At 41.5% G+C, this 144,179-nt stretch overlaps 4 protein-coding genes across 4 annotated transcripts; all 4 read left to right on the forward strand.

Annotated features, from left to right (window-relative positions):
* Positions 1-27,951: 27,951 nt before the first annotated feature.
* Positions 27,952-28,899, forward strand: LOC132711611 (vomeronasal type-2 receptor 26-like; the record flags this gene model as incomplete). The annotated part of the gene is made up of 1 exon (XM_060690988.2): positions 27,952-28,899. A coding segment is annotated over one exon (948 nt), but the record flags the coding sequence as incomplete, so codon positions are not given.
* Positions 28,900-33,711: 4,812 nt separating this feature from the next.
* Positions 33,712-45,379, forward strand: LOC117659602 (vomeronasal type-2 receptor 26-like). Its single transcript, XM_087894465.1, has 6 exons — positions 33,712-33,926; positions 34,627-34,804; positions 35,319-36,164; positions 37,467-37,694; positions 40,859-40,985; positions 44,431-45,379. Exons 1-6 carry the CDS (start codon positions 33,712-33,714, stop codon positions 45,324-45,326), a joined length of 2,490 nt encoding a protein of 829 aa, XP_087750591.1. The 3' UTR covers positions 45,327-45,379.
* Positions 45,380-70,661: 25,282 nt separating this feature from the next.
* On the forward strand, positions 70,662-81,365 carry LOC132711553 (vomeronasal type-2 receptor 26-like). Its single transcript, XM_060690914.2, has 5 exons — positions 70,662-70,805; positions 71,320-72,165; positions 73,472-73,699; positions 76,842-76,968; positions 80,414-81,365. Exons 1-5 carry the CDS (start codon positions 70,662-70,664, stop codon positions 81,307-81,309), a joined length of 2,241 nt encoding a protein of 746 aa, XP_060546897.2. The 3' UTR covers positions 81,310-81,365.
* Positions 81,366-107,329: 25,964 nt separating this feature from the next.
* LOC132711622 (vomeronasal type-2 receptor 26-like) lies at positions 107,330-121,127 on the forward strand. The gene is made up of 4 exons (XM_087893475.1): positions 107,330-107,614; positions 108,130-108,966; positions 114,021-114,147; positions 119,878-121,127. Exons 1-4 carry the CDS (start codon positions 107,330-107,332, stop codon positions 120,771-120,773), a joined length of 2,145 nt encoding a protein of 714 aa, XP_087749601.1. The 3' UTR covers positions 120,774-121,127.
* The last annotated feature ends 23,052 nt before the right edge of the window (positions 121,128-144,179 follow it).

Here is a 144,179-nt window from a genome sequence, read left to right on the forward strand (position 1 = left end):
ACCGGTGGTGGTAGAGGCAAGCAAATGATGGAAATGTACAGCCCTGATTGATTCAGGGTATACTTGTTGTTTAATGAGTGCTACTGTAGCCGCCATTTTAGAGGTAGGTCTTAGATCATTGGTAAAGCCAATACACTTTGAGCAAATGGATGGGTCATTGTTGGGGGGTAGACATGCATGTCACAGAGAGGGTGGTACTGGAGATAGGGCAACATTGAGAGACACTGAGGTTTACCATGGTCCCAAGCAATATGGAGGAGATAGTATTTGGCCTACCATGGTTAGATAAGTGGGGCTCAATGATATGGTGGGGGTGGTGGCTCTCACCACCTGTGGATAGGGATTGGCCCTTACCCTCCACCCCATGAGGAGAAACCCCAAGAACCAAGACCAGATAGGGAGGGGTGAAGTATCGCACCACCCCATGTTAAAACAACGGATGATGGAGAATTCTCTAGAGTATATGCAGACCTGAAGGAGGTATTTAGCGAATGAGAGTGTAACACCCTTCCTCCTCACCAGTCCATGGATTGCACTATTGAGATCCTCCCTGGGGCTAAACTACCCAAGCCCAAAATGTATTCTATGACCCCACAGGAACTGACAGAGATGAGAGTGTACATAGAAAAACATCTAAAAAGGGGATTCATTCAGCCAGCGATGTCCCGGGTGGTGGCACCCATTCTTTTCTGAGAAAGAAAGATGGCGACCTATGTCTTTGTGTTGACTTCCGAGGAATTAACACAGTCTATATACAGCACTTATATCCTCTCCCGTTGATGAAGGATATATTGGTCCAGTTGGCGGAGGGCTGTGTTTTCACTAAATTATATCTCAGGGAGGCATATTACTGGATAAGAATACAGGCAGGGGATGAAGCCTTTAATTGCCCTGTAGACAGCTATCAGTTCAGAGGTATGCCCTTTGGCTTCCAGGGAGCTCCAGCTGTGTTCATGCAGTTCATCAATGAGGTGTTGCATGAACATTTATACAAAGGGGTGCTTGTCTACCTAGGGGATATCTTGATATATACCAGAACAATGGAGAAAAATGTCTCCCTAATGCATCAGGTCCTGAAAAAGCTATTAGCTGCGCAATTATATGTAAAATTATTGAAATGTGAGTTTCACCAGTCACGGCTGGATTACCTTGGGTTCTGTATCTCACCTAAGGGTGTTGAAATGGATCCTGTGAAGGTAAAGGTGGTGTTGTACTGGCAAGCCTCAAAAACTCACAAACAGCTACAGAGTTTTTTGGGATTCTCTAATTCCTATCACCAATTCATCCCATCCTTTGCCCAAGTAGCTCTCCCGACTGATCTCTTGAAAACAAAACATCTCAAAACAACAACAACAACAAAAAAAAAAAAAAAACCCATGCCCTGGTTGTCCAGTGCTATGGACGATTGAATGTCAGTGGGTGTTTGAGTGATTGAAAGTCCTGTTTGCAAATGAGCCAGTGCTTATACACCCAGAAACAGACAAGCCGTTTGTAGTCCAGGCTGATGCAAGCAATGTGGCAGGGGCTGCTGTTCTCCTACAGACGAACAATGATGGGGTCCTCCAGCCGTGTGCCTACACCTCCAGGAAATTGACTGAGACTGAATGTAATTGGCCCATATGGGAAAAGAAGCATTCACAGTCCAGTGGGCCTTGTTAACATGGCGGCACTTATTAGAAGGGGCAGGGTGGCCTTTGAGTTGTGGACAGACCATAAGAACCTGGAAGCCCTCCAATCCCTATGTCAACTATCACCAATACAGGTGAGGTGGATGCTATATTTTAGGAGGTTCAACTTTATGCTGAAGTACATCCCAGGGGAAAAGAACTTCCTCGCAGATGCCCTCTCTCGTAAACTGCAATACAACAGCAAGAGGGAGGACTCAATACAAGCTATAATCCCAACACCACCCATTAAGGCTTTAGCTAAGCAACATTCGTCAACCACACCTTGTGCATGAGCCCAAATCAAGGACATACCCAGGGCCATCCAGGCAGCCCTCCAAGCAGATCAAGGGAACCAGGAGAATTGCCTGTTATTGACTCAGAGAGACAGTCTTGCCTGGAAGGGAGCCAAATTATATGTACCCAGTGCTATCCGTTTGCTAGTGTTATGATGATGTCATAATGTCTGCTTAGCCAGACATTTTGGGTTCCTCAAAACATTGCATTTAACCAATCGCCAGTTATGGTGGCCCCATATGAAGAAGGACATAAAGGAGTACTTAGGGAGCTGTGTCATCTGCACGACCATGAAAGCCAGGCCAGGGCACCCTCCCATATTATTACAACCTGTGGAAGACCCTGTATGCCCATGGGAACAGATTGCAATGGACTTCATTGTGGACCTACCAGATAGCCAAGGTAACAAAGTGATATGGACGGTCAATTAGAGAACAAGAAGATAAACAATATTATAAAATATGGGATTTATTTTATCAATGGCTAGATAATAAAACATGGAAATGAAATATGAAACATGAAATGAATGTTATAAATTTAATATTTGAAAATAATTTTTATGAAGTGATAAAGCCATAGTTAAATAAATGATATATGAGGATGTTTATTTGTTTGACAATATGAGAAATTAGATGATTAGTAAACTTTGAATATGGGGATGAAGCACAAAAGACTTGTAACCGACCGACACTTTTTGCAATTGTAGTGGATGATGGATTTATGTTTTATGTTTTGTTTAAAAATAAAAAAAACATTGAAAAAAAATGATATGGATGGTTGTAGACTTGTTTTCTAAACAGGCTCATTTTGTAGCATGTAATGGCCTCCTGTCCGCTAAACGATTGACCAAACTGTTTATCATTCACATCTATTGGCTCCATGGGGTACCCAAAAGGATAATATTAGACCAGGGGGACAGTTTGCCCCTCGCTTCTGGAGGAATTTTATAAATATGATAGGGTCGTCTCAAGGACGCTCAGCTCAGCCATCCCAGGGTCGTCCCAAGGACGCTCAGCTCAGCCTTCCATCCCACAACCAATGGAGCTATAGAAAGAGCTTTGGGTCCTCAATGGTGATCCATCTCTGTTCCAAAAACTTCACTGGTTACCTACTTCTGACTGCAGTTCAAGGTGCTGGTTATGACCATTAAAGTCCTTAATGGCATAGGTCCAGGTTATCTGATGAACTGCCTCATCCTGTTAAGACAAGCCTGTCCTACTCGTGCAGCAGAGAGGACATAGTTTGGATCCCGTTGTTCAAAGAACTCTGATTATCAGGATCCAGAAGAAGAGCCTTCTCTGCTGCAGCACCTACCCTTTGGAACATCTTACCCTGTAAGGTAACCCACACAATTTTACTGTTGGGGGAACAGCACTATGAAGTGGAAGACCTTCTAGATGCCAGGTGGCATAGGAGACAGCTGCAATACATCGTCCTATGGAAAGGCTACACCTTGGCATAAGCTTCATGGGTCCCCGATACAGACGTTAGGGCACCTCAACTGGTAGCCCGATCCACCACAATTACCCAGATAAGCCAGGAAGCCCAAACCATAGTCCTGTTGGCTATGGAGGTGCATTTAGTGGGTCCTAGGAAAAAAAAAACATGCAAGAAGATGGAGGAGTTAAAGCTAAAAGACTAGAAGTATGTCTAAGAGTTAAAGATACATTTTAAAAGATTATTAATGTTCTTTCAAGCAATTCATCTGTTTCCTAGTGAAAATCCCAAGAGCATTTTCCATTTCATAAAAAATATTTTTAGACACTCTGAAAAAATCTTTGCCAAACATTTCCATTACTATACAATCGTGATCAATTTTTATATTCTTCCATTGCTATATTTGGTAGTTGTGTAATCTCACATTCTTCAGGAAAAGAAATATGATTTGTAATATATCTGTCATCACAGATATTTCCTTCAGAACTATCAACATATACTGGCCTTGGGGGCTTCCGGTTTTAGTCGCTGTTGTCGCTAGACGGTCTTTTATGACCACCAGCCCCACCGCCCGTAAAGAGCTGCCTTCACAGCTGAGAGGCGGCTCAAAAAAACTCCACTTCTTTGAAGAAGCGTGAGGAGAGCCGGCGAGAGCAGGTAGAGCCCCTGCGAAGTCCCCAGAGTGTCTTTTTTGCCTCTGGGGAGGAAGCAAGATGAGGCTCCCTATCCAGCTCGCTGAGGCTCCGGACGATGGGGGAACTCTGCTTATTGCAGAGCCAGACGGTGCAACCAACGTAATTAGTGAAAGTTAAAGGATTAAAATAAACAGAGTGAAATCCGGATTTGGAATCTAAAACTGCAAGTATATATATTACCCCTGTGATTGGATTTAAGATTGAAGAAAGAATGAAGGTTTAAAATGGCGTCCGGCTTTAGCTGCTTGAAAGGAAAAAAAAAAAAGCTGAAAGAGAAAGTGGACTTGCCTGATTGTTTCAGTATGCTATAAAGTATCTAAAATAACAGCGCTGGTTAGAGGAGAAGGAAAAAGTTTTTTTTTCCCAAACTGTCTTTATGTTCTATCTCCCTTAGAGACTTGATTAATTCTGAGAGGATTTTGTGCTGGTGAGAAGGGAGAGAAGATTTCCTCCTTAAAAAAGAGTCTGTCTGCGTGGCAGAATGGCTTTAATGCCGGAAAACAAAGCTGTATGCGGGGGTTCCCCTACTCATAAGTTACAAGAGCAGTTTTTAAGCACTGGTTTTAAAGACTTGAAGGAATTTATTATTGTGCTTATGGACCAGAAGTTTGAGAAATTTCAACAGGAAACTAAGAAACTGGTGCAAGAAAGGTATGATAAGATGAAGCGAGATTTTTTGACAGTTCTGACTGGCTTCTCAGAAATAATTCTTCAGATTGATAAAAGAATCGAAGAAACCAACTTAGAAGTAGAGTCTAAAATGAAGGAAGCTGATTATAAGATCTATAATGTGGATAATAAAATGCAAAGGATTGAAAATGAAGTTACAATGATGCAATTTAAATTTATGGAATTTGCTGTAAGACTGAGGGGGATAAAGGAAAATAACAGAGATTTGAGAAGGATCTGTGCTGATGCTTTGGCTGTGATATTAAAGGTTAGCCCTGAAGACGTTTTATCCAAAATTGATAAGATTTACAGAGTGAATTCTTGGGTAACAAGACAAAGGCAATTGCCCAGAGATGTAGTGATATATTTTACAGATAAAAAAATAAGAAATGACATCTTGCAAAAGTCTTTTGTTTCTACCCTACAAGTGGATGGAAGGCAGATTGGGATTTACAAAGAGCTGCCGCCTAAGATGTTAAAAGACAGAAAAGATTTTGGATTTTTGGTGATTGAACTAAAGAAACAACAGATTCCATACAGATGGGATGTCCCAGTTGGCATAAGATTGACGTATCAAGGAGAAAGATATCGATTAAACACTTTTGAAAAAGCGGAAGAATTTTATCGCAATGTTTTTAAAATTGGCCCAACATCTCCACGTATATTGTCAGCGTCAGGAATACAGGAGGGAGATAAAGAAAAGCAAATTGAACAAAAGACTAAAGTCCAGTGGAAGCAGATGGAGGTGGAGCCAATGGAAATACAAGGAAATACAGGGGGCTCTTTGGATGACTCGCACTTGGATTATCCTTTAAAGGTTTTAGCTGGATCACTTAAAAACATAAGAGAAGCGGCTGTGGATCTTGATCTAATGTCCTGTACAGTTAAAGATCAGCATACAACTCGAACAGCATATAAACAAATTCCAGAAAAGCAACAACAGCACAGCTTCAAGCCACCACAAGGCAAGAAAAAAAGCAGGTTCCACAAAACTAGAAAGTTTTAGACCAATATTTCTTTTGAATATGGATTATAAAATTTTTGTAAATCTATTATCCAACATATCAATGCCAGTTATCTAAGAACCGATTTATGTTTATGTAGGACTTATAGAAGGCAGATATATGAAAGATAATGTGAGGCAAATTATAGGCTTATTGGACTATCTTGAGAAGAATAAACAGATCCCTGCAGTGCTGGCATGTGGAGAAGGCCTGTAATTGAGTGAATTGGAACTTTCTATCATAGATCTTAAGAAAGATGGATTATGTGTATGTTGAAGGGAATAATTATGAGGCAAGAGGACTACGGAACAAGGGCATTTGCAGTTGATCTGGTTGTTACCCTAACATGACTGATGGAATTAATAATCTAGATGGAAGACTTTGCGAAGATATTATATGGAATATAAATATAAAGTCACTCGGGGGGGGTATACATAAAAGTATTTTTTAATGATGTGGGCAGATGGCAACTAAAGACACTAAATACTTTGTTGGAAGAAGGATCTGATGTGATTGTTTAGATTTTATAAATAATTATATATGGCGGACCTGCAGGAAAGTGGGTGAAACAAAACTGATAGGGTATATGGTGATAGATTAGGTTATACTGGAAAAGGGATGTTATTGAAGAATGGACTCTGAAGCTGGCTAGTCTGGTGAAGTTATCAGCATATATAAAAGACCGGACACAAGAGATTTATGTAAGGGAGTGGAGGATAGGGATAGATTATGTATAGAATAAATACTAAACTAAGAAGTATTAGATAATTTTTAGATGACTGTTGTCTAGAAATGTATAGTTTACAGGGGATAGTATACTAGAATGTCAGGAAGAAATGTATAATTGGATTTCATTCTGGGGAAGCCATGGGGGGAGGGGAGGGTAAGGGAGGGTTAGGGAGGGAAAGGGGGGGGAAGGGGGAAAAATTTGTATTTGTAAAACTTTTTCAATAAAAAAAAAACATGGCCTTGGTTTCTGCTGTAAAGGAGATAAATGAAGACAGTAATATATGTGTGTGTGTGTGTGTGTGTGTGTGTGTGTGTGTGTGTGTGTGTGTGTGTATAGTTAATATTTCGGGTTTCTTCCCGTGTAATTGTGGATATATCCCTAAAAGGGTAGAAGCGACGTTTCGGCAGAATCCCATCTGCCATCATCAGGCTTATGTTAGCAGTCATTTTGCATTAACAAAAACATTTTAGTGCAAAATGACTGCTAACATAAGCCTGATGATGGCAGATGGGATTCTGCTGAAACGTCGCTTCTACCCTTTTAGGGATATATCCACAATTACACGGGAAGAAACCCGAAATATTAACTATACACACATACATACCCGTGAAAACTTACATAAACATACATACATACATACATACATACATACATACATATATATATATATATATATATATAATTAATTAATTAATTAAATTTCTATACCGTCCTTCTCCAAATAGGACTCAGGGCGGTGCACAGCCAAGGTAAAAACAGAGCATACAAAATTTAAAAACAGTATTAAAATAATTAAATATTTGGCCGTAAATTAAAACAACCAAATTTAAAATCAATTTAAAATTTAACTCAAGCCAGCCCAGCTAGTTGAAATAAATAGGTTTTCAGGGCCCGACGAAAAATCCGGAGGTCTGTTATTGTACGTAACTCTGGGGGAAGGTTGTTCCAGAGGGTAGGCGCCGTCACAGAGAAGGCTCTCCCCCTGGGGGTCGCCAGCCAACATTGTCTGGTGGACGGCACCCTGAGGAGGCCCACTCTGGGTGGGAGGCCGGTGGGAGGCTATTGGTGGCAGAAGGCGGTCTCGTAAGTACCCCAGCCCTAAGCCATGGAGCGCTTTGAAGGTGGTCACCAACACCTTGAAGCGCACCCGGAAGACCACCGGACGCCAGTGCAGCTCGCGCAGGAGAGATGTCACATGGGAGCGCCTCGTCGCCCCCATAATCCCCCGCGCGGCCACGTTCTGGACCAGCTGGAGCCTCCGGGTGCACCCCAGGGGGAGCCCCATGTAGTGAGCGTTGCAGTAGTCCAGGCGGGAAGTGACTAGTGCCTGAGTGACTGTGCGTAGAGAGTCCCGATCTAGAAAGGGACGTAACTGGCGTATCAGGCGAACCTGATAAAAAGCCCCCCTGGCCACGGCCGTCAAATGATCTTCTAAAGACAGCCGTGCATCCAGGAGGATGCCCAAGTTACGAGCCCTCTCTGTGGGGGTGAGTGATTCGCCCCCAATAGCCAGTGATGGCGTCAGCTGGCTATATCGGGACGCCGGAAGCCACAGCCACTCAGTCTTGGAAGGGTTGAGTCGGAGCCTGTTTCTCCCCATCGGGGCCCACACGGCCTGCAGGCACTGGGACATCACTTAAAGGGCATCGTTGGGGTGGCCTGGGGTGGAGATGTACAGCTGGGTGTCATCAGCGTACTGAAGGAACTCCACCCCGAAGCCACGGATGATCTCACCCAGCGGCTTTACATAAATGTTGAACAGAAGGGGCGAGAGGACCGACCCTTGTGGCACCCCACAAGCAAGGTGCCTCGGGGTCGACCGCTGCCCCCCCGTCAACACAGATTGCGACCGGTCAGAGAGGTAGGAGGAGAACCACTGCAGAACGGTGCCCCCCACCCTCAACCCCGCCAACCGGTGCAACATGATACCATGGTTGATGGTATCAAAAGCCGCTGAGAGGTCTAACAGGACCAGGATAGAGGAGCAACCCCTATCTCGAGCCCTCCAGAGATCATCCACCAACGCGACCAATGCCGTTTCCGTGCTGTGCCCAGGCCAGAAGCCGGACTGGAGTGGACCTAGATAGACAGCTTCATCCAGGTACCGGGGAAGCTGTTGCACTACCACACTCTCAACAACCTTCGCAACGAAGCGAAGGTTGGAGACTGGACGATAGTTAGCCAAAACAGCCAGATCCAGAGAGGGCTTCTTGAGGAGGGGCCTCACAACCGCTTCTTTCAAAGCAGCTGGCAGGACCCCCTCACTCAAAGAAGCGTTAACAATCTTCTGGAGCCAGCCTCCTGTCACCTCCCGGGAAGCCAGTACCAACCAGGAGGGACACGGGTCCAATAAATATGCGGTCGCGTTCAGCCACCCCAGGACCCTGTCCATGTCCTCGGGAGCCACAGGATCGAACTCCCCCCAGATAACACTCTCAAGACCTGCCTCAGTCATCCCATCCAGACATACCCAGTCAGAGGCCAGTCCTTCCCGAATCTGAGCGATTTTGTCATACAGATACTGCACAAACTCCTCAGCTCGGCCCTGCAAGGGGTCATCCCGCGCTTCCAGATGGAGGAGGGAGTGGGTCACCCTAAACAGTGCGGCCGGGCAATTATCTGATGATGCGATAAGAGCGGCAAAATAGCTAGATTTCGCCGCTTTTATCGCCACTAGGTAGGTCTTAATATGAGACCTCACCAGTGTTCGGTCGGATTCAGAGCGGCTGGTCCTCCAACTACTCTCCAGGCGTCTTTTCTGGCGCTTCATCTCCCTGAGCTCCTCAGAGAACCAAGGAGCTAGGTGAGTTCGGTGCCGGGTCAGAGGCCGCAAATGCACGACACGGTCCAAGGCCCCAGAAGCCGCACTCTCCAAGGCCACCAGGTCCTCAGCCGAGTCATGAGCCAGAGTCTCAGGAAATGGCCCAAGCTCCATCTGGAACCTATCAGGGTGAATCAGGCGCCTGGGGCGGAACCACCTGGTCGGTCCCGCCTCCCTGCAGCGGGGTGCAGCGGTTAGAAAGTCCAGTCGAAGGAGCAAGTGGTCAGACCATGAGAAGGGTTCGATGACTATATCCCCTGTATCAAGGCCACTCAACCACTGACCAGAGACAAAAACTAAGTCCAGAGTGTGTCCACCCATGTGAGTGGGGTCATGAATTAACTGAGTAAGGTCCATGGCCGTCATGGAAGCCATGAACTCTCGAGCCACCTCAGACGTTTCGCCGACAGATGGCAGGTTGAAATCCCCCATGACTAGAAGTCTGGGGGTACCAACCGCCACCTCAGCTATGACGTTGAGCAGCTCGAGCAGGGCTGTTGCCACGTGGCAGGGAGCCAGGTACGTGATCAACAAGCCCATCTGTACTCCACGACCCCACTTCACAAACAGGGACTCACATCCGGCTATCTGTGGAACAGTGGTCTCCCTCGGATCAAGACTTTCCTTTATAATAACCGCCACCCCCCCACCCCTGCCCTGAGCTCTCGGCTGATGGAATGCTCGGAAACCTGGTGGGCACATATCCACGAGGGGAAACCCCCCCCTCATGGCCCAACTAGGTCTCTATAAAACCTGCCAGGTCCGCTCCCCCCTCCTGAATAAGATCGCAAATGAGGGGGGCTTTATTTACCACGGACCTGGCATTGCATGACAGCAGCCGAAGGCTCAGGCCCTGAGAGTCTGAACAGCCTGGGGTACGAGAAGGGCTATGGGGACCGGGGTGTGCCACCGCTCGATGATACCGAGTGCACGCCCCCACCACATGATGCGGCCCCCTGCTCCTGCCATATCTGCCCCTCCCACTCAACACATTGATAGAAAAGCCCTCGACAGAATGGACTCTGATGTCCCCCTTACCCCCGGAATCCACACCCTCCGTGGCCCCACTAACAGCTGGGCTGGACCCCTCCCCCCGTGGGTTAACCCCCAAACCCACACAACCCTCCCACCCCTTAAAATCCCTTAAAAATCTATCAAAAAGTTTCCCTAAAAAAACCCTCAATCCCCTTTTTGCAGCATGCCACCTCTCGGGGTGCCAAAGCCCGTCATAAATGTAGGCCCTTGATAAAGTGGAGGGCCACACCTGCGAGAGGGGGGAGTCTCGCAGAATAAGAAGTTCTGTTGGCGAATACATCTAATCAATCAGTTAATTAATTAATCAATCTGGGGGAAGTCCACGGCCTGGGGGTAATCAAGATAGTCCAAAGTCTGGGGAGGGATATTCAATCAATTCCAAGTCAATAAATTCAATAAATTCAATAAATTCCACTGCTCTCTCACAGCAGTGGATGGAGTCTTAAGCCGCTTCGAGGCCAGGTGTTGACACCAGCTGCCCTCTCACGAAAGCTGGGAAGGGCCAGAAACCGCAGTCATTGTCCGGCTCCATGCAAGGCTTGAAATCTGGAATATCTCGCTCTACAACTGGGGGGCTTTAAAAGCAGCCACCAATCTACAGGTCCGCGAGCCAAGAGAAGCCTCTGATGGTTCTGGCGGCTGCACCTTGGGCGAATCAGGAGGCGAATCAGGAGGCTATAGATGTCCATGGGAGGCAAATATCATCCTATTATTCAGAGGAACCTCCAGATGATAAGTGGCCTCACAGAGGCTAACAGACCACATGGGGCATAAGAGCTTGGCCCCAGGTCTTTTCCAACTGTCAGAACCAGCAATGTTTCTAGCTCACCCCCATCCACATAAGGGAGGGGGGAACCTCTGGGAGAACCAGGAAGAGGCCCCCTCCAAGTAAGCCTCCCATCTAAATTGTAATAGCAGTTCCAAGGGACTGACATTAATAGTATATCGTGGTCAGAGGCTCCTCGCTCTCCCTAAGCAAGTTCCTCCTCCTTTCGCCCCCTCTGGTGTCATCCTTCACAGCCGCTCATCCCAGTATTGCAGCAAGTGCCAGCCCAATGATCTCAGCTCTCCGGAAAAAAAAAAAAAAAAACCAACATCAGTCTGGGTATTCAAATCTCTAATAGTTATTTCATGGCAAGATGGACCTACTTGGCTTCAAATCAAATAAACAATAAACAACAATGGGGCTTATCTCAACACAGGGCAGATTTATGCCCAACTATAAGTGTGATGTCAAGGACTGGGTGGTTTCTGTTATTGCAGGACCTAATTCTTCCATCTTTCCCTTCATGGCAAACATCCTGAATATCTATAAGATGCTTCAGGTAATGTTTGTTCTTGAACAAAGTGTAATAGACTGTAAGGATAAACTTGAAAGACAGGAGGAAGAGATGCAATCTATTCAACATTCTGATAAAAGTAATCTGGGCCTAAATCAGAAGTGTAATCTAAGAAAACGGCCACAGATTAACCCCACCACACATACTTCATTCTTTGGAACATAAAGACAGAGGAGACCAAATGCTATCTAGTTTCCAAGGTTGATGTCAGCCTTTTAAGTTTCTCCAGATTAGGAAACAAAATCCTGAATTCTTCCATTATAACATTACAATGAAGAATCTTGCAAGTCTAAAAGTACTCCCTCCTTTTTTACTTTTATTAAATTTATTTTTAACAAACAGCAACAAACAATCCCCCCCCCACCTTTTACGTTACATTTTGTGATTTGGAAATATAGTGGCAACCCAAAAAGGAATGAACAAACTATGATCAGATGAAATTTGCAGATGAAATTGATATTTTTGGTAATCTGCTAGATGTATTCCTCAATAAGAATCTGAATCAATTAATATATTTGATTTCTTGACTTATTTATTAATAAATTCTATAGAAATATCAATTCATTTATTGTATCTATTTTGTTACCATGATTAAATAATCAAGTAAAGGATTCATGGACTTGATGAAGTAATAGGAATAGTTATCTTGATGTTTATATTGCAGAATATCCTTCCTTCCTTCCTTCCTTCCTTCCTTCCTTCCTTCCTTCCTTCCTTCCTTCCTTCCTTCCCTCCCTCCCTCCCTCCCTCCCTCCCTCCTTCCTTCCTTCCTTTCTATGAATTTTTCATGATGACAAAATAATGTAGTGATGTTCTACAAATTAATTATAATTGCACAGAAATTCAAATAAAATGCTCAATTTTTTTACCTTATAGCTTATCCAAACATAGCTGTTTCACTGTACTGTAAAAATGCATGAAGTATCTTGTAAAACTATTTGAAGTAAAAGATAATTAGCTGACTGAGTTACTATAATACGTATTACATATGCTTGCTAACATTTGCTAACATTTGCTAAATACAGAGTGTTATAAGAATGTTATTATAATTATTATATATTTCTTCCTTTCCTCCTCCTCCTGAAATTTGAGTAATCAATGGATTATTAAATCCCAGGGAGACATGGGCAGTTTCATCTGCTGGAATGTTTTATCAGGGTTTCTGTATCACCTTGAATGTGATAGTGTTAAATCACTTTAAAGCATAAGATACTATTTTTGCTTCTGCCAAATTCTGAAAATGAGGAACACAGCCAAAGGTTTAGCACTAGTTGTATTTCAGACCACTGAAATATGTTGGTTGCCAATGTTGGTTGCTAGGGAGCTGTATATTTTCTACTTCTGATCTGTAGTGTAGTAGGAGGCAGATTACAAAAAAAAAATGAAACAATTAAAAAGGAAGGAGTTAAATGATTGTGCCTGTTCAGTACTTGTTGGATTGCAAATTATATCCATATAAGCATCCATATTGGTATGCATTCATATCAGGATGCTTAAAGATTTGAGATAAAAATGAAGCAAAGCTGGAAGAGGGACGTGGTACATATTTTACTCAAAATTATATTCTTCAGTTGCTCGTCCTATGTTATCTTCATAAGATAAAATAAAGACATCATGACTTTTATTTCTTCAAACTTCTTCCATTTCCTGTGAGGAGAAAACTAGTGAAATGTAGTTATAGGTTTCCTTTCTTAGTTAGGATCTAGAAGCTTTAGACCTGAAAACCTGTGGTAAAAATTTCCTGAATTAATGCATTTCTGATGACTCTGCCTTTGAACATACAGTATATTACATTAACAGCTGTTGTATAAACATTCTGCAAATTGTTTCTGAATGTGAATAGATATCTTTCAATATTTGCAACAAAAATAATTAAATTAAGAATAGAATTTTCAAAAGTAAGAATGAATATTTCATTTTGGAAAACCACATTCCCTCTTTCTCCCATGTTTAGCTCATTTATGGATCTTCTCCAGTGATAGATGGCAGGACACAAGATGTTTTCTATTATCGATTTTTCCCAAATGGTAATCAAGAGATTACAGGTCTTCTCCAGCTGCTGATGTATTTAAGATGGACATGGATTGGACTGATTTTTCAACTTGAAAAGAGTAATGAACAATTCATAGAAAATACTGTTATTTTTCCAAGGAAGGTATCTGTTTTGACTTCATGGAAGAGAGGATTAAGCCCACATTTACCAATTATATTGAAAATATACTTAATGATTTCCATAAATTATACATGATTATCATGAATAGCACTGCCAACCTGATTAACCTATATTGTGAAAATCATTAAACTATCACTATTACAATTTTGTCCTAAGCAGGGGGTTGGATTAGAAGACCTCCAAGGTCCCTTCCAACTCTGTTATTCAATTATCTTCTATTATCAAAGACATGATGAAAGTGCCATGCTAATTTCCATGCTAATTTCCATATCAGAAGACATGGAATGACTTAACCATAGTTACAACTGAGAATCAGAGCCCAAGCAAGTCCAAAAATGCATATAGAGGTAACAACAACTATATGTCATTCTGACGATACTCAGCTGTACATCTCCACCCCGGACCACCCCAACGATGCCCTTGAAGTGATGTCCCGGTGCCTGGAGGCCGTGTGGATCTGGATGGGAAGGAACAGGCTCAGGCTCAATCCATCCAAGACTGGATTGGTAGTAGAGCCTTGGTAGTACAGTGGTCTAAGGCACCCTGTTATTAAACTGGTTATTAAGACCAGATGCCTGCAATTACTGCTGGTTCGAATCTCGCCAAGGCTCAAGGTTGACTCAGCCTTCCATCCTTTCTAAGGTAGGTAAATTGAGGACCCAGTTGTGGGAGCAATAAGCTGACTTTGTATAAATATACAAAAGAATGAAGGCTATTGCTTAGCAAATTGTAAGCCACCCTGAGTCTCCGGAGAAGGGCGGCATATAAATCAAATTTTAAAAAAAACTTGAGTGGCTGTGGTTTCCTACATCCCGATATAGTCAGTTGACGCTATCGTTGACTATTGGGGGCGAATCACTGGCCCTCACAGAGAGGGCTCGCAACTTGGGCGTCCTCCTGGATTCATGGTTGTCTTTAGAAGAGCCCAAACTAGTAACACACTTGACGGCCATGACCGGGAGGATTTTCCATCAGTCCGCCTGATTCAGCAGTTGCATCCCTTTCTGGATCAGGACTCATTACACACGGTCACTCATGCCCTCATCACTTCCCGCCTGGACTACTGTAATGCTCTCTACATGGGGCTCCCCTTGAGGAGCACCCGGAGGCTCCAACTGTCGCACAGTGCGGCTGTGCGGGTGGTTATGGGACCGACGTGGTGCTCCCATGTAACACCTCTCCTGTGCGAGCTTCACTGGCTCCCGGTGGTCTTCCGGGTGCGCTTCAAGGTTTTGGTTACCACCTTTAGAGCACTCCATGGCTTAGGGCCTGGTTATTTACGGGACCGCCTGCTGCCGCAAATGGCCTCCCACCGGCTGGTACATTCTCACAGAAAGGGACTCCTCCAGGTGCCGTCGGCCAAACAATGTCGGCTGGAGGCCCCCAGGGGGAGAGCCTTCTCTGTGGGGGCACCTACTATATGGAACGAGCTCCCCCTGGAGATACAGAGGATCCCGGATCTGCGCACCTTCTGCCGTGCTCTCAAGACCTTTTTATTTCACCAGGCTGGTCTGGCCTAACCTCTCCCATTCTCTTTTTAATGTAAATTTTAATGTAAATTTTAATTTGTTCTTAACCTGGGGTTTTAAATTTGTCTTGGGCTAAATTGATTTAATTCGATTTTACTTCTGCTCTTAAATTTTTGTATTCTATGTGTTTTATCTTGTGCCTGTTCACTGCCCTGAGTCCTTCGGGAGTAGGGCGGTATATAAATCAAATAAAAAAAAATATCATTCAAAAGAAACAATCAAAAAGCCAAAAAGAAAACAAAAAGTTTAAAATACCTCCTCACCAGCAATCAACAGAAAGAATAACACTAGAACAACAATCAAGTAAACAAGTCCAAGTAAGAAACTAGAAACGCAGTCAAACAAGCTAACAGTACACAAAAGCCTCATCAAGGAACCATGAAGATCACTATGACAGGGGAAGCCACTATATACAATGAGAGCAAACCCCACTCCTTTGTACTACAGATGATGTTATCTAGTAATCCAATGAAAAATCTGCAAGAAAACAATCAAACTCAGAGAGCACTAAGGTCCAAACAGTTCAACCCTTAGCAACACATTTTCTCTTTTACTGAAACAGCAAAGTCTGGAAAAGATCTATGTATTTATAGTACATTTATATTTATGTGTATGTATATACACATAAAGTGCATGGGTTTCTCTGTCTCTTCCTCTCCTCTCCCTCCCACTCTTTCTCTAAAATTGGGCTTCAATCAAGGACCCATATAAAAGAGCAGGAAATGCCCCAAATGTGCCAAGAAGTAGAAGTTATTCTACTTCTGTTACTGATTTCCCCAAAAGGGAAAATCTCTCTGTCCCCCCTCACAATTATTTTGTCCTTAATTGCAGGTTACAATACCCTGTGTATCACAAGTTGGTTTGTGCACCTGAGCATGTCTAGATCTGTACAATCATTATCAATTATATATTCTTATTTTCAATCTCTAAGGAGCTAAAGAAAATACTAAAAGTAATGTATTTCAACAGCAATAAAAATGTAACATTCTTTTTTCTCCAAAACTATAGCTAGAGGACAAATTCTTGTCATTCTGATTTTTTAAAAAAGTAAACCTCTACTTTAAAGCAGCCTCATGGAACACTGTATCTCAGGCTGTCCTATTTCAAATGCCTAATTCTAATGGAGTGAACAGATGGCTGAGAGATAAATTGCTGTACAAAATGATATTATTCTTTGCATCTGTAGCATTATTGCCCTTATATATAGAAATTGATACAATCCTTGCTAAATGTTCTATAGGAGATCAGCCGTTTATTAAGTACAAGCAATATCATTCAGAAGATTTGGTCATTGCAGGCATTTCGTCTCAAATTTACATGATATCTGATAAAGTAACATTCAGAAGAAATCCATCAGATGAACTGGTTGGTGATTTAATGTATGGAATTCCTTTTTTTCAGTAATGCAAATACAGAAAATAGTTAAAGCGTATGACATGATTGAATTAGGATGGAGAATGAATGTTATATTGCATACCCTGCATTATTATTACTCAATAATATTGCTTCAATTTCCATCTGTTACACAAGTTATTTTCCAATGTGTTGTTACTTCTATGGTTTTGGTACCATTCTAGCAGGTATCAGTTTAATTTTAATATACTTTTTTCATATGGCTATAACTCTATGAAGAAAACATGAAATAAATGCCTGCAGAGCATTGCTTCATACCAGCAATACATTAAGGTGTGCATGAGTGCAGTTAGTCCTACATGCAGATATTATATCAAATATTCCTGAGAAATTTCCAGTGTATTGAATAAGTAAAGTAGAAAATTAGGGTAGGAAGTAAAATTAAATATACACCTCCAAATTAAGAAAAAAAAACCCCACTAATTATTGATGTTTATTGCATTTTGCAATTGAGCTGCCTGAATGCATATGGATTGTTATATTGCTTTGACCTCTTTCCTGAATATTTTAAACAAATGGTTTCTTTGATGCTAGTGCATCCACCTGTATCAATGCTTGTGGCCTGCAGAATCTAAACTTGTGTGATACAATTAGAATGCAGCCAATTCCAGATTTGGCAACAGATGTTGTAAAATTCATTTCAGATATTATATGCAAAACTACCAGCACATCTTGGCTTTGGAGTTTGCAATCAAAGAAATCAATGAGAATTCCAGGATCTTGCCAAACATCACCCTTGGTATCCATATCTCCAATAGCTATTTCCTGGCAAGATGGATTTATCTGGCTACCTTGGAGCTTCTTTCTACAAAGGAAAGGTTCATCCCAAACTACAAATGTGACCTCAAGGACAATGTAATCACTGTGATTGCAGGACATAATGCATATGTTGGTCAGTTCATGTCAAACATTCTGAATGTATATAAGATCCCACAGGTAAGAGCCATCCTATAAAGAAAGGAGTCAAATCTAAATACAGTATTTCTTGCTTGATTTAGTTTAATTTCTATTTCAAATTTTATATTTATGAATCTATTACTGTCAGAAACATTTAAAACAAAGGGATAACATTGCTTCATGTAGTTAAAATCACAATCAAGCTAAACATCAAAATATAATTCATCCAGGGTGGGACAGAGAGGAATGATTCAAAATGCTAGAAAGTTACGTAAACCTAATCTACAGGGTAAATCATGTCATGGAAACATGTGTAAACATAGAATAATCCTGAGGTTCATATTCATTCTTGAAGTTCTTACATTTCTGGAGCTTTGTTTAATTTAAAAAAACCTAAACAATTATCATAGAAATTATATTGGAATATGCAAATGGTAGTCAACTCTGTCCATGCCTGGAGAACATTGTTATTTAAATAAGATCCTTAAAATAGACATAAGTGATTTGGAAGTATATACTTTAATTTCTTCTTTTTTCCTAGCTCATATATGGTTCAACTGCAGAGATAGATGATAACATACAAACTGCCTTCTTCCGTCAATTATTTCCAAATGAAGACCTTCAAATTATGGGGCTGGTCCAATTGTTGCTTCACTTCCAGTGGAAATGGATTGGGCTCATTGTCCAGAACCCTGAAAAGGGGAAGAGGTTCATACAGAATAAACTTGATATATTTTCTAAGAAAGGCATCTGTTTTGATTTCATGGAAGAAATGCCAATGGAAGCTGGTATCAACGATATTGAAATTCAAATTAATTATTTTGCTTTGCTGTATAAGACTATTATGAGAAGTACTGCCAATGTTGTAATCACTTATGGTGAAAGTGACATCATGGTTTTTCTTAGAATTGTGCCATTTGGTTCAGAATATGAAGAAATGCCAATGCAGAGAAAAGATAATGTTTGGGTCATGCCAGCACAGATGGAATTCACATCAGTCCGCTTTCAAAGATACAGGGGACTGGATTTCATCCATGGTGCCCTATCGTTGGCAGTTTCCTCAAAGGAAATATTAGGGTTTAAGAAATTTATTCAGACGAGAAAGCCTCCTTCAGAAGAGGAGGACAGTTTGACAAGAGTGTTTTGGGAAAATGCATTTGAATGTTCTTTCCCAAATGCTGGGTTAGATGAGGACAGTGACAATCAATGCACTGGTGAGGAGTCACTGGAGACCCTTCCTGAATCTGTGATTGAATCTAGTATAACTGGGCATAGTTATAGCATTTACAATGCTGTCTATGTAATGGCCCATGCTCTGCAAGCCATGTTTTCATCTAAGAGCAGAAAAAGAGCAAATGCTTGGGAACTCAGTCAACAGTCGTGGCAGGTAAAAACAACATGAATGAAAATATATTATATATTTATATAAGGACCAGTCATATAAATGTTCAGCTAGTATTTTGGAGTTGTATAGCCAATAAGAATATTCTGAAGCTGAACTAACTTAAAAGTTAGTTCAGGGCCTGGTGGCTCAGCAGACTGATAGCATTGTGATTAACACCAGCTGTCTGCAATTACTGTAAGTTCAAATCTCAGCAGGCTCAAGGTTGACTCAGCCTTCCATCCTTTCTAAGGTAGGTAAATTGAGGACCCAGTTTGTGGGGGCAATAAGCCGACTTTGTATAAATATACAAAAGTATGAAGGCTCTTGCTTAACGCATTGTAAACCACCCTGAGTCTCCGGAGAAGGAGACTTATTTGCTTATTTGCTTGGGTTCTGAGTTTTGATTCCACAGTGAGGAGAAGATTATGAAATGTGGAAAGAAGGAAGGAAGGAAGGAAGGAAGGAAGGAAGGAAGGGAGGAAGGGAGGAAGGGAGGGAGGGAGGGAGGGAACGGCGGAAGAAAGGAAGGAAGGAAGGAAGGAAGGAAGGAAGGAACGAAGGAAGGAAGGAAGGAAGGAAGGGCATTGAGCTGCAGTGAGTCTTGATTATTTGCTTGGGGTCTTGCATTTTGATTCCACAGTGAAGAGAAGAGTATGACATACATAAGAAAAAAACGAAAGGATGGCATTGAAGAGTGATCAATATACAGACCACAACAATTTTTTTGTTGGCTCCTCATAGATCAAATGCTCACAATATTTTGGCTTGTGAGCAACAGCAAGTAACCAGGGTGCCATTAAGGGTGAACATTATTGGTCCAACTGACATAGATGATAATATCGCTTCCAACATGCATGTGAATATTAAAGGAATTCTAAATACCTAAATGCTTTTTAGAAAGGATGCAAAAGTCATTAGAAGGACTGTTAAGAGAAAGTAAATGCCAATTTAGTCTCAGGAAAGAAGATAGAGACTAATTCTGTCTTAGAAGCAAATTCCTGCAGGTATTCAAGTTTCTGTTATCATACCCTATAACAATAAATATTCCTCATATTATATTTGCTGATTGGTCTGCCTTAAAAGGATAACATCTAATTTATGAAAGATACTTCATTCATACTTGTTCATTGCTTCCAATTGTTATAAATTTCTTTTTAACGATTTATATTTAGTTCCATTGGTATCTGAAAGCTGTTTCTTTTAACAACAGTGCTGGAGAAATGGTTCACTTTGACGAAAGAGGAGAGCTACCAACTGGATTTGATGTTATCAACTGGGTCACCTTCCCCAACCAATCATTTCATCGTATCAAAATTGGAAAAATAGCTCCAGTGACTCACCCTGAAAATCTCCTTACTCTTTCTGCAGAGGAGATCATCTGGCCCCCCATGTTTAACCAGGTAGTTTTGGCGGCAATATCAAACCATGGTGAATAATTTTCTTTATTCACCATGGGTTTACAAAATATAAGGAAAAACTCTGTTCCAGAGTTTATATTATTTCTGGGAATATTGGAGTTTTAGAAACAGGACCCCAAATAGCAACACTATGTAAAGTGACAAATTTTAGTAACACTCAGCTTCCTAAAAATGCAACCTGCGACATTCCCTGTGTAACAGATACAAGTACTATAAGTTTTCCTACCCAGACACCAAACACCCCTATTATGAAGTCAGCTTCATTTAATTAGCGTCATGCAGTAAATCCAGTTAGGAGTGGTGTGGTGGCCTAGAGGTGGAGCTCTTGCCTCACAATCAGGAGCCTGTGAGTTCAATTCTAGGTAGAAGCAGATATTTCTCTTTCTGGACACAATGAGAATATATCTGCTGAACAACTGTCCGCATTGGCATCAGGAAGGGCATCTGGCTAGTAAACACTCTGCTAACACTCCATTCAGTTGCCCAGACTCCAATCTCACAAGGGATGATGGGGTTGTTAAACGAAGATGATGCTGCAGTAAATGCAGTTATAAGGACTGCTGGGTAGAAGACGCTCTCCATTTCTCCACCATCTCCCTAATACTCCATCAAATTAGTGTTCACTGAATCTCCATATCAGAGAAAGAGATGCTAAAGCCGTTGAGGAAGTTATGATTTATCCCCAGAGTTAGAATTACTAAACATGTTTGCATCATTTTTAAAAAATGCAGTACATAGATGAAAAGCCTATATTTCTCTACAAAGGTAGCAGTAAAGCATAAATTAACCAAAGTTGTGCTTCCATCCTGGGTTTTGTTTTTGTTTTTCATTTATGAAACCATTCTAGCTTAATTTTGTAGGGGGAAAAAAAGCAGAATAATAATAAATTAAAAACCCAATATAAAAACTCACTTGAACTGAATTTGTTAGGGTGAATAAGATAATTGTCATTCTATAACAAGAGAATGCAGCCTTTTTTCTCATCCTACAGATTTTTCTGTGTCTTAAAAAAAAAGAAAAAATATAAACATTTTCAGAAAAGATTAAAATATATCATTTTTTTTAAAAAAAACCATTCTTCAATATTTAATATTATATTAAAAACTATAGGCATTTTATTACAATATAAAAAGCATATACTGAAAAGAATACGGGTATCTAACCTCTTACTCGGTCATAGCTTCTACAAAATATGGGGATCTGTATCAGCCTTTGAAATTGCACTGATATATTTCTGCAGAGAATATTATCTGGCCCACCATATTCAACAATATTCTGCACTAACTTCCATTATTATTATTTTTGAGTTGATCAAATTTATTTATTAATTAAATTTACATGCCACTCATCTCATCGTCAGACTACTCTGGCTGACTGACAACATCATAAAAGCAAATATACAAACGAGTAAAAATTAAAAATTAACTAAAATTAGATCATCAGTATACAAAGGGGCAGAGGCAGCATCTTCTCCCTAGTCTACTAACCATCTCCAACATGGAACACCTCCATTGGAGCTCCAGGCCTATCAGCAGAGTGAGGTTTTGATACCCTTTACGTGTAAACTAAGAGTACAGGTGGATTTTCTCTCAAGGAGAACAATGTCCCAGAGGGTGGGACTCATGGCAGAAAAGGCTCTTTGGACCCTGAATATTCAAATGGTAATTCATTATTTACACATATTTCTACAAGTGTTTTGTCTTTGAACATACAGTATTCACTGAGTGGTTCATTTATGTTAAAACTGAAGAAATAAATGATTCTGAAATGGTGACTCGTGATGGTTGAATTTTCATAGCATATTTGAATATAGAATGGTTTGCAACTGAATGTGCCTCAAAGGTTAAGACATTTCCAGAAGGGGAGACTAGAAACATCTTTCAGGGTTCTGCTTTGACTTGGTCAGTAGATGCAGATTCGACACTAAAAGAAATTACCATGGGCCTCAGAGAAAACTACATTCCAAACACATTAGAAATATTTCATTAAGATGTGATGATTGGATGACTAACCCAGATACCATATCACTTTTTAGAAAAAAAAATATATGCATCTGCTTACAGACCTCATAGGAATGGGGTGAGGTCAACAGTTTTAGGTTAAGGTTTTGGGGGTTTGGGGATGAGACCACAGAGTCTGGTAGTGCATTCCAGGCATTAACAACTCTGTTACTGAAGTCATATTTTCTGTAATCGAGTCTGGAGCGGTTTACTTTAAGTTTGTATCTATTGTGTGCTCATGTATTGTTGTGGTTGAAGCTGAAGTAGTTATTGACAGGTAGGACATTGTAGCAGTTGATTTTATAAGCTATGCTTAGGTCATACTGAAGGCGGCGTAGTTCTAATTTTTCTAAACCCAGAATTTCAAGTCTGATGTCATAGGGTATTTTGTTACAAGCAGAGGAGTGGAGGACTCCTCTTGTGAAATATTTCTGGACGCACTCAATTGTATTAATGTCTGATATGTAGTGCGGGTTCCAGACAGATGAGCTGTATTCAGGAATTGGTCTAGCAAATGTTTTGTATGCTCTGGTTAGTAGTGTAATATTACCAGAGTAGAAGCTTTGCAAGATTAGGTTTACAACCTTTAATGCCTTTTTGGTGATGTTGTTACAGTGGGCTTTGACACTTAGATCATTTGATAAGAGTACTCCAAGGTCCTTGACAGAGTGAGGGTCATCTACAAGGTCATGTGAATTTAGCTTGTATTTAGTGTTCTGATTCTTTTTGCCAATGTGTAAGACAGAGTATTTGTTGGTTAAGATTTGGAGTTGCCAATTTTTTGACCATTCTGACACAAAGTCAGGGTCTTTTTGAAGGGTAGCAGCATTGTTGGTAGTGTTAATTAGTTTAACATCAATGGCGAAGAGAATGCAGATACTTATAATATGATCACAAAGATCATTTATGTATAGTATGAAGATTGTTGATCCTAGAACTCTGCCTTGGGGGACACCGCTATTAACAGGTGCAGGATTTGATCGGGCGCTCCCTATTTTGACCATTTGTTGTCTGTTTGAAAGAAACGCAGTTATCCAATTATGGAGGGGTCCGGAGATGCTGTAGGATTTTAGTTTTAGAAGTAGTTTGTCATGTACCACTGAATCAAAGGCTTTACAGAAGCCTATGTAAATTGCATCTATAACTTTGCCCTGATCAAGATTTGTAGTCCATAGGTTTTTGCAGTATAGAAGTTATAGATTACAGGATATTTTTTTCTGAAACCAAATTGTTTATTAGAGAGTAGGTTGATTATACAAATTACAAAAGAGTCTTAAAAAATAACCAATATGGCTACATTTCCTAAATTATACCACTTTCTGTCACATGGTTACTTAAGGATATATGCTTCGTACAACATGGCCATCCCAGCATCCAGCCTGTGTACTTATTTAATTGGTTAATATTTACTCAACATCATATTTTTGCAATAGAGTTGCATTTCTCATATCTTAAGAGTTGTTTGTAAAATGACTAAGGCTGCTTGCTTCTCCCAATGTGTGTTTCTGGCCTGTTGGACAATATTTTGTTAATACAGTGATACCTTTGTATACAGCTTGTGTATTGAGTACCAAACAAATGATGAATTCAGTGAGTTTCAAAGCAGCTGAATTCCAAGGTACCACTGTATATGCCTTAAATCCTAGTCAAATCCAATTCTTCAGATGCAAGAATTCCTGAAACGTTAAGTAATAATTTCTCAATTTTCTTAATGTCTAATAGGTACAGCCCTTTTCTATGTGCAATCCTCCATGCTCATCAGGTTGGAGCAAAATAAAAATAGAAGGAAAGCCCTTTTGCTGCTATGATTGCCTTAAATGTCCAGAAGGAAAAATTTCAAACAAGACACGTAAGAGATCTAAAGCAGAGATTCCACTGCTAAGTATTTTGTGCAATGCCTTATATTACTCTTTAATTATAAACAGTAGTTTACCATCTCTGTACAAATTTGTCCATAATTTATTTGTCCTAATTCATTTGTCCATAATTCTGGAGAGATGTTGATTACTTAGAAGTCTATTTGAATATCATGTCATCTTTTTTTACTTGGGAAAGATAAACGAGACCATAAAAATAAATATTTTCATCTGTGGTTTCTATGAAAGTAAAGAGATTTCAAGATTGAGGGGAATGAACGTACTATAATTTTGGGAATTGCAGTTCAGAAAGATTTAAAATAAATGGTAAAGGAGAGATCTCAGTTAGTTAAGCAATTTCTTGACAGTGTATTTTGGGAAACAAACAATAATTTAAATTTAGGTTATGTTTTTATGTATTCATCACATTTCTATACCGTCATCTGAATTAAGTGAATCTGCACAGCTTACCCTGGAGAGATATACTCTCTCCGCTCCTGTTCAACATTTATATGAAGCTACTGAATAAGATCATCCATCACCATGGACTGAGGTATCATCAATACGCTGATAATACTCAGCTGTATGACTCAGTCCGTGGTGAGTTAATTGATGCTGTGTCCTCCCTCTTTACTTTACTTTTTCTTTATTTTGGATTTATATACCGCCCTACTCCCGAAGGACTCAGGGCGGTGAACAGCCAAAAGATAAAACACACATAATAAAAAATTTAAAAAACAATGTAAAAACACATTAAATAATTTGGCCCAAACAAATTAAAACACCCCCATTGTTTTAAAACAAATTTAAAATAGCAATTAAAAGGAAGTTAGGCCAGGCCAGCCTGCTGAAATAAAAAGGTCTTGAGGGCTTGGTGGAAAGTGCGTAAATCCGGGATCCTCCATATCTCCGGGGGGAGCTCGTTCGAAATGGCAGGCACCCCCACAGAGAAGGCTCTCTCCCTTGGGGCCGCCAGTCGACACTGTTTGACTGACAGCACCCTGAGGAGCCCCTCTCTATGGGAGCGTACTGGCCGGTGAGAGGCTATTGCTAAGTGCAGTGGCCCGCATGTTTTTGTGCCGACCTCAGTGTGCACATGTATTATCTCTCCTGCGGGAGCTTCATTGATTGCCAATTTGCTTCCGGGTGAAATTCAAGGTGCTGGTTGTCACCTTTAAAGCCCTTAATGGCTTGGAACCAGGTAATATTAGGGAACGGTCACATCTACCCAACCCATCAGAGTAGGGAGGCAAGTAATGTTGTGGGTACCATCTCCTAGGGAGATACACCTCGTGGAACTCAGAAGAAGGGCCTTCTCCATGGTGGCTCCCTCTCTCTCTGGAACATCATTCCCCCAGAGATTAGAATGGCCCCCACTCTAACACTCTCCCGGAAGACATTGAAGATCTGGTTCTGCCAGCAGGTCTGGGGAACCCAGAGCGGGATGGAGCCCATTAAATGTTTAGTGTGATATATTGTCACTGGGGTGGGTGATGGGGGTTATTTTATTATATTATTTTTTGAATATATATTAATGTATTATATACATAAATAAATATCTTAGTATAACAGAATAAGGGACCTTGGAAAAACAAAATTTTAAAGAAGGGTTGCAGCATTAAAAGTTAAAATGTTGAAGGGACCTTGGAAAAACAAAATTTTAAAGAAGGGTTGCAGCATTAAAAGTTAAAATGTTAAGGTGAAAAGAATGCCCTCATGACACCAAGGGTTGCATATCAGTCTTCAACTTCCATGATAATGAAGACCAAGGACCCACCTCACATCCTTCTCCAGAGACTCAGGGCGGCTTACAATGCATTAAGCAATAGCCTTCATACTTTTGTATATTTTATACAAAGTCAGTTTATTGCCCCCACAATCTGGGTCCTCATTTTACCTACCTTAGAAAGGATGGAAGGCTGAGTCAACCTTGAGCTTGGTGAGATTTGAACTTGCAGTAATTGCAGGCAGCTGATGTTAATAACAGCGCTTTAGTCTGCTTTAGTCTGCTGCGCTACCAGGGCTCCAACTTCCATGATGATGAAGACCAAGGACCGGCCTCACATCTGAGAGTAGGTGTTCCACAGAGTAGGAGAAGCAGCAGAAAAGGCAACTTGCCAGCCAAAATTCCTTAAATGACAGAATCTGCAATATTCCCTCCCTACCCGATTAGGTGGGATAGGATCATATAGTGGGGATGGCAGTTCTTCAAATAATCTGAGAAAGGGCTTGAATTGAATTCCCAGAAGCAACTGAGAAAAAAAATGAAGTTTGTATAGCAGAGGTGTTATATGTGGAACCCTAAGGGTGCCCAATATTGTTTGTGATGCTGCATTCTACATCAGCTACAGCCTCTTCAAGAGTAGTCCCATATAGATTGCATTGCAATAATCCATATGGGAGATGACCAAGATATGAGTGATAGAGAGTAGAGCTGAAAAGGCTACAACTAGTACATAAGAGCCATGATGGTGCAGTGGTTAGAATGCAGTATTGCAGGCTATTCTGCCGACTGCCAACTGCGAGCAATTTGGCAGTTCAACTCTCACTGGCTCAAGGTTGACTCAGCCTTCAATTCTTCTGAGGTCGGTAAAATGAGGACCCAGATTGTTGGCGGCAATATGCTGACTCTTAAAACTGCTTTTGTAGATAATAAAAAGATACAGAGAAAGCACTGAGTCATATAGCACCCCTTAGTTGGTGTTTCAGGCTGGACCTCTTTTCCCTTTGGAACTGATCAAAGAAGAAGGAGGTGAACCAGACCAGAACTGTTCTTTCTTCTCACAGTTCCCAAAACCATCTCAAAAGGATACCATGGTCAAGAAGAGCCAGGATGGATGTACTATCCCTATCCCATTCTCTCCAGACATCATCCAAAAGAATGACCAATACCATTTCCTTCCCATATCCAGGCCTGAAACTTGACTGAAAGCAGTCCAGATAATTCATTTAATCAAGGATCTCCTGGAGCTGCAGCACAATCATCTTCTCAACCACCTTCCCTAAAAAGGGCAGGTGGGAGACTGAACAAAAGTTATGAACTGTTTGTATCCAGTAATAACTTTCTGAGAAATGACACACATTTAATAGTGACTCTAGCTTGTCATTGTTCAGATTCATCCCTCGTTTTACTCCGGCAACTCTCTAGATGTCTCTTGACTCTTTTCAACCCTCTCAAATTTTCCATAAAGCACCGAGAATGCCTGGTTCAATGGGATGAAAAAAGTTGCATGGGCCTGACCCTCTTCAATTCTATCCAAGCTCTCTGCTAACTCTCTATTCCAGTAACAGTGAGGGATTTGGCAGGCCCATGCAGCAAATCCTATGAAACAACTCCCCAACTCACTTTGGAACCCCACTGGCCCCATTAATCACTGGAGCTGGACCAACTGAATATATCTTGCAGAAGGGGTTAGCGTAGAAAAATCTCAAATTCAGCAGGGCTTCATGGTCATCTCAAATTCACCAGGGCGGAGGGAGGGAGGAAAGGAGGAAGGGAGGAAGGGAGAAAAGGAGGAAGCAAAGAAGGAAGATTTCAAATGGTCAGTCAGGAAAAGAAATATCTCTGAAGTGATGACCAATTTGGTAATGGGCTGTTGTCTATAACATTAAACACTTGACTGCAATAATATCTTTTTCAGATGCAGATGACTGTTTCCCATGTTCAGAAGATCAGTACCCAAACAAAGCTCACAACCTTTGCATTCCAAAACACATCACATTTTTGTCTCATGAAGAGCCTCTGGGAATTAGCCTGACAGCTATTGCTTCCTTCTTTTCTTTCATCTCAGTTATGGTCCTGGGAATCTTCATTAAGCATCAGGACACCCCCATTGTCAAAGCCAACAACCGGAACCTCACCTACATTCTTCTCATTGCTCTCCTCCTTTCCTTCCTCTGCACTTTGCTCTTCATTGGGCAACCAGATCAGGTGAAATGTCTCATGCGACAAACTTCTTTTGGCATCATCTTCTCTGTAGCTCTTTCTTGTATATTGGGGAAAACAATCATAGTGGTCCTTGCTTTCATGGCCACCAAGCCCGGATCCAAAATGAGGAAATGGGTGGGGAAAAGGCTGGCCAACGCTATAGTTCTTTCATGCTCTTTGACACAATTCTCCATTTGTGCAGTGTGGTTGGCAATTTCCCCCCCATTCCCAGATTCTGACATGCACACCATGGCTGAAGAAATTGTCCTAGAATGTAAAGAAGGTTCAACCACTATGTTTTATATTGTTCTTGGTTTCTTGGGATTCTTGACTGCTTTCAGCTTCTCAGTAGCCTTCCTAGCTAGGAAGTTACCTGACAGCTTTAATGAAGCCAAATTTATCACCTTCAGCATGTTGGTCTTTTGTAGTGTCTGGATATCCTTTGTTCCCACCTATCTGAGCACCAAGGGAAAATACATGGTAGCTGTGGAGATCTTTTCCATTTTGGCTTCTGCAGCTGGATTACTGGGTTGCATCTTTTCCCCCAAATGTTACATTATTATTCTGAGGCCTGATTTGAACAGAAAGGAACAGCTAACAAAAAAATGAAACTGATTTATTTGGTCCAATATAAGTTCTCTAAATTGTGACAGAATCCTCATTTGCCTCATTAAAGGCCTACTGACCATCTTGAAGAACTGATTGAAAACTAGTTCTTTGGTTTTTTTAAACCAAAAATATGCAGTTGCGAAATACAACATTTTGAATGCAATTCTTATAGCATGTTTCCTATATAACTCTGGCAAAACTGAGTGGCTTTCGGTACAGGGAGCTCCAGGATTTGAGAATTTTTCATCCTTAGGACTGCATTATCTGTACCTGACACCTGTGCTTTGTTACTCAAGCCCTGGTTATCTCTCATCTGGACTACTGTATCTATATGAAGCTACCCTTGCGGTCTGCTTAAAAGCTTTAGTTGATGCATAGTGCAGAAGCAGCAGTGTAATCTTTGGGGCCTCTAGGGCAGTGGTTCTCAACCTGTGGGTCGGGACCCCTTTGGGGGTCGAACAACCCTTTCACAGGGGTCACCTAAGACCATCAGAAAACACATATTTTCAATGGTCAATGGAATAACTTTATGGTTGGGGGTCACCACAACATGAGGAACTGTATTAAAGGGTCGCAGCATTAGGAAGGTTGAGACCCACTGCTCTAGGGTAACCCATCTCTATTCCAAAAACTTCACTGGCTCCCAATGTGCTTCTGACTGCAGTTCAAGGTGTCGGTTATGACCATTAAAGGCCTAAACGGCATCGGTCCAGGCTATCTGATGAACTGCCTACTCTTGCCAGCAGAGAGGGCCTACTTTGGATCCCGTTGTTCAAAGAACTCTGCTTATCGGGATCCATAAGAAGAGCCTTCTCTGCTGCAGCACCTACCCTTTGAAACTTCTTACCATGTAAGGTAAGATCCACCCGTACTCCTGTCCAGTGCTGGGTTTCACATTTTTTTACTACTGGTTCTGTGGGTTTGGCTTGGTGGGCGTGGCTTGGTGGGCATGGCAGGGAAGGATACTGTAAAATCTCCATTGCCACCCCACTCCAGGGGAAGGTTACTGCAAAATCCCCATTTCCTCCAGATCAGCTGGAACTTGAGAGGCAGAGAATAGATGGGGATGGAGTCAGTCAGAATTTTTACTACCAGTTCTCCGAACTACCCAAAATTTCCATTACTGGTTCTCCAGAACTAGTCAGAACCTGCTGAAACCCATCACTACTCCTGTCCTTTCACAAACGTTTTAAGACATGACTCTGCCAATTGGCTTTGGGACCAAATGGCAGAGTTTCACACAGGAGGTAGATCAATGGCAGACTTCACCTTCCCACTGTATTATTTCCCTGTGTTCCTTTGCCATTGTTTATTTTATTATTTTACTTCTGTTTTGTTACATTCTTTTCATTTTCCTTCCATTTCATGATTGTAAGCTGCCTAGAATATGCCCACAGCAATATAGGTGGCAAAGAAATGTAATAAATTAAAATGACATGTGATATTAAAATTAGAAATGGTGACTATAAAGAAGATATTTTCTGGAAAATTTGGAAACCATTTATGGACTATGCGCTGGGAAAATTGGATGCTTCAGCAATAGCCTTCATACTTTTGTATATTTATGCAAAGTCAGCTTATTGCCCCCACAAACTGGGTCCTCATTTCACCTACCTTAGAAAGGATGGAAGGCTGAGTCAACCTTGAACCTTGGAGAGATTCGAACCAGCAGTAAATTGCAGGCAGCTGTGTTAATAACAGGGTGCTTTAAACCACTGTAGTACCAAGGCTCTTGGTACTATTATTATTATTATTATTATTATTATTATTATTATTATTATTATTATTATTATTAATATTTCTATGCCGCCCAGTCTCCGAGGACTCTGGGCTGATGCCATTTATAAAACATCTTATACAGATTTTCTTTATGTGCAGTTGACATTGTTAGTTGTCCCACAACTTCTGCCATTTATCTAATTCTATTGTGTAATCAAAGTTTTTTTGCCCATGCTATCATTCTGTCCTTCACTTGTTCATCTTCCAGTATAATGACCAATAAGTAATTATACAGCTTTTTTATCAATCTTTCTTCTGTCCCTGTTAACATCTTATCTAATTCTCTTAATTCTTTAAAGAAACCATATTTAGCATCTTTCTCATATCTAGAATGTATCTGCACTTGTGAATACCATGCCATGTCGATGCATTGATCACTCAGCTCTTGTTTAGTTTTAAATTTCACCTTTTTATTCAAAATATCTTTATATCTAACAATATTTCCACTGTTAATGACGTTTGGATGGATCAGTGCTTCCACTGTTGAAAGCCAAACTGGTATCCTCAAATAACGTTCTCTAATTTTCTCCCATATTAACAATAGTGCATTCATTTTGTAATGTCTTTGAAAGTAACCATGAGTCTTGATTTTCTCATGCCACAAGAAGGCTTGCCAACTCAGTTGTAAATCATGGCCCTCCAGAGTCAATAGTCTGAGAAGAAAACTTTTTACATTTCTCATTTAGTTCTTTCCGTCCCCTGTCACTATCATTTTGTCCTTAATTCCAGGTTACAATACCCTGTAACCCTTGTGATACCCTGTGATACCCTGTGTATCCTGTTGGTTTGAGCATGTCTAAAAAAGATGTAACTCGTAGAAATGATGGTAAATCTGTTGGCAGTAGGTAAACCTCTAAAACAGAATTGAGAAAATAAAAAAAAGATATATGTGTAAGTATTTCTAGGATTAGGGATTGAAATCTTTCAGCAGTTTTGACAATTCCCTAATATTATCTACTTGTCAATGTAAATTTCATAAAACAAATAACTAACACAACATAAAATTATTTACAAGAGTAAATAATATAGAGCAAAGGGCAAACCAGGTGGCTTTCCTGTATCTCTCATAAATCAATTAAAGCCCCCCAAAGCATCTAAAGTAAATCAAAAGACCCAGCAGTCCCAGAGTAGAAATACAACATATAGTGTAAGGACTGTAACAGGCCCTTGGTAGGACAAAAGTCAGAAGACTACTTGAGCGCATCCATGAACACCAACAACCAATCATCATCAGAAGACATGATGGAAGTGCCTTAATCTCCATGCTAATTTCTATGTCAGAACACATGGAATGTCTTAACCAGAGTTTCAGCTGGGAAACCATACTTTCAACTGAGAATCAGAGACCAGATGAGTCCAAAAATGCATATAGAGGTAACAACACCTATATATCATTCAAAAGAGACAATCAAAAAGCCAAAAAGAAAACAAAAATGTTTAAATACCTCATCACTGGCAATCAACAGAAAAATTAATGCTAGACCAACAATCAGGTAAACAAGTCCAATCAAGAAACTAGTAATGCTGTCAAACAAGCTAACAGTGAACAACAGCCTAATTAAGGAACCATGAAGACCTCACTGACAAGGCAAGCCACCATATACAATGAGAGAAAACCCCACTCCTTTGTAGTACAGATTGTATTATCTACTAATCCAATGAAAAATCTGCAAGAAAGCAACCAAGCTCAGAGAGCACTAAGGTCCAGACAGTTCAACCCTTAGCTACAAATATTCTCTTTTACTGAAATAGCAAAGTTTGGAAAAAATCTATGTTCAGTATGTATACTCCATTTATATTTATGAGTATGTATATAAACATAGGTGGGGACATGGTGGCTCGGTGGCTAAGACACTGAGCTTGTCGATTGAATCCCTAGTGCCATATAACGGTGTGAGCTCCTATTACTTGTTCCAACTTCTGCCAACCTAAAAAGCCCATAGAAAATGCAAGCAAAAAAATAGGGACCACTTTGGTGGGAAGGTAACAGCGTTCTGGGTGCCTTTGGTGTTTAGTCATGCGAGCCACATGACCACAGAGACATCTTTGGACATAGCTGGCTCTTTGGCTTGGAAACGGAGATGAGCACCATCACCTAGAGTCGGGAACGACTAGCACATATGTGCAAGGGGAACCTTTACTTTTTATATACACATAAAGTGTATGGGCCTCTCTCTCTCTCCTCACCCCTCTCTCTCCTCTCTCACCCTCCCTCCCTCCCTCCCTCTCTCTCTCTCCCTCTATCTGAAGTTGGGCTTCACTCAAGGACCCATATAGAAGAGGAGGAAATGCCCCAAATGTGCCAATAGTTATTCTACTTCTGTTACTGATTTCCCCAAGGGGGAAAACCTCCATTGAAGAATTATGTATGCAGTGCTAATGCTAATATTATAAGTGTGACACAAATAAGCACATTGGTGACCAACTGGCATATCAAACAAAATTCAGACAGTACCAGTATTTTGATTAATTGTATTATTTTTAAAATATCTGAAGAGAACGATGCTTCTTAACAGTGAGATCCAAATTTCATTTAATGCAATTTGATTTACTTTGTTGTTTAATTAATCATGACTGAAATTTCCATTTGAATTCAGCTGTAAATTTCCATTTGAAGCCAACTGCAGATCCAGGAGAACAAAACTTTTTACATTTCTCATTGAGTTTTTTCTGTCCCCGTCACTATAATTTTTTCCTTAATTGCAGGTTACAATACCCTGTGAATCACAAGTTGGTTTGTTCATCTGAGCATGTCTAGACCTGTACAATCATTATCAATTATGCATTCTTATTTTCAATCTCTAAGGAGTTACAGAAAATATTAAAAGTAATATATTTCCCCTGCAATAAAGATGCAATATTCTTTTTTCCAAGGGTACAGCTAGAGGACCAAGTCCTGTCATTCTGATTTTTTAAAAAGTAAATCTCTACTTTAAAGCAGCCTCATGGAACACTGTATCTCAGGCTGTCCTATTTCAAATGCCTAATTCTCAGGAAGTGAACAGATGGATGAGAGATAAATCGTTGTACAAAATGATATTATTCTTTGCAATAGCAATATTGTCCTTGTATGTAGATGCTGATACAACCTTTGCTAAATGTTCTGTAGGAAATCAGCCTTTCATTAAGCACAAGCGATATCATTCAGAAGATTTGGTCATTGCGGGCATTTCTTATCAAATTTACATGGTATCTGATGAAATAACATTCAGAAGAAATACATCAGATGAACTGTTTGGTGATTTAATGTATGGAATTCCTGTTTTTCAGTAATGCAAATACAGAAAATAGTTAAAGCCTGTGACATGATAGAATTAGGATGGAGGATGAAAGTTAAATTGCCTATCCTGCACTATTATTTCTCAATAATATTGCTTCAATTTCCATCTGTTACACAAGTTATTTTCCAATGTGTTTTCATTTCTATGGATTTGGTACCATTCTAGCAGGTATCAGTTTAATTTTAATAAAACAGATTGCAGTTAGTCCTACATGCAGATATTATATCAAATATTCCTCAGAAATTTCCAGTGTATTGAATAAGTAAATTAGAAAATTAGGGTAGGAAATAAAATTAAATATAGACCTCCATATTAAGGGGTAAAAACCCACTAATTATTGATGTTTATTACATTTTGCAATTGGGCTGCCTGAATGCCTATGGATTGATATATTGCTTAGACCTCTTTCTTGAAATATTAAACAAATGGTTTCTTTGATGCTAGTGCTTCCACCTGTATCAGTCCTTGTGCCTGCACAGTCTAAACTTGTGTGATACAATTAGAATGCAGTCAATTCCAGATCTGGCTACAGATGTTATAAAACTCATTTCAGATATTATATGCAAAACTACCAGCATATCTTGGCTTTGGAATTTGCAATCAAAGAAATCAATGAGAATTCCAGGATCTTGCCAAACATCACCCTTGGTATCCATATCTCCAATAGCTATTACCTGCCAAAATGGATTTATCTGGCTTCCATGGAGCTTATCTCTACAAAGGGAAAATTCATCCCCAACTACAAATGTGACCTCAAGGACAATGTAATATCTGTGATTGCAGGACATAATGCTTTCATTGCTCAGTTCATGTCAAACATTCTGAGCAAATATAAGATCCCACAGGTAAGAGCCATCCCATAAAGAAAGGAGTCAAATCTAAATACAGTATTTCTTGCTTGATTTAGTTTAATTTCTATTCCAAATTTTTATCTTTTTGAATCTATTAGTGTCAGAAACATTCAAAACAAAGGGATAACCAACATCGCCTCATATAGTGTTTTGGGAAAAATCACAATCAAGCTAAACATCCAAATATATTTCATCCAGGGTGGGACAGAGAGGAATGATTCAAAATGGTAGAAAGTTGCATATACCTAATCTATGGGGTAAATCATGTCATGGAAACATGTGTAAACATAGCATAATCCAGAGGTTCATATTCATTCTTGCAGTTCTTACATTTCTGGAGCTTTGCTTATTAAAACAAAAAGAAACAACTATCATAGAAATTATATTGGAATATGCAAATAGTAATCAATTCTGCCCTTGCCTGGAGAACATTCATATTTAAATAAGATCCTTAAAATAGACATAAGTGATTTGGAAGTATATACTCTAATTTCTTCTTTTTTCTTAGCTCATATATGGTTCAACTGCAGAGATAGATGACAACATAGAAGCTGCTTTCTTCCGTCAATTATTTCCAAATGAAGACCTTCAAATTATGGGGCTGGTCCAATTGTTGCTTCACTTCCAGTGGAAATGGATTGGGCTCATTGTCCCAAACCCTGAACATGGGAAGAGGTTCATACAGAATAGGCTTGATATATTTTCTAAGAATGGCATTTGTTTTGATTTCATAGTAGAATTGTCAAAGGACTCTGTTACCAATGATATTGACATTCAACTGAATGGTTATGTTTTGCTGTATAAGGCTATTATGAGAAGTACTACCAACGTTGTAATCACATATGGTGAAAATCAGAACATGGCTATTCTTAGAATGTTGCCATTTATTTCAGAATATGAAGACATGCAAATGAAGAGAAAAGATAAAGTTTGGGTCATGCCAGCACAGATGGAATTCACATCAGTCCGCTTTCTAAGATATAGGGCCATGGATTTCATCCATGGTGCACTATCGTTGGCAGTTTCCTCAAAGGAAATATTAGGGTTTAAGAAATTTATTCAGACGAGAAAGCCTTCTTCTTCAGAAGAGGACAGTTTGACAAGAGTGTTTTGGGAAAATGCATTTGAATGTTCTTTCCCAAATGCTGGGTTAGATGAGGACAGTGACAATCAGTGCACTGGTGCGGAGTCACTGGAGACCCTTCCTAAATCTGTGATTGAATGTAGTATTACTGGGCATAGTTATAGCATTTACAATGCTGTCTATGCAGTGGCCCATGCTTTGCAAGCCATGCTTTCATCTAAGAGCAGAAAAAGGAGAAATGCTTGGGAACTCAGTCAACAGTCGTGGCAGGTAAAAACGACATGAATGAAAATATATTATATATTTATATAAGGGCCAGTCATATAAATGTTCAGCTATTACTGTATTTTGGAGTTGTATAACTAATAAAAGTATTCTGAAGCTGAACTAACTCATAAGTGATATGTGAGAACTTAAGTAATAATTCCAGAGAACAATAAACACGGGGTGCAACAATGGACAATGAGAAGGAGGCAATGTCAAATATTAATTCAAGAGGAGTTTTAGCAGGAGTGATGGGTAAATCAGTTTCCAAATGAATGGGACTGTTTAATAGGATATAAGGAATGTGTCCTTGGATCACACAGTGGTTTCTGATAGTTCTATCAAAACATTCCACTAGGAACCTCTTAATCTTATGATGCAAATGCTTCTTCTAAGACCATTGTTTTCTTTAAATAACAGGAGAGCTTGAAGTAACTTAAGATCTGTTATGTAATTACTTATGAATCATTTTTGCCCTCCTTTTTGAAATATAAGCTCTCTCATTAGTTCCCTCCACTAGTTTCTGGATGGAATTTTTTTCAGTGTCCTAAATTAACAATGAATACTGTAATTATCTTTCATTATTTGCTTGGGTTCTGAGTTTTGATTCCACAGTGAGGAGAAGATTATGACAGGAAGGAAGGAAGGAAGGAGGAAGGAAGGAAGGAAGGAAGGAAGGAAGGAAGGAAGGAAGGAAGGAAGGAAGGAAGGAAGAGTGTTGAGCTGCAGTGAGTCTAGATTATTTGTTTGGGGTCCTGCATTTTGATTCCATGGTGAAGAGAAGAATATGAAATAAATAAGAAAAAAAGAAAGGATGGCATTGAAGAGTGATCAATAGACAGACCACAACAATTTTTTGTTGGCTCTTCATAGATCAAATGCTCACAATATTTTAGTACACCAGAGCGTGTGAGAAACAGCAAGTAACTAGGGTGCCATTAAGAATCAACATTATTAGTCCAACTGACATAGATTATAATATTGCTTCCAACATGCATGGGAATAGTAAAGGAATTCTAAATACCTAAATGCTTTTTTAGAAAGGATGCAAAAGTCGTTAGAAGGACTGTTAAGAGAAAGTAAATGCCAATTTAGTCCCGGGAAAGAAGAGAGATTGTGAGAGAGAAGCAAATTCCTGCAGGTATTCAAGTTTCTGTTATCATACCCCATAACAATAAATATTTCTCATGTTATATCTGCTGATTGGTCTTTCTTAAAAGATTAACACCTAATTTATGAAAGAGCCTTCATTCATACTTGCTCATTGCTTCCAATTGTTATAAATTTCTTTTAATGGTTTACATTTAGTTTCATTGGTATCTGAAAGCTGTTTCATTTAACAACAGTGCTGGAGAAATGGTTTCCTTTGACGAAAGAGGAGAGCTACCAACTGGATTTGATGTTATCAACTGGGTCACCTTCCCCAACCAATCATTTCATCGAATCAAAATTGGAAACATAGCTCCAGTGACTGCCCCTGAAAATCTTCTTACTATTTTTGCAGCGGAGATTGTCTGGCCCACCATGTTTAATCAGGTAGTTTTGGCACCAATATCAAACCATGGTGAATAATTTATTTTATTTTTACTTACTGCTTCAATGCTCAGAAAGTACTTTCAGGAATTACAGGCATAAAATGACTCTTTTCTCAAAGTGACTCGTGAACTTGATTACCCTAAAAAAAAAACAAGGTTTAATAAGTTCTGAGAGGCACAATGAGTATCAAAAATGATGAGTTTTAAACAAATAGTTCTCATAAGGAATAATGTTGTGAATCACAAGGTAGCTGATATCAACAAGTTCTAGCTTCTTCATTGAGTATCAACCAAAGGATGAATTCAAAGCAGTTGAGTTCCAAGGTACCACTGTATATGCCTTAAATTGGCTTGTTGATCATGTACCTGGCTCCCTGCCACGTGGCAACGGCCCTGCCTCAGCTGCTCAACGTCATAGCCGGGGTGGCGGTTGATACCCCCAGACTTTTGGTCATGGGGGATTTTAACCTGCCATCCATCGACGAAATGTCTGAGGTGGCCCGGGAGTTCATGGCTTCCATGACGGCCATGGACCTGACTCAGTTAATTCATGGTCCCACTCATATAGGCGGACTTAATTTTTATCTCTGGTCAGTGGTTGAGTGGCCTTGATATAGGGGATATAGTCATCGAACCCTTGTCATGGTCTGACCACTCATTCCTTCGACTAGACTTTCTAACCGCTACACCCCGCCACAGGGAGGCGGAACCGACTAGGTGGTTCCCTAGGCACCTGATGGATCCTGATAGGTTCCAGATGGAGCTTGGGCCAATCCCTGAGACTCTGGCTCATGACTGGGCTGAGGACCTGGTGGCTGCCTGGGATAGTGCAGCCGCTGGGGCCTTGGACTGCATCGTGCCTTTGCGGCCTCTGACCCAGCACCAAACTCACCTAGCTCCTTGGTTCTCCGAGGAGCTGAGGGAGATGAAACACTGGAAAAGACAGTTGGAGGACCAGCCGTTCCGAATCTGACTGAACACTGGTGAGGTCTCATATTAAGACCTACCTAGCGGCGAAAAATCTAGTTATTTTTCCGCTCTTATTGCATCATCAGATAATCGCCCAGCCACCCTGTTTAGGGTGACCCGCTCCCTCCTCCATCTGGGAGCACGGGATGATCCTTGCAGGGTCGAGCTGAAGATTTTGTGCAGTATCTGCATGATAAAATCGCTCAGATTCGGGAATGTCTGGCCACTGACTGGGTATGTCCGGATGGGATGACTGAGGCAGGTCTTGAGAGTGTTATCTCAGAGGAATTTGATCCTGTGGCTCCCAAGGACGTGGACAGGATTCTGGGATGGCTGAACGTGACCACATGTTTATTGGACCCGTGTCCCTCCTGGTTGGTGCTGGCTTCCCGGGAGGTTACATGAGGCTGGCTCCAGAGGATTATTAACGCTTCTTTGAGGGAGGGTGTCCTGCCGGCCACCTTGAAAGAGGTGGTGGTGAGGCTCCTCCTCAAGAAGCCCTCTCTGGATCTGGCTATTCTGGCTAACTATCGTCCAGTCTCCAACCTTCGTTTTATTGCGAAGGTTGTTGAGAGTGTGGTGGTGCGGCAGCTGCCACTGTACCTGGATGAAGCTGTCTATCTCAGATCCGCTCCAGTCCGGCTTCAGGCCTGGGCACAGCATGGAAACGGCATTGGTCTCGTTGGTGGATGATATCTGGAGGGCTCGGGATAGGGGTTGCTCCCTGGTCCTATTAGATCTCTCAGCAGCTTTTGATACCATCGACCATGGTATCATGTTGTGCTGATTGGAGGGTTGGGTTGGGTTGGGAGTGGGGAGCCCCGTTTTGCGGTGGTTCTCCTCCTATCTCTCTGACCGGTCGCAATCTGTGTTGACAGGGGGGCAGCGGTCGAGCCAGAGGCACCTTGTTTGTGGGGTGCTGCAAGGGTCGGTCCTCTCGCCCCTTCTGTTCAACATTTATGTAAATCCGTTGGGTGAGATCATCCGTGGCTTTGGGGTGGAGTTCCATCAGTACGCTGATGACACCCAGCTGTACATCTCCACCACAGGCCACCCCAACAATGCCCTTGAAGTGATGTCCCAGTGCCTGGAGGCCGTGTGGACCTGGATGGGGAGAAACAGGTTCTGACTCAACCCTTCCAAGACCGAGTGCCTTTGGCTTCCGGCGTCCCGATATAGCCAGCTGGTGCCATCACTGGTTATTGGGGGAGAATCACTGGCCCCCACAGAGAGGGCTCGTAACTTGGGCATGCATGGCTGTCTTTAGAAGAGCATATGACAGCCGTGGCCAGGGGGACTTTTTATCAGGTTCGCCTGATACACCAGTTGCGTCCCTTTCTGGATTGGGACTCTACGCATGGTCATTCAGGCGCTCGTCACCTCCCGCCTGGACTTCTGCAATGCTCTCTACATGGGGCTCCTCCTGGGGTGCACCCGGAGGCTCCAGCTGGTCCAGAATGTGACCATGCAGGGGATTATGGGAGCGATGGGGCGCTCCCATGTGACACCTCTCCTGCGCGAGCTGCACTGGCTCCCGGTGGTCTTCCGGGTGCGCTTCAAGGTGTTGGTGACCACCTTTAAAGCGCTCCATGGCTTAGGGCCAGGATATCTACAAGACCACCTTCTGCCATAAATAGCCTCCCACCGGCCAGTACGCTCGCACAGAGAGGGCCTCCTCAGGGTGCCATCTGCCAGACAATGTGGGCTGTGACCCCCAGGGGGAGAGCCTTCTCTGTGGCACCACCCACCCTCTGGAACAACCTCCCCCCAGAGATACGCACAATATCAGACCTCTGGACTTTTCGTCGGGCCCTGAAAACTTATTTATTTCACCTAGCGGGGCTGGCTTGATCCCACTGTTTTGGTTAATTGATTTTAATTGGGTTTGATTTGATTTTAATTGGGTTGTTTTAAATTGTGGCCAAAATATTTAATTATTTTTAAACTGTTTTTAAATTTTGTATGTTCTGTTTTATTCTGGCTGTTCACTGCCCTGAGTCCTGCTGGAGAAGGGCGGTATACAAATTAAAACAAACAAACAAACAAACAAATAAGTAAATAAATAAATAAATAAATAAATAAATAAATAAATAAATAAATAAATAAATAAATACTAGTCAAATCCAATTTTCAGATGCAAGAATTCCTGAAAGGTTAAGTAATAATTTCTCAATTTTCCTTCACAATGTCCAATAGGTACAACCGTTTTCTATGTGCAATCCTCCATGCTCATCAGGTTACAGCAAAATAAAAATAGAAGGAAAGCCCTTTTGCTGTTATGATTGCCTTAAATGTCCAGAAGGAAAAATTTCAAACAAAACAGGTAAGAGATCTAAAGCAGAGATTTCAATGCTATTTATTTTGTGTGATGCCTTATATTACTCTTTAATTGTAAACAATACTGTAGTTTACCATCTCTTTTCAAATGTGTCTATCATACAGGACAGATGTTGGTTACTTAGGAGTCTATTCAAATATTATGCCATCTTTTTTTACTCTTGGAAAGATAAACCAGACCATGAAAATAAATATGTTCACCTATGTTTTCTATGAAAGTAAACGGATTTCAAGATTGCATGGAATGAACCTATTATCATTTTGAGAATTGCAGTTCAGAAAGATTTAAAATAAGATTAAAAATAAATGGTAAAGGAGAAATGTCAGTTAGTTAAGCAAGCATAATTTCTTGATAGTGTATTTTGGGAAACAAACAATAATTTAGATTTATGTTATGTTTTTACGTATTCATCACATTTCTATACCATCATCTGAATTATGTGAATCTGGACAGTTTACAGGATTTTACATAATCTCTCTGTTCCTGTTCAACATTTGTGTGAAGCTACTGGGTGAGATTATCCATCACCATGGACTGAGGTATCATCAATATGCTAATGATACTCAGCTGTATGTCTCAGCCCATGGTGAGTTAAGTGATGCTGTGTCCTCCCTCTGACAGTGCCTGGAGGTTGTTAGGGGCTGGATGGGGAGCAATGGGTTGAAACTAAACCCTTGAAAGACTGAGTGGCTCTGGGTTGGGGTTCTTTGGTCCAAGAAGAATTGTCACCTTTGGTCTTGGATGGGGTGGCATTACCCCAAATAGACCCTGTGCTTAACCTGGGGGTTCTCTTGGACTTGCGACTCCTGGACGAAGAGCAGGTGGTGGTTGTGGCCAGGAGGGCCTTTGCGCAACTGCGGGTTGTGCACCAGTTATGCAATTTCCTGGACCAACAATCCCTACTCACTGTCACTCATGCCCTAGTCACTTCCTGTCTTGACTATTGCAACCTGCTCTAAATGGGGCTGTTCTTGAAGAACATCCACACCTTCCAGTTGGTGTAAAATACAGTGGCTACATGGTTTTGTGCAGACGTCAGTGTGCACATGTATCACATCTCCTGACAATTTGCTTCTGGGTGAAATTCAAGGTGCTGGTTGTCACCTTTAAAGCCCTTGATGGCTTGGGACCAGGTTATTTTAGGGACCGGTCACATCTACCCAACCCATCAGAGTACGGAGGCAAGTAATGTTGTGGGTCCCATCCCCTAGGGAGATACACCTGGTGGAACCCAGAAGGGCCTTCTCCATGGTGGCTCCCTCTCTCTGGAACATCATTCCCCCAGAGATTAGAATGGCCCCCACTCTAACACTCTTCCGGAAGACCTGGTACTGCCAGAGGGTCTGGGGAACCCAGAGTGGGATCGAGCCCATTAAATGGTTTGTTTGATATATTGTCACCGGGGTGGGGGTGTGGGGGTTATTTTATTATATTATTTTTAATATATTATTTGATTGTCTCTTTTATTAGTTTTATTGTTTTCATATAAGGTTTTTATATTCTTGTAAGCTGCCTTGAGTCACCGTCTTCTAATAGGTGGTAATATAAATTTAATAAATAAATAGTTAAGTAAGTAATTAAATACAGAAATAAATATCTTAGTATAACAGAATAACAGAGATTGAAGGGACCTTGGAAGTCTTCTAGTCCAACTTCCTGCTCAAGCAGGAAACCTTATACCTTTTCAGACAAGTGGTTATCTAATATCTTCTTAAAAACCTCCAATGTTGAAGCACCTACTGGATTAATTGTTATCCCTGTCAGAAAATTTCTCTTTAGTTCTAGGTTGCTTCTCTCCTGTGTTAGTTTCCATCCATTGCTTCTTGTCCTGCCTTCAGGTGCTTTGGAGAATAGATTGAGCACCTCTTCCTTGTAGCATACCCTCAAATATTGGAACACTCTTATCATGACACCCCTGGTTCTTCTTTTCACTAGACTATATGTATAAAAGCAAAATCTTGGTATAAAGAATAAGTTAAAAACAAAATTTAAAATTGGGTTGCAGCATTAAAAGTTAAAATCTTAAGGTGAAAAGAATGCCCTCATGACACCCAGGGTTGCATATCAGTCTTCAACTTCCATGATAATGAAGACCAAGGACCGGCCTCACATCTGAGAGTAAAGTGTTCCCCAGAGTAGGAGAAGCAGCAGAAAAGGCTATCTTCCTGCAACCTGCCAGCCAAAACTCCTTAAATGACAGAATCTGCAATATTCCCTCCCTGCCTGATTAGGTGGGATAGGATCATATAGTGGGGATGACAGCTCTTCAAATAATCTGAGAAAGGGCTTTCAAGGTAATAGCAAGTGCCTTGAATTGAACTCCCAGAAGCAACTGAGAAAAAATGAAGTTTGTATAGCAGAGGTGTTATATGTGGAACCCTAAGGGTGCCCAATATTGTTTGTGATGCTGCATTCTACATCAGCTACAGCCTCTTCAAGAGTAGTTCCATATAGATTGCATTGCAATAATCCATATGGGAGATGACCAAGATATGAGTGATAGAGAATAGACCTGAAAAGGCTACAACTAGTACATAAGAGCCATGATGGTGCAGTGGTTAGAATGCAGTATTGCAGGCTATTCTGCTGACTACCAACTGCCAGCAATTTGGCAGTTCAACTCTCACTGGCTCAAGGTTGACTCAGCCTTCCATCCTTCTGAGATCGGTAAAATGAGGACCCAGATTGTTGGGGGCAATATGCTGACTCTTAAAACTGCTTTTGTAGATAATAAAAAGATACAGAGAAAGCAATGAGTCATATAGCACCCCATAGTTGGTGTTTCAGGCTGAACCTCTTTCTCCCTTTGGAACTGATCAAAGAAGAAGGAGGTGAACCAGACCAGAACTGTTCTTTCCTCTCACAGTTCCCAAAACCATCTCAAAAGGATACCATGGTCAAGAAGAACCAGGATGGATGTACTATCCCTATCCCATTCTCTCCAGATATCATCCAAAAGAATGACCAATACCATTTCCAGATAGTCCAGATAATTAATTTAATCAAGGATCTTCTGGGGTTGCAGCACAACCATCTTCTCAACCACCTTCCCTAAAAAGGGCAGGTGGGAGACCGAACAAAGGTTATGAACTGTTTGTGTCCAGTAATAACTTATTGAAAAATGACACACACTTAATAGTGACTCTAGCTTGTCATTGTTCAGATTCATCCCTTGTCTTTCTCCTGCAATGCTCTATCTGTCTCTTGACTCTTTTCAACTCTCTCAAAACTTCCAGGGCCTCATGTATCAGGGAGGGACGGAGGGAAGAAGGAAAGGAGGAAGGGAGGAAGGGAAGAAAGGAGGAAGGAAAGAAGGAAGTTTTCAAATGCTCACTGTCAGGAAAAGAAATATCTCTGAAGTGATGACCAATTCGGTAATGGGTTGTTGTTTATAACATTAAACACTTGACTGCAATAATTTCTTTTCCAGATGCAGATGACTGTTTCCCATGTTCAGAAGATCAGTACCCAAACAAAGCTCACAACCTTTGCATTCCAAAACACATCACATTTTTGTCTCATGAAGAGTCTCTGGGAATTAGCCTGACAGCTATTGCTTCCATCTTTTCTTTCATCTCAGTTATGGTCCTGGGAATCTTCATTAAGCATCAGGACACCCCCATTGTCAAAGCCAACAACCGGAACCTCACCTACATTCTTCTCATTGCTCTCCTCCTCTCCTTCCTCTGCACTTTGCTCTTCATTGGGCAACCAGATCAAGTAAAATGTCTCATGCGACAAACTTCTTTTGGCATCATCTTCTCTGTAGCTCTTTCTTGTATATTGGGGAAAACAATCATAGTGGTCCTTGCTTTCATGGCCACCAAGCCCGGATCCAAAATGAGGAAATGGGTGGGGAAAAGGCTGGCCAACGCTATAGTTCTTTCATGCTCTTTGACACAATTCTCCATTTGTGCAGTGTGGTTGGCAATTTCCCCCCCATTCCCAGATTCTGACATGCACTCCATGGCTGAAGAAATTGTCCTAGAATGTAAAGAAGGTTCAACCACTATGTTTTATACTGTTCTTGGTTTTTTGGGATTCTTGACTGCTGTCAGCTTCTCAGTAGCCTTCCTTGCTAGGAAGTTACCTGACAGCTTTAATGAAGCCCAATTTATCACCTTCAGCATGTTGGTCTTTTGTAGTGTCTGGATATCCTTTGTTCCCACCTACCTGAGCACCAAGGGAAAATACATGGTAGCTGTGGAGATCTTTTCCATTTTGGCTTCTGCAGCTGGATTACTGGGTTGCATCTTTTCCCCCAAATGTTACATTATTATTCTGAGGCCTGATTTGAACAGAAAGGAACAGCTGACAAAAAAATGAAACCAATTTATTGGGTCCTATATAAGTTACCTCATTTGCCTTATTAAAGGCCTACTGACCATCTTGAAGAACTAATTGAAAACTAGTTCTTTGATATTTTTTTTGATTTTTTTGATTTTTACTTTTTTTAATTACTTTTTTTTTATTTTATAAACACACATACATACAATATATAATCAATCAATCAGTGTATCATCTGAATACATCTTTTTTCCTGATATTATCATTTCATTTGTTGTAACATTTTCCCCACATTTATCAACAATTTTATCCCAACCCAACCCTCCCCCCCTCCCCACCTCCCACCCCGACTTCCAGAGCAAAACAGGGTATAACATTTAACAAGCAAAGGCTAAAATATACTAACCTACTATAAAGTTTAAAATTCCCTTACACTCTTTAACTCTTCTTTTGCAAATTCATCAACCTCCCTTTTGTAAATTCTCAAAATCAGTTAGATTAAATTCTTTCTTCCTGAATATAAGAGCCTTTTTCTTGGTATGTAATCCAACAACTTTAACAATATTACAAGCATTACAAGCATTAACAAACATTGATAAATTTCATTTTCATCCCTCAAACACCGTTCTTTTTCAACATTGCTCCCTAATAAGATTCTAAATTAGACATTTATCCTCTTTATTCCTTCATAAACCAATTATCAATTTCTAACTATTCAGCATTAAAAATTCTAAATTAAACATTTTAAAACTTTAAACATTTTATCACCTATACCTTTTAAAATAATATAATCTTATATTAAACATTTAAAAAAACCTCTTAATACATCAATAAGACCTTCTTAGTTCATTCCTCAAAATATGGATTTCAAAACCTTCAGGAAACTATCCCTTAAATTTTTAATTAACCATTTCTATATTTTTTTCAGTCCTTTTTCCTCAATCAACATTGCTCCCTAATAAAGTTCCAAATTAGAAATTTATCCTCTTTAATCCTTCATAAAATTAAACATTTTAAAACTTTAAACATTTTATCTCATATACCTTCTTAAAATACTATAATCTTATGTTAAATATTTTAGAATTCTCTTAATACATCAATAGGACATTAAGTCATTTCTCAAAATATAAATTTCAAACCCTTCAGAAAGGTGTCCCTTAAATTTTTAATTATCCATTTAAATACCTCAATAATTCTTAAAAAGCTATCATTTTTACCTCAATAACTCTTAAGAAGCTATCATTTTTATATCCAGAACCAATTGTAATAACACACTTCCTTTATATTATTATTTTAGAATAAACTTTAAAAATACAAATTTTTAGCACAAAATTTGAGAGAGAATTTTTATAAAATGTTTTATAGATGGCACTTAGATCCTAAAAAACTATCATGTATGTACTCGAATTTGCAAGCTAAATGTTGGAGATGTGAATGTGATGATGCAACCTATTATCATATATGGTGGACCTGTAATCAAGGCATTTTGGATAAAAATTTGGTGGGTGATGCAGAACATTTTGAAAAGAAGGTTGAAATTTACTCCTCAATTGTTTCTACTGGGTATAAAGACAAATTGTACAGTATTAGAGACTAAATTGATTTTGAACTTAATATCAGCAGCTAGGCTCTTGGTAGCGCAATACTGGAAGAAGGACTCTTTGCCTACTATTGAAGAATGGATACTGAAAGTAACGAATTTAGCAGAAATGGCGAAAATCTCAGCGTATTTGAAGGACTATACACAAGAAAGATACGTATCGGAATGGAGAAGATGGATTGATTATATTCAAAATAAGTATCAGACAAGAAAATATCAAATAGCTTATGAATGAACATTAAGTATTAGAAGTATTATGCTATCTATAGTGGAGTTAAGGTTTCGAGGGGGAGTTAGTAGTCTGAGGATAGATAGGTTAATTTAGCTTATGATTGTTAACTGAAATACCTTGTATTTTGCTCTGGGAAGTCTGGGGGGAGGGTGGGATGAGGGGAGGGAAAAAGTGGGGGGAATATTGGGGGGGAATTTTTTTTTTCTGTAAAACTTTTCAATAAAAAAAAATACAAATTTAATTAAGCTTCTCAACCTATTGCCAAAATCCTCCCCCCAAAAAATTAATCTTCGGTTCTTCCCTTCTTTCTGTATTTTTTTCTAGTCCTTTTTCTTCAATAATTCTTTCTTCTTCAGCATTGCTCCTCCTGCTGCTTTTATTTTCGAGAATTTTAAAATTTGGATCTGAGGTTGATGTCTCTTTAAAAGTTTTGTCTTCTTAAAGTTATTTCATTTAATTTGAAACCCCCATAAATCTCTCTCAAGTCCTCCTGATTAAACTCTTCCAGATTCCTTTGCTTTTCCCTCTTGGTCTGGAAAGCATCCTTTTTGTCCAAAGTCACATTAAACTGAATTTCTGCCCCATCTTGTTCCAACAGCTCACTACTGTCTAACAAGCCTTGACGTGATACTATATTCTCCTTTGTCTCCATGTTTTGAGTCAAAACAGTTTCCTCTTCCTGAGACTTTTCATCAAAAAAACCGTTAAGACTTTCCAGTAAAGCGGTGGTTTATGACTCAAAAATTTCATGTATTATAGCTCTTATTTGTGTATTTGCTGGTGTGTGTAATAATAGTCCTTCAGCACTTTCAAAGGTGCCAGCCATTTTCTTTTTTTTTTTTTGAAGTCCAATTATTTTTAAATTTGTTCAGCTATCACGTCAATAAATCCAATAATTTTCCACACAATTTAGAAGTATAGAGTAGTTAAGATCAATACCATAGTCTTTTTCATTTCACTAGCACTTTAAATCTTTTTCTTGCCATGTTTACAATGTTGCAGCTTTAATGATCACTTTCACTTGTAACTTTTGTTTTAAACGCCCTTAAGCACCATCTTTTTCCCTTTTTCTTTTAAACAGAGTTAAAGTTTAATACTTGCATTTACTGTTCTCCTGATTTACTCTGCCAGCATCCAGATTCGCATTTTCTCATAATCCTTAAAATTGCGCTGCTGGTGTGGTCACGACCCCTTGTTCTGCTTAAAGCAGAATCGTCCCGGATCTGGAGCACTGAAGGGCTTTCAGGGAGCTCTCACCCTGCAAACCCCAGGCTTAAAAAAAAAGCCTGGTGGTCTAGGGGAGCTCTACCGAGACCCTTCTGCTCTTCTCTCCCCCTTTTTCCCTGGGGAGAGTTTTGAGCCGCTAGAACAGCTGATTTTCGCTGTTCTAGTGGCAAACGGAATCATGGGGCTGGAGCTCCTGAAGGAGCGTCCATTCAGGGAACGCGGAGCCACCGGAACTCAGTTTTTTAAACCAAAAATATGCAGTTGTGAAATATAACATTTTGAATGCAATTCTTATAGCATGTTTTCTATATAACCCTGGCAAAACTGAGTGGCTTTCGGTACAGGGAGCTCCAGGATCTGAGAATTTTTCATCCTTAGGTCTGCATTATCTGTACCTGACACCCTGTGCTTTGTTACTCAAGCCCTGGTTATCTCTCGTCTGGACTACTGTATCTATATGAAGCTACCCTTGAGATCTGCTCAAAAGCTTTAGCTGGTGCATAGTGCAGAAGCAGCAGTGTAATCTCTGGGGCCTTTGGGTTGATCCATTTCTATTCCACAAACTTCACTGGCTCCCAATGTGCTTCTGACTGCAGTTCAATGTCTCGGTTATGACCATTAAAGTCCTGAATGGCATCGGTCCAGGCTATCTGATGAACTGCCTCATCCTGTTAGGACTAGCCTATCGTACTTGTGCCAGCAGAGAGGGCCTACTTTGGATCCCGTTGTTCAAAGAACTCTGATTATCAGGATCCAGAAGAAGAGCCTTCTCTGCTGCAGCACCTACCCTTTTAAACTTCTTACCATGTAAGGTAAGATCCACCCATACCCTCCTGTCCAGTGGTGGGTTTCACTTTTTTTTACTACTGGTTCTGTGGGTGTGGCTTGGAGGGCATGGCTTGGTGGGCAGGGCAGGGGAAGGATATTTTAAAATCTCCATTCCCACCCACTCCATGGGAAGGTTACTGCAAAATCCCGATTTCTTCCAGATCAGCTGGAACTTGAGAGGCAGAGACTAGATGGGGGTGGGGCCAGTCAGAATTTTTACTACCAGTTCTCCGAACTACTCAAAATTTCCATTACTGTTTCTTCAGAACTAGTCAGAACCTGCTGAAACCCATCTCTGCTCCTGTCCTTTCACAAACGTTTTAAGACATGACTCTGCCAATTGGCTTTGGGACCAAATGGGAGAGTTTCACACAGGAGGTAGATCGATGGCAGACTCCACCTTCCTACTGCTGGTCTCTGCTCTCCACCATCTATCCATCTTTTTGGTTTTCTTTTCTTTTTTTATTAAAATTTATAAGCTTTATTAAAACACATATAGTAAAACACATATAAAACACATATAAAAACATTTATACAACATATAACATTAAAAAGCTATTCTTTTTAAACATTGTTTCATAGTCGTTTTCCAAGTGATACTGTTGTATTTCTTCCCCTTTTTCTTAGTCTAGTGAATTTTTTTCCTTTTTCCCTCTTTTCTATATTTTTTTTCCCTCTCCTTTTTTTCCCTTGGGTTTCCCCCTTTGGGGAGCTATTTGTTTTAATTATACCATTAGTATTTGGATTTCCATTTTGATATTTCTATACCTATAGGGGATTATTTATATACAGTTATTATATACATTATTTATGTGCATATTTACGTACATCTTTATTCTGTTCTTCTTACATTTATGTTTCTTTATTGGTGGTGTTAATCCATTGATACCATTTGTTCCATATTCTATAATAATCTGTCTCTTCTTTTTCCTTGATTTCTTTTGTTAATCTATCCATTTCAGCACATTGTACAATTTTGTCTATTAGTTCTTATTCCGTTGGGATTTTTTCCTGTTTCCAATTTTTCACGTATACTATTCGCGCTGCAGTTAGAATATGTATCATCAAGTATTTTATTTCTTTGGGATATGTTTTTGTGAAGATTCCTAGCAGGAAGGTTTCTGGTTTCTTGTCTATTTGTAGTTTTGCTATTTGTTCCAACCATTTCTTAATATTAGACCAAAATTTCTTTGCTGCCGGGCACGTCCACTATAGATGGTAAAAAGTACCTTTTGATTTCTTGCATTTCCAACATAATGCACTATTTTTTGGGTGAATTTTTGCCAGTCTTGTGGGTGACATATGCCACCTGTAGAACATCTTCAGCTGTTTTTCCTTATATGCCACCGCTAATGTTAATTTTGTGTTCATTTGCTATAATTCTTCCCACTTCTCCAAATCTATTGTGTATTTAAAATTTTGCATCCATTTAATCATTGAATCCTTCACTATTTCCTCCTCCATTTTGTATCGCAACAAAAATTTATAAATTTTACTAATTAGTTTTTCTTCTGATTCTAATATAATTTTCTCTAGTTCTTGTTTCTCTCTATATATTTCGTATATTTTTGTGTGTTCCTTATGTTTAGATTGGATCTGTGTGAAAGTCCACCAGTCGATTTCTCTGTTTAGGTCTATTTCCAACTGTTGTTTTGTTTTCAATTTCCCCTGTTGTTCAATTAAGTCTTTGTATCTAATTAGTTTTTTAGGTTCTGTTAAGTTTGGGTGCCTTACTGCTTCTAATGGTGAAAGCCAGATCGGAATTTTTCTATAGTGCTGTTTTTTAATTTTTAGCCAAATTTGTAATAGTGCATTCCTAATTGTGTGTCTTTTAAAGTAGATATGTGTTTTGTATCTCTCATCCCATAAAAAAGAGTGCCAGCCTGCTTGTAATTCATGTCCTTCAATTGTTAGTATTCTGTTATTTTTTAATTCCATCCTTTTGGTTTTCATATCGATGTATTATTTCCCTGTGTTCCTTTGCCATTGTTTATTTTATTATTTTATTATTTTACTCCTGTTCTGTTACATTCTTTTCATTTTCCTTCCGTTTCATGATTGTAAGCTGCCTAGAATATGCCCACAGCAATATAGGTGGCAAAGAAATGTAATAAATAAGTAAGTAAATAAGTAAGCCAGTAAGTAAGTCTAGGTGGGTTTTGGTGACAAATAGAGAATTACATCTGCCATATGAGATATTGAAGGCTGTCACAGAAAACTGAGACTATAGGAACATGAGATGTGACATCCTAATGAAAAAAATAAAGGTAAGGAGGGAGCGGGAAAGTAAGGAGGAGGAAATGTGATAAAGTTTGAGCTTCTTTTCTCATTTTGTTCTACTTTAAAAAACAATAATAGCCCAACAATAAAGGGGAAAAGAGGAAATGGTTGAGAAATATGTAGATCACAGAAAAATGTTGGTGATTGGTTAACAACTAAAAGTGAACTTAGAGGAATGAAAAGAGGATATAAATACCAATAGTAATAGCACTTAGACTTATATCACAGTGCTTTTGAGCCCCCTCTAAGCGGTTTACAGAGTCAACATATTCCCCACAACAATCTGGGTCCTCATTTTACCCACCTTGGAGGGATGGAAGCAGAGGTGAAATGTAAAATTTGTTCCTACCAGTTCTGTGGGCGTAGCCTGGTGTGTGGGTGGATAATGTGACCAACTTTAAAAAAAAAAAAAACTTTTCAAAACATTTTTTCTAATGCTTTGAAAAGCCTCTGCTGATCAGGCAACTAGCTGGGATCGTCAGAGAGGCTTTTTAAAAAATGCTTTGAAAAGCCCTCTGATGATCCCAGTTGAGCCACGCGATCATCAGAGGCTTTCTTTTTTTTAACTTTTAAAAGCATTTTTTCATTGGAAGAGGTTGTTGAAAAAATGCTTTTAAAAGTAAAAAAAAACACAAGCCTCTGATGATCATGCAGCTCAGCTGGGCATGGTGGTGGTGGTGGTGGGGTGTGCAGGGATTTTTGCTAATGGTTCTCCAAACCACCCACCGCCATTGCTACTGGATCGAGCGATCCAGTCCGAACTGGGAGCATTTCACCCCTGGATGGAAGGCTGAGTCAGCCTTGAGCCTAGTGAGATTTGAACTACCAAATTACAGGCAGCCAGCAGTCAGCAGAAGTAGCCTGCAGTACTGCCCTCTAACCACTGTGCTACCATGGCTCAATAAATGTATTTATTTGTAAGGTTAGGAATTGCATTTAAATATTGTAGCAGACTGACATCTACATAATAACATCTGCTTGTTAATATAATTTTCATTTAACAGATGCAACTCATTAAACAATAATAAGTAGTAAATACTTATTTACTCAGCATAAGTGTGCATAAATATTTATATCTCAATCAGAACAGAGGTGGAAGAGACCTTAGAAGTCTTCTAGACCAGCTAACTGCTCAAACAGGAGATCATATACCATTCCAGACAAGAGATGATACAGGGTCTTCTTAAAAAACTGCAGTGATGAAACACCCACAACTGCTGTCGGCAAGCTATTCCACTGGTTAATTGTTCTCACTGTTAGGAAGTTTCTCCTTAACTCCAGGTCGCTTCTCTCCTTGATTAGTTTCCATGAATTGTTTCTTGTCCTGCCTTCTGATGTGTTGGAAAATAAATTGACACACACACACACCCTTCGTGGCAAACTCTCAAATACTGGAATACTGCTACCATGTTCCCCCTAATCCTTTTCTCTAGATTAGCCAAACCCAAGTCCTGTAACCAATTTTATGCTTCTTTATACAACAAACATTTAGCTTTTTAAACAACGAACAATTTCTTTGGCTGCTGCCACACACTGCTAGCACATATTTAAGTGATCATCCATTAGGACTCTAAGGTCATTCTAGTAGTTACTGTTTTCAGATTCACACAACCTATTTTAATAGTTGACAAGGAAAGGAGGAGGAGGAGGAGGAGGAGGAGTTGTTTAATTAATCATGACTGAAATCTCCATTTGAATTCAGCTGTTTTCTCAGTTGGAAGTTGAGAACAAACCTTTTTACTTTAATTTTTTTTTAATTTAAACTTAAACTTAAACTGCACTGCACACTAGAACAACTAGACACAAGAACAGTTTTTTCCCGAATGCCATCACTCTGTTAAACAAATAATTCCCTCAACACTGTCAAACTATTTACTAAGTCTGCACTTCTATTAATCTTGTCATCGTTCCTATCACCCATCTCCTCCCGCTTATGACTGTATGACTGAAACCTTGTTGCTGGTATCCTTACCATTTATATTGACTGTTTCCTAATATGATTTCATTGTTTATTTGTACCCTATGACTATCATTAAGTGTTGTACCTTATGATTCTTGATGAGAGTATCTTTTCTTTTAAGTACACTGAGAGCATATGTATCAAGACAAATTCCTTTTGTGTCCAATCACACTTTGCCAATAAAAATTCTATTCTATTGACTTCCGGTTTGCAAGCTTCGGCGACGGCGGTGTTTTTTTAAAGACCGCCAGCCCCGCCGCCTGTAGAGCCGCCCCGCAAACGAGGAGCGGCTCGAAAACTCCGAAATCCTGAGGATTGAAGGAGAAGAGACAGCAGGGCACAGGTTGAGCCCCTGTAACCCCCCAGGGAATTGTTTCTGGGGAGGAAACAGGCGCGGCTCCCTCCCAACCTGCAGAGACTCCGAGCGGCGTGGGACGATTCTGCCTTCAGCAGAACAAGCCAGCAGCAGCAAACTTTTAAAGTGAAAGGAACCAACCTTAACAAGCAGCGGAAATACCAACTTGAATCCAGAAACTTGAAAATTGCAAGTATTAGTGCTTTGTTGACTTTTTAATTGAAGAGAAAAAGCGAGTGAGTGAAAGTGATTTGAAAAAATATGGCGCCCAGCATTTGAGTTAACGAGCTAGTGAAAGTGGATTTGTGAAGTCATCCTGCTTTGCTACAAAGTTACAAAGCTGCTACAAAGTTGCTTTATTTAAAGAAAAAATCCTTTTTTTAAAAATTTGACTTTGCTTTACTTCAGTTTCTATTTGATTAAACCTTGGGGACTTTTTTAGAAGTCTCTGTGGAGGTGGAAAAAGAAAAAGGATCCCCCTTTTCAGAAAAACTAGCTTACGTGGCAGGATGGCTTCAAAGAAGCAGGAAGGAAAGGCAACAGGGGGGGGATCCCCCACACATAAACATGAAATGCAGCTTCCCCCTGCTCAACAGATACAGACTCAAAAAAAAAAAGATTTTGATATTGAACATTTAAAATAATTTATTTCTAAAACTTTGGATGATAAATTTCAAAAATCCCAACAGGAAATAGATGACAAACTTCAAAAATCTCAACAGGAAATCATGCAGGAAATTAATGAAATTAAAGATATGGTGAAACAGGATTATGGCAAGGTGACTAAAAAAATATCAGAGGTGGCGTCTGGCCTTGGAGAATTTATTATTAAAGTTGACTCTAAAGTGGAAGAATTTAAATCAGAAGTCAATGTTAAGATGAAAGACAATGATTATAAAATTTCTGATGTTGATGACAAAATGCAGAGAGTTGAAAACGAAATTGTTATGATGCAATTCAGGGCAATGGAATTTGCCATAAGGTTACGAGGAATCAGAGAGGATGATAGACAGGATTTGAGACAGATTTGTGCTGATGCTCTGGCAAGGATTTTAAAAATTAATCCTGATGTGGTTTTTTACAAAATAGACAAAATTTACAGAGTGAATTCTTGGGTGGCCAGACAAAGACAACTGCCTAGAGATGTGGTCATATACTTCACGGATAGAGCAATAAGAAATGACATCCTGCAAAAATCTTTTCTTACTTCTGTGCAAGTGGGGGGTGCACAAATTGGAATCTACAAGGAACTACCACCTAAAATGCTGAAAGCCAGAAAAGATTTTGGCTTTCTTGTAAAAGAATTGCAAAAACAAGAGATACCATTTCGATGGGACGCCCCAACTGGCATAATTTTGAAATATAAGGGAGAAAGACACCGTTTGAATACTGTGGAGAAGGTGGAGCATTTTTACACTACTATTTTTAAAGAAAGAACACCATCTCCACGTACATCTACAGTTCTGGAGATTAAGGAGAGTGACAAGAAGCAACTTCAACAAGAACTGCAAGAACAGTCAAAACAGGTGGAGCTAGAGGAAACGCAGGGTGCGGAAGGAGGTTTCTTGGATGAGCCCCTTTTGGAATCTTCTCCAATATTGGACCCGGTTCGGACGGTTGAAGTTAAGGATCAGTGCATAACTCGTGCAAAATCTAAGCAACTTAAAGAAAAGCAGCAACAACAGGAAAGACAAGAAAAAAAGGGAGCTAAGAATACCACACAAGAGATTGGAGCCATGGGGGGAGCGAAACCGAAGATTCCGGAAGATATTCGGTTATTCTGCTCATTGCTCCATAAAGATAAAGATGACGATTAAGTGTTTATTTTGGAATGTGAATGGGTTGAACTCGGTACAGAAAAGGAAGAAGTTATTTGTATATCTGAGACAATTTAATAATGATATAATTTGTTTACAAGAAACTCATATCACAACTCAAGATCAAAAATACTTGATAAATTCCAAACTAGGCACACATTTTATATCTTTAACTTCGCAAAAAAAGAATGGTGTGGTTATTTATGTAAATAAAAGATTAACAGCTAAAATTATAGAAGCAGATGAAGATGGTAGGTTTATAGCAATCGAATTGCTTACAGTGAATGGCCAAATTCTTCTGATTGGAATTTATGCTCCCAACCAACAACAGGATCATTTTTATAAAATGTTACATACCAAAATATTGCAATGGGACTATAGATCTATTTTAATAATGGGAGACTGGAATGGAGTAATCGATTCTAAATTAGATAAAAAGAGTTTGGCGAAATCCAGGATTAGATTACCACAGATTTTTTTTGATATGAAAGAAGACCTGGAATTAAAAGATATTTGGAGAATACATAATCCAAAAGAATTGGATTATACTTTTTTTTCCGATAGACATAGATCCTTCTCTAGGATTGACTTTATTTTGTTGTCAGATGATTTACTTGTTAAGACAAAAAGAACAAAGATTTTCCCAAGAACTTTGTCCGACCATAGCCCAGTATGGATAGAAATCGAGATGGGTAAGACTGAACGACGCTCTTGGAGAGTGAATGAAAACTTGTTCAGATATGAAAAAAACATAATAGAACTTAAAAAGCACTTGAAAGAATTTTTTGAAATAAACTTGAATAAAGGTACCCCAATTGAAATTGTGTGGGATGTGAGCAAAGCATATATGAGAGGGGTGCTTATTTACATGAACTCTAAACACAAAATGAATAGACAGAAGAGAAGATTTGAATTGGAAATAGAAATAAAGAATAAAGAACAGCTACTTATTAAAAACCCAACAGATGAAAGAATACGTGGTGTTATAAAACTTCTGAAAGACCAATTTCAAATGCTTATGGCGGAACAAGTTGCAACAAATTTACAATATGTGAAGCATAATACTTTTTGTAATGCCAATAAACCTGGCAGATGGTTGGCCTACACTTTAAGAAAAAAGCAGAGTACACGGACTATTGATAATATTGATATTGGAGGGAAAGAAATTTTTCAACAAAAATTAATTAAAGAAGCTTTTGTGGACTATTACACTAAACTATATGCTAAAGATGATGTGCAGAATGGACTTATAGAAAAATATTTAGATAATAAAAGAGTCACAAAAATTACAGATCAACAAAAGGAAAGAATGAATTATCCTATAACAGAGGAGGAGATAACGGCAGCAATTAAACAATTAAAAACAGCTAAAGCTCCTGGAACTGATGGCTTGACAGCAGTGTATTATAAAACTTTGCAAACAGAAATGGTGGAACAACTTAGAGATTTGTTTTGTAATATTCAACAAGGGGGTAAAATACCCCCATCATGGACAACAGCATATATTTCTTTGATACCAAAAGAACAAGCAGGTCCTAAAAAAACGGAGAATTATAGACCAATATCTCTTCTTAATACTGATTATAAAATTTATGCAAAAGTACTAGCCAACAGGCTGATGCCAGTAATTCAAAAGGTGATCCATGATAGCATGCTTACTTATTTTATGATAACAAAGTGGATAAAGTATTTAAAAGCCATATACTTAGAGACTCTTTGATGAGAGTTTGGAAGAAGCACCGATTCAAATGGGATTATAAAATACCGCTATGGTTGGATCTTGGTCATATTATGTGGAATACAAATATAATGTCACTCGGGGGGGGGTTATACAAAGAGGTTCTTTTTACAGATGCAGGCAGATGGCAGTTGAAGACACTACAGACACTGTTGGACAAAGGGATTAACTTAACTTGGTTACAATATAATCAATTACAATTGAGATGGAGAGAGGACCAAAAAACTGGTATTATGTTGCATGAGGAAGAATTGGTTAGACATATAAAAGAGAAAGGTCCAATGCATATTAAAAGGCTTTATAATGTTTTGTTGGAAAGGGATTCAGAAACTGAACTGGTTAAAGATTGTATGATTAAGTGGGCACAAAATTTTGAGGAGCCAGTGATGTTGGAAACATGGGAAAAAATTTGGGTTCAGAATGTTAAAATTACACAGTCGCAGAATCTGAGGGAAAATTTCTATAAAATGTTTTATAGATGGCATTTAGACCCCAAAAAATTGTCGTGTATGTACCCTAATGTTCAGTCAAAATGTTGCAGATGTGATTGTTTAGATGCTACATATTATCATGTTTGGTGGACTTGTAGGAAAGTTAAGGCTTTTTGGATAAAAATTTGGTGGGTCATGCAGAATGTTTTGAAGAAAAAAATTCAATTTTCTCCACAATTGTTCTTATTGGGTATAGTTAAGGGTTTTACTAAGGGTGAAACAAAGTTGATATTGTACATGATAACAGCTGCGAGATTATTGATAGGTAAATATTGGAAGAATGAAGTTTTGCCCACGATTGAGGAATGGACTTTGAAGATGGCCAGTTTTGCAGAGATGGCGAAGATCTCAGCATTTTTAAAAGACTGCTCACAAGAGACTTATGAATGGGAATGGAAAAAGTGGATAGATTATGTTCAGAATAAATATCAAACTAGGAAGTACCAAATAGCTTTTAATTGAAAATGATATTTTAAGATAGAAATATTTCAGTGTAATGAAGATGAAAAACTTACAATAACAAGCAAAATTTACAACAGTACTCATTACATTGATATTCATTCTCTAATCTTACAATAAAAATAATGAGCATAAAACATCTATTCATTTCTCTCTCTTAACATATCTTCTAATAAGAATATAATAATAATATTAAATATAATAATCTTAATTGTCATATTAGTAAGAATTATCATATTGTATGCTCCTCTATCTTAACATGTTTTCTATATTTCATTGATCTCCATTTATTTCTAATTTCTATTTTTTCCCCAACCATTCATAAAATAATTCCCATGTCATATAATATTCAATTTGTCCTTTCTCCTTTATAGCAAGGGTTAATCTGTTGCGATCATCAGGTGGGCTCCCCATGAGGGGTCCAGATTAGAGAAGACACAGGCATAGGTGTTTCTCGGGATGAGAGAGCCTCGAGCTGACTCCAGACCTCTCTTTTATTAAACAAGGGTGTAGGGCGTATCAGAAGACATGATTACAGCTATACATTCTCATATTACATTCGTGACTAAAAGGAAAGTATTCAGTTGCTACATATTTACTCCATATATGGGCATAAATTTCATATCCTACAATCCCTACAGTAAATCATATGATTTCTAGGAAAGCAATACCTAAAACAAAAACAAAACTTAAACAGTCTAATGATTCATGATCTCCAAATTATTTCGGTGCCAGGCTCCGCATATGTGTTCCAACCAACCAGTCTGATCTACACATACACCATGGCTACCTCATTCCCACATTAATCTATTCATTTCTGCACATTCTAATATTTTCCTAATCACTTTCTCATCAGTAGGGATCTCTCTGCTTTTCCAGTATTGTGCAAATACAATTCTATCTGCGGTTAATACATGTATAATTAAATATGTATTCCCTTTAGCTTCAGGTAAAATCCCCAAGAAAAATATTTCTGGTTTTAAGTCTATTATTATTATTATTATTATTATTATTATTATTATTATTATTATTATTATTGTTATTCATATTTCTATGCCGCCCAGTCTCCGAGGACTCTGGGCTGATGCCATCTATAAAACATCTTATACAGATTTTCTTTATATGCAGTTGACATTGTTAGTTGTCCCACAACTTCTGCCATTTATCTAATTCTATTGTGTAACCAAAGTTTTTTTCCCATGCTATCATTGTCTCCTTCACTTGTTCATCTTCCAGTATAATGACCTTAATCTCTTAATTCTTTATAAAAACCAAATTTAGCATCTTTCTCATATCTAGAATGTATCTGCACTTGTGAATACCATGCCATGTCGATGCCTTGATCACTCAGCTCTTGTTTAGTTTTAAATTTCCCCTTTTCATTCAAAATATATTTATATCTAACAATATTTCCACTGTTAATGATGTTTGGGTGGATCAGTGCTTCCACTGTTGAAAGCCAAACTGATATCCTCAAATAATGTTCTCTAAGGTATTGCATTCCTTATGTAATGTCTTTGAAAGTAACCATGGGTCTTGTTTTTCTCATGCCACAAGAAGGCTTGCCAACCTATTTGTAAATCATGGCCCTCCAGAGTCAATAGTCTGAGAACAAAACTTTTTACATTTCTCATTTAGTTCTTTCCGTTCCCTGTCACTATCATTTTGTCCTTAATTCCAGGTTACAATACCCTGTGTGTCACAAGTTGGTTTGAGCATGTCTAAAAAAGATGTAACTCATAGAAATGATTGTAAATCTGTTGGCAGTAGGTAAACCTCTAAAACAGAATTGAGAAAATAAAAAAAAGATATATGTGTAAGTATTTATTTATTTATTTATTTATTTATTGCGATTTATATGCCGCCTTTCTCCCTAGGGACTCAAGGCGGCTTACAAAATGACAACATCAATACAAATCACAATACAATACCAAATTAAAATCAGTAACCCAATTAAAAAACGATTTAAAATTATACCAGTGTACCCCCAAACGGATCAGTTTAATTGGTGGAAGAGCCACGTCTTCAGCTTGCGACGGAAGGAAAGAAGGTCGGGGGCTGTCCTGAGCTCAGTGGGCAATCCATTCCAGAGGGTCGGGGCTCCCACAGAGAACGCCCTCCCCTGGGGGTCGTCAGCCGACATTGTTTGGCCGACGGCACCCTGAGGAGGCCGACTCTGTGAGAGCACATAGGACGATGGGAGAACGGCTGGAGATGGTCCTGCAAGTACCCTGGGCCTAAGCCATGAAGGGCTTTATAGGTGAGCACCAGCACCTTGAAACGTATCCGGAGTGCCACCGGTAGCCAGTGCAGCTCACGCAGGAGAGGTGTTACATGGGAGTATCTAGACGCTCCCGTAACTACCTGCGCGGCTGCATTTTGGACTAGCTGAAGCCTCCGGACACATCCCAAGGGTAGCCCCATGTAGAGGGTGTTACAGTAGTCCAACCTAGAGGTAACAAGGGCGTGAGTGACCATGGCGAGGGCATCCCAGTCTAGGAACGGGCGCAACTGGCGCACAAGACGGACCTGTGAGAAGGCCCCCCTGGTTACGGCCGTCAGATGGTCATCTAAAGACAGCCGAGAATCCAGGGGATTTTCCTGGAGGTCTTTTAGCCGAGGCACATACTGGACAGCTAGCCACATATGCCTGTATGTCCTTTTTTAGTGCAGGCCACCAAAACTGTCTCTTAACAAGATGTAAAGTTTTGACAAACGCAAAGTGTCCTGCGGCTTTGGCATCATGCGCATATTTCAATACGGTTGGTCTTAATGTGGTCGGAACATACAATTTTGATCCAACCCAAGCTAGTCGGTCGCGAAGTGTGCATTCATTCGAGTGGATTTTAAACCACTCGTCAGCTTTTAGCGCTTCTCGTAACTTTTCATTAAATCCCCTGAGAGTTCTGGATCGGTTTTACTCTGCGCTCTGGTAGTGACAGGTGTTGCCAATTGCGTTAAGGGGATCATTGGTTGAACCAGTTCCTTCTTTATGCTGTTGTACTGTGGTAATCTGGAAAGTGCGTCCGCCATGAAATTTTTCCCCCCAGGAAGGTAACGTAAAGTGAAATTGAAACGCTTGAAATGTTGGGCCCAGCGTGCCTGTTTGGGTGACAATTTGCGTGGTGTTTTTAATGCTTCTAGATTCTTATGGTCAGTCCACACCTCGAAAGGGTGTTTTGCCCCTTCTAAAAATTGTCTCCATGTTAACAGCGCCCATCTAACTGCAAACGCTTCCTTCTCCCATATGGCCCATCTCCTTTCTGTCTCAGATAGCTTATGGGATGTGTAAGCACAGGGTTGTAATATTCCATTCTCATTCTTTTGCAAGAGTATCGCTCCTACGGCAACGTCGCTAGCATCCGCTTGTACTACAAAAGGTTGTTCTATGTCGGGGTGTTTGAGCACAGGTTCAGCTGCAAACAACCGTTTCAGTTTTTCGAAAGCGGCCTGACAGTCCATAGTCCATTCTAGTGGTTTCGAGGGTTTGGGTTTTATTTCCCCTTTGGTTTTGAGCAAGTTTGTAATTGGCAGTGCGATTTTTGCGAAAGAGGGGATAAATTGTCTATAAAAGTTAGCAAACCCTAAGAAACTCTGTAACTGTTTACGGGTGCGTGGTGCGGCCCATTCCATTACTGCCCGGACCTTTAGCGGGTCCATCTCTATTCCCTCATGCGATATACGATATCCAAGATAGTCGATTTTGTCTTGATGGAATTCACATTTAGAAAGTTTGGCATAGAGTTCAGCTGCTCTGAGTTTATTCAAGACCGCTCGAACCAATCTTATATGGTCGGCCATGTTGTCAGAATAAATTAGAATATCATCCAAATAGACCAACACCCCCTTATATAGATGCTCATGCAACACTTCGTTGATCAACTGCATGAATACGGCCGGGCCCCCCTGTAGTCCAAAAGGGAGTACTCTAAATTGGAAACACCCCAGTGGGCAATTAAATGCTGTCTTCCATTCATCTCCCTCTTTTATTCTCACTCGGTAGTATGCCTCTCTTAAATCAAGTTTGGTAAAAAAATTTCCCTTTCCTAAATGGGCCAACATGTCCTTCATAAGTGGGAGGGGATAGACATTTTCCACGCAAATGGCGTTCATGTTTCTATAATCAACAACTAATCTGAAGGATCCATCTTTCTTTTCGCGGAACATTACTGGCGCTGCTACCTTGGGTTTGGCTCGTTCGATAAATCCCCGTTCTAAGTTTTTGTCAATAAAATTCCGCAATTCCTCCAATTCTCGAGGTGTCATGGGGTATATTTTTGGTTTGGGAAGCTTCACCCCTGGGAGTATTTCAATGGTGCAGTCAGTGGCCCTGTGGGGAGGCAGAGTATCAGACGCTTTTTCACTAAACACTTCCTTGAGGTCCCAATATTCCTTCAGAATTTTCTCTTCTCCCTCAATATAGTTAATGGCTACTGCGGCCCCTTCTGGTCTTATGTCGTCCCTTAGGGAGGGGCCTTCCTTTTCCGGAGGTGGTTCTGCCGTATGGATGCGCAGGACCCCCATTTTCCAATTTACTCGTGGGTTCCATTTACGAAGCCAGGGCACTCCTAGAATTAGGGGCCTTTCCATGCCAGGTGCTACGATAAAGCTGAGCTTTTCTATATGATTCCCCAACTGTAGTTCAAGGGGTTCGGTCATAAAACTAGCTGGGCCCCCTCCTGCAATCGACCCATCTAATTGACAAAATGCAATGGGTCTTTTTAAAGTTTTCAGTCTCAGTCCCATTTCCTCCACTACTTTGGGGCTAATTATGCACCTAGTGCACCCCGAGTCCAACAGGGCTAACAATTGCGCGTGAGTTCCTGTGGAGGGCACCCTTACTTCTACAGGGATGAGTAAGGGTTCTTCCGTGTGACTCACCCGTTCATCGGTGTCCGAGTCGGAGTCCGTCTCGCTGTCGTCATCGTTGGTCGGAGTTCCCAACTCACGCTGGTCTCGGGGAGTGAACTCAACGACTTCTCCTTTCAGGGCGGTGCCGCGGGTTTTGGCGGGTATTTTATCGCTTTTCTTTTGGCTGGCCCCGGTGGCTTTTGGCGGTGGTTTGGAGAAGCATTCGGCCGCCCGGTGACCCTCCTTCCCACATTTGGAACAGGTGAAGGGCTTTGACTTGGGTTTGAATTCGGTCTTCCCGCCAGTCATCTTGGCCACCCCCTTACGGTAGAAAGAGGATGACTGGTCCCCCATCCGCCTTCCTCGGAGTTCGCTCCGTTTCAGCTCGATCTCCACATCCTCAGCTACTATGTACCATCTATCCAAATCATCGGGGACCCCCATGCTCCTGCAATCTCGATATATCTCATCATTCAATCCATCCTTGAAACTCTCCAAAAGCGCCATTTCTGACCAGCCTGTCATATAAGGTGCCAGTTCACGAAACTCTTGGATATACTCTGCCACCGGCCTCCGACCCTGCTGAATGCTCTTCATTCTGAGTCTCGCCTTTCGTTCAGCTAAATGGTCTTCAAAACGTCTTCTAAGGGCCCTCATGAACTGGTTGTAATTTCTCAGCAGGAGGGAGTTGTTATTGTGGAGAACTACCATCCACTCAGCCGCCACTCCCTCTAGGGCATTCGCAACGCTTCTGACTTTAGCCGCATCCGTTTCGTAGTCCTCCCCCTAATCCTGCATGTGGTTCCACACTTGGGTCAGGAAAAATCCCAAGGTCTTAGGATTTCCATCAAACTTCCCAGGAAGGGGGGGGGGATTTTTGGCTTTTTACGTCTGCGGGGTGGGGGCCTGCAGGGCTGGGGTTCTCTGGCCGGCTGCATCTCTTCCTCGAGCTGCCGAAGCCTGGGATGTTCCCTCCTCAAACTCTTCCTCTCCCCCGCAGGCTGTCTCTTCGGCCTCCCCCCTGGGGTCTGCTTCCCCCTTCTCCACAGGAGTTTCAAAAGACTCACGGTTTTTTCTGCTTTCTTCCACATCACGGATAAGCTGCAAGGCTTGATCTATCATGAGACGTTCCTTCTGCTGTTGCATCCACACTGCCTCCCTTTTTCGGGGTCTGGAAGTCGTCACTCCCCGGGGATTCTCCCCCCAGTCCGGCAGTCTCCCCACTCCTTTGGACCATCTAGCTTCCTCCGGTTCCAAACGGAGTTTTTCCAGCCATTCTGCAGTTTCTCTTTCCGACTGGAGGGCGGTTGAACTCGCTGCCCCCATCTTCCCTTCTTCATCACTCCCTCGATCTGACATACTTTGGATTTTCAGTCCCCTCGGGTTTTGTCCGGGATGACTGAGATGACTTCCAGCTTAATGTCAGGTATGCTTCCTTCAGTATCCAGGAAAGAAAACCCCAAACTCAAGCATTTTGAAGAATTTGGTACTTTTACTGAATATGAAAAGATTAACACTCCAGTGAAAAGCTGGAAGTGACCAAAACGCGCGAAATGCATCTACTAAGCTTCTTCCCCCCCTCATGTTTATATTTTCTCAGCCAATCTAAAGGTCTTGCAAAGGTCAGGTGGCAACACGTCTGGCAGCGTCATCCATCAGGAATGTCGAGACAGTTGGTCAGCCATCCCCTTCTGAAATCCAGTTTCGATTCCCACGAAGTCTCCTCCTACAAAGACAAACCCCCTCCTGCTCTCTTCCCCCCCTTTGCTCCATACCTAATCCCTCCCCATTTCTTATGGCAGCTAAAGCAGGAAACCTGAGGCTGACAACACCCAAGTTGCGGACCCTATCGGAGGGAGCAAGGGTTTCACCTCTGATCATTAAGGATGGAACCTCCAGATCCCGGGATGCCGGCATCCACAGCCACTCAGTCTTGGAAGGGTTGAGTCTCAGCCTGTTCCTCCCCATCCAAACCTGCACCGCTTCCAGGCAGTGGAAGGGAACATCACGGAAAGGGCATCCCTAGGGTGGTCAGGGGTGGAGATGTAAAGCTGGGTATCATCAGCATATTGATGATACCTCACCCCAAAACCACGGATGATCTCACCCAGCGGTTTCATATAGATATTAAAGAGCAGAGGAGAGAGAACCGAGCCCTGAGGCACCCCACAAGTGAGAGGCCTCTGGGAGGATCCCTGACCCCCCACCCAAACAGACTGCAGATGGCCCGAGAGATAGGAGGAGAACCACTGTAAAACAGTGCCTCCTAACCCTATCCCCCTGAGCCGCTGCAGCAGGATACCAGGTCGATGGTATCGAACGCCACTGAGAGGTCAAGAAGGACCAGGATGGAGGAGCAACTCCCATCCCTGGCCCACCAGAGATCATTTACTAGGGTGACCAATGCCGTTTCCGTGCTGTGGCCATGCCTGAAACCAGATTGGTAAGGATCCAGGTAGTCAGTTTCCTCCAGGAATTGAGGGAATTGCTGTGCCACCACGGACTCAACAGCTTTCGCTAAAAAGCGAAGGTTGGAGACTGGACGGTAGTTGTTAAGTACGTCAGGATCCAGGTTAGGCTTCTTAAGGAGGGGTCGAACCACCGCCTCTTTAAGCGCAGCAGGAAAGACCCCTTCCTTTAGTGAAGCATTGACAATAGCCTGGATCCAGTCTCCAGTCACCTCCCTGGCTGCCGAAACAAGCCAGGAGGGACAAGGGTCCAGTAAACATGTGGAAGACTCCAGCCTACCCATAATCCTGTCCACGTCATCCAATGAAACAGGCTCAAACTCAACCCAGATGTCTCCACCGAGATTAGGCCCTGTCACCTCAACGGACTCTGTCCAGTCGGAGTCCAACCCGGTCCGAATCTGAGTGATTTTATCTTGCAGAAACTGTGCAAAGTCTTCAGCACGGCCCTGTAAGGGGTCCTCCCTCGCTCCCTGATTAAGGAGGGAGCAGGTCACTCTAAACAGGGCTGCTGGGCGATTTTCTGCAGATGCAATGAGAGTGGCGAAATACTTACGTTTCGCTACTTCCATCGCCACAAGAAAAGACCTAATATGGGTTCTTAGTTGTGTTCGGTCGGACTCGCATCCGACGGGCCCAATTGCTGAACCGTAGGAGCCGCCCCCGGCTCAACCCTTACCACCCGCCTCCCGGGTCCCCTTAAAATTTGATTAAAAACATTAATTAAAAAACCCCTCAAACCATGCTTAGAAGCATGCCACCACTCGGGGTTCCAAAACCCGTCCTTGAGGTAGGCCTTCGATAAATTCGAAGGCCATGTCTGCGAGAGGGGGGCATCTCGCAGAGCAAGGAGGGTCGCCGAAGTGTAAGCCATAATAAATATGAGAAGTGGATGGAAAATAGCAACAGGAAACCGAGATGATAAACAAGAGGGATAATGATGGTAAAATAGGAGTCAACCCAGGCCGGCATAACCACCGCTCTCTCACAGCGGTGGAGAATCCAAGGCTGCAACGAATGAGTCCTGCGGAACCAGCCGCAGCCACCCTCTCACAGTGACTAGGTGGGGAACATCCACCGGCGGAGTCATAGGGCAGTTCCAAGGAACATGATGCAGCAGCAGTCCACCAGGATTCATAGTTCATCAGTCTGTAACTCCATAACTCTGTCCAATACAATGAGACCAATAAGGCAGTAATAGGGGTGAAAAGATAAGATGTAACACTTTACAGTGTGAGAGGAGCCAGGAGTCAGATAGCAGTTCAAATAGGGGAGATGACAAAAGTCCCAACAGACAACTGAAGATGAGTAAAACGAACAGGCCGAAACAGGCAGGCAACAGTCCGGGGGGGGGGCGACAAAAAATGGGGGAGGGAGAGACCCCAGGGAAGAGCAAGATGGATAATTATCACTTCCCCTCCAGCCAACTAACCGCCCCCCCAGATCTTCTTCAGAACCACCCACCCCGCAGTCATAGCCTGTCCTCGCTGGGCAGTTACAGCCCAGATCTTCCCAGCCTCTCATCTCCAGTGTGACATTCATCGCCATCAACAAGGCTGCCACAGTACCCGCTGCCTTAATCTCAGCAGATTCATCGGGGGGGGGCTAACGATCTTACAGCAGCCATAGCGCCTGTAGCCTCCCCCGATTAGATGTAAAATCGCCGAGTGTCTGCAGCGTTTAATAGCGCCGATCCGGCCGGTAAAACTCCAACGGCCTCAGTGCGATTGCAAGGGCCGACACCGCCCTCCCAGCGGCGCTCAGCTGATGCAATCCTCTCATCACCGTCCCTGGGTCATCCGAGAGCCGTCTTCTGTCGGAGATGGCTCATTTGAACTGTCAAAGGCTCAGCATATCGGGCAGGGGGGCGATGAGTGGAAAAACACCCTTCCTCCGGTTTCCTGTCGCAACTCTTTCATCCCGATCTCAGCCGGCACTTCAGGGAACCGCCATCTCGCGCATGCGTAGCTAGCTTTGCACATTTCTAGGATTAGGGATTGAAATCTTTCAGCAGTTTTGACAATTCCCTAATATTATCTACTTGTCAATGTAAATTTCATAAAACAAATAACTAACACAACATACAATTATTTACAAGAGTAAATAATATACAGCAAAGGGCAAACTAGGTGGCTTTCCTGTATCTCTCATAAATCAATTAAAGCCCCCCAAAGCATCTAAAGTAAATCAAAAGACCCAGCAGTCCCAGAGTAGAAATACAACATATAGTGTAAGGACTGTAACAGGCCCTTGGTAGGACAAAAGTCAGAAGACTACTTGAGCGCATCCATGAACACCAACAACCAATCATCATCAGAAGACATGATGGAAGTGCCTTAATCTCCATGCTAATTTCTATGTCAGAACACATGGAATGTCTTAACCATAGTTTCAGCTGGGAAACCATACTTTCAACTGAGAATCAGAGACCAAAGGAGTCCAAAAATGCATATGGAGGTAACAACAATTATATATCATTCAAAAGAGATAATCAAAAAGCCAAAAAGAAAACAAAAATTTTAAAATACCTCATCACTGGCAATCAACCGAAAGATTAATGCTAGACCAACAATCAGGTAAACAAGTCCAATCAAGAAACTAGTAATGCTGTCAAACAAGCTAACAGTGAACAACAGCCTAATTAAGGAACCATGAAGACCTCACTGACAAGGCAAGCCACCATATACAATGAGAGCAAACCCCACTCCTTTGTAGTACAGATTGTATTACCTACTAATCCAATGAAAAATCTGCAAGAAAGCAACCAAGCTCAGAGAGCACTAAGGACCAGACAGTTCAACTCTTAGCTACAAATATTCTCTTTTACTGAAATAGCAAAGTTTGGAAAAAATCTATGTTCAGTATGTATAGTCCATTTATATTTATGTGTATGTATATAAACATAGGTGGGGACATGGTGGCTCGGTGGCTAAGACACTGAGCTTGTCGACTGAATCCCTAGTGCCATATAACGGTTTGAGCTCCTATTACTTGTTCCAACTTCTGCCAACCTAAAAAGCCCATAGAAAATGCAAGCAAAAAAATAGGGACCACTTTGGTGGGAAGGTAACAGCATTCTGGGTGCCTTTGGTGTTTAGTCATGTGAGCCACATGACCACAGAGACATCTTTGGACATAGCTGGCTCTTTGGCTTGGAAACGGAGATGAGCACCATCACCTAGAGTCGGGAACGACTAGCACATATGTGCAAGGGGAACCTTTACTTTTTATATACACATAAAGTGTATGGGCCTCTCTCTCCTCACCCCTCTCTCTCCTCTCTCCCTCTCCCTCCTTCCCTCTCCCTCTCTCCCTCCCTCTATCTCAAGTTGGGCTTCACTCAAGGACCCATATAGAAGAGGAGGAAACGCCACAAATGTGCCAAGCAGTAATAGTTATTCTACTTCTTTTACTGATTTCCCCAAGGGGGAAAACCTCCATTGAAGAATTATGTATGCAGTGCTAATGCTAATATTATAAGTGTGACACAAATAAGCACATTGGTGACCAACTGGCATATCAAACAAAATTCAGACAGTACCAGTATTTTGATTAATTGTATTATTTTTAAAATATCTGAAGAGAACGATGCTTCTTAACAGTGAGATCCAAATTTCATTTAATGCAATTTGATTTACTTTGTTGTTTAATTAATCATGACTGAAATTTCCATTTGAATTCAGCTGTAAATTTCCATTTGAAGCCAACTGCAGATCCAGGAGAACAAAACTTTTTACATTTCTCATTGAGTTTTTTCTGTCCCCGTCACTATAATTTTTTCCTTAATTGCAGGTTACAATACCCTTTGAATCACAAGTTGGTTTGTTCATCTGAGCATGTCTAGACCTGTACAATCATTATCAATTATGCATTCTTATTTTCAATCTCTAAGGAGTTACAGAAAATATTAAAAGTAATATATTTCCCCTGCAATAAAGATGCAATATTCTTTTTTCCAAGGGTACAGCTAGAGGACCAAGTCCTGTCATTCTGATTTTTTAAAAAGTAAATCTCTACTTTAAAGCAGCCTCATGGAACACTGTATCTCAGGCTGTCCTATTTCAAATGCCTAATTCTCAGGAAGTGAACAGATGGATGAGAGATAAATCGTTGTACAAAATGATATTATTCTTTGCAATAGCAATATTGTCCTTGTATGTAGATGCTGATACAACCTTTGCTAAATGTTCTGTAGGAAATCAGCCTTTCATTAAGCACAAGCGATATCATTCAGAAGATTTGGTCATTGCGGGCATTTCTTATCAAATTTACATGGTATCTGATGAAATAACATTCAGAAGAAATACATCAGATGAACTGTTTGGTGATTTAATGTATGGAATTCCTGTTTTTCAGTAATGCAAATACAGAAAATAGTTAAAGCCTGTGACATGATAGAATTAGGATGGAGGATGAAAGTTAAATTGCCTATCCTGCACTATTATTTCTCAATAATATTGCTTCAATTTCCATCTGTTACACAAGTTATTTTCCAATGTGTTTTCATTTCTATGGATTTGGTACCATTCTAGCAGGTATCAGTTTAATTTTAATAAAACAGATTGCAGTTAGTCCTACATGCAGATATTATATCAAATATTCCTCAGAAATTTCCAGTGTATTGAATAAGTAAATTAGAAAATTAGGGTAGGAAATAAAATTAAATATAGACCTCCATATTAAGGGGTAAAAACCCACTAATTATTGATGTTTATTACATTTTGCAATTGGGCTGCCTGAATGCCTATGGATTGATATATTGCTTAGACCTCTTTCTTGAAATATTAAACAAATGGTTTCTTCGATGCTAGTGCTTCCACCTGCATCAGTCCTTGTGCCTGCACAGTCTAAACTTGTGTGATACAATTAGAATGCAGTCAATTCCAGATCTGGCTACAGATGTTATAAAACTCATTTCAGATATTATATGCAAAACTACCAGCATATCTTGGCTTTGGAATTTGCAATCAAAGAAATCAATGAGAATTCCAGGATCTTGCCAAACATCACCCTTGGTATCCATATCTCCAATAGCTATTACCTGCCAAAATGGATTTATCTGGCTTCCATGGAGCTTATCTCTACAAAGGGAAAATTCATCCCCAACTACAAATGTGACCTCAAGGACAATGTAATATCTGTGATTGCAGGACATAATGCTTTCATTGCTCAGTTCATGTCAAACATTCTGAGCAAATATAAGATCCCACAGGTAAGAGCCATCCCATAAAGAAAGGAGTCAAATCTAAATACAGTATTTCTTGCTTGATTTAGTTTAATTTCTATTCCAAATTTTTATCTTTTTGAATCTATTAGTGTCAGAAACATTCAAAACAAAGGGATAACCAACATCGCCTCATATAGTGTTTTGGGAAAAATCACAATCAAGCTAAACATCCAAATATATTTCATCCAGGGTGGGACAGAGAGGAATGATTCAAAATGGTAGAAAGTTGCATATACCTAATCTATGGGGTAAATCATGTCATGGAAACATGTGTAAACATAGCATAATCCAGAGGTTCATATTCATTCTTGCAGTTCTTACATTTCTGGAGCTTTGTTTATTAAAACAAAAAGAAACAACTATCATAGAAATTATATTGGAATATGCAAATAGTAATCAATTCTGCCCTTGCCTGGAGAACATTCATATTTAAATAAGATCCTTAAAATAGACATAAGTGATTTGGAAGTATATACTCTAATTTCTTCTTTTTTCTTAGCTCATATATGGTTCAACTGCAGAGATAGATGACAACATAGAAGCTGCTTTCTTCCGTCAATTATTTCCAAATGAAGACCTTCAAATTATGGGGCTGGTCCAATTGTTGCTTCACTTCCAGTGGAAATGGATTGGGCTCATTGTCCCAAACCCTGAACATGGGAAGAGGTTCATACAGAATAGGCTTGATATATTTTCTAAGAATGGCATTTGTTTTGATTTCATAGTAGAATTGTCAAAGGACTCTGTTACCAATGATATTGACATTCAACTGAATGGTTATGTTTTGCTGTATAAGGCTATTATGAGAAGTACTACCAACGTTGTAATCACATATGGTGAAAATCAGAACATGGCTATTCTTAGAATGTTGCCATTTATTTCAGAATATGAAGACATGCAAATGAAGAGAAAAGATAAAGTTTGGGTCATGCCAGCACAGATGGAATTCACATCAGTCCGCTTTCTAAGATATAGGGCCATGGATTTCATCCATGGTGCACTATCGTTGGCAGTTTCCTCAAAGGAAATATTAGGGTTTAAGAAATTTATTCAGACGAGAAAGCCTTCTTCTTCAGAAGAGGACACTTTGACAAGAGTGTTTTGGGAAAATGCATTTGAATGTTCTTTCCCAAATGCTGGGTTAGATGAGGACAGTGACAATCAGTGCACTGGTGCGGAGTCACTGGAGACCCTTCCTAAATCTGTGATTGAATGTAGTATTACTGGGCATAGTTATAGCATTTACAATGCTGTCTATGCAGTGGCCCATGCTTTGCAAGCCATGCTTTCATCTAAGAGCAGAAAAAGGAGAAATGCTTGGGAACTCAGTCAACAGTCGTGGCAGGTAAAAACGACATGAATGAAAATATATTATATATTTATATAAGGGCCAGTCATATAAATGTTCAGCTATTACTGTATTTTGGAGTTGTATAACTAATAAAAGTATTCTGAAGCTGAACTAACTCATAAGTGATATGTGAGAACTTAAGTAATAATTCCAGAGAACAATAAACACGGGGTGCAACAATGGACAATGAGAAGGAGGCAATGTCAAATATTAATTCAAGAGGAGTTTTAGCAGGAGTGATGGGTAAATCAGTTTCCAAATGAATGGGACTGTTTAATAGGATATAAGGAATGTGTCCTTGGATCACACAGTGGTTTCTGATAGTTCTATCAAAACATTCCACTAGGAACCTCTTAATCTTATGATGCAAATGCTTCTTCTAAGACCATTGTTTTCTTTAAATAACAGGAGAGCTTGAAGTAACTTAAGATCTGTTATGTAATTACTTATGAATCATTTTTGCCCTCCTTTTTGAAATATAAGCTCTCTCATTAGTTCCCTCCACTAGTTTCTGGATGGAATTTTTTTCAGTGTCCTAAATTAACAATGAATACTGCAATTATCTTTCATTATTTGCTTGGGTTCTGAGTTTTGATTCCACAGTGAGGAGAAGATTATGACAGGAAGGAAGGAAGGAAGGAGGAAGGAAGGAAGGAAGGAAGGAAGGAAGGAAGGAAGGAAGGAAGGAAGGAAGGAAGGAAGGAAGAGTGTTGAGCTGCAGTGAGTCTAGATTATTTGTTTGGGGTACTGCATTTTGATTCCATGGTGAAGAGAAGAGTATGAAATAAATAAGAAAAAAAGAAAGGATGGCATTGAAGAGTGATCAATAGACAGACCACAACAATTTTTTGTTGGCTCTTCATAGATCAAATGCTCACAATATTTTAGTACACCAGAGCGTGTGAGAAACAGCAAGTAACTAGGGTGCCATTAAGAATCAACATTATTAGTCCAACTGACATAGATTATAATATTGCTTCCAACATGCATGGGAATAGTAAAGGAATTCTAAATACCTAAATGCTTTTTTAGAAAGGATGCAAAAGTCGTTAGAAGGACTGTTAAGAGAAAGTAAATGCCAATTTAGTCCCGGGAAAGAAGAGAGATTGTGAGAGAGAAGCAAATTCCTGCAGGTATTCAAGTTTCTGTTATCATACCCCATAACAATAAATATTTCTCATGTTATATCTGCTGATTGGTCTTTCTTAAAAGATTAACACCTAATTTATGAAAGAGCCTTCATTCATACTTGCTCATTGCTTCCAATTGTTATAAATTTCTTTTAATGGTTTACATTTAGTTTCATTGGTATCTGAAAGCTGTTTCATTTAACAACAGTGCTGGAGAAATGGTTTCCTTTGACGAAAGAGGAGAGCTACCAACTGGATTTGATGTTATCAACTGGGTCACCTTCCCCAACCAATCATTTCATCGAATCAAAATTGGAAACATAGCTCCAGTGACTGCCCCTGAAAATCTTCTTACTATTTTTGCAGAGGAGATTGTCTGGCCCACCATGTTTAATCAGGTAGTTTTGGCACCAATATCAAACCATGGTGAATAATTTATTTTATTTTTACTTACTGCTTCAATGCTCAGAAAGTACTTTCAGGAATTACAGGCATAAAATGACTCTTTTCTCAAAGTGACTCGTGAACTTGATTACCCTAAAAAAAACAACAAGGTTTAATAAGTTCTGAGAGGCACAATGAGTATCAAAAATGATGAGTTTTAAACAAATAGTTCTCATAAGGAATAATGTTGTGAATCACAAGGTAGCTGATATCAACAAGTTCTAGCTTCTTCATTGAGTATCAACCAAAGGATGAATTCAAAGCAGTTGAGTTCCAAGGTACCACTGTATATGCCTTAAATTGGCTTGTTGATCATGTACCTGGCTCCCTGCCACGTGGCAACGGCCCTGCCTGAGCTGCTCAACGTCATAGCCGGGGTGGCGGTTGATACCCCCAGTCTTTTGGTCATGGGGGATTTTAACCTGCCATCCATCGACGAAATGTCTGAGGTGGCCCGGGAGTTCATGGCTTCCATGACGGCCATGGACCTGACTCAGTTAATTCATGGTCCCACTCATATAGGCGGACTTAATTTTTATCTCTGGTCTTGAGTGGCCTTGATATAGGGGATATAGTCATCGAACCCTTGTCATGGTCTGACCACTCATTCCTTCAACTAGACTTTCTAACCGCTACACCCCGCCACAGGGAGGCGGAACCGACTAGGTGGTTCCCCAGGCACCTGATGGATCCTGATAGGTTCCAGATGGAGCTTGGGCCAATCCCTGAGACTCTGGCTCATGACTGGGCTGAGGACCTGGTGGCCGCCTGGGATAGTGCAGCCGCTGGGGCCTTGGACTGCATCATGCCTTTGCGGCCTCTGACCCAGCACCAAACTCACCTAGCTCCTTGGTTCTCCGAGGAGCTGAGGGAGATGAAACACCGGAAAAGACAGTTGGAGGACCAGCCATTCCGAATCTGACCGAACACTGGTGAGGTCTCATATTAAGACCTACCTAGCGGCGAAAAATCTAGTTATTTTTCCGCTCTTATTGCATCATCAGATAATCGCCCAGCCACCCTGTTTAGGGTGACCCGCTCCCTCCTCCATCTGGGAGCACGGGATGATCCTTGCAGGGTCGAGCTGAAGATTTTGTGCAGTATCTGCATGATAAAATCGCTCAGATTCAGGAATGTCTGGCCACTGACTGGGTATGTCCGGATGGGATGACTGAGGCAGGTCTTGAGAGTGTTATCTCGGAGGAATTTGATCCTGTGGCTCCCAAGGACGTGGACAGGTTTCTGGGATGGCTGAACGTGACCACATGTTTATTGGACCCGTGTCCCTCCTGGTTGGTGCTGGCTTCCCGGGAGGTTACATGAGGCTGGCTCCAGAGGATTATTAACGCTTCTTTGAGGGAGGGTGTCCTGCCGGCCACCTTGAAAGAGGTGGTGGTGAGGCTCCTCCTCAAGAAGCCCTCTCTGGATCTGGCTATTCTGGCTAACTATCGTCCAGTCTCCAACCTTCGTTTTATTGCGAAGGTTGTTGAGAGTGTGGTGGTACGGCAGCTGCCACTGTACCTGGATGAAGCTGTCTATCTCAGATCCGCTCCAGTCCGGCTTCAGGCCTGGGCACAGCATGGAAACGGCATTGGTCTCGTTGGTGGATGATATCTGGAGGGCTCGGGATAGGGGTTGCTCCCTGGTCCTATTAGATCTCTCAGCAGCTTTTGATACCATCGACCATGGTATCATGTTGCGCTGATTGGAGGGGTTGGGTTGGGTTGGGAGTGGGGAGCCCCGTTTTGCGGTGGTTCTCCTCCTATCTCTCTGACCGGTTGCAATCTGTGTTGACAGGGGGGCAGCGGTCGACCCAGAGGCACCTTGTTTGTGGGGTGCTGCAAGGGTCGGTCCTCTCACCCCTTCTGTTCAACATTTATGTAAATCCGTTGGGTGAGATCATCCGTGGCTTTGGGGTGGAGTTCCATCAGTACGCTGATGACACCCAGCTGTACATCTCCACCACAGGCCACCCCAACGATGCCCTTGAAGTGATGTCCCAGTGCCTGGAGGCCGTGTGGACCTGGATGGGGAGAAACAGGTTCTGACTCAACCCTTCCAAGACCGAGTGCCTTTGGCTTCCGGCGTCCCGATATAGCCAGCTGGTGCCATCACTGGTTATTGGGGCAGAATCACTGGCCCCCACAGAGAGGGCTCGCAACTTGGGCATGCATGGCTGTCTTTAGAAGAGCATATGACAGCCGTGGCCAGGGGGACTTTTTATCAGGTTCGCCTGATACACCAGTTGCGTCCCTTTCTGGATTGGGACTCTACGCATGGTCATTCAGGCGCTCGTCACCTCCCGCCTGGACTTCTGCAATGCTCTCTACATGGGGCTCCTCCTGGGGTGCACCCGGAGGCTCCAGCTGGTCCAGAATGTGGCCATGCAGGGGATTATGGGAGCGATGGGGCGCTCACATGTGACACCTCTCCTGCGCGAGCTGCACTGGCTCCCAGTGGTCTTCCAGGTGCGCTTCAAGGTGTTGGTGACCACCTTTAAAGTGCTCCATGGCTTAGGGCCAGGATATCTACAAGACCACCTTCTGCCATAAATAGCCTCCCACCGGCCAGTACGCTCGCACAGAGAGGGCCTCCTCAGGGTGCCGTCTGCCAGACAATGTGGGCTGGTGACCCCCAGGGGGAGAGCCTTCTCTGTGGCACCACCCGCCCTCTGGAACAACCTCCCCCCAGAGATACGCACAATACCAGACCTCCGGACTTTTCGTCGGGCCCTGAAAACTTATTTATTTCACCTAGCGGGGCTGGCTTGATCCCACTGTTTTGGTTAATTGATTTTAATTGGGTTTGATTTGATTTTAATTGGGTTGTTTTAAATTGTGGCCAAAATATTTAATTATTTTTAAACTGTTTTTAAATTTTGTATGTTCTGTTTTATTCTGGCTGTTCACTGCCCTGAGTCCTGCTGGAGAAGGGCGGTATACAAATTAAAACAAACAAACAAACAAACAAACAAACAAACAAACAAATAAATAAATAAATAAATAAATAAATACTAGTCAAATCCAATTTTCAGATGCAAGAATTCCTGAAAGGTTAAGTAATAATTTCTCAATTTTCCTTCACAATGTCCAATAGGTACAACCCTTTTCTATGTGCAATCCTCCATGCTCATCAGGTTACAGCAAAATAAAAATAGAAGGAAAGCCCTTTTGCTGTTATGATTGCCTTAAATGTCCAGAAGGAAAAATTTCAAACAAAACAGGTAAGAGATCTAAAGCAGAGATTTCAATGCTATTTATTTTGTGTGATGCCTTATATTACTCTTTAATTGTAAACAATACTGTAGTTTACCATCTCTTTTCAAATGTGTCTATCATACAGGACAGATGTTGGTTACTTAGGAGTCTATTCAAATATTATGCCATCTTTTTTTACTCTTGGAAAGATAAACCAGACCATAAAAATAAATATGTTCACCTATGTTTTCTATGAAAGTAAAGGGATTTCAAGATTGCGTGGAATGAACCTATTATCATTTTGAGAATTGCAGTTCAGAAAGATTTAAAATAAGATTAAAAATAAATGGTAAAGGAGAAATGTCAGTTAGTTAAGCAAGCATAATTTCTTGATAGTGTATTTTGGGAAACAAACAATAATTTAGATTTATGTTATGTTTTTATGTATTCATCACATTTCTATACCATCATCTGAATTATGTGAATCTGGACAGTTTACAGGATTTTACATAATCTCTCTGTTCCTGTTCAACATTTGTGTGAAGCTACTGGGTGAGATTATCCATCACCATGGACTGAGGTATCATCAATATGCTGATGATACTCAGCTGTATGTCTCAGCCCATGGTGAGTTAAGTGATGCTGTGTCCTCCCTCTGACAGTGCCTGGAGGTTGTTAGGGGCTGGATGGGGAGCAATGGGTTGAAACTAAACACTTGAAAGACTGAGTGGCTCTGGGTTGGGGTTCTTTGGTCCAAGAAGAATTGTCACCTTTGGTCTTGGATGGGGTGGCATTACCCCAAACAGACCCTGTGCTTAACCTGGGGGTTCTCTTGGACTTGCGACTCCTGGACGAAGAGCAGGTGGTGGTTGTGGCCAGGAGGGCCTTTGCGCAACTGCGGGTTGTGCACCAGTTATGCAATTTCCTGGACCAACAATCCCTACTCACTGTCACTCATGCCCTAGTCACTTCCTGTCTTGACTATTGCAACCTGCTCTAAATGGGGCTGCTCTTGAAGAACATCCACACCTTCCAGTTGGTGTAAAATACAGTGGCTACATGGTTTTGTGCAGACGTCAGTGTGCACATGTATCACATCTCCTGCCAATTTGCTTCTGGGTGAAATTCAAGGTGCTGGTTGTGACCTTTAAAGCCCTTGATGGCTTGGGACCAGGTTATTTTAGGGACCGGTCACATCTACCCAACCCATCAGAGTACGGAGGCAAGTAATGTTGTGGGTCCCATCCCCTAGGGAGATACACCTGGTGGAACCCAGAAGGGCCTTCTCCATGGTGGCTCCCTCTCTCTGGAACATCATTCCCCCAGAGATTAGAATGGCCCCCACTCTAACACTCTTCCGGAAGACCTGGTACAGCCAGAGGGTCTGGGGAACCCAGAGTGGGATCGAGCCCATTAAATGGTTTGTTTGATATATTGTCACTGGGGTGGGGGTGTGGGGGTTATTTTATTATATTATTTTTAATATATTATTTGATTGTCTCTTTTATTAGTTTTATTGTTTTCATATAAGGTTTTTATATTCTTGTAAGCTGCCTTGAGTCACCGTCTTCTAATAGGTGGTAATATAAATTTAATAAATAAATAGTTAAGTAAGTAATTAAATACAGAAATAAATATCTTAGTATAACAGAATAACAGAGATTGAAGGGACCTTGGAAGTCTTCTAGTCCAACTTCCTGCTCAAGCAGGAAACCATATACCTTTTCAGACAAGTGGTTATCTAATATCTTCTTAAAAACCTCCAATGTTGAAGCACCTACTGGATTAATTGTTATCCCTGTCAGAAAATTTCTCTTTAGTTCTAGGTTGCTTCTCTCCTGTGTTAGTTTCCATCCATTGCTTCTTGTCCTGCCTTCAGGTGCTTTGGAGAATAGATTGAGCACCTCTTCCTTGTAGCATACCCTCGAATATTGGAACACTCTTATCATGACACCCCTGGTTCTTCTTTTCACTAGACTATATGTATAAAAGCAAAATCTTAGTATAAAGAATAAGTTAAAAACAAAATTTAAAATTGGGTTGCAGCATTAAAAGTTAAAATCTTAAGGTGAAAAGAATGCCCTCATGACACCCAGGGTTGCATATCAGTCTTCAACTTCCATGATAATGAAGACCAAGGACCAGCCTCACATCTGAGAGTAAAGTGTTCCCCAGAGTAGGAGAAGCAGCAGAAAAGGCTATCTTCCTGCAACCTGCCAGCCAAAACTCCTTAAATGACAGAATCTGCAATATTCCCTCCCTGCCTGATTAGGTGGGATAGGATCATATAGTGGGGATGACAGCTCTTCAAATAATCTGAGAAAGGGCTTTCAAGGTAATAGCAAGTGCCTTGAATTGAACTCCCAGAAGCAACTGAGAAAAAATGAAGTTTGTATAGCAGAGGTGTTATATGTGGAACCCTAAGGGTGCCCAATATTGTTTGTGATGCTGCATTCTACATCAGCTACAGCCTCTTCAAGAGTAGTTCCATATAGATTGCATTGCAATAATCCATATGGGAGATGACCAAGATATGAGTGATAGAGAATAGACCTGAAAAGGCTACAACTAGTACATAAGAGCCATGATGGTGCAGTGGTTAGAATGCAGTATTGCAGGCTATTCTGCTGACTACCAACTGCCAGCAATTTGGCAGTTCAACTCTCACTGGCTCAAGGTTGACTCAGCCTTCCATCCTTCTGAGATCGGTAAAATGAGGACCCAGATTGTTGGGGGCAATATGCTGACTCTTAAAACTGCTTTTGTAGATAATAAAAAGATACAGAGAAAGCAATGAGTCATATAGCACCCCATAGTTGGTGTTTCAGGCTGAACCTCTTTCTCCCTTTGGAACTGATCAAAGAAGAAGGAGGTGAACCAGACCAGAACTGTTCTTTCCTCTCACAGTTCCCAAAACCATCTCAAAAGGATACCATGGTCAAGAAGAACCAGGATGGATGTACTATCCCTATCCCATTCTCTCCAGGTATCATCCAAAAGAATGACCAATACCATTTCCAGATAGTCCAGATAATTAATTTAATCAAGGATCTTCTGGGGTTGCAGCACAACCATCTTCTCAACCACCTTCCCTAAAAAGGGCAGGTGGGAGACCGAACAAAGGTTATGAACTGTTTGTGTCCAGTAATAACTTATTGAAAAATGACACACACTTAATAGTGACTCTAGCTTGTCATTGTTCAGATTCATCCCTTGTCTTTCTCCTGCAATGCTCTATCTGTCTCTTGACTCTTTTCAACTCTCTCAAATCTTCCAGGGCCTCATGTATCAGGGAGGGACGGAGGGAAGAAGGAAAGGAGGAAGGGAGGAAGGGAAGAAAGGAGGAAGGAAAGAAGGAAGTTTTCAAATGCTCACTGTCAGGAAAGGAAATATCTCTGAAGTGATGACCAATTCGGTAATGGGTTGTTGTCTATAACATTAAACACTTGACTGCAATAATTTCTTTTCCAGATGCAGATGACTGTTTCCCATGTTCAGAAGATCAGTACCCAAACAAAGCTCACAACCTTTGCATTCCAAAACACATCACATTTTTGTCTCATGAAGAGCCTCTGGGAATTAGCCTGACAGCTATTGCTTCCATCTTTTCTTTCATCTCAGTTATGGTCCTGGGAATCTTCATTAAGCATCAGGACACCCCCATTGTCAAAGCCAACAACCGGAACCTCACCTACATTCTTCTCATTGCTCTCCTCCTCTCCTTCCTCTGCACTTTGCTCTTCATTGGGCAACCAGATCAAGTAAAATGTCTCATGCGACAAACTTCTTTTGGCATCATCTTCTCTGTAGCTCTTTCTTGTATATTGGGGAAAACAATCATAGTGGTCCTTGCTTTCATGGCCACCAAGCCCGGATCCAAAATGAGGAAATGGGTGGGGAAAAGGCTGGCCAACGCTATAGTTCTTTCATGCTCTTTGACACAATTCTCCATTTGTGCAGTGTGGTTGGCAATTTCCCCCCCATTCCCAGATTCTGACATGCACTCCATGGCTGAAGAAATTGTCCTAGAATGTAAAGAAGGTTCAACCACTATGTTTTATACTGTTCTTGGTTTTTTGGGATTCTTGACTGCTGTCAGCTTCTCAGTAGCCTTCCTTGCTAGGAAGTTACCTGACAGCTTTAATGAAGCCCAATTTATCACCTTCAGCATGTTGGTCTTTTGTAGTGTCTGGATATCCTTTGTTCCCACCTACCTGAGCACCAAGGGAAAATACATGGTAGCTGTGGAGATCTTTTCCATTTTGGCTTCTGCAGCTGGATTACTGGGTTGCATCTTTTCCCCCAAATGTTACATTATTATTCTGAGGCCTGATTTGAACAGAAAGGAACAGCTGACAAAAAAATGAAACCAATTTATTGGGTCCTATATAAGTTACCTCATTTGCCTTATTAAAGGCCTACTGACCATCTTGAAGAACTAATTGAAAACTAGTTCTTTGATATTTTTTTTGATTTTTTTGATTTTTACTTTTTTTAATTACTTTTTTTTATTTTATAAACACACATACATACAATATATAATCAATCAATCAGTGTATCATCTGAATACATCTTTTTTCCTGATATTATCATTTCATTTGTTGTAACATTTTCCCCACATTTATCAACAATTTTATCCCAACCCAACCCTCCCCCCCTCCCCACCCCCCACCCCGACTTCCAGAGCAAAACAGGGTATAACATTTAACAAGCAAAGGCTAAAATATACTAACCTACTATAAAGTTTAAAATTCCCTCACACTCTTTAACTCTTCTTTTGCAAATTCATCAACCTCCCTTTTGTAAATTCTCAAAATCAGTTAGATTAAATTCTTTCTTCCTGAATATAAGAGCCTTTTTCTTGGTATGTAATCCAACAACTTTAACAATATTACAAGCATTACAAGCATTAACAAACATTGATAAATCTCATTTTCATCCCTCAAACACCGTTCTTTTTCAACATTGCTCCCTAATAAGATTCTAAATTAGACATTTATCCTCTTTATTCCTTCATAAACCAATTATCAATTTCTAACTATTCAGCATTAAAAATTCTAAATTAAACATTTTAAAACTTTGAATATTTTATCACCTATACCTTTTAAAATAATATAATCTTATATTAAACATTTAAAAAAACCTCTTAATACATCAATAAGACCTTCTTAGTTCATTCCTCAAAATATAGATTTCAAAACCTTCAGGAAACTATCCCTTAAATTTTTAATTAACCATTTCTATATTTTTTTCAGTCCTTTTTCCTCAATCAACATTGCTCCCTAATAAAGTTCCAAATTAGAAATTTATCCTCTTTAATCCTTCATAAAATTAAACATTTTAAAACTTTAAACATTTTATCTCATATACCTTCTTAAAATACTATAATCTTATGTTAAATATTTTAGAATTCTCTTAATACATCAATAGGACATTAAGTCATTTCTCAAAATATAAATTTCAAACCCTTCAGAAAGGTGTCCCTTAAATTTTTAATTATCCATTTAAATACCTCAATAATTCTTAAAAAGCTATCATTTTTACCTCAATAACTCTTAAGAAGCTATCATTTTTATATCCAGAACCAATTGTAATAACATACTTCCTTTATATTATTATTTTAGAATAAACTTTAAAAATACAAATTTTTAGCACAAAATTTGAGAGAGAATTTTTATAAAATGTTTTATAGATGGCACTTAGATCCTAAAAAACTATCATGTATGTACTCGAATTTGCAAGCTAAATGTTGGAGATGTGAATGTGATGATGCAACCTATTATCATATATGGTGGACCTGTAATCCAGGCATTTTGGATAAAAATTTGGTGGGTGATGCAGAACATTTTGAAAAGAAGGTTGAAATTTACTCCTCAATTGTTTCTACTGGGTATAAAGACAAATTGTACAGTATTAGAGACTAAATTGATTTTGAACTTAATATCAGCAGCTAGGCTCTTGGTAGCGCAATACTGGAAGAAGGACTCTTTGCCTACTATTGAAGAATGGATACTGAAAGTAACGAATTTAGCAGAAATGGCGAAAATCTCAGCGTATTTGAAGGACTATACACAAGAAAGATACGTATCGGAATGGAGAAGATGGATTGATTATATTCAAAATAAGTATCAGACAAGAAAATATCAAATAGCTTATGAATGAACATTAAGTATTAGAAGTATTATGCTATCTATAGTGGAGTTAAGGTTTCGAGGGGGAGTTAGTAGTCTGAGGATAGATAGGTTAATTTAGCTTATGATTGTTAACTGAAATACCTTGTATTTTGCTCTGGGAAGTCTGGGGGGGAGGGTGGGATGAGGGGAGGGAAAAGGTGGGGGGAATATTGGGGGGGAATTTTTTTTTTCTGTAAAACTTTTCAATAAAAAAAAAATACAAATTTAATTAAGCTTCTCAACCTATTGCCAAAATCCTCCCCAAAAAAGATTAATCTTCGGTTCTTCCCTTCTTTCTGTATTTTTTTCTAGTCCTTTTTCTTCAATAATTCTTTCTTCTTCAGCATTGCTCCTCCTGCTGCTTTTATTTTCGAGAATTTTAAAATTTGGATCTGAGGTTGATGTCTCTTTAAAAGTTTTGTCTTCTTAAAGTTATTTCATTTAATTTGAAACCCCCATAAATCTCTCTCAAGTCCTCCTGATTAAACTCTTCCAGATTCCTTTGCTTTCCCCTCTTGGTCTGGAAAGCATCCTTTTTGTCCAAAGTCACATTAAACTGAATTTCTGCCCCATCTTGTTCCAACAGCTCACTACTGTCTAACAAGCCTTGACGTGATACTATATTCTCCTTTGTCTCCATGTTTTGAGTCAAAACAGTTTCCTCTTCCTGAGACTTTTCATCAAAAAAACCGTTAAGACTTTCCAGTAAAGCGGTGGTTTATGACTCAAAAATTTCATGTATTATAGGTCTTATTTGTGTATTTGCTGGTGTGTGTAATAATAGTCCTTCAGCACTTTCAAAGGTGCCAGCCATTTTCTTTTTCTTTTTCAAAGTCCAATTATTTTTAAATTTGTTCAGCTATCACGTCAATAAATCCAATAATTTTCCACACAATTTAGAAGTATAGAGTAGTTAAGATCAATACCATAGTCTTTTTCATTTCACTAGCACTTTAAATCTTTTTCTTGCCATGTTTACAATGTTGCAGCTTTAATGATCACTTTCACTTGTAACTTTTGTTTTAAACGCCCTTAAGCACCATCTTTTTCCCTTTTTCTTTTAAACAGAGTTAAAGTTTAATACTTGCATTTACTGTTCTCCTGATTTACTCTGCCAGCATCCAGATTCGCATTTTCTCATAATCCTTAAAATTGCGCTGCTGGTGTGGTCACGACCCCTTGTTCTGCTTAAAGCAGAATCGTCCCGGATCCGGAGCACTGAAGGGCTTTCAGGGAGCTCTCACCCTGCAAACCCCAGGCTTAAAAAAAAAGCCTGGTGGTCTAGGGGAGCTCTACCGAGACCCTTCTGCTCTTCTCTCCCCCTTTTTCCCTGGGGAGAGTTTTGAGCCGCTAGAACAGCTGATTTTCGCTGTTCTAGTGGCAAACGGAATCATGGGGCTGGAGCTCCTGAAGGAGCGTCCATTCAGGGAACGCGGAGCCACCGGAACTCAGTTTTTTAAACCAAAAATATGCAGTTGTGAAATATAACATTTTGAATGCAATTCTTATAGCATGTTTTCTATATAACCCTGGCAAAACTGAGTGGCTTTCGGTACAGGGAGCTCCAGGATCTGAGAATTTTTCATCCTTAGGTCTGCATTATCTGTACCTGACACCCTGTGCTTTGTTACTCAAGCCCTGGTTATCTCTAGTCTGGACTACTGTATCTATATGAAGCTACCCTTGAGATCTGCTCAAAAGCTTTAGCTGGTGCATAGTGCAGAAGCAGCAGTGTAATCTCTGGGGCCTTTGGGTTGATCCATTTCTATTCCACAAACTTCACTGGCTCCCAATGTGCTTCTGACTGCAGTTCAATGTCTCGGTTATGACCATTAAAGTCCTGAATGGCATCGGTCCAGGCTATCTGATGAACTGCCTCATCCTGTTAGGACTAGCCTATCGTACTTGTGCCAGCAGAGAGGGCCTACTTTGGATCCCGTTGTTCAAAGAACTCTGATTATCAGGATCCAGAAGAAGAGCCTTCTCTGCTGCAGCACCTACCCTTTTAAACTTCTTACCATGTAAGGTAAGATCCACCCATACCCTCCTGTCCAGTGGTGGGTTTCACTTTTTTTTACTACTGGTTCTGTGGGTGTGGCTTGGAGGGCATGGCTTGGTGGGCAGGGCAGGGGAAGGATATTTTAAAATCTCCATTCCCACCCACTCCATGGGAAGGTTACTGCAAAATCCCGATTTCCTCCAGATCAGCTGGAACTTGAGAGGCAGAGACTAGATGGGGGTGGGGCCAGTCAGAATTTTTACTACCAGTTCTCCTAACTACTCAAAATTTCCATTACTGTTTCTTCAGAACTAGTCAGAACCTGCTGAAACCCATCTCTGCTCCTGTCCTTTCACAAACGTTTTAAGACATGACTCTGCCAATTGGCTTTGGGACCAAATGGGAGAGTTTCACACAGGAGGTAGATCGATGGCAGACTCCACCTTCCTACTGCTGGTCTCTGCTCTCCACCATCTATCCATCTTTTTGGTTTTCTTTTCTTTTTTTATTAAAATTTATAAGCTTTATTAAAACACATATAGTAAAACACATATAAAACACATATAAAAACATTTATACAACATATAACATAAAAAAGCTATTCTTTTTAAACATTGTTTCATAGTCGTTTTCCAAGTGATACTGTTGTATTTCTTCCCCTTTTTCTTAGTCTAGTGAATTTTTTTCCTTTTTCCCCTTTTCTATATTTTTTTCCCTCTCCTTTTTTTCCCTTGGGTTTCCCCCTTTGGGGAGCTATTTGTTTTAATTATACCATTAGTATTTGGATTTCCATTTTGATATTTCTATACCTATAGGGGATTATTTATATACAGTTATTATATACATTATTTATGTGCATATTTACATACATCTTTATTCTGTTCTTCTTACATTTATGTTTCTTTATTGGTGGTGTTAATCCATTGATACCATTTGTTCCATATTCTATAATAATCTGTCTCTTCTTTTTCCTTGATTTCTTTTGTTAATCTATCCATTTCAGCACATTGTACAATTTTGTCTATTAGTTCTTATTCCGTTGGGATTTTTTCCTGTTTCCAATTTTTCACGTATACTATTCGCGCTGCAGTTAGAATATGTATCATCAAGTATTTTATTTCTTTGGGATATGTTTTTGTGAAGATTCCTAGCAGGAAGGTTTCTGGTTTCTTGTCTATTTGTAGTTTTGCTATTTGTTCCAACCATTTCTTAATATTAGACCAAAATTTCTTTGCTGCCGGGCACGTCCACTATAGATGGTAAAAAGTACCTTTTGATTTCTTGCATTTCCAACATAATGCACTATTTTTTGGGTGAATTTTTGCCAGTCTTGTGGGTGACATATGCCACCTGTAGAACATCTTCAGCTGTTTTTCCTTATATGCCACCGCTAATGTTAATTTTGTGTTCATTTGCTATAATTCTTCCCACTTCTCCAAATCTATTGTGTATTTAAAATTTTGCATCCATTTAATCATTGAATCCTTCACTATTTCCTCCTCCATTTTGTATCGCAACAAAAATTTATAAATTTTACTAATTAGTTTTTCTTCTGATTCTAATATAATTTTCTCTAGTTCTTGTTTCTCTCTATATATTTCGTATATTTTTGTGTGTTCCTTATGTTTAGATTGGATCTGTGTGAAAGTCCACCAGTCGATTTCTCTGTTTAGGTCTATTTCCAACTGTTGTTTTGTTTTCAATTTCCCCTGTTGTTCAATTAAGTCTTTGTATCTAATTAGTTTTTTAGGTTCTGTTAAGTTTGGGTGCCTTACTGCTTCTAATGGTGAAAGCCAGATCGGAATTTTTCTATAGTGCTGTTTTTTAATTTTTAGCCAAATTTGTAATAGTGCATTCCTAATTGTGTGTCTTTTAAAGTAGATATGTGTTTTGTATCTCTCATCCCATAAAAAAGAGTGCCAGCCTGCTTGTAATTCATGTCCTTCAATTGTTAGTATTCTGTTATTTTTTAATTCCATCTTTTTGGTTTTCATATCGATGTATTATTTCCCTGTGTTCCTTTGCCATTGTTTATTTTATTATTTTATTATTTTACTCCTGTTCTGTTACATTCTTTTCATTTTCCTTCCGTTTCATGATTGTAAGCTGCCTAGAATATGCCCACAGCAATATAGGTGGCAAAGAAATGTAATAAATAAGTAAGTAAATAAGTAAGCCAGTAAGTAAGTCTAGGTGGGTTTTGGTGACAAATAGAGAATTACATCTGCCATATGAGATATTGAAGGCTGTCACAGAAAACTGAGACTATAGGAACATGAGATGCGACATCCTAATGAAAAAAATAAAGGTAAGGAGGGAGTGGGAAAGTAAGGAGGAGGAAATGTGATAAAGTTTGAGCTTCTTTTCTCATTTTGTTCTACTTTAAAAAACAATAATAGCCCAACAATAAAGGGGAAAAGAGGAAATGGTTGAGAAATATGTAGATCACAGAAAAATGTTGGTGATTGGTTAACAACTAAAAGTGAACTTAGAGTAATGAAAAGAGGATATAAATACCAATAGTAATAGCACTTAGACTTATATCACAGTGCTTTTGAGCCCCCTCTAAGCGGTTTACAGAGTCAACATATTCCCCACAACAATCTGGGTCCTCATTTTACCCACCTTGGAGGGATGGAAGCAGAGGTGAAATGTAAAATTTGTTCCTACCAGTTCTGTGGGCGTAGCCTGGTGTGTGGGTGGATAATGTGACCAACTTTAAAAAAAAAAAAAACTTTTCAAAACATTTTTTCTAATGCTTTGAAAAGCCTCTGCTGATCAGGCAACTAGCTGGGATCGTCAGAGAGGCTTTTTAAAAAATGCTTTGAAAAGCCCTCTGATGATCCCAGTTGAGCCGTGCGATCATCAGAGGCTTTCTTTTTTTTTAACTTTTTAAAGCATTTTTTCATTGGAAGAGGTTGTTGAAAAAATGCTTTTAAAAGTAAAAAAAAAACACAAGCCTCTGATGATCATGCAGCTCAGCTGGGCATGGTGGTGGTGGTGGTGGGGTGTGCAGGGATTTTTGCTAATGGTTCTCCAAACCACCCACCGCCATTGCTACTAGATCGAGCGATCCAGTCCGAACTGGGAGCATTTCACCCCTGGATGGAAGGCTGAGTCAGCCTTGAGCCTAGTGAGATTTGAACTACCAAATTACAGGCAGCCAGCAGTCAGCAGAAGTAGCCTGCAGTACTGACCTCTAACCACTGTGCTACCATGGCTCAATAAATGTATTTATTTGTAAGGTTAGGAATTGCATTTAAATATTGTAGCAGACTGACATCTACATAATAACATCTGCTTGTTAATATAATTTTCATTTAACAGATGCAACTCATTAAACAATAATAAGTAGTAAATACTTATTTACTCAGCATAAGTGTGCATAAATATTTATATCTCAATCAGAACAGAGCTGGAAGAGACCTTAGAAGTCTTCTAGACCAGCTAACTGCTCAAACAGGAGATCATATACCATTCCAGACAAGAGACAATACGGGGTCTTCTTAAAAAACTGCAGTGATGAAACACCCACAACTGCTGTCAGCAAGCTATTCCACTGGTTAATTGTTCTCACTGTTAGGAAGTTTCTCCTTAACTCCAGGTCGCTTCTCTCCTTGATTAGTTTCCATGAATTGTTTCTTGTCCTGCCTTCTGATGTGTTGGAAAATAAATTGACACACACACACACCCTTCGTGGCAAACTCTCAAATACTGGAATACTGCTACCATGTTCCCCCTAATCCTTTTCTCTAGATTAGCCAAACCCAAGTCCTGTAACCAATTTTATGCTTCTTTATACAACAAACATTTAGCTTTTTAAACAACGAACAATTTCTTTGGCTGCTGCCACACACTGCTAGCACATATTTAAGTGATCATCCATTAGGACTCTAAGGTCATTCGCGCAGTTACTGTTTTCAGATTCACACAACCTATTTTAATAGTTGACAAGGAAAGGAGGAGGAGGAGGAGGAGGAGGAGGAGGAGGAGGAGGAGGAGGAGGAGGAGGAGTTGTTTAATTAATCATGACTGAAATCTCCATTTGAATTCAGCTGTTTTCTCAGTTGGAAGTTGAGAACAAACCTTTTTACTTTAATTTTTTTTTAATTTAAACTTAAACTTAAACTGCACTGCACACTAGAACAACTAGACACAAGAACAGTTTTTTCCCGAATGCCATCACTCTGTTAAACAAATAATTCCCTCAACACTGTCAAACTATTTACTAAGTCTGCACTTCTATTAATCTTGTCATCGTTCCTATCACCCATCTCCTCCCGCTTATGACTGTATGACTGAAACCTTGTTGCTGGTATCCTTACCATTTATATTGACTGTTTCCTAATATGATTTCATTGTTTATTTGTACCCTATGACTATCATTAAGTGTTGTACCTTATGATTCTTGATGAGAGTACCTTTTCTTTTAAGTACACTGAGAGCATATGTATCAAGACAAATTCCTTTTGTGTCCAATCACACTTGGCCAATAAAAATTCTATTCTATTGACTTCCGGTTTGCAAGCTTCGGCGACGGCGGTGTTTTTTTAAAGACCGCCAGCCCCGCCGCCTGTAGAGCCGCCCCGCAAACGAGGAGCGGCTCGAAAACTCCGAAATCCTGAGGATTGAAGGAGAAGAGACAGCAGGGCACAGGTTGAGCCCCTGTAACCCCCCAGGGAATTGTTTCTGGGGAGGAAACAGGCGCGGCTCCCTCCCAACCTGCAGAGACTCCGAGCGGCGTGGGACGATTCTGCCTTCAGCAGAACAAGCCAGCAGCAGCAAACTTTTAAAGTGAAAGGAACCAACCTTAACAAGCAGTGGAAATACCAACTTGAATCCAGAAACTTGAAAATTGCAAGTATTAGTGCTTTGTTGACTTTTTAATTGAAGAGAAAAAGCGAGTGAGTGAAAGTGATTTGAAAAAATATGGCGCCCAGCATTTGAGTTAATGAGCTAGTGAAAGTGGATTTGTGAAGTCATCCTGCTTTGCTACAAAGTTACAAAGCTGCTACAAAGTTGCTTTATTTAAAGAAAAAATCCTTTTTTAAAAAATTTGACTTTGCTTTACTTCAGTTTCTATTTGATTAAACCTTGGGGACTTTTTTAGAAGTCTCTGTGGGGGTGGAAAAAGAAAAAGGATCCCCCTTTTCAGAAAAACTAGCTTACGTGGCAGGATGGCTTCAAAGAAGCAGGAAGGAAAGGCAACAGGGGGGGATCCCCCACACATAAACATGAAATGCAGCTTCCCCCTGCTCAACAGATACAGACTCAAAAAAAAAGATTTTGATATTGAACATTTAAAATAATTTATTTCTAAAACTTTGGATGATAAATTTCAAAAATCCCAACAGGAAATAGATGACAAACTTCAAAAATCTCAACAGGAAATCATGCAGGAAATTAATGAAATTAAAGATATGGTGAAACAGGATTATGGCAAGGTGACTAAAAAAATATCAGAGGTGGCGTCTGGCCTTGGAGAATTTATTATTAAAGTTGACTCTAAAGTGGAAGAATTTAAATCAGAAGTCAATGTTAAGATGAAAGACAATGATTATAAAATTTCTGATGTTGATGACAAAATGCAGAGAGTTGAAAACGAAATTGTTATGATGCAATTCAGGGCAATGGAATTTGCCATAAGGTTACGAGGAATCAGAGAGGATGATAGACAGGATTTGAGACAGATTTGTGCTGATGCTCTGGCAATGATTTTAAAAATTAATCCTGATGTGGTTTTTTACAAAATAGACAAAATTTACAGAATGAATTCTTGGGTGGCCAGACAAAGACAACTGCCTAGAGATGTGGTCATATACTTCACGGATAGAGCAATAAGAAATGACATCCTGCAAAAATCTTTTCTTACTTCTGTGCAAGTGGGGGGTGCACAAATTGGAATCTACAAGGAACTACCACCTAAAATGCTGAAAGCCAGAAAAGATTTTGGCTTTCTTGTAAAAGAATTGCAAAAACAAGAGATACCATTTTGATGGGACGCCCCAACTGGCATAATTTTGAAATATAAGGGAGAAAGACACCGTTTGAATACTGTGGAGAAGGCGGAGCATTTTTACACTACTATTTTTAAAGAAAGAACACCATCTCGACGTACATCTACAGTTCTGGAGATTAAGGAGAGTGACAAGAAGCAACTTCAACAAGAACTGCAAGAACAGTCAAAACAGGTGGAGCTAGAGGAAACGCAGGGTGCGGAAGGAGGTTTCTTGGATGAGCCCCTTTTGGAATCTTCTCCAATATTGGACCCGGTTCGGACGGTTGAGGTTAAGGATCAGTGCATAACTCGTGCAAAATCTAAGCAACTTAAAGAAAAGCAACAACAACAGGAAAGACAAGAAAAAAAGGGAGCTAAGAATACCACACAAGAGATTGGAGCCATGGGGGGAGCGAGACCGAAGATTCCGGAAGATATTCGGTTATTCTGCTCATTGCTCCATAAAGATAAAGATGACGATTAAGTGTTTATTTTGGAATGTGAATGGGTTGAACTCGGTACAGAAAAGGAAGAAGTTATTTGTATATCTGAGACAATTTAATAATGATATAATTTGTTTACAAGAAACTCATATCACAACTCAAGATCAAAAATACTTGATAAATTCCAAACTAGGCACACATTTTATATCTTTAACTTCGCAAAAAAAGAATGGTGTGGTTATTTATGTAAATAAAAGATTAACAGCTAAAATTATAGAAGCAGATGAAGATGGTAGGTTTATAGCAATCGAATTGCTTACAGTGAATGGCCAAATTCTTCTGATTGGAATTTATGCTCCCAACCAACAACAGGATCATTTTTATAAAATGTTACATACCAAAATATTGCAATGGGACTGTAGATCTATTTTAATAATGGGAGACTGGAATGGAGTAATCGATTCTAAATTAGATAAAAAGAGTTTGGCGAAATCCAGGATTAGATTACCACAGACTTTTTTTGATATGAAAGAAGACCTGGAATTAAAAGATATTTGGAGAATACATAATCCAAAAGAATTGGATTATACTTTTTTTTCTGATAGACATAGATCCTTCTCTAGGAATGACTTTATTTTGTTGTCAGATGATTTACTTGTTAAGACAAAAAGAACAAAGATTTTCCCAAGAACTTTGTCCGACCATAGCCCAGTATGGATAGAAATCGAGATGGGTAAGACTGAACGACGCTCTTGGAGAGTGAATGAAAACTTGTTCAGATATGAAAAAAACATAATAGAACTTAAAAAGCACTTGAAAGAATTTTTTGAAATAAACTTGAATAAAGGTACCCCAATTGAAATTGTGTGGGATGCGAGCAAAGCATATATGAGAGGGGTGCTTATTTACATGAACTCTAAACACAAAATGAATAGACAGAAGAGAAGATTTGAATTGGAAATAGAAATAAAGAATAAAGAACAGCTACTTATTAAAAACCCAACAGATGAAAGAATACGTGGTGTTATAAAACTTCTGAAAGACCAATTTCAAATGCTTATGGCGGAACAAGTTGCAACAAATTTACAATATGTGAAGCATAATACTTTTTGTAATGCCAATAAACCTGGCAGATGGTTGGCCTACACTTTAAGAAAAAAGCAGAGTACACGGACTATTGATAATATTGATATTGGAGGGAAAGAAATTTTTCAACAAAAATTAATTAAAGAAGCTTTTGTGGACTATTACACTAAACTATATGCTAAAGATGATGTGCAGAATGGACTTATAGAAAAATATTTAGATAATAAAAGAGTCACAAAAATTACAGATCAACAAAAGGAAAGAATGAATTATCCTATAACAGAGGAGGAGATAACGGCAGCAATTAAACAATTAAAAACAGCTAAAGCTCCTGGAACTGATGGCTTGACAGCAGTGTATTATAAAACTTTGCAAACAGAAATGGTGGAACAACTTAGAGATTTGTTTTGTAATATTCAACAAGGGGGTAAAATACCCCCATCATGGACAACAGCATATATTTCTTTGATACCAAAAGAACAAGCAGGTCCTAAAAAAACGGAGAATTATAGACCAATATCTCTTCTTAATACTGATTATAAAATTTATGCAAAAGTACTAGCCAACAGGCTGATGCCAGTAATTCAAAAGGTGATCCATGATAGCATGCTTACTTATTTTATGATAACAAAGTGGATAAAGTATTTAAAAGCCATATACTTAGAGACTCTTTGATGAGAGTTTGGAAGAAGCACCGATTCAAATGGGATTATAAAATACCGCTATGGTTGGATCTTGGTCATATTATGTGGAATACAAATATAATGTCACTCGGGGGGGGGGGGTTATACAAAGAGGTTCTTTTTACAGATGCAGGCAGATGGCAGTTGAAGACACTACAGACACTGTTGGACGAAGGGATTAACTTAACTTGGTTACAATATAATCAATTACAATTGAGATGGAGAGAGGACCAAAAAACTGGTATTATGTTGCATGAGGAAGAATTGGTTAGACATATAAAAGAGAAAGGTCCAATGCATATTAAAAGGCTTTATAATGTTTTGTTGGAAAGGGATTCAGAAACTGAACTGGTTAAAGATTGTATGATTAAGTGGGCACAAAATTTTGAGGAGCCAGTGATGTTGGAAACATGGGAAAAAATTTGGGTTCAGAATGTTAAAATTACACAGTCGCAGAATCTGAGGGAAAATTTCTATAAAATGTTTTATAGATGGCATTTAGACCCCAAAAAATTGTCGTGTATGTACCCTAATGTTCAGTCAAAATGTTGCAGATGTGATTGTTTAGATGCTACATATTATCATGTTTGGTGGACTTGTAGGAAAGTTAAGGCTTTTTGGATAAAAATTTGGTGGGTCATGCAGAATGTTTTGAAGAAAAAAATTCAATTTTCTCCACAATTGTTCTTATTGGGTATAGTTAAGGGTTTTACTAAGGGTGAAACAAAGTTGATATTGTACATGATAACAGCTGCGAGATTATTGATAGGTAAATATTGGAAGAATGAAGTTTTGCCCACGATTGAGGAATGGACTTTGAAGATGGCCAGTTTTGCAGAGATGGCGAAGATCTCAGCATTTTTAAAAGACTGCTCACAAGAGACTTATGAATGGGAATGGAAAAAGTGGATAGATTATGTTCAGAATAAATATCAAACTAGGAAGTACCAAATAGCTTTTAATTGAAAATGATATTTTAAGATAGAAATATTTCAGTGTAATGAAGATGAAAAACTTACAAGGAGGAGGGAGGGGTTCAAGTTTTATATAAGTTTTATATTAAGGGGTTAGTTTTTACCTAATATAAGTATATTGTGTGGAAGTCCGGGGGAGGGGAGGGTTAGGGAGGATTAGGGAGGATGGGAAGTTCGGGGTGGGTCGAGGGTGGGGGAAAGGGGTGAAAATGTAATTGTAAAACTTTTCCAATAAAATATAAATATATATATATATATATATATATATATATATATATATATATATATATATATAAAATTCTATTCTATTCTATTCTTCTATTAAACATTCCGCCTTCCATTAAACAGTGTGTCATCTGGGTATAAATATATCTGTGCAATAACAAGCAAAATTTACAACAGTACTCATTACATTGATATTCATTCTCTAATCTTACAATAAAAATAATGAGCATAAAACATCTATTCATTTCTCTCTCTTAACATATCTTCTAATAAGAATATAATAATAATATTAAATATAATAATCTTAATTGTCATATTAGTAAGAATTATCATATTGTATGCTCCTCTATCTTAACATGTTTTCTATATTTCATTGATCTCCATTTATTTCTAATTTCTATTTTTTCCCCAACCATTCATAAAATAATTCCCATGTCATATAATATTCAATTTGTCCTTTCTCCTTTATAGCAAGGGTTAATCTGTTGCGATCATCAGGTGGGCTCCCCATGAGGGGTCCAGATTAGAGAAGACACAGGCATAGGTGTTTCTCGGGATGAGAGAGCCTCGAGCTGACTCCAGACCTCTCTTTTATTAAACAAGGGTGTAGGGCGTATCAGAAGACATGATTACAGCTATACATTCTCATATTACATTCGTGACTAAAAGGAAAGTATTCAGTTGCTACATATTTACTCCATATATGGGCATAAATTTCATATCCTACAATTCCTACAGTAAATCATATGATTTCTAGGAAAGCAATACCTAAAACAAAAACAAAACTTAAACAGTCTAATGATTCATGATCTCCAAATTATTTCGGTGCCAGGCTCCGCATATGTGTTCCAACCAACCAGTCTGATCTACACATACACCATGGCTACCTCATTCCCACATTAATCTATTCATTTCTGCACATTCTAATATTTTCCTAATCACTTTCTCATCAGTAGGGATCTCTCTGCTTTTCCAGTATTGTGCAAATACAATTCTATCTGCGGTTAATACATGTATAATTAAATATGTATTCCCTTTAGCTTCAGGTAAAATCCCCAAGAAAAATATTTCTGGTTTTAAGTCTATTATTATTATTATTATTATTATTATTATTATTATTGTTATTGTTATTGTTATTATTATTGTTATTGTTATTGTTATTCATATTTCTATGCCGCCCAGTCTCCGAGGACTCTGGGCTGATGCCATCTATAAAACATCTTATACAGATTTTCTTTATATGCAGTTGACATTGTTAGTTGTCCCACAACTTCTGCCATTTATCTAATTCTATTGTGTAACCAAAGTTTTTTTCCCATGCTATCATTGTCTCCTTCACTTGTTCATCTTCCAGTATAATGACCTTAATCTCTTAATTCTTTATAAAAACCAAATTTAGCATCTTTCTCATATCTAGAATGTATCTGCACTTGTGAATACCATGCCATGTCGATGCCTTGATCACTCAGCTCTTGTTTAGTTTTAAATTTCCCCTTTTCATTCAAAATATATTTATATCTAACAATATTTCCACTGTTAATGATGTTTGGGTGGATCAGTGCTTCCACTGTTGAAAGCCAAACTGATATCCTCAAATAATGTTCTCTAAGGTATTGCATTCCTTATGTAATGTCTTTGAAAGTAACCATGGGTCTTGTTTTTCTCATGCCACAAGAAGGCTTGCCAACCTAGTTGTAAATCATGGCCCTCCAGAGTCAATAGTCTGAGAACAAAACTTTTTACATTTCTCATTTAGTTCTTTCCGTTCCCTGTCACTATCATTTTGTCCTTAATTCCAGGTTACAATACCCTGTGTGTCACAAGTTGGTTTGAGCATGTCTAAAAAAGACGTAACTCATAGAAATGATTGTAAATCTGTTGGCAGTAGGTAAACCTCTAAAACAGAATTGAGAAAATAAAAAAAAGATATATGTGTAAGTATTTATTTATTTATTTATTTATTTATTGCGATTTATATGCCGCCTTTCTCCCTAGGGACTCAAGGCGGCTTACAAAATGACAACATCAATACAAATCACAATACAATACCAAATTAAAATCAGTAACCCAATTAAAAAACGATTTAAAATTATACCAGTGTACCCCCAAACGGATCAGTTTAATTGGCGGAAGAGCCACGTCTTCAGCTTGCGACCGAAGGAAAGAAGGTCGGGGGCTGTCCTGAGCTCAGTGGGCAATCCATTCCAGAGGGTCGGGGCTCCCACAGAGAACGCCCTCCCCCTGGGGGTCGTCAGCCGACATTGTTTGGCCGACGGCACCCTGAGGAGGCCGACTCTGTGAGAGCACACAGGACGATGGGAGAACGGCTGGAGATGGTCCTGCAAGTACCCTGGGCCTAAGCCATGAAGGGCTTTATAGGTGAGCACCAGCACCTTGAAACGTATCCGGAGTGCCACCGGTAGCCAGTGCAGCTCACGCAGGAGAGGTGTTACATGGGAGTATCTAGACGCTCCCGTAACTACCTGCGCGGCTGCATTTTGGACTAGCTGAAGCCTCCGGACACATCCCAAGGGCAGCCCCATGTAGAGGGTGTTACAGTAGTCCAACCTAGAGGTAACAAGGGCGTGAGTGACCATGGCGAGGGCATCCCAGTCTAGGAACGGGCGCAACTGGCGCACAAGACGGACCTGTGAGAAGGCCCCCCTGGTTACGGCCGTCAGATGGTCATCTAAAGACAGCCGAGAATCCAGGGGATTTTCCTGGAGGTCTTTTAGCCGAGGCACATACTGGACAGCTAGCCACATATGCCTGTATGTCCTTTTTTAGTGCAGGCCACCAAAACTGTCTCTTAACAAGATGTAAAGTTTTGACAAACGCAAAGTGTCCTGCGGCTTTGGCATCATGCGCATATTTCAATACGGTTGGTCTTAATGTGGTCGGAACATACAATTTTGATCCAACCCAAGCTAGTCCGTCGCGAAGTGTGCATTCATTCGAGTGGATTTTAAACCACTCGTCAGCTTTTAGCGCTTCTCGTAACTTTTCATTAAATCCCCTGAGAGTTCTGGATCGGTTTTACTCTGCGCTCTGGTAGTGACAGGTGTTGCCAATTGCGTTAAGGGGATCATTGGTTGAACCAGTTCCTTCTTTATGCTGTTGTACTGTGGTAATCTGGAAAGTGCGTCCGCCATGAAATTTTTCCCCCCAGGAAGGTAACGTAAAGTGAAATTGAAACGCTTGAAATGTTGGGCCCAGCGTGCCTGTTTGGGTGACAATTTGCGTGGTGTTTTTAATGCTTCTAGATTCTTATGGTCAGTCCACACCTCGAAAGGGTGTTTTGCCCCTTCTAAAAATTGTCTCCATGTTAACAGCGCCCATCTAACTGCAAACGCTTCCTTCTCCCATATGGCCCATCTCCTTTCTGTCTCAGATAGCTTACGGGATGTGTAAGCACAGGGTTGTAATATTCCATTCTCATTCTTTTGCAAGAGTATCGCTCCTACGGCAACGTCGCTAGCATCCGCTTGTACTACAAAAGGTTGTTCTATGTCGGGGTGTTTGAGCACAGGTTCAGCTGCAAACAACCGTTTCAGTTTTTCGAAAGCGGCCTGACAGTCCATAGTCCATTCTAGTGGTTTCGAGGGTTTGGGTTTTATTTCCCTTTTGGTTTTGAGCAAGTTTGTAATTGGCAGTGCGATTTTTGCGAAAGAGGGGATAAATTGTCTATAAAAGTTAGCAAACCCTAAGAAACTCTGTAACTGTTTACGGGTGCGTGGTGCGGCCCATTCCATTACTGCCCGGACCTTTTCCGGGTCCATCTCTATTCCCTCATGCGATATACGATATCCAAGATAGTCGATTTTGTCTTGATGGAATTCACATTTAGAAAGTTTGGCATAGAGTTCAGCTGCTCTGAGTTTATTCAAGACCGCTCGAACCAATCTTATATGGTCGGCCATGTTGTCAGAATAAATTAGAATATCATCCAAATAGACCAACACCCCCTTATATAGATGCTCATGCAACACTTCGTTGATCAACTGCATGAATACGGCCGGGCCCCCCTGTAGTCCAAAAGGGAGTACTCTAAATTGGAAACACCCCAGTGGGCAATTAAATGCTGTCTTCCATTCATCTCCCTCTTTTATTCTCACTCGGTAGTATGCCTCTCTTAAATCAAGTTTGGTAAAAAATTTTCCCTTTCCTAAATGGGCCAACATGTCCTTCATAAGTGGGAGGGGATAGACATTTTCCACGCAAATGGCGTTCATGTTTCTATAATCAACAACTAATCTGAAGGATCCATCTTTCTTTTCGCGGAACATTACTGGCGCTGCTACCTTGGGTTTGGCTCGTTCGATAAATCCCCGTTCTAAGTTTTTGTCAATAAAATTCCGCAATTCCTCCAATTCTCGAGGTGTCATGGGGTATATTTTTGGTTTGGGAAGCTTCACCCCTGGGAGTATTTCAATGGTGCAGTCAGTGGCCCTGTGGGGAGGCAGAGTATCAGACGCTTTTTCACTAAACACTTCCTTGAGGTCCCAATATTCCTTCGGAATTTTCTCTTCTCCCTCAATATAGTTAATGGCTACTGCGGCCCCTTCTGGTCTTATGTCGTCCCTTAGGGAGGGGCCTTCCTTTTCCGGAGGTGGTTCTGCCGTACGGATGCGCAGGACCCCCGTTTTCCAATTTACTCGTGGGTTCCATTTACGAAGCCAGGGCACTCCTAGAATTAGGGGCCTTTCCATGCCAGGTGCTACGATAAAGCTGAGCTTTTCTATATGATTCCCCAACTGTAGTTCAAGGGGTTCGGTCATAAAACTAGCTGGGCCCCCTCCTGCAATCGACCCATCTAATTGACAAAATGCAATGGGTCTTTTTAAAGTTTTCAGTCTCAGTCCCATTTCCTCCACTACTTTGGGGCTAATTATGCACCTAGTGCACCCCGAGTCCAACAGGGCTAACAATTGCGCGTGAGTTCCTGTGGAGGGCACCCTTACTTCTACGGGGATGAGTAAGGGTTCTTCCGTGTGACTCACCCGTTCATCGGTGTCCGAGTCGGAGTCCGTCTCGCTGTCGTCATCGTTGGTCGGAGTTCCCAACTCACGCTGGTCTCGGGGAGTGAACTCAACGACTTCTCCTTTCAGGGCGGTGCCGCAGGTTTTGGCGGGTATTTTATCGCTTTTCTTTTGGCTGGCCCCGGTGGCTTTTGGCGGTGGTTTGGAGAAGCATTCGGCCGCCCGGTGACCCTCCTTCCCACATTTGGAACAGGTGAAGGGCTTTGACTTGGGTTTGAATTCGGTCTTCCCGCCAGTCATCTTGGCCACCCCCTTACGGTAGAAAGAGGATGACTGGTCCCCCATCCGCCTTCCTCAGAGTTCGCTCCATTTCAGCTCGATCTCCACATCCTCAGCTACTATGTACCATCTATCCAAATCATCGGGGACCCCCATGCTCCTGCAATCTCGATATATCTCATCATTCAATCCATCCTTGAAACTCTCCAAAAGCGCCATTTCTGACCAGCCTGTCATATAAGGTGCCAGTTCACGAAACTCTTGGATATACTCTGCCACCGGCCTCCGACCCTGCTGAATGCTCTTCATTCTGAGTCTCGCCTTTCGTTCAGCTAAATGGTCTTCAAAACGTCTTCTAAGGGCCCTCATGAACTGGTTGTAATTTCTCAGCAGGAGGGAGTTGTTATTGTGGAGAACTACCATCCACTCAGCCGCCACTCCCTCTAGGGCATTCGCAACGCTTCTGACTTTAGCCGCATCCGTTTCGTAGTCCTCCCCCCAATCCTGCATGTGGTTCCACACTTGGGTCAGGAAAAATCCCAAGGTCTTAGGATTTCCATCAAACTTCCCAGGAAGGGGGGGGATTTTTGGCTTTTTACATCTGCGGGGTGGGGGCCTGCAGGGCTGGGGTTCTCTGGCCGGCTGCATCTCTTCCTCGAGCTGCCGAAGCCTGGGATGTTCCCTCCTCAAACTCTTCCTCTCCCCCGCAGGCTGTCTCTTCGGCCTCCCCCCTGGGGTCTGCTTCCCCCTTCTCCACAGGAGTTTCAAAAGACTCACGGTTTTTTCTGCTTTCTTCCACATCACGGATAAGCTGCAAGGCTTGATCTATCATGAGACGTTCCTTCTGCTGTTGCATCCACACTGCCTCCCTTTATCGGGGTCTGGAAGTCGTCACTCCCCGGGGATTCTCCCCCCAGTCCGGCAGTCTCCCCACTCCTTTGGACCATCTAGCTTCCTCCGGTTCCAAACGGAGTTTTTCCAGCCATTCTGCAGTTTCTCTTTCCGACTGGAGGGCGGTTGAACTCGCTGCCCCCATCTTCCCTTCTTCATCACTCCCTCGATCTGACAAACTTTGGATTTTCAGTCCCCTCGGGTTTTGTCCGGGATGACTGAGATGACTTCCAGCTTAATGTCAGGTATGCTTCCTTCAGTATCCAGGAAAGAAAACCCCAAACTCAAGCATTTTGAAGAATTTGGTACTTTTACTGAATATGAAAAGATTAACACCCCAGTGAAAAGCTGGAAGTGACCAAAACGCGCGAAATGCATCTACTAAGCTTCTTCCCCCCCTCGTGTTTATATTTTCTCAGCCAATCTAAAGGTCTTGCAAAGGTCAGGTGGCAACACGTCTGGCAGCGTCATCCATCAGGAATGTCGAGACAGTTGGTCAGCCATCCCCTTCTGAAATCCAGTTTCGATTCCCACGAAGTCTCCTCCTACAAAGACAAACCCCCTCCTGCTCTCTTCCCCCCCTTTGCTCCATACCTAATCCCTCCCCATTTCTTATGGCAGCTAAAGCAGGAAACCTGAGGCTGACAACACCCAAGTTGCGGACCCTATCGGAGGGAGCAAGGGTTTCACCTCCGATCATTAAGGATGGAACCTCCAGATCCCGGGATGCCGGCATCCACAGCCACTCAGTCTTGGAAGGGTTGAGTCTCAGCCTGTTCCTCCCCATCCAAACCTGCACCGCTTCCAGGCAGTGGAAGGGAACATCACGGAAAGGGCATCCCTAGGGTGGTCAGGGGTGGAGATGTAAAGCTGGGTATCATCAGCATATTGATGATACCTCACCCCAAAACCACGGATGATCTCACCCAGCGGTTTCATATAGATATTAAAGAGCAGAGGAGAGAGAACCGAGCCCTGAGGCACCCCACAAGTGAGAGGCCTCTGGGAGGATCCCTGACCCCCCACCCAAACAGACTGCAGACGGCTCGAGAGATAGGAGGAGAACCACTGTAAAACAGTGCCTCCTAACCCTATCCCCCTGAGCCGCTGCAGCAGGATACCATGGTCGATGGTATCGAACGCCGCTGAGAGGTCAAGAAGGACCAGGATGGAGGAGCAACTCCCATCCCTGGCCCACCAGAGATCATTTACTAGGGCGACCAATGCCGTTTCCGTGCTGTGGCCACGCCTGAAACCAGATTGGTAAGGATCCAGGTAGTCAGTTTCCTCCAGGAATTGAGGGAATTGCTGTGCCACCACGGACTCAACAGCTTTCGCTAAAAAGCGAAGGTTGGAGACTGGACGGTAGTTGTTAAGTACGTCAGGATCCAGGTTAGGCTTCTTAAGGAGGGGTCGAACCACCGCCTCTTTAAGCGCAGCAGGAAAGACCCCTTCCTTTAGTGAAGCGTTGACAATAGCCTGGATCCAGTCTCCAGTCACCTCCCTGGCTGCCGAAACAAGCCAGGAGGGACAAGGGTCCAGTAAACATGTGGAAGACTCCAGCCTACCCATAATCCTGTCCACATCATCCAATGAAACAGGCTCAAACTCAACCCAGATGTCTCCACCGAGATTAGGCCCTGTCACCTCAACGGACTCTGTCCAGTCGGAGTCCAACCCGGTCCGAATCTGAGTGATTTTATCTTGCAGAAACTGTGCAAAGTCCTCAGCACGGCCCTGTAAGGGGTCCTCCCTCGCTCCCTGATTAAGGAGGGAGCGGGTCACTCTAAACAGGGCTGCTGGGCGATTTTCTGCAGATGCAATGAGAGTGGCGAAATACTTACGTTTCGCTACTTCCATCGCCACAAGATAAGACCTAATATGGGTTCTTAGTTGTGTTCGGTCGGACTCGCATCCGACGGGCCCAATTGCTGAACCGTAGGAGCCGCCCCCGGCTCAACCCTTACCACCCGCCTCCCGGGTCCCCTTAAAATTTGATTAAAAACATTAATTAAAAAACCCCTCAAACAACGCTTAGAAGCATGCCACCACTCGGGGTTCCAAAACCCGTCCTTGAGGTAGGCCTTTGATAAATTCGAAGGCCATGTCTGCGAGAGGGGGGCATCTCGCAGAGCAAGGAGGGTCGCCGAAGTGTAAGCCATAATAAATATGAGAAGTGGATGGAAAATAGCAACAGGAAACCGAGATGATAAACAAGAGGGATAATGATGGTAAAATAGGAGTCAACCCAGGCCGGCATAACCACCGCTCTCTCACAGCGGTGGAGAATCCAAGGCTGCAACGAATGAGTCCCGCGGAACCAGCCGCAGCCACCCTCTCACAGTGACTAGGTGGGGAACATCCACCAGCGGAGTCATAGGGCAGTTCCTAGGAACATGATGCAGCAGCAGTCCACCAGGATTCATAGTTCATCAGTCTGTAACTCCATAACTCTGTCCAATACAATGAGACCAATAAGGCAGTAATAGGGGTGAAAAGATAAGATGTAACACTTTACAGTGTGAGAGGAGCCAGGAGTCAGATAGCAGTTCAAATAGGGGAGATGACAAAAGTCCCAACAGACAACTGAAGATGAGTAAAACGAACAGGCCGAAACAGGCAGGCAACAGTCCGGGGGGGGGGGGGCGACAAAAAATGGGGGAGGGAGAGACCCCAGGGAAGAGCAAGATGGATAATTATCACTTCCCCTCCAGCCAACTAACCGCCCCCCCAGATCTTCTTCAGAACCACCCACCCCGCAGTCATAGCCTGTCCTCGCTGGGCAGTTACAGCCCAGATCTTCCCAGCCTCTCATCTCCAGTGTGACATTCATCGCCATCAACAAGGCTGCCACAGTACCCGCTGCCTTAATCTCAGCAGATTCATCGGGGGGGGGGTAACGATCTTACAGCAGCCATAGCGCGTGTAGCCTCCCCCGATTAGATGTAAAATCGCCGAGTGTCTGCAGCGTTTAATAGTGCCGATCCGGCCGGTAAAACTCCAACGGCCTCAGCGCGATTGCAAGGGCCGACACCGCCCTCCCAGCGGCGCTCAGCTGATGCAATCCTCTCATCGCCGTCCCTGGGTCATCCGAGAGCCGTCTTCTGTCGGAGATGGCTCATTTGAACTGTCAAAGGCTCAGCATATCGGGCAGGGGGCCGATGAGTGGAAAAACACCCTTCCTCCGGTTTCCTGTCGCAACTCTTTCATCCCGATCTCAGCCGGCACTTCAGGGAACTGCCATCTCGCGCATGCGTAGCTAGCTTTGCACATTTCTAGGATTAGGGATTGAAATCTTTCAGCAGTTTTGACAATTCCCTAATATTATCTACTTGTCAATGTAAATTTCATAAAACAAATAACTAACACAACATACAATTATTTACAAGAGTAAATAATATACAGCAAAGGGCAAACTAGGTGGCTTTCCTGTATCTCTCATAAATCAATTAAAGCCCCCCAAAGCATCTAAAGTAAATCAAAAGACCCAGCAGTCCCAGAGTAGAAATACAACATATAGTGTAAGGACTGTAACAGGCCCTTGGTAGGACAAAAGTCAGAAGACTACTTGAGCGCATCCATGAACACCAACAACCAATCATCATCAGAAGACATGATGGAAGTGCCTTAATCTCCATGCTAATTTCTATGTCAGAACACATGGAATGTCTTAACCATAGTTTCAGCTGGGAAACCATACTTTCAACTGAGAATCAGAGACCAAAGGAGTCCAAAAATGCATATGGAGGTAACAACAATTATATATCATTCAAAAGAGATAATCAAAAAGCCAAAAAGAAAACAAAAATTTTAAAATACCTCATCACTGGCAATCAACCAAAAGATTAATGCTAGACCAACAAGATTAATGCTAGACCCCCAGAGATACGAGTGATCTCCGACCTCCGGACCTTTCGTCGGGCCCTAAAAACTCATCTCTTTCAGTTAGCCGGTCTCTCTTGATTTTATGATTTTATGGTTGGTTTTAAATTTTGATATGGATTTTAAATTGATAAATTTTAAACTATGGGCCAAATTTAATTATTTTAAATCTATTTTTAATCGTATTTATGTATAAATGTTTTTATTTTGGCTGTTCACCGCCCTGAGTCCGAAAGGAGAAGGGCGGTATAGAAATTTGAATAATAAATAAATAAAAATAATAAATAATAAACAATCAGGTAAACAAGTCCAATCAAGAAACTAGTAATGCTGTCAAACAAGCTAACAGTGAACAACAGCCTAATTAAGGAACCATGAAAACCTCACTGACAGGGCAAGCCACCATATACAATGAGAGCAAATCCCACTCCTTTGTAGTACAGATTGTATTATCTACTAATCCAATGAAAAATCTGCAAGAAAGCAACCAAGCTCAGAGAGCACTAAGGTCCAGACAGTTCAACCCTTAGCTACAAATATTCTCTTTTACTGAAATAGCAAAGTTTGGAAAAAATCTATGTATGTATAGTCCATTTATATTTATGTGTATGTATATAAACATAGGTGGGGACATGGTGGCTCAGTGGCTAAGACACTGAGCTTGTCGATTGAATCCCTAGTGCCATATAACAGTGTGAGCTCCTGTTACTTGTCCCAGCTTCTGCCAACCTAAAAAGCACGTAGAAAATGCAAGCAAAAAAATAGGGACCACTTTGGTGGGAAGGTAACAGCGTTCTGGGTGCCTTTGGTGTTTAGTCATGCGAGCCACATGACCACAGAGACATCTTTGGACATAGCTGGCTCTTTGGCTTTGAAACGGAGATGAGCACCATCACCTAGAGTCGGGAACGATTAGCACATATGTGCAAGGGGAACCTTTACTTTTTATATACACATAAAGTGTATGGGCCTCTCTCTCTCTCTCCTCCCCCCTCTCTCTCCTCTCTCACTCTCCCTCCCTCCCTCTCCCTCTCTATCTCCCTCTATCTCAAGCTGGGCTTCACTCAAGGACCCATATAGAAGAGGAGGAAATGCCCCAAATGTGCCAAGCAGTAATAGTTATTCTACTTCTTTTACTGATTTCCCCAAGGGGGAAAACCTCCATTGAAGAATTATGTATGCAGTGCTAATGCTAATATTATAAGTGTGACACAAATAAGCACATTGGTGACCAACTGGCATATCAAACAAAATTGGTGACCAACTGGCATATCAAACAAAATTCAGACAGTACCAGTATTTTGATTAATTGTATTATTTTTAAAATATCTGAAGAGAATGATGCTTCTTAACAGTGAGATCCAAATTTCATTTAATGCAATTTAATTTGATTTACTTTGTTGTTTAATTAATCATGACTGAAATTTCCATTTGAATTCAGCTGTAAATTTCCATTTGAAGCCAACTGCAGATCCAGGAGAACAAAACTTTTTACATTTCTCATTGAGTTCTTTCTGTCCCCATCACTATAATTTTGTCCTTAATTGCAGGTTACAATACTCTGTGAATCACAAGTTGGTTTGTTCTTCTGAGCATGTCTAGACCTGTACAATCATTATCAATTATGCATTCTTATTTTCAATCTCTAAGGAGTTACAGAAAATATTAAAAGTAATATATTTCCCCTGCAATAAAGATGCAATATTCTTTTTTCCAAGGGTACAGCTAGAGGACCAAGTCCTGTCATTCTGATTTTTAAAAAAGTAAATCTCTACTTTAAAGCAGCCTCGTGGAACACTGTATCTCTAGGCTGTCCTATTTCAAATGCCTAATTCTCAGGGAGTGAACAGATGGATGAGAGATAAATTGTTGTAGAAAATGATATTATTCTTTGCAATAGCAATATTGTCCTTGTATGTAGACGCTGATACAACCTTTGCTAAATGTTCTGTAGGAAATCAGCCTTTCATTAAGCACAAGCGATATCATTCAGAAGATTTGGTCATTGCGGGCATTTCTTATCAAATTTACATGGTATCTGATGAAATAACATTCAGAAGAAATACATCAGATGAACTGTTTGGTGATTTAATGTATGGAATTCCTGTTTTTCAGTAATGCAAATACAGAAAATAGTTAAAGCCTGTGACATGATTGAATTAGGATGGAGGATGAATGTTAAATTGCCTATCCTGCACTATTATTTCTCAATAATATTGCTTCAATTTCCATCTGTTACACAAGTTATTTTCCAATGTGTTTTTATTTCTATGGATTTGGTACCATTCTAGCAGGTATCAGTTTAATTTTAATACACTTTTTTCATATGGCTATAACTCGATGAAGTTCAAATGACATAAATCCCTGCAGAGCATTACTTCATACCAGTGATATGTTAAGGTGTGCATGATTGCAGTTAGTCCTACATGCAGATATTATATCAAATATTCATCAGAAATTTCCAGTGTATTGAATAAGTAAATTAGAAAATTAGGGTAGGAAATAAAATTAAATATAGACCTCCATATTAAGGGGTAAAAACCCACTAATTATTGATGTTTATTACATTTTGCAATTGGGCTGCCTGAATGCCTATGGATTGATATATTGCTTAGACCTCTTTCTTGAAATATTAAACAAATGGTTTCTTTGATGCTAGTGCTTCCACCTGTATCAGTCCTTGTGCCTGCACAGTCTAAACTTGTGTGATACAATTAGAATGCAATCAATTCCAGATTTGGCTACAGATGTTGTAAAACTCATTTCAGATATTATATGCATAACTACCAGCACATCTTGGCTTTGGAATTTGCAATCAAACAAATCAATGAGAATTCCAGGATTTTGCCAAACATCACCCTCGGTATCCATATCTCCAATAGCTATTACCTGCCAAAATGGATTTATCTGGCTTCCATGGAGCTTCTCTCTACAAAGGGAAGATTCATCCCAAATTACAAATGTGACCTCAAGGACAATGTAATATCTGTGATTGCAGGACATAATGCTTACATTGGTCAGTTCATGTCAAACATTCTGAATATATATAAGATCCCACAGGTAAGAGCCATCCCATCAAGAAAGGAGACAAATCTAAATACAGTATTTCTTGCTTGATTTAGTTTAATTTCTATTCCAAATTTTTATCTTTATGAATCTATTAGTGTCAGAAACATTTAAAACAAAGGGATAACCAACATCGCCTCATATAGTGTTTTGGGAAAAATCACAATCAAGCTAAACATCCAAATCTATTTCATCCAAGGTGGGACATAGAGGAATTATTCAAAATGCTAGAAAGTTGCATATAGCTAATCTACGGGGTAAATCATGTCATGGAAACATGTGTAAACAAAGCATAATCTGGAGGTTCATATTCATTCTTGCAGTTCTTACATTTCTGGAGCTTTGTTTATTATAACAAAAAGAAACAACTATCATAGAAATTATATTGGAATATGCAAATAGTAATTAATTCTGCCCTTGCCTGGAGAACATTCATATTTAAATAAGATCCTTAAAATAGACATAAGTGATTTGGAAGTATATACTCTAATTTTTTTCTTTTTTCTTAGCTCATATATGGTTCAACTGCAGAGATAGATGACAACATAGAAGCTGCTTTCTTCCGTCAATTATTTCCAAATGAAGACCTTCAAATTATGGGGCTGGTCCAATTGTTGCTTCACTTCCAGTGGAAATGGATTGGGCTCATTGTCCCAAACCCTGAACATGGGAAGAGGTTCATACATAATAGGCTTGATATATTTTCTAAGAATGGCATCTGTTTTGATTTCATGGAAGAAGTGTCAAAGGACTCTGTTACCAATGATATTGAAACTCAACTTAGTGGTTTTGGTTTGCTGTATAAGGCTATTATGAAAAGTACTGCCAACGTTGTAATCATATATGGTGAAAATCATAACATGCCTGTTCTTAGAATGTTGCTATTTATTTCAGAATATGAAGAAATGCAAATGAAGAAAAAAGATAAAGTTTGGGTCATGCCAGCACAGATGGAATTCACATCAGTCCGCTTTCTAAGATATAGGGCCATGGATTTCATCCATGGTGCCCTAACGTTCGCAGTTTCCTCAAAGGAAATATTAGGGTTTAAGAAATTTGCTCAGATGAGAAAGCCTTCTTCAGAAGAAGAGGACAGTTTGACAAGAGTGTTTTGGGAAGATGCATTTGAATGTTCTTTCCCAAATGATAAGGACAGTGACAATCAATGCACTGGTGAGGAGTCACTGGCAACCCTTCCTGACTCTGTGATTGAATCTACTATAACTGGGCATAGTTATAGCATTTACAATGCTGTCTATGCAGTGGCCCATGCTCTGCAAGCCATGCTTTCATCTAAGAGCAGAAAAAGACGAAATGCTTGGGAACTCAGTCAACAGTCATGGCAGGTAAAAACGACATGAATGAAAATATATTATATATTTATATAAGGACCAGTCATATAAATGTTCAGCTATTACTGTATTTTGGAGTTGTATAACTAATAAAAGTATTCTGAAGCTGAACTAACTCATAAGTGATATATGGGAACTTAAGTAATAATTCCAGAGAACACTAAACACGGAGTGCAACAATGCACAATGAGAAGCTGGCAATGTCAAATATTAATTCAAGAGGAGTTTTAGCAGGAGTGATGGGTAAATCAGTTTCCAAATGAATGGGACTGTTTAATAGGATATAAGGAATGTGTCCTTGTATCCCACAGTGGTTTTTGATAGTTCTATCAAAACATTTCACTAGGAACCCCTGAATCTTATGATGCAAATGCTTCTTCTAAGATCATTGTTTTCTTTAAATAACAGGAGAGCTTGAAGTAACTTGAGATCTGTTACGTAATTAACATATCGTACGCCATATCATGTTATGGGAGGATGCCCTCGCTACCTGCGAGCGATTGCATGCTCCGGCCCCAATGCTTTTCTCGTTCCCTGGGTTGTTTGGACCCTCAGGGCCTGGACCTCTGGTTGATGTTGTGCAATGCCAGGTCTGTGGTAAATAAAGCCCCCCTCATTTGTGATCTGGTTCAGGAGGGGGGTGCAGACCTGGTAGGTATTACAGAAACCTGGTTGGGCCAGGAGTGGGGGTTCCCCTTGTTGAGATGTGCCCACCGGGTTTCTATGCATTCCATCAGCCAAGGTCCCAGGGGAGGGGCAGGGGGTGGCGGTTCTTGTAAAGGAAGGACTTGCTCCAAGGGAGACCACTGTACCTCAAATAGCTGGATGTGAGTCTCTCCTTGTGAAGTGGGGACATGGGAGGCAGATGGGATTGCTGATTACATATCTGGCTCCCTGCCATGTGTTGGCTGCCTTGCCCGAGCTGCTCAACATGATTGCCGAAATGGCGGTTGAGACTCCCAAGCTTATGGTCATGGGGGACTTCAACTTGCCATCTAGCGGCGAAGTGTCTGAGGTGGCCCGGGAGTTCATGGCTTCCATGACAGGCATGGACCTGACCCAATTAATTCATGGACCCACTCACATGGGAGGACACACTCTGGACTTGATTTTTGTCTCTGGTCAGTGGATGAATGATCTTGAGATAGGGGAGATAGCGACTGAGCCCTTGTCATGGTCAGATCATTTCCTTCTTAGGCTTGACTTTCTAACCGCCACACCCCACCACAGGGAGGTGGAAGAGACTAGATGGTTCTGCCCCAGGTGCCTGATGGATCCTGATAGGTTCCAGATGAAGCTTGGGCCATTCCCTGAGGCTCTGACTCACGGCTCGGCTGAAGAACTGGTGGCCGCATGGGGTAGGGCGGCCACTGATGCTTTGGACCGAGTCATGCCTTTGCGGCCTCTGACCCGTCATCGAGTTTACCTGGCTCCTTGGTTCTCTGAGGAGCTGAGGGAGATGAAGCACCAGAAAAGACACCTGGAGAGCAGTTGGAGGTCTAGCCCTTCCAAATCTCATATTAAGACCTACCTAGTGATGATAAGAACAGCAAAATCTAATTATTTTTCCGCTCTTATCGCATCTGCAGATAACCGCCCAGCCTCTCTGTTTAGGGTGACCTGCTCCCTTCTCCATCTGGAAGCATGGGAGGACCCCTTGCAGGGTCGGGCTGAGGATTTTGTCCAGTATCTGCATGATAAAATCACTCAGATTCAGGAAGGCTTGGTCTCTGACAGGGTGGGTACATACGGGATGATGGAGGCCTGTCTTGAGAATGCCATTTGTGAAGAGTTTGACCCCGTCGCTCCCGAGGACGTGGACAGGATACTGGGATGGTTGAATGCGACCACATGTTTATTGGATCCGTGTCCCTCCTGGTTGGTGCTGGCCTCCCGGGAGGTTACGCGACGCTGGCTCCAGGGGATTATTAATGCTTCTTTGAGTGGGGGTGTCTTGCCGTCCGCCTTGAAAGAGGCGGTGGTGAGGCCCCTCCTCAAGAAGCCCTCTCTGGATCCGGCTGTTTTGGCTATCTACCGTCCGGTCTCCAACCTTCGCTTTCTGGCGAAGGTTGTTGAGAGTGTGGTGGTGCGAAAGCTTCCTCGGTACCTGGATGAAGCTGTCTATCTAGATCTGCTCCAGTCCAGCTTCAGGCCTGGGCACAGCACGGAAACGGCATTGGTCGCGTTGGTGGATGATCTCTGGAGGTCTCGGGATAGGGGCTGTTCCTCTATCCTAGTCCTGTTAGATCTCTCAGCGGCTTTTGATACCATCGACCATGGTATCCTGCTGCACCGGTTGGAGGGGTTGGGGTAGGGGGCACCGTCCTACGGTGGTTCTCCTCCTATCTCTCTGACCAGTCGCAGTTGGTGTTGGCAGCAGGGCAGAGGTCGACCCTGAGGTGCCTTGTTTGTGGGGTGCCACAGGGGTCAGTCCTCTCACCCCTTCTGTTCAACATTTATGTGAAGCTGCTGGGTGAGATCATCCATGGTTTTGGGGTGGAGTTCCATCAGTACACTGATGATACTCAACTGTACATCTCCACCCCAGGCCATCCCAATGATGCCCTTGGTGATGTCCCGGTGCCTAGAGGCCGTGTGGGTCTGGATGGGGAGAAACAGGCTTCGACTTAACCCTTCCAAGACCGAGTGGCTGTGGCTTCCGGCGTCCCAATATAGCCAGCTGGTGCCATCGCTGACTATTGGGGGTGAGTTACTGGCCCCCACGGAGAGGGCTCGCAACTTGGGCATCCTCCTGGATGCACGGCTGTCTTTAGAAGAGCATATGACTGTCGTGGCCAGGGGGGCTTTTCATCAGGTTTGCCTGATTCGCCAGTTGCGCCCCTTTCCGGATCGGGACTCCTTACGCACAGTCACTCAGGCATTCGTCATTTTCCGCCTGGACTACTGCAATGCTCTCTACGTGGGGCTCCCCTTGAGGAGCATCCGGAGGCTCCAACTGGTGCAGAATGCGGCCACGTGGGGGATTCTGTGACATCCCTCCTGCGTGAGCTGCATTGGCTTCTGGTGGTCTTCTGGGTGCGTTTAAAGGTGTTGGTTACCACCGTAAAGCGCTCCATGGCATAGGGCCTTGGTACTTACGGGACCGCCTTCTGCCACCGATAGCCTCCCACCGGCCAGTACGCTCCCACAGAGAGGGACTCCTCAGGATGCCGTCAGCCAGGCAATGTCAGCTGGCGACCCCCAAGGGAAGGTCCTTCTTTTTGGCAGCACTTGCCCTCTGGAACGACCTGCCCCTGGAGATACGTAGGATATGAGATTTCCGTGCTTTTCGCCGTGCCCTCAAAACTTTTTTATTTCATCAAGCTGGGCTGGCGTAACCCTCCCCCACCTTAGATATTTTTAATTGTAAATGGATTTTAGTTGGGATGTCTTAAATTTTGGGCCAAAATTTGTTTAATTCTTTTAAAAATTTTAAGTTTTGTATTGGGATGTTTTTTTATTCTTGGCTGTTCACCGCCCTGAGTCCAGCAGGAGACGGGCGGTATAAAACTTTAATAAAATAAATAAATAAAATAAATAATAATTATTTATGAATAATTTTTGCCCTCCTTTTTGAAATATAAGCTCTCTGCAGTAGTTCCCTCCATTAGTTTCTGGATGGAATTTTTTTTCAGTGTCCTAAATTAACAATGAATACTGTAATTATCTTTCATTATTTGCTTGGGTTCTGAGTTTTGATTGCATAGTGAGGAGAAGATTATGGAAGGAAGGAAGGAAGGAAGGAAGGAAGGAAGGAAGGAAGGAAGGAAGGAAGGAAGGAAGGAAGGAAGGAAGGGCATTGAGCTGCAGTGAGTCTAGATTATTGTTTGGGGTACTGCATTTTGATTCCACGGTGAAGAGAAGAGTATGAGATAAATAAGAAAAAAAGAAAGGATGGTATTGAAGAGTGATCAATAGACAGACCACAACAATTTTTTGTTGGCTCTTCATAGATCAAATGCTCACAATATTTTAGTACACCAGAGCATGTGAGAAACAGCAAGTAACTAGGGTGCCGTTAAGAATCAACATTATTAGTCCAACCGACATAGATTATAATATTGCTTCCAACATGCATGGGAATAGTAAAGGAATTCTAAATATCTAAATGCTTTTTTAGAAAGGATGCAAAAGTCGTTAGAAGGACTGTTAAGAGAAAGTAAATGCCAATTTAGTCCCGGGAAAGAAGAGAGATTATGATAGAGAAGCAAATTCCTGCAGGTATTCAAGTTTCTGTTATCATACCCCATAACAATAAATATTCCTCATGTTATATCTGCTGATTGGTCTTTCTTAAAAGATTAACACCTAATTTATGAAAGAGCCTTCATTCATACTTGCTCATTGCTTCCAATTGTTATAAATTTCTTTTAATGGTTTTCATTTAGTTTCATTGGTATCTGAAAGCTGTTTCATTTAACAACAGTGCTGGAGAAATGGTTTCCTTTAACGAAAGAGGAGAACTAGCAAGTGGATTTGATGTTATCAACTGGGTCACCTTCCCCAACCAATCATTTCATCGTATCAAAATTGGAAACATAGCTCCAGTGACTGCCCCTGAAAATCTCCTTACTCTTTCTTCCGAGGAGATTGTCTGGCCAACCATCTTTAATCAGGTAGTTTTGGCACCAATATCAAACCATGGTGAATAATTTATTTTATTTTTACTTACTGCTTCAATGCTCAGAAAGTAATTTCAGGAATTAAAGGCATAAAATGACTCTTTTCTCAAAATGACTCATGAACTTGATTACCCTAAAAAAAAATTAATAGGTTTAAAAAGTTCTGAGAGGCACAATGAGTATCAAAAATGATGAGTATTAGACAAATTGTTCTCATAAGGAATAAGGTTGTGAATCACAAGGTAGTTGATATCAACAAATTCTAGCTTCTTTATTGAGTATCAGCCAAACAATGAGTTCAAAGCAGCTGAGTTCCAAGGTACCACTGTATATGCCTTAAATACTAGTCAAATCCAATTTTCAGATGCAAGAATTCCTGAAAGGTTAAGTAATAATTTCTCAATTTTCCTTCACAATGTCCAATAGGTACAACCCTTTTCTATGTGCAATCCTCCATGCTCATCAGGTTACAGCAAAATAAAAATAGAAGGAAAGCCCTTTTGCTGCTATGATTGCCTTAAATGTCCAGAAGGAAAAATTTCAAACAAAACAGGTAAGAGATCTAAAGCAGAGATTTCAATGCTATTTATTTTGTGTAATGCCTTATATTACTCTTTAATTATAAACAGCAGTTTTCCTTCTCTTTACAAATGTGTCTATAATACAGGACAGATGTTGGTTACTTAGGAATCTATTCAAATATTATGCCATCTTTTTTTACTCTGGGAAAGATAAACCAGACCATAAAAATAAATATTTTCACCTATGTCTTCTATGAAAGTAAAGGGATTTCAAGATTGGGTGGATGGCAACTGAAGAGTTTAGAAATGCTGTTGGAAGAAGGGATTAATTTAACTTGGTTACAGTATAATCAACTTCAATTGAGATGGAAAGAGGACCAAAAAACTGGTATAATGATGCATGAGGAAGAATTGGTTAGATATATAAAAGAGAAAGGTCCAATGCATATTTATTTATTTATTTTATTTATTTATTTTTCATATTTATTTTTCATATTTGTATACCGCCCTACTCCCGAAGGACTCAGGGCGGTGAACAGCCATAATAAATACAAATACATATAGAAGTTAAAAACTATTAAGAAACAGATTAAGTAATTTAGGCTCAAAGATTAAAAACATCCAAATTTATCTAAAGAGGTTTAAAACCCAATTTAAAAGCCAGTTTAAAAGCCAATTTAAAAAGGGAGAGTTAGGCCAGACCAGCTTGTTGGAATAGAAATGTTTTCAGGGCACGGCAGAATATGCGTAAGTCTTGGATGTTTTGTAACTCCAGGGGAAGCCCGTTCCAGATGGTAGGTGCCCCCACAGAAAAGGCTCTCCCCCTGGGTTAAATATTAAAAGGGTTTATAATGTTTTGTTAGAAAGGGATTCAGAAACTGAATTGGTTAAAGATTGCATGATAAAGTGGGCACAAAATTTTGCAGAACCAGTGATGTTGGAAACATGGGAAAAAATTTTTATTTTTTATTTATTTATTTAAATTTGATTTATATGCCGCCCTTCTCCGAAGACTCAGGGTGGCTTACAATGTGCTCAGCAATAGCCTTCATCCTTTTGTATATTTATACAAAGTCAGCTTATTGCCCCCACAAACTGGGTCCTCATTTCACCTACCTTAGAAAGGATGGAAGGCTGAGTCAACCTTGAGCCTTGGCGAGATTCGAACCCTGCAGTAATTGCAGGCAACTGGTCTTAATAACCAACTTAATAACAGGGTGCCTTAAACCCCTGTACTACCAAGGCTCGTACAAAATATGGGTTCAGAATGTTAAATTTACACAGTCGCAGAATTTGAAGGAAAATTTTTATAAAATGTTTTATAGATGGCATTTAGATCCTAAGAAATTGTCGTGCATGTACCCTAATGTTCAACCAAAATGCTGGAGATGTGATTGCCTAGATGCCACATATTATCATGTGTGGTGGACTTGTAAGAAAGTGAAGGCTTTTTGGATAAAAATTTGGTGGGTTATGCAGAATGTTTTGAAGAAAAAAATTCAGTTTTCTCCACAATTGTTTTTATTGGGTATAGTTAAGGGTTTTACATTGGGTGAAACGAAGTTGATATTGTATATGATAACAGCAGCGAGATTACTGATAGGTCAACATTGGAAAAATGAAGCTATGCCTACTATTGATGAATGGACTTTGAAGATGACCAGCTTTGCAGAGATGGCGAAGATTTCAGCATATTTAAAAGATCACTCACAAGAGACTTATGTATGGGAGTGGAAAAAGTGGATAGATTATGTGCAGAATAAATATCAAACTAGGAAATATCAGATAGCTTTTAATTGAAAGTATTATATAGAGATAGAATATTTGAATTTTGTGAAGATGTGAAAAATATACAGGGGGTGGAGGGGTTCAAGTTTTATAAAAAGGGGATTTTGATTTGGATTATATTTTGTGGAAGTCCGGGGGGAGGGGTGGGCTAGGGGGGGTTAGGGAGGTCAGGGAGGGTTGGGGGGGGGGGAAACTGGGGAGAAAATGTAATTGTAAAACTTTTTCAATAAAAAAAAAGATTGGGTGGAATGAACCTATTATTATTTTGGGAATTGTAGTTCAGAAAGATTTAAAATAAATGGTAAAGGAGAAATGTCAGTTAGTTAAGCAAGCATAATTTCTTGATAGTGTATTTTGGGAAACAAACAATAATTTAGATTTACATTATGTTTTTATGTATTCATCACATTTCTATATCATCATCTGAATTAAGTGAATCTGGATAGTTTACAGGGTTTTACATAATCTCTCTGTTCCTGTTCAACATTTGTATGAAGCTCCTGGGTGAGATTATCCATCACTATGGACTGAGGTATCATCAATATGCTAATGATACTCAGATGTACGTCTCAGCCCATGGTGAGTTAAGTGATGCTGTGTCCTCCCTCTGACAGTGCCTAGAGGTTGTTAGGGGCTGGATGGGAGCAATGGGTTGAAACTAAACCCTTGAAAGACTGAGTGGCTCTGGGTTTGGGGTTCTTTGGCCCAAGAAGAATTGCCACCTTTGGTTTTGGATGGGGTGGCATTATCCCAAACAGACCCTGTGCATAATCTGGGGGTTCTCTTGGACTTGTGACTCCTGGACGAAGAGCAGGTGGTGGTTGTGGCCAGGAGGCCTTTGCACAACTGCGCGTTGTGCACCAATTATGCAATTTCCTGGACCAACAATCCCTACTCACTGTCACTCATGCCCTAGTCACTTCCTGTCTTGACTACTGCAACCTGCTCTAAATGGGGCTGCCCTTGAAGACAATCCACACGTTCCAGTTGGTGTAAAATACAGCGGCCTGCATGGTTTTGTGCAGACCTCAGTGTGCACATGTATCACATCTCCTGCCAATTTGCTTCTGGGTGAAATTCAAGGTGCTGGTTGTCACCGTTAAAGTCCTTAATGGCTTGGGACCAGGTCATCTGAGGGACCATCTCTTGCTGGTTATACCCACCTGACCCACCAGAGCAGGGAGGCAAGGAATGTTGTGGGTCCCATCCCCTAGGGAGATACACCTGGTGGAACCCAGAAGAAGGGTTCTTCTCCATGGTGGCTCCCTCTCACTCTGGAACATCATTCCCCCAGAGATTAGAATGGCCCCCACTCTAACACTCTTCTGGAAGGCACTGAAGACCTGGTACTGCCAGGGGGTCTGGGGAACCCAGAGTGGGATGGAGTCCATTAAATGTTTGTTTGATATATTGTCACCGGGGTGGGGGTGTGGGGGTTATTTTATTATATTATTTTTTAATATATTATTTGATTGTCTCTTTTATTAGTTTTATTGTTTTCATGTAAGGTTTTTATATTCTTGTAAGCTGCCTTGAGTCGCCGTATTCTAATAGGTGGTAATATAAATTTAATAAATAAATAGGTAAGTAAGTAAGTAAATACATAAATAAATATCTTAGTATAACAGAATAACAAAGTTTGAAGGGACCTTGGAGGTCTTCTAGTCCAACTCCCTGCTCAAGCAGGAAACCCTATACTTTTTCAGACAAGTGGTTATCTAATATCTTCTTAAAAACTTCCAATGCTGAAGCACCTACTGGATTAATTGTTATCCCTGTTAGAAAATTTCTCCTTAGTTCTAGGTTGCTTCTCTCCTGTGTTAGTTTCCATCCATTGCTTCTTGTCCTGCCTTCAGGTGCTTTGGAGAATAGATTGACCACCTCTTCCTTGTAGCATCCCCTCAAATATTGGAACACTCTTATCATGACACCCCTGGTTCTTCTTTTCACTGGATTATATGTATAAAGGCAAAATCTTAGTATAAAGATATAAGTAAGAATAAGTTAAAAACAAAATTTAAAAGTAGGGTTGCAGCATTAAAAGTTAAAATGTTAAGATGAAAAGAATGCCCTCATGACACCCAGGGTTGCATATCAGTCTTCAACTTCCACGATGATGAAGACCAAGGACCGGCCTCACATCTGACAGTAAGGTGTTCCACAGAGTAGGAGCAGCAGCAGAAAAGTATGTCTTCCTGCAACCTGCCAGTCAAAATTCCTTAAATGACAGAATCTGCAATATTCCCTCCCTGCCTAATTAGGTGGGATAGGATCATAGAGGGGATGACAGTTCTCCAAATGATCTGAGAAAGGGCTTTAAAGGTAATAGCAAATGCCTTGAATTGAACTCCAAGAAGCAACTGAGAAAAAAAATGAAGTTTGTATAGCAGAGGTGTTATATGTGGAACCCTAAGGGTGCCCAATATTGTTTGTGATGCTGCATTCTACATCAGCTACAGCCTCTTTTTTATTTATTTATTTATATGCTGCCCTTCTCCGGAGACTCAGGGCGGCTTACAATGCGCTAAGCAATAGCCTTCATTCTTTTGTATATTTATACAAAGTCAGCTTATTGCCCCCACAACTGGGTCCTCAATTTACCTACCTTAGAAAGGATGGAAGGCTGAGTCAACCTTGAGCCTTGGTGAGATTCGAACCTGCAGTAATTGCAGGCAGCTGGTCTTAATAACAAGGTGCCTTAGACCACTGTACTACCAAGGCTCTTCAAGAGTAGCTCCATATAGATTGCATTGCAATAATCCATATGGGAGATGACCAAGATATGAGTAATAGAGAGTAGAGCTGAAAAGGCTACAACTAGTACATACTGTAACAGCCATGATGGTGCAGTGGTTAGAATGCAGCATTGCAAGCTATTCTGCCGACTGCCAACTGCCAGCAGTTCGGCAGTTCAATTCTCACTGGCTCAAGGCTGACTCAGCCTTCCATCTTTCTGAGGTCAATAAAATGAGGACCCAGATTGTTGGGGGCAATATGCTGACTCTGAAAACTGTTTCTGTAGATAATAAAAAGATACAGAGAAAGCACCGAGTCATATAGCACCCCATAGTTGGTCTTGCAGGCTGGACCTCTTTCTCCCTTTGGAACTGGTCAAAGAAGAAGGAGAGAACCTGACCTGTAATGTTCTTTCCTCTCATGGTTCCCAAAACCATCTCAAAAGGATACCATGGTCAAGAAGAGCCAGGATGGATGTACTATCCCTATCCCATTCTCTTCAGACATCATCCAAAAGAATGACCAATACCATTTCCTGCCCATGTCCAGGCCTGAAACCTGACTGAAAGCAGTCCAGATAATTCATTTAATCAAGGATCTTCTGGAGTTGCAGCACAATCACCTTCTCAACCACATTCCCTAAAAAGGGCAGGTGGGAGGCTGAGCAAAAATTATGAACTGTTTGTGTTCAGTAATAACTTTTTGAAAAATGATACACACTTAAGAGTGACTCTAGCTTGTCATTGTTCAGATTCATCCCTCGTCTTTCTCCAGCAATGCTCTAGATGTCTCTCGACTCTTTTCAACTCTCTCAAATCCTCCATAAAGCACAGAGAATGCCTGGTTCAATGGGAAGAAAAAAGTTGCATGGGCCTGACCCTATTCAATTCTATCCAAGCCCTCTGCTACCTCTCTATTCCAGTAACAGTGAGGGCTTTGGCAGACCCATGCAACAGATCCTATGAAACAACAGTCCAACTCACATTGGAACCTCACAGGGCCAATTAATCACTGGAGCTGGATCAATTGAATATGTCTTACAAAAGGGGTTAGTGTAGAAAAATCTCAAGGTCACCAGGTCCTCATGTATCAGTGAGGGAGGGAGGAAGGGAGGGAGGAAAGAAGGAAGTTTTCAAATGCTCAGTCAGGAAAGGAAATATCTCTGAAATGATGACCAATCCGGTAATAGGTTGTTGTGGATAACATTAAACACTTGACCGCAATAATTTCTTTTCCAGATGCAGATGACTGTTTCCCATGTTCACAAGATCAGTACCCAAACCAAGCTCACAACCTTTGCATTCCAAAACTCATCACATTTTTGTCTCATGAAGAGTCTCTGGGAATTAGCCTGACAGCTATTGCTTCCTTCTTTTCTTTCATCTCAGTTATGGTCCTGGGAATCTTCATTAAGCATCGGGACACCCCCATTGTCAAAGCCAACAACCGGAACCTCACCTACATTCTTCTCATTGCTCTCCTCCTCTCCTTCCTCTGCACTTTCCTCTTCATTGGGCAACCAAATCAGGTGAATTGTCTCATGCGACAAACTTCTTTTGGCATCATCTTCTCTGTAGCTCTTTCTTGCATATTGGGGAAAACAATCATAGTGGTCCTTGCTTTCATGGCCACCAAGCCCGGATCCAAAATGAGGAAATGGGTGGGGAAAAGGCTGGCCAACGCTATAGTTCTTTCATGCTCTTTGACACAATTCTCCATTTGTGCAGTGTGGTTGGCAATTTCCCCCCCATTCCCGGATTCTGACATGCACTCCATGGCTGAAGAAATTGTCCTAGAATGTAAAGAAGGTTCAACCACTATGTTTTATACTGTTCTTGGTTTTTTGGGATTCTTGACTGCTGTCAGCTTCTCAGTAGCCTTCCTAGCTAGGAAGTTACCCGACAGCTTTAATGAAGCCAAATTTATCACCTTCAGCATGTTGGTCTTTTGTAGTGTCTGGATATCCTTTGTTCCCACCTATTTGAGTACAAAGGGAAAATACATGGTAGCTGTGGAAATCTTTTCCATTTTGGCTTCTGCAGCTGGATTACTGGGTTGCATCTTTTCCCCTAAATGTTACATTATTATTCTGAGGCCTGATTTGAACAGAAAGGAACAGCTGACAAAAAAATGAAACCGATTTATTTGGTCCACTATAAGTTCTCTAAATTGTGACAGAATCCTCATTTGCCTCATTAAAGGGCTACTGACCATCTTGAAGAACTGATTGAAAACTAAAACTTTAAACCAAAAGTATGCAGTTGTGAAATATAACATTTTGAATGCAATTCTTATAGCAAGTTACCTATATAACCCTGGCCAAACTGATTGGCTTTGGGTATTTTTCATCCCTAGTTCTGCATTATCGGTTCATGACTCCCTGTGCTTTGTTACTCCAGACCTGGGTATCTCTCATCTGGACTATTGCATCTACATGAAGCTACCCTTGCGGTCTCCTCAAAAGCTTTAGCTGGTGCCTAGTGCAGAAGCAGCAATAGTCTTTGGGGCCTCTAGAGTGATCCATCTCTGTTCCAAAAACTTCACTGGCTACCAATGTGCTTCCGACTGCAGTTCAAAGTGTTGGTTATAACCATTAAAGTCAGTAATGGCATAGGTCCAGGCTATCTAATGAACTGCTTCATCCTGTTAGGACTAGCCTATCCTACTTGTGCCAGCAGAGAGGGCCTACTTTGGATCCCATTGTTTAAAGAACTTGATTATCGGGATCCAGAAGAGGAGCCTTCTCTGCTGCTGCACCTACCCTTTGGAACTTCTTACCCTTCTATCCTTTCACAAATTTTTTAAGACATGACTCCGTCAATTGACTTTGGGACCAACTGGAAGAGTTTCACACAGGAGGTAGATTGATTGCAGACTCCACCTTCCCACTGCTGGTCTCTGCTCCTCACCCACCCATCCTCTTTACATTCTTTTCATTTTCCTTCTGTTTCATGATTGTAAGCTTCTAGAATAGACCCACAGCAAGATAGGTGGAAAATAAATGTAATAAATAAGTAAGCAGGAAAGTAAGCAAGTAAGTAAGTCTAAGTGGCTTTTCGTGAGAAATAGAAAATTACACCTGCCGTAAGAGATATTGAAAGCTGTCATAGTAAACAGACACCATAGGAACATGAGGTGTGACATCCTAATGAAAAAAATAAAGGTAAGAAGGGAGGAGGAAGGTAAGGAGGAGGAAATTTGATAAAGTTTGAACTTCTTTTCTCATTTTGTTCTACTTTAAAAAAATAATAATAGCCCAAAAATGAAAGAGGAAATGGTTGAGAAATACGTAGATCACAGAAAAACTTAGGTGATAAGTTAATAACTAAAAGTGAACTCAGAGGAATGAACAGAAGATATAAATACCAATAGCAAAAGCACTTAGACTTACATCACAGTGCTTTCCAGCCCTCTCTAAGCAGCTTACAGAGTCAGCATATCGCCCCCAACAATTTGGGTCCTCATTTTACCCACCTCAGAAGGATGGAAGGCTGAATCAAACTTGAGCCTGGTGAGATTTGAACTGCCAAATTTCACTTAGTCAGCAGAAATAGCCTGCAGTATTGCACTCTAACCAGTGCACAACCGTGGCTCAATAAATATATTTATTTGTAGGGTTAGGAATTGCATTTAAATATTGTAGCAAACTGACATCTACATAATAATACCTGCTTGCCAATATAATTTTCATTTAACAAATGCAACTAATTAAACCATAATAAGTAGTAAATGCCAAAGCTCAGCAAAACTGTGCATAAATATTTATATCTCAATCAGAACAGAGGTGGAAAAGACCTTGGAAGTCTTCTAGACCAGCTCCCTGCTCAAACAGGAGATCATACACCATTCCAGACAATTAAGTATCCAGGCTCTTCTTAAAAAACTCCAGTGATGAAACACCCACAACTGCTGTTGGCAAACTATTCCACTGGTTAATTGTTGTCACTGTTAGGAAGTTTCTCCTTAATTCCAGATTGCTTCTCTACTTGATTAGTTTTTATCCATTGTTTCTTGTCCTGCCTTCCAATGCATTGGAAAATAAATTCACACACACACACACACACACACTTTTGTGGCAAACTCTCAAATACTGGAATACTGCTACCATGTCCTTAATCTTTTTCTCTAGATTAGCCAAATCCAAATTCTTCAATCAATTTTATGCTTCTTTATACAACAAACATTTAGCTTTTTATACAACAAAGATTTATTTTCTCTGCCTGCCGCCGCACACTGCTAGCTCATATTTTTTTTTTTAATTTATTTTGTCAAGCATGTACAAAATAACAATTATAAGTATAAACATGATTATTAATACATGAAATGGATACAAATAAATGGGGACAGTAGGACAGGGATTGCTACGTCCGGACGGCAAGCACGAGCGGCCAATAGAGCAGCCGATTGGTCTGGGTGATGGCAAGCAGCCAGCGGGAAATTGGCAGCTCCTGATTGGCCCAGCTACTGACAGCTCAGTATAAAAGAGCTGTAGTGCCTCAAAATGCTGCTTGCTCTCCAAGGTAGTTAGCTAAGCAGAGCAAGTCACTGTTGGCTTTTATTGTTAGCCAATAAACATTTGTGAAGTGTTTATCCTGCCTCGCCTCCCTTCTTAAGCCTTTATTCAGCGAACAGAAGAACTGGCGACAAAGGTGGGATTACCCTGAGGCGGCAGGTCGAGTGAAGCCACTTACAAGAGTTGAAGCACTGAGCTGAGCCATAGAGATGAGACGTCGCAAATACTAAGGACAGATTCTGTTCTCCCAGAACATGTCCACCCTATCCACATTTGCGCCTTTAAACCAGGCAGTGGAGACCTGGGACTCTTTCTTAGACCGTTTTAACTGTTTCCTGGCTGCAAATGACTACAAAAGTCTGCCAGGGGATAGGAAGTTAGCTGTTTTCCTCAGTGTCTGTGGACATGATACAGGTGAAACTTGAAAAATTAGAATATCATGCAAAAGTTCATTTATTTCAGTAATGCAACTTAAAAGGTGAAACTAATATATGAGATAGACTCATTACATGCAAAGCGAGATAGTTCAAGCCTTGAGTTGTCATAATTTTGATGATTATGGCTTACAGCTCATGAAAAACCCCAAATTCACAATCTCAGAAAATTAGAATATTGTGAAGAGGTTCAATATTCTAGGCTCAAAGTGTCGCACTCTAGTCAGCTAATTAAGCCATAAGACCTGCAAAGGGTTCCTGAGCCTTTAAATGGTCTCTCACTCTGGTTCAGTAGGAATCACAATCATGGGAAAGACTGCTGATCTGACAATTGTGCAGAAAACCATCATTGACACCCTCCATAAGGAGGGAAAGCCTCAAAAGGTAATTGCAAAAGAAGTTGGATGTTCCCAAAGTGCTGTATCAAAGCACATTAATAGAAAGTTATGTGGAAGGGAAAAGTGTGGAAGAAAAAGGTGCACAAGCAGCAGAGATGACCTCAGTCTGGAGAGGATTGTCAGGAAAAGGCCATTCAAAAGTGTTGGGGACTTTCACAAGGAGTGGACAGAGGCTGGAGTCAGTGCATCAAGAGCCACCACACACAGACGGATCCTGGACATGGGCTTCAAATGTCATATTCCTCTTGTCAAGCCGCTCCTAAACAACAAACAACGTCAGAAGCATCTTACCTGGGCTAAAGAAAAAAAGAGCTGGTCTGTTGCTCAGTGGTCCAAAGTCCTCTTTTCTGATGAGAGCAACTTTTGCATCTCATTTGGAAACCAAGGACCCAGAGTCTGGAGGAAGAATGGAGAGGCACACACTGCAAGTTGTTTGAAGTCCAGTGTGAAGTTTCCACAGTCTGTATTGATTTGGGGAGCCATGTCATCTGCTGTTGTGTTGGTCCACTGTGCTTCCTTAAATCCAGGGTCAATGCAGCTGTCTATCAGGAGATTTTGGAGCAGTTCATGCTTCCTTCTGCAGATGAGCTTTATGGGGATGCTGACTTCATTTTCCAGGACTTGGCACCTGCCCATACTGCCAAAAGTACCAAAACCTGGTTCAATGATCATGGGATTATTGTGCTTGATTGGCCAGCAAACTCACCTGACCTGAACCCCATAGAGAATCTATGGAGCATTTCCAAGAGAAAGATGAGAGCCATGAGACCGAACAATGCAGAAGAGCTGAAGGCCGCTATTGAAGCATCCTGGTCTTCCATAACACCTCAGCAGTGCCTCAGGCTGATAGCATCGATGCCACGCCGCATTGAGGCAGTAATTGATGCAAAAGGGGCCCATACCAAATACTTAGTACATATGCATGCTTATACTTTTCAGAGGTCCGATATTGTTCTATGTACACTCCTTGTTTTATTGCTTTCATGTAATATTCTAATTTTCTGAGATTGTGAAACTGGGGTTTTCATGAACTGTAAGCCATAATCATCAAAATTTGGACGAATCTTGCTCCAATACCTGGAAATAGTTTGAACTCATGGAGCCTGAAGAAATGGATATATCCTTAGATCTGTGAGCTCTGCCCCCCATTCTTTAGATCAATGTGGTTTTCGAAACAAGCAACCATTTTACCCTTCCGTATCAACTCACATGATAAGAATGGGCAGCATTGTGTTATGCTGCTTTGCCACCTTTTTCCTGGGGTACATTCCAGTCAGTGGTGATTTGGGGAGAGATCCTGCCCTGGGCTTGTGTTATGTGGTGTTTTGCAGTATTCATAGTGTCTTGATTCCTTGTTGTGACCTAGGCCCAAGCAGTTATTACCAGACACAATCAGTCCTAAACAAACATATTTGATTAGAACAGCTGAGAATTACTTCATTCTCAGCTTTGTCCAAATTAAGCCCAAAACAAATTCTTCATAAACAGTCCTTCGGCCTTATCACCAACCTTTGTCTTCTTTGGCAACTTGCCAAAGGGTTTTCTTGGCAAAACTCTCATGAATCAGAAGCAAGAGACACCAGCAAGAAACAAATGTAGCAATGTTGCTTTCCTACAATGATCCCAAGAGCCGTTACTGCTCTTTTAAGCCTTCTGGGAGGGGCCAATTATCTCCTGGCCTTACTTCCGTGTCTTCCTTTTTCCTTTAGCTGCTCTTGCCTTCTGGCAGCTCTTCGCATGTGTGCACTAGGAATGGACTCCACCTCTTCCTCTGCCTCTCTGCTATCCACCTCTGGAGGCTTGGGACTCCATGCATTGCTCCCAGATGGCCGTGGCCCCATCTCTGCCTCAGATGCAGAGTCCTCATCCGGGCCTTCCCCTGACTCCAGGACTGGCCAATTGTCCTCCCCAGCCTCCTCACTGTCCAATTCCGCTGCCAGCTCTGCAGACATTTGTCTTCAATAGCTAAATGAGTATGCTAGGTAGGCTCTTTGGTTGCCATGTAATGAAGTATAATCAATATAAAGAAGTGGCATCTTACGAGTCCTGTTGGCTATGGAGGTGCATTTAGTGGATCCTAGGTGGTTAAAGGAAGGAAGGAAGGAAGGAAGGAAGGAAGGAAGGATTTAATATTAATAAATAAATGAACTCCCTAAAGTTATTTTAGTATTTGGATATTATCACATGCTCCAATTTATTTGTCCATGACGTCAACGAAGTACTAATTTAGGACAAAGCAAAGATAAATAACTTCCAGTGATCATGTTTCTCCTCCTATGCTTTATTAAAAATAATCTGATTCAAGTTATGTTTTTGCATATGATAAAAAGAGCAAAATGTGCAGCACCAATTAGATTTCACAGTTAAAGAGGAATGTTTGAAGCAGTGGTGAAATCCATTTTTTTTACTCTTGGTTCTTTGGGTGTGGCTTGGTTAGCGTGGTGTGGCTTGGTGAGCATGGCTTGGTTGGCATGGCAGGGGAAGGATACTGCAAAATCTCCATTTCTTCCCCACTCCTGGGGAGTGGATATTGTAAAATCTCCATTTCCAACCCACACTGGGCTAGTCAGAGGTGGCATTTGCCAGTTCTCTGAACTATTCAAAATTTCTGCTACCGGTTCTCCAAACTGCTCAAAATTCCCGCTACTGGTTCTCCAGAACCTGTCAGAACCTGCTGGATTTCACCTCTGGTGTGAAGGTTCTGACAGATGGCCTAATTAAATCATGACTCTCGAGCCAAGTTTCAAAAAGAATCCAATGGTTTATTAGGAGCAACATGCCGGCATCTACTCCAGGGAGGTTTGCTCTGCCCGCATGTAAGTTATGGCCCACCTTTGACCCTGTTCCCCCCTCCTTTCAGTCTGTATCATAAATCACATTCACCAATGAGGCACTCCCACAGGCTGCAGAAACATACCTCATCTCTCCCACCCACCCCCTGCCTTTGGTAATCTGAGATTCACCTTCAGAGAATGGTATGCGTGGAATGTACTCCTCCCCCCTTGCTTCTAATGGCAACTCAAGAGCAGACTAGAAATGCTTTTAATATTATTTATTTATTTTATTTATTTAATGAGATTTATATGCCGCCCTATCTCGAGCCGGACTCAGGGTGGCTCACAACAGTAAAAAACATCTAATGAAAAAGTTAAAAAGAAATTAAATCCAAATCTCATAATTTAATAGTTAAAAGTGCAATTAAGACTAACAAGTTAAAAATTAAAACACCATCAGTCCAGGCCAGCTAAACAAAACAGCCACTTTTTCAGGTTGCGACAGAAAGAGCGGAGGTCAGGGGCCACCCAGAGCTCTAGGGGCAGTTGATTCCAAAGGGTAGGTGTGCCCACAGAGAAAGCTCTCTCCCTGGGGGTCGCCAGCCGACACTGTCTGGCCGATGGCACCCTGAGGAGGCCCTCTCTGTGGGAACACACTGGGCGATGGGCAGCTGTTGCTGGCTGCAGATGCCCCCCCCCAAATATCCTGAGCCTAAGCCATATATGGCCTTATAGGTAATCACCAGCACCTTGAATCTCACTCGGAGGGCAACCAGCAACCAATGCAAGTTGCGTAGGAGAGGTGTAACATGGGAGTGTCAAGATACTCCCATCATAACCCGTGCAGCCACATTCTGCACCAGCTGAAGCCTCCGAGTGGTCTTCAAGGGCAGTCCCATGTAGAGGGCATTGCAATAGTCAATACAGGAGATGACAAGTGCATGAGTAACCGTGCGTAGGGCATCTAGGTCCAAATAGGGGAGTAACTGGTGCACCAGATGAACCTGGGCGAATGCCCCCCTGGTTACGGCCATTACATGATCTTCCAAGTTTAGCCGCGAGTCCAGGAGAACACCCAAGTTGCGCACCCTGTCTACAGGGGGCAACACCTCATCCCCTATGACCAAAGATCGAATCTCTTGATCGGACCGAGACGCCGGTACCCACAGCCACTCAGTCTTAGCAGGGTTGAGCTGAAGCCTGTTCCTCCCCATCCATATCCACACCACTTCCAGGCACTGGGACATCATGTCGAGGGCATCGCTGGGTTGGTTTGGGGTGGATATAAAAAGCTGGGTATCATCAGCATACTGATGATACCTCACCCCAAAACCCCAGATGATCTCACCCAGTGGCTTCATATAGATGTTGAACAAAAGAGGAGAGAGATCGACCCCTGGGGCACCCCACAAGTGAGGGGCCTCGTGGCCAACCTTTGTCCCCCAGCCAACACCACCTGCAAATGTTCCGAGAGGTAGGAGGAGAACCACTGTAAAACAGTGCCTTCCACTCCCAACCCCTCGAGGCATCACAGCAAGATACCATGGTCAATGGTATCAAAAGCCGCAGAGAGATCTAATAGGACCATGACAGAGGAGTAACCTCTGTCTCGGGCCCTCCAGAGATCATCCACCAGCACGACCAATGCCATCTCCGTACTGTACCCGGGCCTGAAACCCGATTGGTATGGATCCAGGTACTCCGCTTCATCCAGGGCCAATGGGAGTTGACGTGCCACCACGCTCTCAACAACCTTCGCAACAAAGTGAAGGTTGGAGACAGGATGAAAGTTGTTTAAAATAGCTGGGTCCAAAGCACGTTTCTTGAGGAGTGGCCTCACCACTGCCTCTGTAACCTCCCGAGCCAAATAAACGAGCCAGGAGGGACACGGGTCCAATACACATGTGGCAGCACTCAGCTTACCCATGATCCTGTCCACTTCTTCCAGAGTAACAAGGTTAAGAACTTTCTCTTCTAAAATTGATTCACACTGTCAAGGTGGGTTAATTAAAAACTTGTCTACAATGATATTTCTTTTTATTTGCTTACTTGTTTACTTGTCACTTGGCATTATGGACTGTTCCCATGTTCTCCCATTGGGAATATTAAAAAGGAATGTCATGATAAAATTAAATTACAAATACAATAAGAAAAGTGCTTAAAGACTTCTCAAAATAATTTTAAAAATGTGATTGGGATCCTATTTCTTTTTGGGTCTTTTGGATGGGTCCATTTGGGGGGGGGACTCTTTAAAAAATTCATGCTTTAATGTGCTTCCTAACAGGGGAAAATAGGGTAGTTCTATTATTCCAGAGAATTAAATCTTTACAGCTACAGAACTAGCATTTGTTGATTTGCATTTTCTTTCTTTCTCTCTAGCTCCTTTACAGTTTTCAGTTATGAGCATTTTTTCCCAGATCATAAATATCTTCATTCTCATTTCTACTCAAAATCTCTGAGGAGCTTCATTAACTGTCCCTTGATTTCCCTATAATAACCCAAATAATCTAAGTAAAGTAGCTTCTTCTCAAATCCTTGAGGAATTCCAAGGGAATTCAAAGAACAACTCAGGATTGAAAGGTGCTATTAAATGTGTGATCAAAATGATAGAGCTGCAAAAATTTGCTCTTTAGGAAAGGGTATTTATACAGGCTAGTCTAATTAGTCAACTAATGAACTAATTAGTGAGAGGTTTTTTTCCCTCTTATGTTTCATGGTTGCAGGTGGATCTGATTCATATTAATGTTCAAAATGTTCTCTTGAAGAAGATGGTATTTTCCATGGACGTGATGGCAATATTGTCAGTATTGCTGTCAGGAATTACATGCCTTATACTTTGTACTAAAGCATGCGATGTGGGTAAACCTACCCTTATTAAGCACAAGTATTTTCTGCCAGGGGATTTCATAACGGCTGGGATACTATCTCAATTCTACATGATATCTGATCCAGTTGGTTTCACAACCATCTGAAGAACAGGTTGATGAGATTGTGTAAGGACTTTCACTTCTAAACAGTACTGTGTTTCCCTGAAAATGAGACCCTGTCTTATATATTTTAAACCCCCAAATAAGTGCTTGGCCTTATTTTTGGTCTGATTATTTTGGGGTGCGTGGAGCAAGATGGGGTCCTCTTGCTGTCTTACCTGATTTCCAGCTCTGTCTCCCTAACCCTAACCAGAGGAAATGGTAGGGACCGGCTGCACATGCATTTAAATATTTTCAGGGGAGGGCTTATTTTCAGGGAGGGTTATTTTTAAGTGCATGAGCTCAAAAGCTTGATTGGGTTTATTATCAGAGAATGTCTTATTTTAGGGAAAACAGGGTAGTATATCTTAAAGCACATATTTTTCTCAAATAGGGCATATCTGATTATTGGTATTATTCGCAGCACACATTATTTATTCTGTTCCTTGCTGTTAGTTCCTTCAATCTAAAACCAATATAGATTCACTGCACTGACATTTCTTACTGGGCAAATAAATATTTTACACAAACACACTTATGACAGCTCTCACCTCAGTCATTAATTGTGTGTTAATTGTTTAATTGTTTCACTTAATATTGGGGACCAGTTGTGCTGTATAGCAGTTTGAATGACTTTCAAAACAGTTGTTGAGCATGCATGGAATACAAATGTCAGTCTTTTTAATGAAATGTCTACAACTTTTCTTATGATAATAGTCCTCTGAAGGTCTATCATGATTCCCCCAAAAAAGAATTATATATAACATTTGCCCTCAATTGTATTTCAAAGCACATCCTTCATGCCTATACACACACACACACAAACACGCAAGAAGAAGATGGAGGAGTTAAAGCCAAAAGACTAGAAGTATGTGTAAGAGTTACAGATACGTTTGAAAAGATTATGTTCTTTCAATTATGTTTGAAAGATTATGTTTCCTAATGAAAATCCCAAGAGCATTTTCCATTTCATAAAAAAAAAATGTTTTTAGACACTCTGAAAAAATTTTTGTCAAACATTTCCATTATTATACAATGATGTGATCAGTTTTATATTCTTCCATTGCTATATTTGGTAGTTGTGTAATGTCACATTCTTCAGGAAAAGAAATATGATTTGTAATATATCTCTCATCACAGATATTTCCTTCAGAACTATCAACATATCCTGGCCTTGGTTTCTGCTGTAAAGGAGATAAATGAAGACAGTAATATATTATCCAACATCAGTCTGGGTATTCAAATCTCTAATAGTTATTTCATGGCAAGATGGACCTACTTGGCTTCAATGGGGCTTCTCTCAACATGGGGCAGATTCATGCCCAACTATAAGTGTGATGTCAAGGACTGGGTGGTTTCTGTTATTGCAGGACCTAATTCTTCTACCTTTCCCTTCATGGCAAACATCTTGAATATCTATAAGATGCCTCAGGTAAGGTTTGTTCTTGAACAAAGTGTAATAGACTGTAAGGATAAACTTGAAAGACAGAAGGAAGATATGCAATCTATTCAACATTCTGATAAAAGTAATCTGGGTCTAAATTAGAAGTGTAATCTAAGAAAACGGCCACTGATTAACCCCACCACACATACTTCATTCTTTGGAACATAAAGACAGAGGAGACCAAATGTTATCCAGTTTCCAAGGTTGATGTCAGCCTTTTAAGTTTCTCCAGACTAGGAAACAAAATCCTGAATTCCTCCATTATAACATTACAACGAAGAATCTTGTCAGTCTAAAAGTACTTCCTCTGTCAGGTTTCCATGCTATCTCAAAATAAATGAATTTCCAAACTGCCGATCTTTGAGGAAATTTTCTCTTTATTGAGCACAGCCATCCGATCCTGGCTCTTTCGCGGTCAGTATTGATCTTTACCCCCCAATCCCTCCCTTTCCAATCCCAATTCTCTGCTTCTCATTGGCTATCTTCCAAGCCACTTTCCTCATTTCTTTTTCGTCAGATCACAGGAATGTCTCCCCCCATCCCATCTCCAAGGAGACAGAATCTTCAAAGGGATTTAGTAGGCAAAAGTTCAAGCTTCTCCTCTCTTTATATATGTCAGTGCTGGGACGCTGACATCCAGCCCCTCTCTCTTCACTCTCCCAGTGAGGCCTGCATGAGACAAACAACAAGTTTAGTACCATTACCCCCTCTGAGGGTGTGTTCCACCCCCTCCTGCCTTGTTCAGGTGATCTGCATGGAATTTAGCTATAAGGCGGTCAGCTTGAATGTTCATGCTCTTCACCCAGAAAGCTTCTGACAAGGGGTAACCCTTCCACCTAATTAAGTATTGGAGGCGCCCTCTGTGCCACCTCACTGTACTTCAAGTGAGTGTGGCCTCCAATAATCAAGGGCCCTGGGGAATGGGTAGAGGTGTCCATAGCGCTCGATATAGATCTCAGCTGCATCAAGGAACTGCGCTACCTGGTCTGGATCCCCACTGAACTTCCCTCTGAACTGGGGTGGCTCTGCCCTCGGTGGCCCCTCCTCCCATTGCAGGGCTCTGTGAGCCTGTCTAGGGTGCCGTTGGATTTCTTCCTCATCTCTCATTCAGGGGCGGGGGGGCAATGTTCTGCTTAGGCTGGTATGCTTGCTGGGCAGAGGAGGAACCCATGGATGTACACTGGGATTTTCTTTCCTTCTGGTGTGGGAGGGGGGAGGGTCCGCTCCCGTCTATGGTGACTTAGTTCAACAGGCTCAGCTGGCCTTCCCCTTTCCTTGGGCCTGCAGGATGGTCCCTCTTCCAGTCTGACGGCACACTCAAAATCTTGCTTCAATTTCTCCATGGGGCTCTCGAGTGGCAGCTTTGAAGCTTTCTATTGTCTGGCTTGTTGCCAGTCCCATAACCAGTCCGCCCTTCCCAATTCACTCAGAGGCTTCCCCTTACCTTTAGCATCCGGAAAGGGAAACTCAGCTTCTGCAGATTTTTGCAAAGTCCATCAAGGTTCATCATTTTCTCTTCTCTTGGCTTGGAGCATGATCGTCTGACCTTGGTAATTCTGTGGCAGTGGTGGAGGAAGGGGGGGTTGCAGCTTTGCTGGGGGAGGGGGGGTGTTACATCAAAGCTGGCTGGAGTAGGGAGGGGGGGCTGGTTTGCAGCCACTTGAAGTAAGCTTTCAGTAGAGAGTTGGCTTTCTGCCATGGATTCGTAACCTTGGCGCCACTCCATCCAAACAACTGGCAGGGAGCTGGAGGGTTGGAGGTTTGCTAGTTTGGCTTGGAAAGTTGTGAGTACTGACCGTCTGTCAGGTTTCGATGCTATCTCAAAATAAATGAATTTCCAAAATGCCGATCTTTGAGGAAATTTTCTCTTTATTGAGCACAGCCATCCGATCCTGGCTCTTTCATGGTCAGTATTGATCTTTACCCCCCAATCCCTCCCTTTCCAATCCCAATTCTCTGCTTCTCATTGGCTATCTTCCAAGCCACTTTCCTCATCTCTTTTTCGTCAGATCACAGGAATGTCTCCCCCCCTCCCATCTCCAAGGAGACAGAATCTTCAAAGGGATTTAGTAGGCAAAAGTTCAAGCTTCTCCTCTCTTTATATATGTCAGTGCTGGGACGCTGACATCCTCCTTTTTTACTTTTATTAAATTTATTTTTAACAAACAGCAACAAATAACCTTCCTCCCCCCTTTATGTTACATTTTGTGATTTGGAAATATAGTGGAACCCAAAAAAGGAATGAACAAACTATGAGTTTGTAGATGAAATTGATATTTTTGGTACAGTGCTAGATGTATTCCTCAATAAGAATCTGAATCTGAATCAATTAATATATTTGATTTCTTGACTTATTTATTAATAAATTCTATAGAAATATCAATTCATTTATTGTATCTATTTTGTTACCATGATTAAATAATCAAGTAAAGGATTCATGGACTTGATTTAGTAATAGGAATAGTTATCTTGATTTTTATATTGCAGAATATCCTTCCTTCCTTCCTTCCTTCCTCCCTCCCTCCCTCCCTCCCTCCCTCCCTCCCTCTCTATGAATTTTTCATGATGACAAAATAATGTAGTGATGTTCTACAAATTAATCATAATTACACAGAAATTCAAATAAAATGCTCTATTTATTTTACCTTATCGCTTATCCAAACATAGCTGTTTCACTATACTGTAAAAATACATGAAATATCTTGTAAAACTACTTGAAGTAAAAGATAATTAACACTGGTAAGGTCTCATATTAAGACTTACCTAGTGGCGATAAAAGCGGCAAAATGCAATTATTTTGCTGCTCTTATTGTGTCATCAGATAATTGCCCAGCCGCCCTGTTTAGGGTGACCCACTCCCTACTCCACCAGGGAGCATGGGAGGACCCCTTGAAGGGTAGGGCCAAGGATTTTATGCAGTATCTGTATGACAAAATCGCTCAGATTCGGGAACACTTGGATTCTGACTGGGTAGACTCAGGAGGGATGATGGAGGCAGGTCTTGAGAATGTTATCTGGGAAGAGTTTGACCCTGTGACACCCAAAGACGTGGACAGGATTCTGGGAAGACTGAGTGTAGTCACATGTTTATTGGACCCGTGTCCCTCCTGGTTGTGCTGGCTTCTTGGGAGGTGACGCGAGGCTGGCTTCAGGGGATTATAAATGCTTCATTGGGTGAGGGTGACTTTCCCACTGCCTTGAAAGAGGCGGTGGTGAGACCTCTCCTCAAGAAGCCTTCCCTGGACCCAGCAGTGTTAGCTAACTATCGTCCAGTCTCCAACCTTTGCTTTGTGGCAAAAGTTGTTGAGAGTGTGCTGGCGTGACAGCTTCCCCAGTACCTGGATGAAACGGTTTATCTGGACCCGTTCCAGTCAGTCTTCAGGCCTGGGTGCAGCACAGAAATGGCATTGGTCGCATTGGTTGATGATCTCTGGAGGGCTCGGGACAGGGGATGTTCCTCTGACCTGGTCCTATTAGATCTCTCAGCGGCTTTTGATACCAATGATCATGGTATCATGCTGCACCGATTGGAAGAGTTGGGGGTGGGGGGCACCGTGCTGCAGTGGTTCTCCTCCTTTCTCTCTGACCGGTCGCAATCTGTGTTGGCAGGGGGGCAGAGGTCAACCCCGAGGTGCTTTATATGTGGGGTGCCACAGGGGTCTGTCCTCTTGCCCCTTCTGTTCAACATTTATGTGAAGCCACTGGGTGAGATCATCCGTGGTTTCGGGGTGAAGTACCATCAGTACACTGATGATACTCAGCTGTACATCTCCACCCCGGACCACCCCAATGATGCCCTTGAAGTGATGTCCCAGTGATGGAGACATCATCGGATCTGGATGGGGAAAAACAGACTCAGGCTCAACCCATCCAAGACCAAGTGGCTGTGGTTTCCGGCATCCCGATATAGTCCAATAGTCAGTGCCATCACTGACTATTGGAGGCGAGTCATTGGCCCCCATGGAGAGGGCTCGCAACTTGTGTGTCTTCCTGGATTCACGGCTGTCTTTAGAAGAGCATTTGACGGCTGTAGCCAGGACAACTTTCTATCAGGTCCGCCTGATCTGCCAGTTGCATCCCTTTCTGAATCGGGACTCCTTATGCACAGTCACTCATGCCCTCATCACTTCCCGCCTGGACTACTGTAATGCTCTCTGCATGGGGCTCCCCTTGAGGAGCACCTGGAAGCTCCAACTGGTTCAGAGTGCGGTTGCGTGGGTGGTTATGGGAGAGACGTGGCATTCCCATGTAACACCTCTCCTGTGTGAGCTGCACTGGCTCCCGGTGGTCTTCCGGGTGCACTTCAAGGTTTTGGTTACCACATTTAGAGCGCTCCATGGCTTAGGACCGGGGTACTTACGGGACTGTCTTCTGCCACCAGTAGCCTCTCACCGGCCAGTATGCTCACATAGAGAGGGGCTCCTCACGATGCTGTTGGCCAAACAGTGTCGACTGGCGGCCCCCAGGGGGAGAGGCTTCTCTGTGGGGGCACCTGACATCTGGAATGAGCTGCCCCCGTAGATACGGAGGATCCTGGATTTACGCACCTTCCGCCATGCCCTCAAGACCTTTTTATTTCAACAGGCTGGCCTGGCCTAACTTATTTATTTATTTATTTATTTATTTATTTATTTATTATCAAATTTATATACTGCCCTTCTCGTGAAGGACTCAGGGCGGTGCACAGCCAAAGTAAAAAACATAGATACAAACATTAAAATACAGTTAAAAAGTTATATGTGCGTTTGGCCCCAAAATTAAAAGAACAATAACAAACCTATTAAAAACATTTAAAAATGGGTTAAGCCAGCCCGGCTTGCTGAAAAAGATAGGTCTTCAGGGCACGGCGGAAGGCACCGAGGTCTTGAATTCTTCATATCTCTGGGGGCAGTTGATTCCAGAGGAAAGGTGCCCCCACAGAAAAGGCCCTCCCCCTGGGGGCCACCAGTCTATATTGCTTGGCCGATGACACCCTGAGGAGGCCCTCTCTGTGAGAGCACACAGGTCGGTGGGAGGCCATTGGTAGCAGCAGGTGGTCTTGAAGATATCCAGGTCCTATGCCATGGAGCGCTTTAAAGGTGATAACCAACACCTTGAAGCGCACTCAGAAGACCACTGGGAGCCAGTGCAGCTCACGCAGGAGAGGTGTTAAGTGGGAGTGCCATACAGCTCCCATAACTACCCGCACGGCCGCATTCTGGACCAGCTGGAGCCTCTGGGTACTCTTCAAGGGGACCCCCATGTAGAGAGCATTGCCCTAGTCCAGGCGAGAGGTGACGAGGGCATGAGTGTCTGTGACAAGGAATCCCAATCTAGGAAGGGCCGCAACTGGCGGATCAGGCGAACCTGATAAAAAGTCCCCCTGGCTACAGCCATCAGATGTTCCTCCAAGGACAGCTGTGTATCCAGGAGGATGCCCAAATTGTGGGCCCTGTCCATGGGGGCCAAAGACTTGCCCCATCATGTCAGTGATGGTGTCAACTGACTATATCAGGATACCAGAAACCACAGCCACTCAGTCTTGGATGGGTTGAGCCTGAGCCTGTTCCTCCCCATCCAGATCCACACGGCCTCCAGGCACGGGGACATCACTTCAAGGGCATCATTGGGGTGGCCCAGGTGGAGATGTACAGCTGGGTGTCATCAGCGTACTGGTGGTATTTCACCCCGAAGCCACGGATGATCTCACCCAGCAGCTTCACATAGATGTTGAACTTACGGGACCGCCTTCTGCCACCCATTGCCGGCCAGTTTGCTCTCACAGAGAGGGCCTCCTCAGGGTGCCGTCAGCCAGACAATGTCGGTTGGCGACCCCCAGGGGGAGAGCCTTCTCTGTGATGGCGCCTACCCTCTGGAACAACCTACCCCCAGAGATACGAGTGATCCCAGACCTCCAGACTTTTCGTCAGGCCCTTAAAACCTATTTCTTTCAGTTAGCCGGGCTGGCCTGATTTTATATTGGTTTTAAAATTGATACTGATTTTAATTGAAATGTTTTAAATTGTGGGCCAAACTTTATTTAATTATTTTAAAACTATTTTAACTTTTGTGTACAAATGTTTTATTTTTGGCTGTTCACTGCCCTGAGTCCGAAAGGAGAAGGGCGGTATAGAAATTTAAATAATAAAATTAATAAATAAAAAATAAACAAAAGGGGCGAGAGAACCGACTCCTGAGGCACCCCACATATGAGGCATCTCGAGGTCGACCTCTGCCCCCCTGCCAACACAAACTGTGACCGGTCTGAGAGAAAGGAGGAGAATCACCATAACATGGTGCCCTCCATCTCCAACTCTTCCAACTAGCATGATATCATGGTCGTTAGTATAAAAAGCTGCTGAGAGATCTAACAGGACCAGAACAGAGGAGCAACCCCTGTCCCGAGCCCTCCAGAGATCATCTACCAATGCAACCAATGCCGTTTCCGTGCTGTACCCAGGCCTGAAACCCGACTGGAATGGATCTAGATAAGATGTTTCCTCCAGGTATTTTGGAAACTGTCGTGCAACCACACTCTCAACAACCTTCACCACAAAGCAAAGATTGGAGACGGGACTGTAGTTGGCTAATACTGTTGGGTCCAGGGAAGGCTTCTTGAGGAGAGGCCTCACCACCGCCTCTTTCAAGGCCGTGGGGAAGTAACCCTCACTCAACGAAGTGTTGATAATTCCCTGGAACCAGCCTCGTGTAACCTCCCGGGAAGCCAGTACTAACCAGGAGGGACACGGGTCCAGCAAACATGTGGCCGCACTAAGTCTCCCCAAAATCCTGTCCATGTCATCAGGGGTCACAGAGTCAAACTCTTCCCAGATAACATTCTCAAGACTATTCCTCGCCACCCTGCCCGAATCTACCCAGTCAGAGTCCAAATCCCCCCGAATCTGTGCGATTTTGTCATACAGATATTGTCTGAAATCCTCAGCCCTGCCTTCCAAGGGGTCCTCCCGCACTCCCAGATGTATCAGGGAGTGGGTCACCCTGAACAGGGTGGCCGGACGATTATCTGATGATGCAATAAGAACGGAAAAGTAATTAAACTTTGCCGCCTTTATTGCCACTAGGTAGGTCTTAATATGTGACCTTACCAGTGTTCGGTCAGATTCAGCGAGACTGGCCCTCCAAATGCTCTCTAGGCGTCTTTTCTGGCACTTCATTTCCCTCAGCTCCTCGGTAAACCATGGAGCCCCATGGGATCGGCACCGGGTCAGAGGCCACAAAGGCACGACTTGATCTAAAGCCCCACCAGCCGCCTGATCCCAGGCAGCTACCAGGTCTTCGGCCGAGTCGTGTGCCAGGCCCTCAGGAAATGGCCCAAGCTCCATCTGGAACCTATCAGGATCCATCAGGCTCCTGGGGCAGACCCACCTTATTGGTTCTGCCTCCCTGCGGCGGGGTGTAGCGGTTCGAAGGTCCAGGTGAAGGAGCAAGTGATCTGTCCATGACAAGGGTTCCATCTCTATATCCCCTATAAGAAGACTACCCAACCACTGGCCAGAGACAAAAATCAGGTCCAGAGTGTGTCCCCCCCATGTGAGTGGGGCCATGAACTAACTGGGTCAGGTCCATGGCCATCATGGAAGCCATGAACTCCCGGGCCATCTCAGACGTTTCACCAACAGATGGCAAGTTGAAATCACCCATGACCATAAGCCTGGGTGTATCAACTGCCACCATGGCTATCATGTTGAGTAGCTCGGGTAGGGCCATTGCCACATGGCAGGGAGCCAAGTACATTAGCAACAAGCCCCTGACCCCACCTCACAAAGAGGGACTCAGACCCGGCAATCTGTGGCACAGTGGTCTCCCTTGGACCAAGACCTTCTTTAATAATAACCGCCGCCACCCCGCCCCTGCCCTGGGCTCTGAAGCCTGGTGGGCACATCTCAACCAGAGGGACCCTTCCCTCCAGGCCCAACCAGGTCTCCGTAATACCCGTCAGGTCCGCTCTCCCCTCCTGTATAAGATCGTAGATGAGGGGGGCCTTATTTACCACAGACCTGGCATTGCACAGCATCAGCTGAAGGCCCAGGTCCTGAGTATTTGTGCAACCTAGTACCCGAGAGGAGCATTGGGGACCGGGGTGCGTAATTGCTCTCAAACAGCGAGTGTGCACCCCCGACACATGATATGGCCCCCTGCTCCCACCATATCTGCCCATCCCATCCACCATACTGATAGTACATCCCTCATTAGGATGGCTCTCCATCACCTCCCCAGCCCCTCGTCCTGCACCCTCCAAACCGTTACCCCGTGCCAGGCTCAGCTCCGACGTTGGTGGATAACCCCCCTCCATCCCCCTTGGTCGTCCTCCCAATTCTCTTAAAAGATTATTAAAAGCCCTAATTAAAAAACCCCTCAATCCCCGCTTTAAAACATGCCACCTCTCGGGGCTCCAAAGCCGTCCTTGAGGATTTACAATTTAATTGTAAATTTTAAATTTTAAATTGTTTTAAAACATTAGGGGTGTTTTAATTTGTTTTTGGGCCAAATTATTTAATGGGTTATTATATTGTCTTTTAAATTTTGTAGTTTGTGTGTTTTATCTTTTTGGCTGTTCACTGCCCTGAGCCCTTCGGGAGTAGGGCGTTATATAAATCCAAAATAAAATAAAAATAAAAATAAATAATTAGCTGACTGAGTTACTATAATACTTATTACATATGCTTGCTAATATTTGCTAACATTTGCTAAATACAGAGTGTTATAAGAATGTTATTATAATTATTATATATTTCTTCCTCTCCTCCTCCTCCTGAAATTAGAGTAATCCATGGATTATTAAATCCCAGGGAGACATGGACAGTTTCATCTGCTGGAATGTTTTATCAGGGTTTCTGTATCACCTTGAATGTGATAGTGTTAAATCACTTTAAAGCATAAGATATTATTTTTGCCTCTGTCAAATTCTGAAAATGAGAAATGCAACCCAAGATTTAGCACTAGTTATATATCAGACCACTGAAATATGTTGGTTGCTAGGGAGCTGTATATTTTCTACTTCTGATCTGTAGTGTATTTGTTTCTGAAATTCAGATAGGATACAATGGATAGTAGGAGGCAGATTACAAAAATAAATATGAAACCATTAAATGGGAAGGGGTTAAATGATTGTGCCTGTTTAGTACTTGTTGGATTGTAAATTATATCCATATAAGCATCCATATTGGTATGCATTCATATCAGGATACTTAAAGATTTGAGATAAAAATGAAGCAAAGCTGGAAGAGGGATGTGGTACATATTCTCCCTTGAGGGTGGAGACAGCAGCCAGACGTTGGTCAGAGGTTGGACTGAGCCTGTAAATCTTCTTAAATCCTTCCCCTGTTGCTAAGGCACCCAGTTTTTTGCTCAGTCATCAGACTGGACAGTTGTGTGGAAAGTGTTCTCTATCTCCTATCGAAGTTAGGGTTATATTTCTGATTGATTCTGTGTGTTTTTGACCTTGGTTTCCCTATTGACTATTCTCTAGCCTGTTGAATTTTTTCAGTGAACCTGAATTTCAGCAGCTTCTTGTGAGCTTCTGAATTGTTTCCTTCTTTCAGCTGAGATCAACATCCACTAAAAGGGTTAGTAAAAATTCTGGTGGAGCCTTCCGCTTCCACTTTTGGGGGGTAGGGCAGTTTCTTGCCCTATTATCATTAATTAACCGCAGTTACCTGGCCTTTGTAGCCTGTGGAGCCTCGCGCCCCCTCCTCCCCATTGGCTTCGACAGTCCTTTGACTGCATTAATTATTGCGGAGTTTTTGCGCTGCCCCAATTTAGCCGCTTGTCGGCTCTCGCTATTCCTCCTCTCTGGCTGGCTTTGGAAGCCCCTGCATACCACGGAGTCTTCTGAGGGCTCTAATCTTGTGATCGGAGTTGCGGCGGCTGTTTCGTTAGCTCAGCTGTTTGGCGCTGGTAATTAGAGCGGAGCGGCGCGCTCCCTGCCTTAGCCGCTTGTCGGCTTTACTTAAAAAGGGCTGTTTTCCTACCTGGGCGAGTATTTTCGGCATCGGGAGTGCCCTTAGCTACCCCTATGCCGCTTTAGCTTCTCCTCGCCAGCTCCTCTTCCAGCAGCTTGGAACAGAGCGGATTGCCTCGCTGAAGAGCCTCGCGCTCTAACGGTCGTCCTCTGGGCGCCATTTTGTAGCAGGAGAGCTCGAGCTCTTCCTGTCATTAGTTGAGCTGCCATTTTGAGAGGAGGGTGGAGTCTGCAGGCCTACTAAGCCTCTCCCTCAGCAGTAGATTTCTCTGTGTTTGGGGCCTTGTTTTGGCCATTATAAAGGGGCTCCTTTCTGGCTAGCTCTGTAGACATTACTGCCCTCTCTAGTCCTATTGGCTGACCTGGTGATTTGCCTGCTCTCAGTGGGATCTTAATTCCCCTCTTTGATCTATCTGGTGGTTGGCTGTTTCTTTTTATTAGTCATGCCTAAGGCTCAATCCAAATCTAGGCATGGCCATAAGGCCACAGTCCGCCAACAATCGGAGGCTTCCTTGCGTGAAAGCCAGATTCAAGCCCCAGACAACGGGGGGCGAACCACTGCTTCCACCAGACGACCCTCACTGTCTTCCAAGGGGCTTAAGGCCCATGGAAAACCTCCCATTGAGGCGTCAAAAAGGCAAGGTGTTAATGAAGCCCCATTATGTAGGTCAGCCAGAGATCCCTCTGAGGACTTGAGGCGAGAAGTTTCGTTGACTCCGGATCAAAGATCCTTGCAGGACTTTCCAATGTCCGTAGATTCAGCAGAAGTTTGGGGATCAGCTCCCTTGGCGGGGGTTCGTTCTGCGGTGGGGTCTAGCGCCCCCTTTTCCCCAATGATCCATCCTTCTGTCACTTCTGCTCCGGTCCGCACCTCTTCGGAGGCCGGCCCAGCTCCAGGTCCACCTCCGGTGAATTGGCAGCCGGAAGACATTCAACGAATGATTTCTGTTGCTGTACATCAGTCGTTGTCTACCCATTTCAATCCGACTTCGGGACCTGCTCCCACTCTCTCGGCCCCTTTAGAACAGGCGGAATCTTTGACTGGGTTTGATATGGATGATGCCATTTCCTTAGCAGGCTCAGATTCGCCATCTGTTTCTGGGGTCAGTGATCACTCCAAGGATGTGAACATGGAGCCCCAGGAGCCAGAGCTCTCGGAGGATGAGGGATTGCCCCCTGATCAACCAGCATTCATGGGCCTTTTTCCCCAGTCTCTCTTTAAATCATTGTTGTTTAAGGCGGTGAATACAGCTCAACTGGGTCCCTCTTCGCTGCCAGAGCCTCCTCCATCTGCGGGTTCTTTGAATCCCTTGTTTGCCAAGCAACCTAAGGCAGTGACAGCCATTCCTACGCCTCCGCTTTTCCTGGAGGTCATCCAGAAGCAGTGGTCTGCTCCCTCCTCGGTCCCGGTGCTAACTTCCACTGACAAAAGAAACTTCATTGTGTCTTCGGACCTGGAGTCACTGCTTCAGGTTCCCTCAGTTGACGCTCCTGTTGCTGCATTGCTCTCTTCCTCTGCCATTCCTGGTAATCCAGAAGAGGGTCTTCGCCCTGAGGAGCGTAGAGCAGAACAGGTTCTCCAGAGGGCCCACCTAGGTGCAGCTTGGGCCATTAAATCTGCATCCACCGCATCATTTTTTAATCGGACAACTATCCTGTGGCTTAAACAATTACAGGAAAAGATGTCTTCTGAGGACCCCAGATTGAAACAGGACTTGAATAAAATCATTGCTGCGGTACAGTTTTCGGCAGATGCCACCTTGCATGCCACTCGATTCGCAGCAAAGTCTCTGGCCTCTTCCATTGCGGCCCGCCGTTTAGTGTGGCTTCGCCATTGGCAAGCTGATGCGAGGCATAAATGGCGCCTGACTTCAGTGCCTTTTTCAGGATCAAAACTGTTTGGCGAGCACCTGGACAAGTTTCTCGTAGAGACCAAAGATAAAAGAAAAGTCTTGCCAGCTGTTTTCCGTAGGGGGGAACCTCGGGTTTTTTCTTACCCTCCTCGTCCTCAATTCCGTCCATCGGAAGGGGGAATGGGTCCCCACAGAAACACGGGTAATTTCTATCCTGGGCCTTTAAATTTTAGGCAGAGGAATTTTCAGGAGCGACCAGCTAGGGGGAAGAATTTTGGTCCCCGGCGGCCCTTTCGAGGGGGAGGGGGTCATTCCATCCATCGTCGGCGTTAGTAGTACAGGGGATCCTCCCATTGGCGGACGATTGGGCCTCTTCGCCAATGCTTGGGAGGGTACTACTTCGGATTGCTGGGTCCTGGCCTCCATTTCATGTGGACTGGCCATTGAATTTATTTCCATCCCTCCTATGTCTTTTATCCGATGTCCTCTTTCCCACTTGGCTGATCGTCGAGCCCGCATGGACTCGGCGGTAAGCCATCTGTTGGCCATTAGGGCTATTCAGCGGGTTCCTCGCGACCAGGTGGGACAGGGATTCTATTCTAGGGTCTTCCTAGTCCCTAAGTCATCGGGGGGGTGGAGACCGATTCTGGACCTTAAACGATTGAACCGGTTTGTGGTCTATAGAAGGTTCAAAATGCAATCTTTGTCTTCAATTCTGGCCGGCGTACGAAGGGGCGATCTCCTCTGTTCAATAGATCTCACGGAGGCTTACCTCCATATCCCCATTCGCCCTTCTCATAGGCGATTTCTTCGATTTTACTATGCTGGGGCCCACTACCAATATAGGGCATTACCCTTCGGTCTTTCCTCTGCACCCCGTAGTTTCACCAAGATTTTGGCGGCCTTAGCGGCCCATCTCAGCCTTCAAGCCGTTCATCTCCAGTGCTATCTGGATGATATCCTTATTATGTCATCCTCTCATCAGCAGGCCATGTCGGATCTTTTTCTCACGATTCAGACACTGGCATCACACGGCTTCTCTGTTAACTTAGAGAAGAGCCACCTAACGCCCTCTACTAGGATTCTCCATTTGGGGGCTATTATTGACTCGTCACAAGGTAGAGTTTTCCTGTCCCCAGACAGACAGGCGGCCTTGAAATCCATGGTAGCTAGGCTCATGGGGGAGAGGAGGGTTTC

This window comes from Pantherophis guttatus, chromosome 4 (genome assembly GCF_059756535.1).
Source record: "Pantherophis guttatus breed Tessera chromosome 4, ASM5975653v1, whole genome shotgun sequence".
Lineage (NCBI taxonomy): Eukaryota > Metazoa > Chordata > Lepidosauria > Squamata > Colubridae > Pantherophis > Pantherophis guttatus.

What these genes read in the sequence shown, in the direction of transcription:
- LOC132711553 (XM_060690914.2), top strand. Translation starts at nt 70,662, where the DNA reads ATGGAGCTTATCTCTACAAAGGGAAAATTCATCCCCAACTACAAATGT. An exon ending in GCAAATATAAGATCCCACAG is followed by an intron (nt 70,806 to 71,319) that starts GTAAGAGCCATC and finishes CTTTTTTCTTAG; the next exon opens with CTCATATATGGTTCAACTGC. An exon ending in GGCCCACCATGTTTAATCAG is followed by an intron (nt 73,700 to 76,841) that starts GTAGTTTTGGCA and finishes AATGTCCAATAG; the next exon opens with GTACAACCCTTTTCTATGTG.
- LOC117659602 (XM_087894465.1), top strand. Translation starts at nt 33,712, where the DNA reads ATGATATTATTCTTTGCAATAGCAATATTGTCCTTGTATGTAGATGCT. An exon ending in GAACTGTTTGGTGATTTAAT is followed by an intron (nt 33,927 to 34,626) that starts GTATGGAATTCC and finishes TATCTCCAATAG; the next exon opens with CTATTACCTGCCAAAATGGA. An exon ending in GCAAATATAAGATCCCACAG is followed by an intron (nt 34,805 to 35,318) that starts GTAAGAGCCATC and finishes CTTTTTTCTTAG; the next exon opens with CTCATATATGGTTCAACTGC.
- LOC132711622 (XM_087893475.1), top strand. Translation starts at nt 107,330, where the DNA reads ATGCATAACTACCAGCACATCTTGGCTTTGGAATTTGCAATCAAACAA. An exon ending in ATATATATAAGATCCCACAG is followed by an intron (nt 107,615 to 108,129) that starts GTAAGAGCCATC and finishes CTTTTTTCTTAG; the next exon opens with CTCATATATGGTTCAACTGC. An exon ending in AAAAATTTCAAACAAAACAG is followed by an intron (nt 114,148 to 119,877) that starts GTAAGAGATCTA and finishes TTTCTTTTCCAG; the next exon opens with ATGCAGATGACTGTTTCCCA.